This window comes from Ochotona princeps, chromosome 25 (genome assembly GCF_030435755.1).
Source record: "Ochotona princeps isolate mOchPri1 chromosome 25, mOchPri1.hap1, whole genome shotgun sequence".
Classification (NCBI taxonomy): Eukaryota; Metazoa; Chordata; class Mammalia; order Lagomorpha; family Ochotonidae; genus Ochotona; species Ochotona princeps.
Window position 1 is genome coordinate 25,433,776 of NC_080856.1, and position 113,014 is coordinate 25,546,789.

Sequence of the window (113,014 nt, forward strand, 5' to 3'; positions counted from 1 at the left end):
TGTAGGAAGCTGGGCAGGAAGTTTCCAGACTCTGGGATATTTATGAATGAGGCAAGGCACTCTGTGGAGATAGTGAGGACCTAGTTCATCACACAACCCAGGAGGCATGTACTCTAGTCCCCTGGGAAATGGGACAAATGTGGTCCAAGTGCCACACAGTCAGCCCCCAGCTTCCTACTCCTCCTGTCAGGCCTGGCTCTGGGCTCAAACTGGGACAGTGAGTGGGGCTCCAGATCTCCCATCAGGTCTCAGGAGAATGTGGTCCTCCATGTCCAGGTCCTGTGACGGTAGCTCCAGGGATGGCAGCTGCCAGCCCACTTGCCTATTCATCACATCAACCTACTTAACAGTTGGAAGTAAGGTGGCCAGGAGGGTTGCAACCAGCAAATGTGGCAGAGGCCAGAGTGTAGCCAGTACATGGTAGTCTTTTGTCACCAGATTTTTATTGGACATTTCAGTACAAGTCATGCTCAATGCCTCTACTCTATAGAAAGGCTACAGAGGCCAGGAGAGGAAGGGAGCCTGGAGGGAGATGTCCAGCGGATGACCGGCCTGAGCTCAGAGCAGCCTGCAAGCCCAGAACCAATAAATCTAGATGATACGCATCACCTTCTTCTGCTGCTTTAGAAACAGTGCTGGCTCCTTGGGAAGGAATGCCAAATAAATAGACAATAAATAGACAATAAATAAGAGGGGCTGGCTTTTCTTTCCCGAATGGCAGGCTGAATGTGCCACGTGCAGGGAACCTGGCCAGCTGGGCGAGCACTATCCCAGTGTCTGGGCATCCCCGCTCACTCTCTGCTCAGGGTGCCGGGGCCTCAGTATGTCTGGTGTTCCTAAGTGCACTCGGGATTTGGGTAGTGAGGTGGGGGCAGCACCCACAGGGCCACTGAAACAGCACTGTCCCCCCCATCTTCCTGTAGGCCCAGCTCCAGCCACTTGGATGCTGCTGAGAGAGTCTGGAATCTGTTGTGGTCATGGTACGGTGAGGCAGGTTCCAGGCACCCCAGGGCAGGAGGTGCTGTGTTCAGACTGACAACTTCAGGGAAGGGGGTGGGCTTCCCCACACAGGTTCCTGGTGGGGAGGTGGAAGAAGGGAAACAATATTCTGAGATATGACCCACAAGCAAGCCAATTTAAGTGACTTTATATCTACCAAGGATCCCCGACACCTACACATCACTCCTGATGTGTGATTACTCTTGCTTTTTGTGTGTGGCTATTTCTCTAATACTCCAATGTTTATAAGAATTGGACAGCCAGAATGGAAGAAATGATAAAAATCCTATGCCTGAGCTGAGAGAGGCCTGTGACACAGATCGACAGAAACTCTGCAGCTCACAGATGTGGCAGGGCTGACCTGTGGGTATTGGGGCAATGGGAATGGAAGGGCAGGACAGCCTTCTGACAACCAGTCTCTGAGCACAAGGCTTGCCCTGAGGGCTAAGCCTGGCAGGAAGATGGTACATCCCAGCACAGGCAGGCTCCATAGTGGGGGCTCAGAGCTGTAGCGGGAGGGCATGGGTGGGAAGGTCATCGGGGATGTCGAACCGGGGTCATCCAGGGAGCTGAGGCATCTGAAACACACAGGACATTAGGGGTCGTTGCTTTGCCCACCCTGGAGAGCCCCTGCATCCCTGCCCACCCCCGGGGTGGGTATCTCCCCACTCCTGGGTCCCCACTTCTCTCTGAACAATCTCATGGGACAATCCTGCACACCAGTGTGCCAGCATGAAGCCCTCTGGGATCAGAGCCTAAGGGACTGGGTTCCTGGGGCCTGGAATGCTGCCAGGCAGGCAGGGAGGAGATACTCAACCTTCTGTTTTTTTATTTTCCTAAATACCCAAACATCTGAATCCCAAGAGGGATTTCTCCCCATGGCCCTGGTCTCCCTCCTACTCCCTGCATACCTGGCATGGGAAGCAGGTAGCTGGTCACTCCCACAGGAAGCGCACGTACCAGATGGTCTCGTTCTTCAGCTGGGGCCCAAAGAGGGGGTTCAGCTGAGCCAGGATGGCGATGAGCCAGCTGCCAGGGACAGCAGAGTGAGGGGGTACCGGGCACAAGAGGGATTTACTCTGTACTCACAGTGGGATAGGGGGCTTGGTCACATTCCCCAGAGAAAATGAAGGGCCTGGTGGAATCACCCATAGCCTCCACAGATATGTGGGGTTTCGATTTGACTAAGTCTGGTTTTCTGTAGACCCATAAGGTCCCAGGGTTGGGATGGGATCTGGGATTACGGCAGAGGTGAGGCTGCCCTGGGGTGCTTGGGGAATGACTCCCCATAGGGTCCTCACCCACTCTTGGTCTGGGCCCCATGACAGGCCTGGTCGGGGCACGCCTGGTGCAGCTTGTGCAGGGCCTGCCACTCGGTCACTGCAGCCCTTCAGGGTGGGCATCCCAGGGACCTGACCCCGGCCCTCAGGACAAGCCTTGCCACTTTGTCCACAGTAACAGGCTGGAGAGGCACCTGCATGGGACAGTCTGCGGCCACACCCATAGCCTTTTACTATCTGACCCTCCCTCCCCCACTCAGAGTACCCCAGAGAGCACCCGATGACCCGCAAGTCATCACCAAGTCATTTTAGATGGAGGCCTTGTGGGACACAGAGGACTTTCTCCCATGGCTCAGGTTCTGTGGCCCCAGGCTACCTTTCCCCAGGTGTGAAGCCTGTTGTTCTCATCCAGTGCTTCCAAGCCCGCCGCATTCCAGACACCTGACGTATTCACTGAGCAATAAGGGCTGCCAAGGGCTGGCCCAAGAACTGTGCCAAGCCATTTCTGCTGGAGCCCTGCTGGCTGGGTCCAAACACTCTCCTCAGGTCATTCTGATGCCCGGTTGGGTGTGGACAGCTCAGGGCCTTCCCTCCACAGGTGGAAAAGCTGCAGCCCCTGGAGTCTTACCAAGCTCATCCAGGTGTGACACACTGGTGGTATTCCCTGTACACTGCCTCCACTCCCGTGTACAACAGATCCACCCCTACACCATCAGGACAGAGGAAAGAGCAGCCCTGGGGAGGAAGGGAGGCAGGGTGAGGGCTGGGAGAGCAGCACTTACAAGAGGTAACAGCAGACGGCAGTGGCCACCAGCATGGTGATGATCACTCTGCAACAGAAAAGGGCACAAGTCCAGCCCATGTGGCCAGCAGGGCTGGCAGGCCCGGCCAGGGCAGCGTTGGGCCCCCTGGCTCTCCCATTGCCCTCCTCAGCAGGTGCAGTTCTACTCAAGGTGACAAACACAGGACGGGAATTGCAAACTTTCCGTCTGGGATGCCCGCAATGCACACCCGAGTGCCTGGGCCTGCATCTCAGCTCTGCTCTCAATCCCAGCTTCCTGCTGGGATACCTTGGGGGAGCAGAGGATGGCTCAAATCCTTGGGTCCCTGCCACCCACAGGACAGACTCAGAATTCGTGGCTCCTGGCTTCAGCCTGACCCAACCCAGGTGTTGTAGACATCTGGGGACAGAACAAACAGATAGGAAAACAGCTCAACGTCTCTCTTTCTTCCACCCTGCCCCCTGACCACTTCTAAATTATCTGACAAATCTTCCCCTTCCTCGTGCTTCTCCATCACCCACTATGTGTCCATCACAACACAGACAAGTTGGGAAAAGGCACTGTGCCATGTGGCCATGAAGTAGTCTCTGGAATCAAGACTCATGGGGCAGGGGAAAGAAAACAATAAAGCAGAAGTTATTGGCGGAGACAGAGAGAACGAGCCCTTTCTGAGGCAGAGTGAATTGTTACAAAGGTAACATGGACTAGTTAGTTTGGGTCTGTTTGAAGACAGGACAGAAGCTGAAAATCATCAGGAAAAACTTCAGTTGCACTGAAGAAAGAATTCACCAAGATTTGCAGGAGAGATAAGACGCTAAGATGGTTTACAAAGTGAAGTGGTGAGGCACTGAGCCCTGCAAATCTTAAAGGGCAAAGGCCCAATCTAAACCTAATCCAAGCCAGGACCAGATCTCTGGCCTCAAAAAAGCACTTCAAGCTGGTGCTACAGAAATTAGCACCTGACCCCTTGTTAACATTGATCCAGCGGCTGGGCGCTGGAATGCTGGGTTGAATAACGATCTCAGACCTCCAGAAACTTGGCCACTGAGGCTAATAGGGAGCAGAAACTGGCACGCAGAAATCTGCTACGGGGGAACCTTCCATTCCCTACCCAAACCACCACCATGCACGTGTGCCATGCCTCGGCTGGTGAGTTCTTTCAGACAGTCCTCACCTGCGGCGGCACCCTCCTAGGAAGCAGTGGAGCCTTGCCCCTAATTTAAGGTCACAGGACTAACAGGAGTGCGGGTGGCAGCAGAGGCTGGCTCCGGCAGGCTGCAGGAGGTTGCTGCACGGCCGGCTCCGCATAGCACCTGCTCACCCTGCCTCTTCATCCCCATCAGCTTCCTGGTTCCAGGCTGAGAACGACCTAGGTGCAAAAACCTTGGGGGAGGCAAGCTTGGTGCGTGCGCTCATCGCAGGACAGGAGGCCACCGCTTCCACTAAGCAAGGGTGAGCCCGGCTAGGGACGAGGGGACAAGGTCCTCAGAGAGCCAGGGTCTGTGCGCCTGCATTCCTTACCCGCGGTTAGGCCCCTTCGGCACGAACCAGGGCCCGGCGATGCCGATGACGCCCCAGAACGTGGTGAAGATGATGACTGGAAGGGCGAAGGAGTGCGCCGTCATGGCCGGGGCGAGAGATGCCCAGAAGGGATGCAGAGCTGAGGATGCAGACGCCCTGGGAACTCCGGTCCTCCACAGCCTAGCCGACGGCAGCGAGCGGCGAGCGTGCGCAGAAGGGCCCTATCCAAGCCGCCCGCTCTGCGCACGCGCATCTCTCGCAGCTTCCGGGGCTGTGCGTGCTGACTTCTCGCTACTTTCTAATTGCAGAAGACGCGGGGAGCGTGGGGACCCTCGCAGGAAGCGGGCTGAGGCGTCCCCCGCCTCCTGCCGAGTCCCACTGGTTCTGCCCCAGAGCGTCCATGGAACCCTGACCCCGGGGCGCTCTGCATCTGACGGCCCCGGGGATCATGCACCAGGGGATGGCGCCCTTGCTCCCCACGTCCAGGAGCGGGGTTGGGAGTCGTGGGTCCAGAGTCCGGGGTGGGAGGAGAGGCAGGCGAGAACTGAGAGGACTTCGCCTCAACTCCAGGATCATGATGGACAGGGGAATGGGGCAAGGCCGGAGGAACGGGGGTTCACCTCCACAGTTGCCTTGCAGACCCGCACTCCGCTGGTCCCAACGCCCTCTTTAGACTCGCGTCTGCAGCAAGTCCAGTGGGGCTTTGGGATTCTCAGACTGTAACGCGCTAGCTAAAACAGATAAAACAGCAGTAGTTCCTGCGGGTTAAATGCGTGTTACGGTACCTGTGTTCCCCCGTCACAGGCGTTGCAATGCGAGCTGAAAACCCTTACCAGGGCGCTGGGATTCCTGTGTCCTCAGACCAACCACACCACATCCCTGAGTAGGGATGCCGAACCACGTGTCATCCCCAGCTGTGGCACCTGCTCAGTGCTGCGCTTAATGGTGCCTTTACTGGAACTGGAGGAGAGCACAATGCTGAAAACAAAGTATGTCCTGGACACAGCATTTGAGCTGTTTTTAGTTTGATTTTTTTTAAAGATGAGGAGCCTGAGGAGGATTCTGGGACTCTCCCAAGAATGATTCCTCAGCCTTCCATGAAGCAGGAAAACCAGAAGACCGGAGTTACTTCCAGGGCTGCTCAAGTCTTTCAGAATCCATTGGAAAAGCCACCAACCTGTGCCGAGCCTGTGGCCCTAGACAGTGTGCACAGCCACGCAGGCGAGGGACCCTTCGGGTGTCCCAGGTGTGGCAAGGTTTTTTTCACCCAAGGGGACCTTGGGAGGCATGTCAAAATCCCTGTGGAGATGGGGCAGGTATGTATACCAAAAAGCAGAGATGGTCACTTCTGGCCATGACACATGTCCCTGCAGCTCAGGACCACGAGCAACATAAACTACCATCACCCAGAAGCCTTTTGCTGCCCAGAACATGGCCAGCATCTCTGTCTCTTGTCCCTCCAGCAGGACACTCTGGAGCACCCCTGCGGTGTGTGCCAGATGGGTTCCAGACAGAAGTCCATTCTCCTGGGGCTTTCTAGTGGCTGTCCTCACCTTGACAAAGAAAAAAGTGCATTTCCATCTGCCGGTGCACAGGTGCTGAGCGCAGCACAAACTGTGTTCAGAGGCAGCATCTGCAAAACCAGAGCCTGGGCCAGGGCCAGCACAGCAGGAGCCCACAAAGGTGCAGGAAAGGCTTCCGGAATGAAGGCCATGCTGACCCGCAGAATGAAGGCTGACACATCTTAACGGCACCAGCCTGGCAGCTGAGAATGGGGGGATTGTCACAGGTGCTCTCGGAAAAGAGGCAGGGCACACCACCTTGTTGGGCCTCAGTGCAAACTCCGACATTTCTAGCAAAGGCAAAGCAAGAGACTGCCTAGCTGCCACCCCTGCAGAGGAGGAAATGCCCAGCATGAACACAGGGCAGCCACGACATCATGTTCTGAGCATAGGATTCATCCACCAAGAGGAAGCCCTGGGAAGGGCAGATAAGCGGATGCTGCCCTTGTCCAGCCTGGAAGAGCTTCTGGGCTGGGTGGGCACCAGTTCAAGCACTTCTGCCTACTCTCACATGGAGCATCCCTACCTACACCTTGGCTTCTGTTGGTCATGTTAGTGTCCTTAAGTCACATACACAGTCAAATAAGACTGGTTCTCCTCAGCCTGAAAAAGAATTGGTGGTACCCTCAGCCTCTGTACAGCATTGCTCAGTCCTGGTGGTGAGGTCGGACTGATGCCGCACAGCTGCCCAGGGCCCCAGAAGGAACCTCGAGGACCCTCTGTCCAGCGGCGGGTCTGGCACAGCAGCTGTCAATCACTGCTGGAAATAGAGGATTTGAACTTGGAATTCTGGCTTCTTTAGGAGATGCTTAGCAAACGTAGGATAGCCCAGCACTTGCTTACAACTTTCTTGGCAGCTGGCATCTCATCTCTGCCTTCTGATTCTCACTGGTCCAAACTATCTGACTCACTCACAAGGATGGGTGAAAAATGAAACCAAGACACTCAAAAAGTGCACACATACACGCACAACATCACCCTGCCCCCGCCCTTGGCCATGGCGTCCCTTGGAAGGGGGATGATCCAGCTAGTTTGAATCAGCTTCTCCCTCCTGTTTCTTGTTCAGACACCTGTTGAAATGAACTCTGCTTTATTCAGATAGGAAAGGGTTAAAAATCAACCATGATTTCTTGACAACAAAAATACCTTATTTGCACATCTTTAAAACTGCAGGTGAGGCGATCCAGGGCCAGTTGCCCATTGGAGTTCTTGGCTACACGGATGCTTCCATTGAAGGACCTGGCTCATGTTCACCCCAGGTACTTGCCCCTTGCAGGATGAAGAAACACAGGGCTGGGCAAGGCTCCGCTTTGTAAGGTGCCTCATCAGGACAGGGGCCCAGTGCCTCACTCCACCTGGCGTCTCTATGGCTATAAAACCCATGTGTCAGTTATAAAGCTGGGTACTTGGAACGTCAGCCCCAGTGGGCACTGGTCATCGGGAACAGAAAGGGAGAAGAGCCAGGCTGCACATGAGGGGGTGTTGTCAGAACTATGGGTGGGGCAGCAGGCGGAGGGCAAGAGCCAAGGGAGAGGGCCTGCTCCTTCTGCCACAGTGCCCTTCGGCTGGTCTTCGGGAGATGCACCCACATGAGGTATCTCCAGCAAGGCGCTCTGCGGCCTTGGGCTCTAAGACGCAGGCAGCCTGTGGATGCCGGGCCAACCTGGGCCCTAAGACTACTCTAAGGTCACTCACTACACCCCCACTCTGGGATCTGGGAGCACACTGGTCCTCTTCTTTCTTCCTTGCCTTGAGCTGGCAAAGAGGGCACCCTTGGGAACACTGGGTAGTACAAACACCTAGGATAAATCACATTTTCAGTTGCCCTGCTTAGAGCAGCCCAAAAGGCACTGGATGGTGTGCTCAGAGCCTGCAGGTGTGGGGCACGCAGGGCCCTGCCCACCTGCTCCCTCAGAGGGGCTCTTACATGATGAAAGCTGTGACAAGAAGGGCACCGTTGCCGGAAGGGCTCTGCAGTCTGATCAGGGTGGATGGGGTGGGGACTACGACCCCTGTTCCATCCCATCTAGTTGTGCCCACAGCCCCTGGCTTGGGCACAGGCCTGAACTCCCATGAACACTTACACAGAGGAGAGCCGTGCTCCACCTGGGCCACGTGGAAAGAAGTGCCTGCCAGAGCTCCAGCTCCGAAGGCCTGTAGTACCCGTCAGATGTCAAGGGGAAAGGCAGAACCTGAGAAAGAAACGCCTAATGAGAGCAGACATTAAGGCGGAGTGCCAGTGAGCTGATGGGAACGAAGAGAAAGCCAGCAGCAGGTCTGGGGGGGCGGTGAGGTACTTGGACGTTAGCATCTGAGGGACTTCCAGCACCTTCTGGGAATAACCAAACTCCTGGGGAAGAGGCCCGGCCAAAGGGCTTGGAGCACTGGAGACACAGGCAGAGTGCAAGGTGAGGAGCACCCACACACACACCCCATAAGGAAATGGGCCTGGCATGCTATATAGGTCAAGTTCGACGGCTCGAAGGTCTGGTACTCTGTATTCCTTCTAGGAAAAGCACCGGCTCTGCCCCCATCCAGGAGCTGTGAGAAGATAACCTTTCTTGGGTTCTGTCCAAAGTGTCTTGTGGTACCCTAAAGGCAGGTTCCAGGTGAAAGGCAAGATACTGTGTGATGAGGGTTTCCCACCTGATTTGCCATGGGAGCCAGGGCAAGAGACCCCACCATGATGACCTGCGTGAATGCTTGCAGGCAGATCAGCTGTCCCTTCAGCAGGGTTATTTGTACCCCTAACAAGTTGGGGTAGGAGGGACCTTCCTCCCTCCTGCCACCTGCACCAAGGCTCTGGGGTGGCCTCTCTGAAACATTTTCTAGGAGTGCCTGGAGGGCTGGGATACCCTGTTAGGCTCCCACCTCCAACAGTCTCTCCCACTTGGAGATGTCCCCTTGCCACCAGGACATAAGGTGAAATCTTCCTGCTGCGCCTCAGAAACAAACTTGAGATGAGAGCCTTTTCAGCTTATCTGTGCACAGAGGGTCCTGCTGTGCCTGTGGAGGGGCCCAGGTCAGCAGGAGGTGCACCGCCCAATTACCTTGCCTCTTGGAGGTAGGGGCTTCTGCTGTCTTTACAGAGAGACTCTGCAAAGGGAGACCTGAGGCAGTCCCGATTCTGCAGAGGGCTGTCCTACAAGTAGTCCCTCAGGCTAGCTCAGGGGCTCCTAGGCTGGCATGCGGGGACAGGACTCTCCTGGAGGCTCTGGGACGCAGTCCTTCAGCACCTCCTCTGGCTCCCCGGAGGGCATGACAGGCAGCTGCTGGGTCACAGATTCCTTGGTACAACGCACGCCCACCTCCTGTTTGTTGAGTCCCGCACCTGCATAGGAGAAAAGAGAATGACAGTGGGTAAATAAAAAATGCCTGCCCATAGTTAGGTTGGTCCCCGCAGGCTGTCTGGTGAAGACAGCACCACAGCCCAGAGGTCAGGGAAGTCCTTGCTGGTGCCCTAGGCTGGGGTGGCAACCTCTGTCCCCTGGCCCTTGCCCCGAGGGGTGCCTGGCAATGCCTAGAGACACCCTGATGCTCTAACGGGAGGGGCGGGAACTATTACAGGCTGTTACTGGTATCCTATGTGCATCGCAAGGGTAGGGGCCAGCATTGCTCCTACAGCTCGCATCATGTACAGCAGGGGTCCCCACAGCTGGCAATTATCCAGCTGCAGGCATCTCCAGGGCCTGTCTGGGCAAGAGGCATCACTGCCCACGGTCTGGGTGCTGTCTGCTTGGTTCCTCATGTGTACTAGGACCACCACCCTGTGGTAGGATAACTTACTCAAGGGCACACGTCATGTGATTTTTTTCCCATGACGCTGGATGCTGAGAACAGCCCACCCAACAGGTGCCTAGCGGACAGATCCACCAAAGCGTCCCTCTTGGGTTTCCTGTCTCTCACAGGGGAGGAGTCTCCTGTCTTTGCCAAATTGCTCAGCTTCATTCCAGGGCCACCCTGCTTCCTGCAGAGACTCAGTCAACCATGAGACCCAGGCCCACTGCTCATGAAGTCAGGCTCGGCAGCCAGGAAGGAGAGGGAGTCAGAGTGAAGGAGATGGTTACATGGCAGGAGAAACCAATGCTGGGGCCAGAGTTACGGTGCAGCAAGTTAAGCTGCCGATCGTGACACCAGGAATCCACATGAGAGCACTGGTTCAAGTCCTCGTTGCTCCACTTCTGATCCTGCTAATGGGTCTGGGAAACCAGCAAATGATCCAAGTACTTGAACCTCAGTATGGAGTTCCTGGCTCCTGGCTCTGGCCTGGTCCAGACCTGGCAGATGGGAAGAACTATTTCTATATCTCTCCATGTGTCTGACAGTCTTTCTTTCAAATGATTTTTAAAATGATTTGTTTGTTTATTTGAAAGGCGGTTACACAGAAATTTTCATCCGCTGTTTCACTCCCCAAAATGAGTGCAATAGCTGGGACTGGGGCTGACTGAAATCAGAAGCCATGGGCTTCTTCTTGGTTTCCCATATGGGTACAGGGGTACAAAGTAGATGCCCATATGGGATGCTGGCACCGCAGGTGGCAGTCTAACCTTGTATGTCACAGCATTGGCCCCCAAATCCATAAATCTGTAACAAAGAAGGGGCAGGCCTGGCACGGTAGTCTAGTTAAAGTCCTTACCTTGCATGCCTCAGGATCCCAGATGGGTTTTGGTTCTAATCCTGGCTACTCCACTTCCCATCCAGATCCCTGCCTGTGGCCTGGGAGAGTAGTGGAGGATGGCCCAAAGCCTTGGGACCCTCCACGCATGTGGGAGACCGAGAGGAGGAGGCTCCAAGCTCCTAGTTTCAGACTGGCTCAGTTCCAGCCATTGTGGCCACTTGGGGAGTGAAGTGATAGAAGATCTTTCTCTCTGTGTCTCCTTCTCTCTGTATGTCTGCCTTTCCAATAAAAATACATAAATCTTCAAAAAAGAAGAGGCTAGCACTGTGGCTCAGCAGGCTACCTTTCTACTTGCAGCACCAGCATCCCATATGGGCCCTGGTTTGAGTTTCAGCTGCTCTACCTCTAATCCAGCTCCTGTTAATGTGCTTAGAGAAGCAGCACGAGATGGTCCAAGTCCTTGGATTCTTGTACCCATGGGGGAGACAGGGAAGAAACTCCAGGCCTCAAACCAGTTCACCCAGCTATAGCTATTGTGGCAATTTGGGGAGTGAACCAGTGGATGGAAGATCTCTCTTTTGCTCTTTCTCTGTAACCCTGCCTTTCAAAAAAAAAAAAAAATTAAAGGAAGGGAGGGAGGAAAGCCACTGTCAATCTGCAGTACCCAATGGCTGGTGTGTTTTCTTTGGGGTTGATTGGTCGGAATGCTCGCTCAGGATGGACAGATCTGCCCCTCTCGCTGTTTTCCCACATCTGTGCACTGTGCCTGTACTCACTGGCACGGGAGCGGGCTGGCCCCTGGGCACAGGCATTGACGTGGCTGAAGCGGCGGCCTGAGGAGGTCAGGTACCAGTGCTGGATGGCGGGCTGGGGGTTGTACTCTGCGACGGCGACGCCATTCACCGCCGTCATCATGAGCGTGTTGAGCACCTCATTGGACAGCTTGGTCCTCTCATCGGTCCTGATCCGGTTCATGACCTTGAATCCCCGTGCACAGCAGGAGCTGGAGGTGGGCACACAGCACACCACGGCCATGAGCTTGCTCAGCAAGGGGAAGCGCTGGTGCTGGGCCAGGGCATTTTTGCACAGAATGGAGAATGGGAGGTTTTGGGCAATGGCTTTAAGGTCCAGCCACTCCTCCAGGAGTGCATCCTCGCTGTACGCCGTGGGAAGGGAGAGCCTGAAATACTTGGCAAGGGCAAGAATATCATCATTCCCCAAACTGGCCAGATCCACCCCAGCTGGCCAGGCCGTGGTGTCAAATACCTCCATGTTCTTGAGCTGCAGGGGCCGGTCTGTGTCAAACCTTTGCTGGAGGTACTGCAGCCCGATCAGGATCGTCCTCTCCCGGTCTGTCTGGAACCGCTGCTCTGCCATCTCCACTCTTTGGAGGAAGATGCCATGCAATTGGTCGTCCCTGAAGTTGGCGTTGAACTCCTCCTCCTGGGGCCCTGCCTCCTCACGGAGGGTCTCCAGTGCCACGTAGGCCTGTGATAGCGTCGAGTTCACCTCTGTGATCAGCACGTTCTCTTTCTGGCACACCTCAGACAAGGGCCTATAGATGTTTAGGAAGTCCAAAAGAAAGTGACAGAACTTGATGAAATGGAAGCCCTTCATCAGCTTCAGCATGCCCCTGGCCCTCTGTCCATTCGGGCCCCCAGCATCTGCCACGCCCTGCAGGTGCCTAGCCAGGGCGGGCCAGCTGGTGATGAACGCATTCAGTGTGCGCCTCTTGCTGGCCACCCACCTGACAGCATTCAGGTCCTTCAGGCGGATGATCTCCTGCTCCAGGGCAGCGGCTCCTGCCTGAAGCTCATTCAGCCTTTTGTTTGAGGACTGATAAAACTTGAAGACAGTCCGGATGTGCCTGTCACACTTCCTCACCAGATCGATGCTGCCACAGGCATCCACCACGGACAGGTGCAGCCGGTGGGCCACACAGTGGACAGGCAGCAGCTGGGGGATGATCTCCTGGAACCTCTCCACGAGGCCTCCTTTGCAGCTCAGCATGCTGGAGCCGTCGGTTCCCAGGCCCACCATCCAGCCAGGCTTCCGGAAAGGGATGTCCAGCTCGTCCAGCGCAGAAACGATGGTCTCGAAGTATCCATCCACGGTCTCACTGTGGACGGGGGCCAGCATGATGTAGGACTCTTTTACCTCTACCTGCTTCAAGTAGCGGATATAAATGCCCACACAGGCCTGGTCCGAGGTGTCCGTGGAGCTGTCCAGCAGCACGCTCATGCAGGGAGACTTGCGGATGTCATGGAGAATCTCCTTCTTGAGCGTCTCAGAGATGTACTTGATGAACTGTGTGCAGGCGGTGCGGTTTCGATACTTGCCTAAGATCACGGTCCCAGTATTCTGCAGGAGCTGCAGAATCTTCTCAAAGTCATTCAACGGCCTCGAGTGGTAAGCAATGGAGTAGGCAGCGTGGAAGAAGTGCTCCATGTTGGCCATGAGGTCGTTGGAGATCTCTGGGACCAGGGTGGGCTGTGGGGCGTCATCTCTGATTTCAACAGTGTTGACGCAGAGCTTGTGTGCTTTGCTGACCTCGTGGTATTTTAACGTCTCCACTTTGAAAGGCCCCGTGTAACCTCTGACCAGCCGAGACGATTTGTCATGCAGAGTGGGCCTTTCCTTGCAGACTGAGCAGAACAGCTTGGTCTCTTTGGGGTCAATGACCAACCAGGGGAACTGCCCAAACCATGACCTCTGAATGGACCGTGGGCGGTAAGTCCTCTTGACCTTCCCGGGACCCTCTGTGTCCACTTCACAAAGGCTGGCACTGCAGTCGGAGGAGGGACATATCTCCGCAGAAGGAGCTGGGAGCGATGCAGGTTGTAAAGCTGAGGCTTGCATGTCAATCTCTCCTGTAACCACCACTTTCTTTTTCCCTTTGGAGAGAATTAAAATACGCTTAGTTTTGCTGTCCCAAACTCTGCAGTCTTCTGTTAGCTAAGATACTACCAAATTTAGCAAGTGCCTCTCATGAAAAGCAGAGATGAATGTGATACCTCTCTGCAATGGCTCTGGCTCATGGTTTAGCCTTTTGCCCATGCTCCCCTGTGAGAGCCCACCTGATGTGTTGCTGTTAAGTCTTTTGCCAGTCTCCCGCTCTACCCAGATGGCGACCCTGGAATCATGGCACCAGAGGCTGACAAGCTTCATCTTAGTTTGATTTTGACATGGACACACTGAATAAACAGATGGCTCAGGTCCTCTTGTGAGGATCAGAAAGAAATGAGGGTAAACGTTTGTAGGCTTTAAGAGCCTTAGAAAGAAGCCTGGTGCCAGAGCACACGTGGTAGCAACTAGCTACTATGTAATTCTCGCAGTGATTTCACTGAATGCCCAGAGGGAGGAGGGAGGCCACCTGGTTTCACAAGCTCGTCCTGTGTCTGTCAGCGCTGCTGCAGCTCCCACCTGCACTCTTGCTCAGCTCTTCTGTCCTGTCCCAGTGAGTGTCCCAGGCTCCTTGACATTGAAGGCAGGGTGAGGTTCTTATTCCTCTTTTTCTACTCAGGGCCTGATGTACAGTGGGGTCCAGGATAAGCAAGGCGGAGCTAATGCCCTGTGACTTGCTATCACTATATGGGTTCCTGCATTTGCCCTTCAGCACTTGGTGGGTCTACACTCACCTAGAGGGCAGTCTTTCCCCAACTTGGGTCCATTCAGGTCCTTGACCCATGGCGCACTTCTCCGTTCCAGCTTGGAGATCAGGTCAGGCTTGGTGGCCACAGGCCCTGTGGGAGGGATGAAGAGTGGTGGCATTGTCACTGCTCTTGGCCATCGGGTGCAGCAGCCCGCTCGAGCCAGACATGCCGTGCTTCCCCAGAACCTGGGCACCCTGCAGCACACTGTATGCACGACCATCCAGCATGGCTCTGGGCCAGAAGAGATCACTTCCTCAGCTCTGAGGCCCAGCCAGGGAGCCATGAGCTAGCAAAAGGCACCCTTGCCGGGATGGGGGGTGATGAAAACAGGCAGAGATGAAGGATGGGGCTGAGGTACAGAGAAGGCTGGGATGAAAGAGGAAGCCACACAGAAGCAGAAGGTGCCATCCATAACAGCCCCGTGCCAGCTGACCAGGGACATGGGTGATTTGGTAATAAAATCTGAAATCTGGGCTCAGCGTGGTGGCCTAGCAGCTAAAGTCCTCACCTTGAACACGCCGGGATCCCCTATGGGTGCTGGTTCTAATCCCAGCAGCCCTGCTTCCCATCCAGCTCCCCACTTGGGGTCTGGGAAAGCAGTCAAGGACAGCCCAAAGCCTTGGGACCCTACACCCACATGGGAGACCTGGAAGAGCTCCTGGCTCCTGGCTTCAGATCAGCTCAGCACCGGCCATTGCGGTCAGCTGGGGAGTGAACCATCGGAAGGAAGATCTTCCTCTCTGTCTCTCCTCCTCTCTGTATATCTGACTTTGTAATAAAATAAATAAATCTTTAAAAAAATCTGAAATCTGATGGAAGGAGATTTGCAGCTTTTACTCCAAATATGAGTGCTTTACAGGGATGTGCAAAGGCCTTGCTTCCTTTCTTTTCTTTTTATTTTTTTTTTAAGATTTTATTGTTATTGGAAAGCCGGATATACAGAGAGGAGGAGAGACAGAGAGGAAGATCTTCCATCCAATGTTTCACTCCCCAAGTGAGCCGCAACGGGCCGGTGCTGCGCCGATCCGAAGCCGGGAACCAGGAACCTCTTCCAGGTCTCCCACGCGGGTGCAGTGTCCCAAAGCGTTGGGCCGTCCTCGACTGCTTTCCCAGGCCACAAGCAGGGATCTGGATGGGAAATGGAGCTGCCGGGACCAGAACCAGTGCTCATATGGAATCCCGGGGCGTTCAAGGCGAGGACTTTAGCCGCTAGGCCACGCCGCCGGGCCCTGCTTCCTTTATTTTCAATAAAAACCCCTCACTATCTCTTCCCATGCCTTTGTACGTGTTGGGGTAGAAGGAGTACAGCTGGTAACTTGGCTGCTTCTGGGGAGGGAGTGAAGGCAAGGTAAAAGGGAGACTGACCGTTCATCTTTCGGATCATTTCAGAATATTTATATTTATTATCTGTATTTGTCTACACACTACTAATAAAAAATATACACATGATTGAAGTGTGGTAGATTGAACAGATACATATCTTTGTTAAAACATCTAAAAAATGACAGCAAAGGAGTAACAACAGACAAGTCCAAGAAAATGTTAGCGTAGAAACGCTAACACATTTTTGGGAGAGAGGAGATAAAAAGAGAAGAACTCACAGAACTACACAACAGACGCCTCCAGCAGTGTCACGAAGAGAAGCGAGTTGGTCTAAACGGCCCTCTTCTCTCACCACCAGAAGTCCTACGGGCCTTCTGCAGGCTCTTCAATGAGACCCCCAGGCTCATGGCTTCTCCCCGTTCAGGGAAGCTCGCCCTGTGAAGAGCCCCTACAAGGCAGAGCCACCAGCCAGGGTTGTGAAGTTTTACGCTTGACTAGGAACGACTCCAGAGATAACTGTGTAAAAGACACCTCTATAATGAAAGGGAGTGACTGCCTCAAGTTGAGAAACAAACCTGGAACAATCAGAGATTACAGGGAGCAAAACGACTGTTACCTCCAGAAAGAAAAGTCACAACAGTGATTCCTGAAAGGAGCTGGAAGATTGCTTAGAGACACACAAGTCCACGAGACCACAAAGGAAACAGGACTGCTGGAGAACACTGAGGGGCCAGCACGAGGGAACAGCAGATGTAGCAGCTAGTTCTGCAACACCAGCATCCCAACCTGGCGTGCTGGTTCAAGCCCTGCTGATTCTGCTTCCACCCCAGCTTTCTTTGTCAGGGAAGACAGCTTCTCCTAATTTTTCTGTCACTCTGCCTTTCAGATAGATGGATAGGTAGATCAATAAATAAAAATAGGGCCCGGCGGCGTGGCCTAGCGGCTGAGGTCCTCGTCTTGAACGCACCAGGATCCCATATGGGCGCCGGTTCTAATCCCGGCAGCTCCACTTTCCATCCAGCTCCCTGCTTGTGGCCTGGGAAAGCAGTCGAGGACGGCCCAATGCATTGGGACCCTTCACCCACGTGGGAGACCTGGAAGAGGTTCCTGGTTCCCGGCTTCAGATCGGCGCAGCACCGGCCATTAAGCTCACTTGGGGAGTGAATCATCGGACGGAAGATCTTCCTCTCTGTCTCTCCTCCTCTCTGTATATCTGACTTTGTAATAAAATAAATATAATAAATAAATAAAAATAAATCTGAGGGCATCTCTTAAGAAAGTAGCATAGGTCCGACACAGTAGCCTAGTGGCTAAAGTTCTCACCTTACATGCACCAGGATCCCTTATGGGTGCCGGTTCTAATCCCAGCAGCCCTGCTTCCCATCCAGCTCCCTGCTTGTGGCCTGGGAAAGCAGTCAAGGACCGCCCAAAGCCTTGGGACCCTTCACCCACGTGGGAGACCTGGAAGAGGCTCTGGGCTCCTGGCTTTGGATCAGCTCAGTCCTGGTCGTTGCGGCTACTTGCGGAGTGAATCATCAGATGGAAAATCTTCCTCTCTCTTTCCTCTCTCTGCATATCTAACTTTCCAATAAAAATAAAATAAATCTTAAAGAAAAAGAGTAAGTAATATAAACATGACAGAAGTCAGAAAGAGAAGCAAACAAAAACACTAGGATGAACCTTCTAGAAAATGCAGTTGATGACAAGTAGCAGTTTCTGGAAGACAGAAAAGAAAAAAATAGGTAAGGAGAAATCACAGAAAACAAATAACAAAGACATTTCCCCAAACTGGAAGTAGCAAGTACTGTAATGAAGGACTTTTGAAAACACTCAGATCAAGGCACATCATTAAAAATTCCAGAAAACTAAAACAGATCTCCAAAGTTTTTTGTTGTATAAAAAATGATTCATATTCAACTACTTGGGGTTAGAAATGGCAATATTCTTAAAGCACCAGTAAAATGTAGAAGAACACTGCTTTCAAAATGCTGAGGAAAAACAGTTTCCAACCTGGAATTCTATGCCTAACAAAGCTACCAACCATGAGGGTAGAGGAAGGACATTTTCAGATACGCAGCCTTCAAAACAAAAACAAAAACTGGAGAGGCCTTCCTTATACCCTTTTTAAAGGGGTTATCAGAAGATGTGCAACAACAAAATGAAGACATAAATGGGAGCAGGCATGGTGGCATAGTGAGCTAATACCTATAGTGCTGGCATCCCATACCAGAGCCAGTTCAAGCCCAGTTGCTCCACTTCAGATACTGCTCTCTGTTCATGGCCTGGGAAAGCAGCAGAGGAAGGTCCAAGGGCTTGGATCCCTGCATTCACATGGGAGAACCAGAAGACGCTCTTGGCTTACAGCTTCAAATTGGCTCAGCTCTGGCCATAGAGCCATTTGGAGAGTGAACCAGCAGATGGAGGAACTCGTTCTCTCTCAGTCTCTAATTCTTCCAATTAAAAACAAAACAAAACAAAAACCCCACAATGGGCTGATACAGTGATGTAGCAGGCTAATCATCTACCTACAAGTGCCCACATTCCATACAGGCATTGATTTGTGTACTGGCTGCTCCTCTTCCCATCCAGCTTATGGCCCGGAAAAGTAGAAGCAAATGGCCTGAGGCCTTGGGCCCCTGTACCCACGTGGGAGGCCTGGAAGAAGCTCCTGGCTCTCAGCTTTGGATCAACTCAGCTCTGGTCCTAGCAGCCACTTGGGAAGTGAACCGGAAGACAGAAGACCCCTTTCTCCTTGTCTCTCTGTAGGAATCTGCCTTTCAGATAAAAATACAGATAAATCTTTAAAAGGGCTAGATAAGGAAGTAGGGGTGAAATGGGGAAGATCTGAGGTCCCTGTTGCACAGCAGGCCTGGAGGAGGGCTGGTCTGATAAAGGAACTTCAAGAAAAAGGACAGAACTAATTGATCACAAGATGGGAAAAGACTGTAGAGGAGTTTCATAATTCCCCTGGCGGTGTGGGAAGAGCTGCTGAGAGTACAGAAAGTCAGCAAAACTGAAATTCAAGAAAGCAACAAAAACCAATCCCAAGGAAAACAATCCTACAAAGAAGAAAATATAATGCAGCACTTCATCCGGTAGTGAATAACTAATCATAATTAGACAAGTAACTGGTATTGATGCAACCAAAAAGTGTGCTATACCTGAGCAGTTGGAAGGAAGAGAAGTGGGGCCTGGGGTGAGGTAAGAGGTCATATCTTCATCTTCCACAGTAGGAATCAATAGATAATATCTAAAATCAATAAATCAGGAAGAGCAATGAATATGTGCCACAAGGTATTTCGATGTGATGACATGTCTTTTTGGGCTGAAGATTCAAAAAAAACAGATGCCGATGAGCCCCCCAGCCCTGTCGCCATTCCAAAGCAAGACTTCTGAAGCACCACCTGGAGGGGGAACCTGAAAGCTGATGCCATGGCCTGGCCCTCACCAAGAGGGAGGCCAGGGCTGAGATAGACAAGGATGGTAGAGTGGGCATTTGAGAGGTTTCTGAAAAGAGTTGTACCGCTACTGTGGGAACAGGTGGGATGAGCTCTTTAGCCTTCAGCTTCCTAGGAACCAAATCCTGACTGGTATTCCCAGGATCTGAGCAGCTGGTCAGGATTCCAGGCCTGGAATGCATGCTGTGTGTTGTCCAGATGTGCGGGTCATGCAGGGAACAATGGGCTCACCCTGAAGGAATTCTCTGTGATGGCTGTCTACAGGTAAGACCCTGCCTTGTAAGGGAAGTCCCTGCAGGGCAGGTTGCCAAAGAAGACAGTGATTCTTTGGAATTCCCAGTGAGGACTGCAGAACCCCCTCCACACACACACACACACACACACACACACACCAGAAGAACCAGCCTTGAACTAACACAGCTGTGAGCAGCCACTGTCAGTGTTACATGGCAACGAGGCGAAAGCTTCCCGTAAGTCTAAGCCTTCTTCTACTCAGCACCCTGTTCCTACTGACTTTGCACCAGAAATCCTCAAACAGATTCTAGATCTGTGGAGAAGGCAAGGTTCCTCTTCTGAGTTCAGTGAAGACTGGATATTTCACTCCTACACAATGACTGGACTTCTGTCTCCTAACTTTCTTTCTTCTGGTGCATTTTGTAAACATATAATCCCAAGCCTAGAGAAGGGTCTCAGTGACAGTACAAGGATGCTCAACCATTCACATTTGGTCCTGTTTGCCTTACCACATCAAAGAGCTCACGCACACACAGCTTCTTTCTGCATGTACGTATCGGATATGAACACGCACGGTTTTCCAAACGGTCTGAGAGAAAGCTGTTTTCGTACTCCTTATCCTTAAAGACTCCGTATTATCCAAGGACATTTTCATAGGTGGCAGGCAGGATTCCAACAGCCCACAGGACACTCACCCTTGCCTAATCCCGCCCCTCGGAGTGAAGGTGAAATTTGTGAACACGATGACACATTACTCCTGTGGTCTCACATGAAATGGCACAGGAAGGCCATCTGCACGGTGGATCTGACCTCACCGCAAACGCCCTTTACAAGCCAAGTGCCCTCAGTTTAGCAGTAGGTACAGATATCAGGGCTTCTAAGGACAAGATGATTTGGGGCCCTGCTGCTCGCCTGAGGAGGGACCTGGGAGCAGCATCCAGCACCTGAGACTGACTGTGGGCCAACAGCACCCTCAATTCTATGGCCACAAAAACTGAATTCTTCCCCGACACCGTCCCTGACCTTAGGGTGACTGTCCCCCAAAGCCTCCAGGTAAGGGTGGACGTGACTGGCACGCCTCTAGCCTGGACTGCCTGAAATGGAGGCAGTATTACAGCACAGAGGGTTAGGCTGCTGATTGCAATGCTGGCATTCCATACTGAGTACCAGTTCGAGTCTTGGCTGCTCTGCTTTCAAAACCTATGCTCCTGCTAATGTGCTGGGAAAGTAGTAGAAGATGGTCCAAGTTCCTGGGCCCTGGCCCAGCCCTGGCTGTCACAGGTGTTTGGGAAATAAACTAAGGAATGGAAGATCTCTCTCTCTCTCTCCCTCTCTGTCATTTGGCCTTCTGAATAATCCGTACATCTTTAAAAAATAAAAGAGCCAGTGCAATGCAGCATATTAATCTTCCACTTGTGGTGACAGCTTCTCATATAGGGCACTGGTTCAAGTTTCAGCTGCTCCACTTTCCCATCCAGCTCCCTGTTTATGGCCTGGGAAAGCAGTGAAGGATGGCTCAAAGCCTAGGGACGCTGCACCCATGTGGGAGACCCGGAGGAGGCTCCTGGCTCCTGATTTTGGATTAGCTCTGCTATGGCTGTTGTGGCCATTTGGGGAGCGAACCAGCAGATGGAAGATCTCTCTCTCTTTACTCTGTAAATGTGTCCTTTCAATAAATAAATAAATCTTAAGAAGAAACAAAAAGGAGTAAGCCTTGCCCTAGATTTAGGTCACAGAGCCGGCAAGTATCAGTAGTCCTGGGAAAGAACAAAGCTGTTTTATGAGTGCAACCCAGCTAAGTTCATACTTGGAAGGATAATGTCAATATATCGTCTGGAAACAAGGAGGCACATATCTGGGAGACAGCTAAAATATGATGGGGAGAAAGACTCAGCAGTGGAGGAAGGCAGAGCATGGACTCTACAATGGCCTCATTCACAAAGCACAGCCTAGGCTAACATCCTAGGCCTGCAGGTGCAATGCCATCAATCAATTCTAAAAAAATCTACCCTAGCCTTGTTCTTCCCTCGCTATGATCCACTGCCACGGTTCACATACAGCTGAGTGTGCCCCAGAGGTCAATGTTGACAGCTTGGCTTACAGGGTGACAGTGCTGGGAAGTGCTGTGGCACCTTTAACAGGTGGGGCCTAGTGGGAAGTCCCTGGATCACAGTGGTCCACCACTCAAAGGGAATGAAGAATTTACATAGAGACCATCTGGTGGCTCTTGGGAGCCTGGGGGCTGTATTTTGGTGCAGCCATTAAGCTAGTTTAGTCTAGGCTACTCTGATTCCAATCCAGCTGCCTGCTAATATGTCTGGGAAGGCACCCATGGGGTGGACCTGGATGGAGTTCCAAGCTCTTGGCTTCAGTCTGCACCAGCCTTGGCTTTTGTAACCCGTTGGACAGTAAACAAGTAGATGCAAGATCTTCGCTTCTTGTCACTCCACCTTTCAAACAAAAAAATCTTTCCAGAGGAAACAACAAGCCTGGCCTCTCCCTTCTCTGCTTGTCTGGCAATGTGACTACTTGGTCATTCACTTATTTCCACTACAACATGATACTATCCATTATTGTTAGGTCCTGACCAGAGGTCCTGACCACAGATCTGCCCAGGCTTGGTCTTTAGCCTTCCAGGACTGTGAGTTGAATGAACCTGTTTCCTCTGTAAGTAGCTTGTACCTGGTACTTCACTGCAGTGACAAGGAGCTCTGGTACACCTGCCGTGGAGAAGCCTGCCTCCTGGACATCCCCTGAGTGAAATCTCCCTTCCAGGCCCTCAAGCTCAATTTTGACTTCCATTTAGTGTTACAGCTTCTTGCTCCTGCTATGTGAGTTATCTGAAGGACTTTCCCTGTCCACCTGACAGAAGCGACAGGAACACTCAGCCAACGATACCTTTACTAACGAGAACAGAAGGCACCCACTCTCCCTTGGCTGACGTGTCTGTTTCTGCTACCTGTAAAAATTACTCTCTCACAGTGCAATGTCCCTGGGACTTCTAGATCCTTTTTGAAGGGAAGCAAGAGACCATACTGAACATGGCCAAAGTCTGGAAGCAGAGTTCTGAAGTACAAAAATGAAGAAAAGTCAGAAAGGATGAAATGGAACACATCAGAACTAGAACCAAGCCATCTTCCTCTTCCGCACAACCAAAGCTTTCCTCCCCAGTTCCAGCCCTATTGGTAAGACACCTGGCAAAGTCAAGGCAAATGTACTAGATAAGCAGATATTACCTAGAAACACATCTATTCACAAGCTTCATCTATGCAGTGTTACTTCCAGAAATTAATATCAAATCTTTCTGCGTCCAATTGAGTCTATCTATTTAAAAACAGGTACAGATCTTTCCAAGATTTTTTTTTCAGTTGTAACTCTGCATTTTCAGTTTTAAGCCCTGGTTAAAAAAAAAAAAAAACAAAACAGTGGGAGATATGGGAGACCTGGAAGAGGCTCCTGGCTTCTGATCAGCTCAGCTCCAACCACTGCAGCCACCTGACGAGTGAACCAGTGAATGGAAGATCTTTCTCTCTGTCTCGCCTTCTCTCTGTAGATTTGCCTTTCCAGTAAAAATAAATCAATCTTTTAAAAAGTCATGAGAGAATTAGCTGGATTTCCTCCAATGATTGGAGCAAAAGGAAACCTACAACATGAACACACTGATACTTGGAACAGAGTCAGAGAGGAACACAGAAAGCCAAGCCTGTGCTAAGCTGGAGTTGCTACAACCTGCCCAACCCCAAACAGTCAATCTCTCCTCCATCCAGTTCCTACTGAGACAACAGAGCTAACAGCGGCCTACATACAGAGAAGGTCTGAGGGAGCCAGGCCAAACTTTGGAGTCATCTTGAAGAATTGCAGAATAAGGGCAGAAAAAAAGACTCGCAGCTTTTTAATTTGTGTATTATTGGAGATATTAAATAGCCTCCTACTTGTTACTCTATTTTAGTATCAGCAACAGGAACAGCACAAATCTTGAAACAGAAAGAAGAGGAGCCCAATTAGTAATAAACATTTAGATAGCAGGTATTTTACTGGACAGAATATGAAGAGTCATTGCATTACTAGCTAAATAACAGGGAGAAGGGGGAACTAGTCCCTGCTTGGAGGAGTGGCTTAAGGACAGGACAGAAGGCAGGTGGCACGCTCAACAACAGACCAGCACCTGACAGACGCCTGTCAACAGCCAACCCCACCTGGACTGGTTCAGATGTAGGACCTTTCCAGAAAGGAAACAGAGAGGATTCCTATAACATCTCCATAGGCAAAGCACAAAATTTTGACATAAAATATAAGAGATACTAATAAATGGATGGAAAAAATTTAAAGGCTTGTCTTGGATTTAAGTTTTTTTTTTTTAAACAACTTGAGTGCAGACTAAGGACTTCGCTTACAAAAATAAATAGTTTCTAAAAAATAAGCAGAATATTTCATTTTCAAACTATTGTCACAGGAGAGATTAAAATGTGATTTAAAAACTTGCTGAAATAAAAATAACAATTAGAGAATTTCTACTGTTTTAACACCATTTTATATCCATAATATGGACTGGATCCCTTTCAAAAAAAAATCCTTTAAACCACCCAAATCACCTCTGCCAGGCCCTGGTTAGCAGCCTATAGGCTCCTTAGAAAGATTTACTATCTCAGGCATGAAAATCTCTTTAACCTGGGGTCAGGTTCAAGGATGACAGCTGGTGGTCCCCATCCCAGTTGGCATGAACACCCACTTGACCGACACGTTCTTTTCACGAAAATGAACCGCAGCGGCTCCCGAGCGCTCACTGCAGCAGAGCTGCTGCTTCCTTCAAAAGAAGCCCCAGCTCTCTGGAACCGGGGCTGTGCTTTCACCAACGAGCCTTCCCCGGTTCCTGCTGCCTTTCTGCACAAGAGCAGCCACAGCGCTCTGTGAAAGTCCTCCATGCCCAAGTGTCCTGCGGAAGTCACGGTCCAGCTGGCTACTGGCATCCCTGTTAGGGAAGGTGGCTTGTCCCACAGCCTTCCATCACAACACACTTGTCAAAGACAGACAAGCACAAATGTCACAGGATGAAAACCTGGGCTTCGGTTTTGATGCTGCAGAAGAACCTGAGGGCTGTCCAGAAAGAAGCAGAGAGAAGAAAGAGATGCAGAAGAGAACGCTTCTTCTGAGAGTGATAACCACGGCTACCTTCAAAATTCTCCAAAGTTCACACCTGTGGGTCCTCACGCCAAAGGCTGCCAGGCCCCGCGGCCAGCTGGGTGAGACGGAGGGGCTGAGCTGCACCCACAGGGAGGGAAGACCCCCTGGGAGGCCTGGCCAGGCCATACCCTCCCTCCATCATGCCCAGATGCCCTTCCTCCACCTGCTCCACTTGGTTTTAAACCTTGCTCAGACAGCTCACCCTCAGTGACAACAATGAACTGATCCCTCCTCCAACACCCGGCAGGCTGCACTCACCACTCTTCAGCAGCCTAGGACACTCTTCCTGAAGCTTTTTAGGGAAGCTTGCACTATTTTGTACTTTTTATCCAAACACCTGTCTCTCCCACAACCCTGTTCTCCTCTTAAAGGTAGACACCTCAGTTCCCTCGTGCCCTTCTGGCATGAAGGCACACAGTCAGTGTTGATGGAGGATAGGTGAAGGGACTGACAGTGTTACTGCAGAGTAGGGAGAGCTCTGGGACTGGAAGATCTCATCACTCTCCCTGTGCTCAGGGAGGGGACAGAAGTGCAGAGAGCTCCACAAGCCACAGCCGCTCTGCAGGTTTCCCATGTCACATGGCAGCGGCATGAAAAAGTCTACGTGAATCTTTACCCAGGGAGGCCAACAGCTCATAATTCATCCGCATCACGTCTCTGTACAGCTCCTTCTGCCGCTTGTCTAGCATGCCCCACTCTTCCTGGGTGAAATACACTGCCACATCCTCAAACACCACCGGAAGCTCCTCAAAGACCACCGGAAGCTCCTCCAACAGCCCCTCTTCCGGAGGGTCCTGCAACAAAGAGCAGCAATCACTCAGCACGCCTCGGGAGACAGATGCCTGGGGGGTGACTTTCGGGGGCCTCCTTAGGACCTCTTTGTCCTGGGACACTCAGCAACAGGTCCCAGTCAGACCCCAGGCTTGCCCGGGGAAGAACCGGCACCTCCATGGAGCCTCTGACTGCACCCTGGAACGACGCTGTCCACACATCTGTCTTGAGCACAGCCTGCCAAGTCCTCCCAGCAGGATGGAAAGGAAGAAGAGGGGGCAGAGGAAGAAGGAACTAGAATGTCCAAGAGCCAGACGGACACATGCCTCACTGCCAGAGCACGTCAGATGATTAAAGGTTAGATCTGTTTAGTAGCTTCTGATACTAAGAGGTACTCAAGGATTATGAAGAGGAACGAGCATTGCTGTTTTTCTGGATTTTGCAATCTCAGTCCGAATGCCTACTTACAAAGAACATCTGATAGCTTCTCATCAGACTCAGAGGCAGCACAAAAAATTATCAGTAGTAAAATCCCATTTACATGCAGTATGTGAGACATGGGGAAGGCTTTTCACTAAAGATCCCAGTGAACCCAGCTGGTGTGGTCACGGTTTTTCCCTGTAACACTCATCCTGGAATGTGACTGCCACTGTGGTGGCATGGGGAGCTGGAGCCTGTGAGAGGCAACTGGGTTGATAAGGAAGATCAATGACTTAGAGGGGAGTGGCTTCCTCACGGGTGAGATGGGCTTAGTCCCTGCAAGATCCAACTGACACAAGCAAGGTCTCCCCAGGGTTCACCTCTCCTGCATACGCTCACGTGCCCTTTCACTGTGCATTGCAAGTTGCAGCAGCACGGGATCCTCCTGGTGAGCCCTATCCTTGGGCTTCCTGGCTTCCAGAACCACCAGCCACAAAAGGACTTCTTTCCTGATGAACTGCCCCCATCTCTAGTGTTCGGCTATAACAGAAAACGGACCCGGGCAGGAGCGGTACCAACTCCCCAAACAGCTGGTTAATTATAAAATCAGTCTTTAGGCTTTAGGCTCCAACAAAGCTGGAAGTGCAGTGGGAGCAGGAGAGAAGCCCCAGCTGATCACCTAGGTGGGGAAGGGGGAGGTCAAGGGCTGGGGGTGGAGTCCAGCCTGGCCGGCAGAAGCGCCTGGACTGCACACCTGTCTCAGAGCACTTCTCGGCAGAGCCACCTGGGACGCAGTCTGTCTCCTCCCACCAAGGTGAGTCTAACAGCACTTGTCCAGCAGCCGCACAGTCATGGGTAGACATGATCTCAAGCACATGCGACAAAACTTTCTGTGGTTTAAAAGTGCTAGGCCACTCCAAAGTTTTCAAGCTAAAATTAAAAATTAAACAAAAAACAAAAAAACTCTTGGGCATGGAACAATAGCCTAGTGGCTACATCCTCAGCTTGCATCCACTAAGATCCCATATGGGCGCTAGTTCATATCCCAATGAACTTCCCATCCAGCTCCCTGCTAACGGCCTGGGAAAGCAGCAGCAGATGACCCAAAGCCGTGCGACCCTGCACACATGTGGGAGACCTGGAAGAAGCTCCTGGCTCCTGGCTTTGGATAGGCTCAGCTCTGGCGTGTGGACACTTGGGGAGTGAACCAGCAGATGGAAGACCTTTCTCTCTGCCTCTCTTTCTGTCTGTATATCTGCCTTGCCAATAAAAAAAAAAAAAAAAAAAAAAAAAAAAAAAAAACACCCTCATTGAAGAGTTCTAAAATTGTGTTGCACTTGTTGATTATTTTGGGGTTTTCTAATTCTTTGGGATTTAGATGTAACCCTTTATATCAGAAAGTAAATGCTCCGTCCTATTAATTACATGTCGTTAGCTGAGAAGAGAGGATGATAACAGAGCTGTTGCCTGAATTCAATGAGATAATGCATGCAAAGTACTTAAAGCGATGCCTAGTATATTAGAAGCAGGTTAGCTTATGATTACATTACATGAGTCATGAGTATCACTGTTATCCCTGTTTTTCATCATCGTTTTACAATACATGGAGTCCTCCATCATTACCTGACTGCACAATTCAACAGCAATGTTAAGGTCTGAGGAGCTGTTGGTATCGTTGGAGATTTCTTTTGGCCCCAGGTTTTTAATGCAGTCTAGATACAACCCAGGCATTGCTCCATTCTCCCCGGGGTCCTCCAGTTCCGCTCTGGAGCTGGGCAGGAGTTCCATCATGCCTTTGAGGTCTCCCAGAGGCCCCAACGGGCAGAACACGGGATAATCCGCACTGGAGAGGTGCTCCGGGCTGGCTAGGCCGTCTCCAGATGCGTCTGGGATGCTCTGGAAACGGGCTGCCCAGGTGGGGTCCTTGGCAGCCAAGGCGTTGACACAGAGCATGTGGGCTTTGCTCTTGGCGTGGTATTTGAGTGTCTCCACCTTGAAGGGTCCCGTATAACCTTCTATTAACCTCGATCGCTTATCCCTGGCGGATGGATACTCTCGGCAAGCTGAGCAGAACAGAGCCGTCTGCTCCACATTCATGATCAGCCAGGGAAACTGTGTAAACCAAGACTTCTGGATCGATCGGGGCCTCAGGGGTTTCTTGCTTCTTCCTGCCCAGTCTGCCTCCGGACTGCAGTGGGTAAGGCAGGCCCTCTTCTGGGGAGGCAGGCACTGCCCACTCTCCTTGGCAGCACTCTGCACGTCTGTTTCTTCCGGGTAGCCCGTCTGGATTTTTCCTGTAAAAGAAAAAGGTGGCATTTGTTCTGGAATCCTACAGAGGCTCGCAGCTCCCGCAAACACAAAGGGTGGCAGATGACACTCCTTGCCGACAGGGTCCAGCCTCCCTCCCAATTCTCTTCTTTCAGTCCTCCTGGCTCCCAAGGCCCATCTTACCTCATAATAGAGAGAGGACTTTAAATAAACTCTCACTCTCTCGTTTTCTCTCTCTCCTTGTACAAGCTTTGCAGCTATCTGGCCAAAAGGAATTCTTTGCAATGTGATTTGTGCAACCTAACATCAGTGTCAAGGGGTTCACAAGTTCCTTACAGATAATGCATGAAGGCCATACAGCATAAGATTGAAAAGCTCAGTAAGGCCCCTGGACACTGTCCTTGCTCAGCACGAACCTTCTGGACGAAGCCTCACAGACAGCGGCCCCCACATGTTGCTGAAGTCCATTCAGGAGAAGAGAGCTACCTGTCTCCTGGGTATCTGGGTCCTTAGATTTCCTCGAGCTCCTTCTATTTTTCAGTGACACTGAGCCAGCCTTCAAGACAACCTCAAATTTAATTCTTCACTTACATCAAATACTTTAAAAAGGTAAAAATTGCTCTGGACCTTATTAAGATTTTTCTTGGGCCCGGCAGCGTGCCCTAGCAGTTAAAGTCCTCGCCTTGAACGCACCAGGATCCCATATGGGCACCGGTTCTAATCCTGGCAGCTCCACTTCCCATCCAGCTCCCTGCTTGTGGCCTGGGAAAGCAGTCGAGGATGGCCCAAAGCTTTGGGACCCTGCACCCACGTGGGAGACCCGGAAGAGGTTCCTGGTTCCCAGCTTTGGATTGGCGCGCCCCGGCCGTTGCAGCTCACTTGGGGAGTGAATCATCGGATGGAAGATCTTCCTCTCTGTCTCTCCTCCTCTCTGTATATCCGGCTTTCCAATAATAATAAATCTTTAAAAAAGGAAAAGATTTTTCTTCTTCAAATCAAAAGTTTCTTCACTCTTTAGATAAACACACTACATATGTGTATAACTCCCGTGGGGCCATTTCTGGTAACTCTAGTTAACTCCCTGTGCCCAGGGGCCAAGGCACACACAGAGTTGATAGGCTCAAAATGAAGAACCAACTGGGAAGATATGAGACCAAAGAAATCAGTTTCTACAGCACTTTATTATGGGTTCCTTCTGGTCCATCGGGGAGAAGTCACGTGTGATTCAATCTACACACAGCAGTGACTGGGTCAACTTGATCATCACGCAGTAAGGAGCTGCCACGTGGCCTGGCCCAGCCAAGCTGGTCCTGAGCAGGAGAACTCAAGGAGGACAAATCCCTACACTAAACAGGAGGCTCTTGGCTCATTCATGGTCTACTGTGCAATGACTGTGTGCCAGGCATTGTTCTAGACACAGAGAATACATTAGTAAACTGCGATAAGCCTTCTTGGAACACACAGAACTAAGTGTCTGCTCTCGGGCAGAAATCAAGAAAGGCAGATGGGATGTTGTAGAATGATATGGGGACGCAGGGGAGCAAGCAGGTATGTTCAGGGAAGAGCAGCACCGACTGCACACATGGACAGAACACAGGGAGGCTAAGAACAGGAGTGGGATCCCTTACCAGCTGAGCCCTGCCTCCAGGTGCAGGGCCACACTCACCTGGGTGATGCTCCAGGATGCAGCTCTGGCCCTGGACATCTTCAAGCCATGGCTCTGGCTCCTGCTCAAACTTACAGAGCAGCTCGGGGTTGGCAGCAGTTGGTCCTGGATCAGGGACGAGGGAAAGCTGGATGAGGCTGCGTCGCAGGTGTCTCTGCTGAGAAGTGCTCTGAGACTTCTCAGTACCGTAAACCGATGGGAGGAAAGCAGGAATCGGGGTGCTTAGAAACTCAGGTACCTGTGACCCCTGGGAGAATCCGATGAAGGGTGTAAGCAAGGTTAAACGGCCTGCAAGCACCTGGTTCACACAAGAGACCATAAGCGCAAATGATGATGGAGGCCAGGCTGGCCATGGAAGTGAGGGCACACAGCCAGCCCTGGGGGCTCTGGCAACCTCGAGACTTTAATCCTGTGTACAGGGGACAGTGGCTCCTCAGCTTGGTAAGGCTGCCATGTGGAACATGGGTCAGGGCTGACACACTGCCCCATTCATCAGGAGAAGCCAGAAACCCATGTTTTTATGTGAAAATCCCCAATGGTTAAATATAGTAAGGCAAAACAAGCCAAACTCCACTCTGTGAGCCAAACTTGACCCATAGTTGCTACATTGCAACTTCTGATTTAGAAGAATCAGTAATTTTAAAATATTTTGCAGCAGACACAGGAGGAAGCCCCATCACAGCTCTAATTCCTCCACCCACAGACAGCTGAAGACTGGTCCTCCTGTGTAGAGGCGAAGAACTTTCATTCTGCCAAGGGCCATTTGAATATTTATAACATCATTTGCAGACAAAGCAAAATTATCCACTGGAAAATGAGCCTGTTATATTATTGAATTTTAAGCCCCACCTGTGGTTGCCTTGGCAGGGCCAGACCAAACGATTTCGCAGGCCTTACATGGCTAATGGGCAGGATGTTTTCCACCACTGCATGGCCAAAATGAGACAAAGAAGGTGTGGTAAGTGGTGATCAAACTGCAACTGGCAGGAGCTACCACTGCAGCACAGTGAGACAACTGCCCACTATGCCAGCACTTCAAGTTCCTCTAATGTGCCTGGGAAGGCATTGAAAGATGGTCCAGGTACTTGGGTCCCTGACATCCATGTGGGAGACCTAGATGAAGTCCTTGACTCCTGGCAAAGCCAGACCAAGACCAGGCTGTTAGAGTTAATCAGCAGATGGAAGGTCTCTGTACCTCCTGCTCCCCCGCCCCCGCTGCTCTGCCTCTCAAATGAATAAAAAAACTTCTAAGAAAAATTGCAAGCAGTAAACACCACATATGTATACAGGTGCAGGCTCAGATCCAGTCAGCCCTGTCTTTGGTGCAGAAATTCTACCTACAGAAGCAGAGAAAGGGCACCTAGGAAACGGGAGATGAAAAAGAGATGACCTATACTTGCATAACGTTTCAAACTGTTTTATCTTAAGGAAACTGAGCCTTAATAAAGCCACAGGTGCTCAAGTATCTGGTGGTAAGGCCGGGATGGAGAGCAAATTTCCACCCTCAAATCTGATGCTGTTATCGCCGCCCAACCACAGAATCAGGCTACGTTTCTCACATAACACCTTGGGGTGATCTGAAGTGCCCAGGTTTAGCCTTGCTATGCCATCTACCCCCGGCCTCATTCAGGTTCAGAAAAGAGAGAGGCTGGTGGGTGATTTGTATGCAAGCAAGTTAGATGTGGGATTCATTCCAGGAGTGGATGTCAGATTACAGAGAACTCTGCCACAAGTCCACAAGGTAAGTTTGGGGGTGCTGATCTAGGCCAACAGTGGGGGACATTGCTAAGAATCCATACCCGGTGGTGCCACCAGCTTATCAGAGCCACAGAGCTCCTTCCGCTGCTGACTCAGCAGCATACATTCCTCCTGGAGCAAGCACATTGTGATGTCATCAAATGTCACAGGGGCCTGCAAGGGAAAATGACATCAGCTAACAACAACTCCTTCCTACCCTGGGAATGTTCCAGATTGAGGATGGGAGCATGACATGCAACCCATCTCTCTTATTTCAATGCAAATCACAGCTAAACTGGGGTTCCTTGAAGGCAGTGCCATACACTGAGGCTTGCAAGGGGTTTTACCCCCTTGACTGCTATGCCCTTCACATGCCTTCTATGTGGCGGCTGCTTCTCAGCCAGTGGCTCAGCCACAACCGGTGGCAGTTTTTCACAAAATCTTGCAGAAGATTGAAGTGATTTCTAGAAAAGTCACATGCCTCGGAATAAAGCAATGATCGAGATAGGCAAAGCTTTGGAGAGAAAGGAGGGGTGGCTAGGTGTGGCTAGCCCTTCTCTATGGATGTCTGGCCGTGCAGGGCCCTCCACTGTGAGTTTAAGACACTTTCCGTGTGGCAGGGGGAACACGAAGCAGGGGGCGCACAATAAAGAAAGAATAGCAGGGCAACTGTGAAAACTGAAACACAGAAGGGAAAGAGCCAAGCAAGCTGAATCTTCATCCGGCAGTGGGCAAAAGTGAGAAGCAACCCACTTTCTAACTCCTGGACCGGCTCGGGAGTGTGGACAGGCAGGCGGCAGCAATAACCAGGGGAAAGCTGCTGCCAGCAAGAACCTAACCAGCTCCCCAACACCTGACCTCCCGTGACAAGTCTCTCCCTTTCACGTGCTCAGAGCACTCAGATTTTTGGTCTTTCACTTTTTTTTTTCAAAAGATGTACTGATTTTAATTAGAAAGTCAAATATACAGAGAGGAGAAGAAACAGAGAGAAAGATCTTCCGTTTGATGATTCACTCCCCAAGTGACTGCAACGGCTGGCGCTGAGCCAATCCGAAGCCAGGAGCCAGGAGCTTCCTCCAGGTCTCCCACGCGGGTGCAGGATCCCAAGGCACTGGGCCGTCCTCGACTGCTTTCCCAGGCCACAAGCAGGGAGCTGGATGGGAAGTGGAGCTGCCGGGACTAGAACCGGCACCTATATGGGATTCTGGCGCGTTCAGGGTGAGGACTTTAGCCGCTAGGCCACGCCGCCAGGCCCTGGTCTTCCACTCTTAAACAATGGCAAGCTGGACAGCCAGACATCCACAGAGAAGGGCTAACACGGTGCGTGGAGACCAAAACAGATGGGGTGAGTTTTGGAGTAACACAAGAGAGGCAAGGAGAAGGAAACTTACAAAAATTCTAAAGAGAGAGAAGATACCGCAACCAGGACACAAAGGGCTATGAAAAAACAGAAGAGAAAACAGACTATGCTGTTCTGTTTATGCTTTGAATTTTATACCAACAGCATAACAAGCAAAATTATTAACAAATTGCCACCCTGAAGAAAAATAAAACTTTGGCAAATCACTGCATGTCATGTAAGACAGGTGAAATAGGGTCTGGCATGTAGCCCAGTGGATAAAGTCCTCGCCTCCCATGTGCCGAGATCTCATATGGGCACCGGTTCTAATCTCTCTGACACGCTTCCCATCCAGCTCCCTGCTTGTGGCCTGGGAAAGCAGTCGAGGACGGCCCAAAGCCTTGGGACCCTGTACCTGTGTGGGAGACCCGGAAGAGGCTCTGGGCTCCTGGCTTCGGATCGGCTCAGCTGTGGCCGTTGCGGCTGCTTGGGGAGTGAATCAGTAGACAGAAGATCTTTCTCTCTGTCTCTCCTGCTCTCTGTGCATATGACTTGCCAATACAAAAAAATAATAATAATAAATCTTAAAAAAACAGGTGAAATAATTATTTTAACCTCAATAGTAGGCATCTGAGAAAAAATTGTATAGATAATTGTTCTGCTGCTATTACAAACTCAGAAAAATAGTTCGACTGTTTTTCCTTCAAGTCCATAGATGTTCACTGAAGAAAATGTAGACAACAGAAATACATAGAGGGCCCGGCAGCGTGGCCTAGCCGCTAAAGTCCTCTCCTTGAACGCCCTGGGATCCCATATGGGGGCCGGTTCTAATCCCGGCAGCTCCACTTCCCATCCAGCTCCCTGCTTGTGGCCTGGGAAAGCAGTCGAGGACGGCTCAAAGCCTTGGGACCCTGCAACCGCGTGGGAGACCCAGAAGAGGTTCCTGGTTCCTGGCTTCGGATCAGCACAGCACCGGCCGTTGCAGTCACTTGGGGAGTGAATCATCAAACGGAAGACCTTCCTCTCTTTCCTTCTCTCTGTATATGACTTTCCAATACAAATAAATAAATCTTTTAAGAAAAAAAAGAAATACATAGAAAAAAATGCTTTAAGATGGCTCATTTGCTGTCACTGGATAAGAAGTACAGCTAACATTTGGTATGTCACCTAGCCTCTGGTCTGTGAATATATCTGAGTGAGTAGTTTCAAAAGCAAAAATGGGATTATACTGCCAAATGTGTATGTTTCAAATAACTGTTTGTGTCCAAAGTCTTTCAAAGCACAACGCTATTACATTCCCAAAAATCTACTGGGCGATGGGTATGGTGATAAGCAGTTTGTCAAACAGGTCAAGGAATTGGATTCAGTCTAAGGAGACCCAATGTCGAGGAACACAACCTAGACGCTATGTTGACAGCTGAACGCTAACACAAGGAAGCAACCTGTTCTGATGGGGTCAGTGACACCTGTGACCAAGGAACAGGCAGGGCTCTTCTGTTAGACCCACCTGTCGCCCAGTGAACAGGTGGGCCTTCAAAGGCCAAGGAGCCCGTCATGTTAGTGCCACACGGTGAAGAAGGGCTAGGACTGATCAGATAATAAACAACTGTCCTCCCAACAAGAGAGAATACACTAGCACGTGGTGGCTACCTCTCCTTTAAACAATATTATAACAAGTTTTTCATTCCAGGTGACTGTAATGTAAACAACCACAACCACAACAAAAAACTGAATACAAGGAACCCATTAATCATGTATATTGCAAAGAATACCTCTGGACAGTCTCTTAGTTGTTTCAGCTGACTGCAGGGCAACGCTCTGACTTCTCAGCCCAGCAGCCCAGTCCCCTCACCCTGATCCTCATCGACCTCTTAACCGTAGCTGTACCCATTGTCCCGCCTGGAACCTGTCCCAGACACAACCGCACCACTGCAGTCACCTATTCCTGTACCTTTCTTCTCTCCATAGCCAACTATGGAGTCTTCACCGTCCACTTCCTGCCCTTAGATTCCACCAAGCCATCAAGCTTCTGCTCACATCCCTGCTCTTCCCTGAGGGATTTGTAACCACCTGCCCCTGAGCAGGGAGGGCTTTCTGTTCCCTCTCCGCCCCCCAGAGCCTGGCATTCATGCTGATGGACTTACTTCTTTTTTTTGATGGACTTACTTCACTGCACGCTTCATCAACATCACCTCACTCCTGCCTCAACCACCCTCTACAGAAAATATCTCCTAGGCTCATATCCATTCTTTGACCCAACAAATACTGTGAGTGTTTCTACAAGCTTAAAGTGTGATGATTCAAAGATATAAAAGGATAAAATCGATCAAGAAGTGACAAATGACAATATACACGCAAAAACAAAGTGGCGTTCAAAGAAAAATGAGATGGGAGTGGGAAGGAGAGAGGGCCAGGAAGGAGAGGTGTAGAGGCCAACACACATACACCATTTAGCACAGCAGCATCAGCACCAGTCTCCCAGGAGGCCCCGCCAGGCGCCAGGCTCCATGTTCTTCACGGCACTCACCCTGCACCACAAAGAGCTCCTGGAGCCATGCTTTTCTACTGCTGAGAACCTGTTAAATGCTAGTCACTGCTCCACTGTCCCAGCTGGGATGTAAAAGCAACTAAATCAACAAACACACCAATAAATGAGAATGCTGCATTGTGGCAAAGTAAGCTAATGGGATGGGGATGATGGAGAAGTCCTCCGTCTGTTTATTCTGCCTGATCATCTACTTATCTAAGGGTTCCAGATTCCTTTTAGTTTTGATAAACACCACAAAATAATACCCAGGGAAATTCTAGCTAACAGACCAAGCCACTACTTCAAGAGGATTCTGACAGGTTTGAGCTTAAAAACCAACATTCACTTATTTGCAATACATCTCACACTCACTCTCACTTCATCTTGCAATCATTTTATTTCATCTTCAGACACCATTCTTATTTCCCAGGCTAGAAAACAGATGTGCTTGGGAAGGGTATATCTCTGAAACCCATTGTAATCAAGAGCGAATTTCTAGTCATCGGGATTTTCAAATAGTGGTTGGACTTGAATAGGACATTATACTTTCTGTGTTTGAGTTGTGAAAAGCTAAGATAGACTAGCATTGCACAGATGAACTTAGAAATGAACCTCAAATCTCCAATTTCAATCCTGATGACATTTTATAACCCCCTTCCTCTTACATTCTGCCCCTCCCTGCACAGTGGTGTTGTGTGCCCCAGAGGGCTTAACACTAACTTGGCTCATAATTCACCTCCAAACTTTCTACTGTAGAGCTTTATCGTGAACTCCGTAAACTGTGGCTGCAGGGCCTGGAAAAAGTATCCCTGCTGCTTGTGGCAAGAAGAGACAGCAAGAGACACATAAGCAAAAACAATGGATTCAATAAGCAATGGAACACATTTGTCCAGAGAACTTCCTCTGTGTTAGAGAAGTGCGAGGGGACGAAGAGAGAGAGGGAGGGAGGGAGGGAGGAAGAGAGGGAGAGAAAGAGAGAGTGTGTGTCTTTAAGAACTCCCAGCAAAGAACATCCAGACAGCCTGTCCCAAGAGGCTGCCACGTCAATGTGCCTTGTAACCACGTTGGTTTTTGTTGCTGACACGGTGAGGCAGTCTGGCAGCCCTTCAAACCCACAGAGCTGCTAACTTGCTTCCCACCATCTTCTTCCAACGCCAAGTCTGCAGCAAATTTATGAAATATCCGATTCAAGGCAAAGCTGTTCTACTCCATGAGTTAGATAGAGCCCAGACGGGAACGGAATGGATATACCAGATTTCGACTACAGGAGGGTCTAGCCCCTCACCCCGGCTCTCCATGCCCACCCTTCGACACTCACTGGCGTCCAAGCCAGGCTCAAGGCTATAAAGCTAGCTGTGCCCCGGTCGTGAGTGAAACTGGAAAGCACTTTCCTATCACCATACTTAGCGGGTCGTCTGTCCCGGGCAAGCGGCAGGATGGCGTCAGGGTCGGCGGCGGCCCAGCAGAGGAGCCCGCAGGATGCGCCAGGTCCGGGACGGTGGGGGCATCTGCTCTGTCCTCGGAGGGGGCCACTGCCGGCGGGCGAGTCCTTCCCTGCAAGCCTGGCTCATCCGTCGGGGTTCCTCGGTACCCACTCCCGCCCCGCCAGAGCCCAGAGCAGGGCACGGGTTCGAATCTTACCTTTCCCGACTCTTTGTGCGCCATGGCGCGTGTGGACCCCGCCGCTGTCTCCAGGCCGCCCCCTGGCCACCGTGGCCGGCCTTGAGGATGCCGTGGGCGCGAGCACTTGGCGGCTCCCCGACTCCCGGAGCCGGAGGCGCCTGGCGGGAACTCGGCTCCCCCACGGCGCGGGCGGGAGAGTCGTGGCCAGGGGGCCGCTTTACGGCAGCCGGCAGCCGCGGGGCGTCGCGGGAAGCGTAGTCCGTCCTCTGTGGGAGGCTCCCGGAAGGCTTTCTGTCCTTCCCGCCTCCTGGGCAGCGCTCCCTCGGGCGAACAAAGCATCTCGAGTGGGCTAACATTCGGCCCCCTTGCATTCCTAGGACCCTTCTTGAAGGTTCCGGGTTTGACTTAATCAAGGAGGCCAATACTTTCCCTTGCATCAAAAAGCATCCCTAATGGCTGTTACCAGGTATTGTAGGAAGTTTGGATGCACACAACAGGATGTGGCAAACCCTTACTTTCAAGGAACTTGTAGTCTACGGGGGAAACAGCTAAAAACAGATTCTTACAAAATAAATGAAAGCTATCGTTTCTCGGCCTTTTGGTTAAGGTCAAATGAAAGTAAATGAAAACTGTAAGCACAAGGCACTATTCAAACACGTTTTGTCACTTTAAAGTGTGGTGGCGAGAGGACATGGCGTGGCTAATCCAAAGTCTACTATATTAGCTCAGGTGTTTTGTTGCAGATTAAAAACACACTTGCTGTCTTGTCTTCTCTCGACTTTCTTAAAAGACAGAAATACTACAGAATAATTACGATAATGTATTTAATCTGTAGTATGCACACATGTAATATCTATAATACTAGCACAAGTAATTAAGAGTAAAATGTGCAACTTTAATAAGTAATTCTTTTTTTTTAAGATCTATTTATTTTTCTTGGAAAGGCATGTTTACAGAGCAGAGAGACAAAGATCTTCCATCCATGGGTTCACTGCCGCAAGTGACCACAATGGCCAAAGCTGAGCTGATCTGAAGCTAGGAGCCAGGAGCCTCTTCCGGGTCTCTCACACGGGTGCAGGGTCCCAAGGCTTTGGGCAGTCCTTGACTGCTTTCCCAGGCCACAAGCAGGGAGCTGGATGGGAAGTGGAGCTGCCGGGTTACGAGCCAGCAGCCGTATGGGATCCTGATGCTTGCAAGGCGAGGACTTAGCTATTGAGCCATTGCATTGGGTCCCGTCATTATTATTTGCTAAGGTTCCTCAGAGCTTCTAACATGAGACTGGAGTTGAGAAGCCCTCTGAGATGTGGATCTAAGTTGAGACATGAGGGAAAATAGGGAAGGCTGATGACAACAAAGAAGTGAACCGGTAGTGAATGTGAGGCCACAAGACCAGCCATAGATGACAGCAGTGGAGTGCAGGAACAAGTAAGGCGTAACGGTAGCAAGCCATGATGGGTAAGTTAACATCGTGAGGACAGACTCCCAAGGTGGAGTGAAGGTCATTTCAACCAGAATGTTGACTGCTTTGTCTGCGTGGACTCTGACAGCACTGGAAACGCCTGGGAGGGAGTACTGAACGTGAGTAAATGCTTTGGATGATGGGAAGTGACTGGGAGCGTAGCTACGGGGTAACACAGCCCTTGCTGCAAGAGCGACAAGGCCTTGCGGCATCAGTGAACATGAACATGGCAGAAGACAAATGCTCTCTCCTTGAGCCTGAGCGGGGTATGCAACAAATAACAGGTTTTTGGAGAAATCGAAGGTATAGGTCATATGGCGTCAGTCATGACATAAGAGACAGTGAGTGACAATGCTTCAGAATGTAGCACAGGCAAGCCCAGAGGGCACAGCTGGGGGCTGGAAGGGGGTTGGGTCAGACTGTGTATGTGGTGGAGGTGAGGTGAGAGCCTTGGTCCTCTGGAGGTGAGAGGCATATGCAGTGAGCTGGACCTGGTTTCTCTTCTCTTGACTATTGTTGCAAATACTTGGCTCAGAAGTTGTCTCCTGGCCTGTTGCTTTGTCTGGTACCACAGTGTGGGACAGGGCGGGGGTGGATATAATGAGGCGCATATTTGAGATATGGGAAGGTAGGAGTGGCGGGAGATGAGGAACACAGGTGATACCCAAGTGGGTGGTCCAGCCAGCAGTTAGATACACAAGCATGTAACACGTGTCGCCTGTCTATGAGGACAGATGTGGACAGTCGGAGTACGGTGGCTGCTGGTGCTCAGGGGTCAGTTCTCAGGTGTGTTTCCCTTTCTGATAGCCCCCCACTGCTGGAGAATTCTCTGTGAGCAGTGGTCAGTACTTGTTGGTCATTGTCACCACCTGGCAAAGAGTGGAGACTCATGTCTGGACTTCAAGGTCTGACACAGCGGATTGCCATGCAGGCCTGCTGCAGCAGGAAGAGCTCACGGGCCCTAAAGGTGCAAATCTGACGAGGCCCCATGTGCATGATCACGTTGTGTCACATGGCTCAGCAGACGTTGAAATAAGAGGACCATTCTGGCTGTGTGAGGGGGTCCACTGTCATCACGGGAGCCCTTTGCAAGGCCTTCTCTGGGAGCAGAAACGAAGTCAGCGGATCCAAGGCAGGAGGAGGATACCAAGGGCTGGATGCAAGACTGGGGAAGGGCATGTGGAAAGCAATGGAAAGAACTGGCCTGGCTGTCAGCCAGGTGGGAAACAGAAATCTCGGTGCTACCACCACCAGGGACCAAACTTAGTCAAGAACTTGAATGAGTCTGGTCTGGCAGTGTGTTCTCCAGAGCCTACAGATAAGAACCTAGTTAGGCCTAACTCTGGATTTTGGCCTTGGGAGATTTAAGCAGGAAATCAGCTGGGTTCTTTCAGGGCTCCTAACTCATAAAACTGAGTTAATGAATAGGGGTTGATTGATTTGACTTCATGGGACCTACCACGGGAGTGCTGCTTAGGCTGGGACCCATGGAGGTGTTGCTTGGGCCAGGATCCACAACCATCGGGGAGCTGGAATGGTAGGAAAGTGAAGTCAGAGTGTGAGTTTCTCCAGAGGCATCACTCACATCTTCCCCTGCTCTTGTTCAACTGGAACTATGCAGAAGCCAGGTAGACCCTGTCGGGAAAGCTCTGGGCACAAAACAGACGCTTTGGGGCTGGCATTGTAGCATAGCAGGCTAAGCCTGCCTCCACCTGGGATGCCTCACCTCGTATGTGTGCCAGTTCAGTACTGGCTGCTCTACTTCCCATCCAGTTCCCTGCTCACACACCTAGGAAAGCAGTGGAAGATGGCCCAAGTGCCTGGGCCCCTGCACCCATGTGGAAGGCCTGGAAGAAGATACTGATTTCTGATTTCACTTGGGAAGTGAACCAGCAAGTGGAAGATTCTATCTCTGCTTCTTCTTTCTCCAATTCTTTCAAATAAAAAAAAAATCTTGAAAAACAAAAAGAAAAAAAAAGGAAGAAGCTTGGAAAGATCTATAATAGCAAACAAACCCATAAGAGAAACATGCTCCCGATTGCTCATCGTGAAAGAAATGCAAACCAAAGCTGCATCAAGATGTTACATACGTCATAGCTACTGAATGACTGTTTTATAAAAGAAGACAGCAAGTGTTGAAGAAGACAAAGAAATGTTCATATTTTGCTGATGAATGCGAAAGGCCACAGGTGCTTTGGAAAGCAATGTGTCAGTTCCTTTAAAAATGTAACATAAACTGCAGAAGGCGGTTGTTCTCCACTTGGGAGACACGCATTTCCTATCACAGCCCCCCGGGTTCCAGGGCTGGCTCCATTCCAGATTCAGGATTCTTGCTAATGCACCCGGGGAGGCAGTAGCTGATGGATGGGTGAAGCAGGCAGGTCTCTGACACCCACATGAGAGATCAGGATGGAGTTCCTGGCTGCTGACTGTTGACATACATACAAAGAGACAAGGTACTGATAGCGTGATGTATTACAGTACTACAAACCATGTTAATTGGAAGAATTGCAGCACTTCAATGAAATGTCCAGAAAAGCCAAGGTTGTGGAGAGAAGCAGCATCTTAGTGGTTGCCTGTGCTGGAAGCAAGAAGGATGGGTTGCAAATGAGCGTGAAAGATTGGAAATGTTTAAAACTGAATTATGTAATTTTAAAGTCTCTGAGGTACTCCTATAAATTCAAAACTTAATAGTGTGCAAATTATACTTGGCTAAAGTCGTTATAAAAAGCAGGAAGAGGGGATGCCAGTCAAAGCCTGCATGGAGATCTCTGCTCCATTGCAGCCAAAATCACATGAAGGCGAGGGGTATGACCTAGGACACTGGCCAATGCGGACTTTATGTTCAGACCTGTCCTGCTACAGAGGAAGAACAGGCTCAGACATAGGAAGTGACTTGTCCCAGCTCACCTACCACGGTGAGTGCCAGCAGGTTCAGGCCCCAGAGCCACTCCTCCTCCCTCTGCTGGGCCCCAGGATGGAGACGCCACACAGTCATGATGCCAGTGTCACTTTATTTAGGACATGCTAGTGCCAGGGGCGTGGATCCTTGGTCAGGGCTAGGTGAGGAGGTCCGAGAAGAGGTGGTAGTTCTGGTAGATGCCTCTAGTGGAGCCTCTCAGTGCTTGGAGAAGTCACCTCCTGGGGGCAAGGGAGGGAGAGAAGGGAGAGCGCTAAGGGCAGGAGATGAAAGCAGCCCAGAGCAAACGCCAGCCCTCCCACTGCGCTGCTCCCAGGTGTGAATCAGTCTAAACACCTGAGCTGAGGTGTGAGCGGAGAAGACACCAATCCCCACGCTGAGACTAGAAGGGCTCAAAGGGGTGCAGTTCACGGCTCCTGGCTCCGCCCCCGCCCGGGGTCCCGCCCAGACCCACCCTGGCAGGCGCTGCATTGGCAGCTGTGAATGACTGGCAGCACCGCGGGCTCCGAGCGGCCGCCGGGACAGCGCAGGTTCAGGATCCGCACCGGGTTCTCCGGGTGCAAGCGGTAGCTACAGCAGTCACACTGGCTTTGCAGGTAGGGCTCCTGGGGGAGACAGGGTAGCTGAGCTGGGGAGGCGGCAAACGGAGTGTCCTCCGTTCTCCAGGCTTTTCTCATCTAAGGTAGCATGAAGGTGAGGGCCTGTCAAGCAGGGTGAGATGGTACGCAGCAGTGTCGCCAAGAAAGTCCCCCTTCCCCAAGAAGTTCCTGCACCAGTGTGAGCATCAGCTGGCAGGTTCGGAGTGTCTTTAACGTGCTGGGTCCTGGCAGCAGGGACAGCCACAGCCTCTACCCCAGGGGCTTACAGTGTAGTGGGAGAGGCAAACAATTAAGCCCTAACTGTTCTGGTCCTAAGTACAAGGTATGCAGACCCCTCTTGCCTCATGATTATAGGGTTCCTCTCTATATAGTCTTCTAAGCATATAATTGTACCTAGAATTGTATTTCTGACTGTGCTTTGGAACTGGTAATACAGTCACACAATATCAAATTCCCCTCCCCCCAAAAAAAACAGCAAACAACAACAACAACAAAAAACTACAAAAGTTGATTTGGTGAAAAACCTCCCTCCAATTTCTATCCCAATATCATTCAATTTCCTCTCCTGGGTTGAGCAGGGGGAATCTCTTAACGATTTTGCTTCTTTAAGATGCGGGCTGACGTGGTGTAGCAGGCAAAGCCACTGCGTGTGATGCCAGCAACCCACATGGGCACACGTTTGTGTCTCGGCTGCTCCACGTACAAGGCTTTCTGCTAATGGCCCGGAAAAGCAGCCCAAGTGTTTGGGCCCCTGCCACCCACCACCGGGATCCAGGGAGTGAAGTAGCAGATGGAAGATCTCTCTCTCTCTCTCTCTCTCTCTCTCTCTCTAACTCTGACTTCCAAAATAAATCAATTTTAAAATAAAACTCTTCAAAGTGACGTATGCATGCATTCCTAGGACAGGGAGTGAGTGCTTTCACTGGGGGAGGGAGTGAGTGCTTTCGCTGGGGGAGGGAGTGGGAAGCTTCGGGCACCAGCTAAAGATCTCTGCCAAGACTCGATAACCCAGGGGGCCCAGCAGGAGGGGAGGAGCACAGAGGAGGGGGTGGAGGGCTGTTCTGAGGGGACCAGTTCCTGGTTAGGAGGAGTTTGAGTCACAGCTCTCCAGGCTGGGCTTGTGGGTCCAGAGAGAGCCACTGCTCCAGACTGGCTCCGCCTCCTGGGACCTGCCTGCAGTGCCCTGCTGCAAAATGCCTGCGGCTCTCCTGCCCCCAGGTGATGGGCTCAGGTGGTGAAGTCTCCCCTGAGTCATCCTCTGTAGTTGTCCTGGCTGTCTACCCCAAGGGGTTGGGGCGCCATGAGCAAAAGAGTGTGTGGGACCAGGACCACAGACAGCATCTACTGAGCTCCCTCGGAAGGGGCAGACTACCAGGTCCACAGCCTGGTGCAAGGCTCTGACCATCAGTCTACCCTGCCTGCCTGTTGGTGCTGAGAGAATGGACAATGCCCTTTGTGCCCTCCAGGCTGTGCCCAGCAGGTCAGCAGTCCTGGGCTCACCTCAGGCATGACGTTGGTGCTGGATGGGCAGTGCCCACTGCAGTAGCTCACTTCTACCTGGTCCAGCTGGCAGGGGCCCTTGCTGAGGTTGCGAAGCTCAGTGAAGAGCCGGCAAGACATAGAACTCTCCTCTGTGGGGAAGAGCAGGTCAGTGTGGCAGGAGGCAGGGGAGGGGAGAGAGGGAGAGGCTGGGACTGAGGGGAGCCCTGGGGTGGGGGTGCCAGCAGCATGGGACAACCCCCTCCCCGGAGCGGGCACATATCAGACTGGAAGGGCTGGTTGGGAAGGAGGGTCCAGACCCAAGAGAGAGGCCGAGCAGGAGGTGCCCTGGAACCCCTCCATACCCAGAGTCTGCAGGCGACACTTGGGACAACAGCTCCCAGGCTCCTGTGCCTCCACCTGGCCCTGCAGAGGGGGCAGTCCCCACACACTCAGCAGGGTGTTCCTGACACCCACAGCCCCTGAGACAAGGAGCCACCTGTGGAGAGTGGGAGGGCTGCGGGGTTACCTGAGCACAGGTGAGGTGGGGGCAGTGCTGGGTGCAGACAGTCTTCCCGCCTTGGCACCGGCAGCTGGCACAGGCCTCCTGCCATTCAGATCCGGGCTGGGGAGAGGGAGGGCAGATTGTCGCTCAGGGCTCTCCAGCTTGTGGACTTCTCTGTGATATTACCCTGGGTCCCTGACCCCAGCCTCGGATTGCACAGCTGAGCAATAAACTTAGATCAGGGTTAGGGCGACAATAAGAGTCTCAGGAGGGAGACGGACCCCTGGGGCCAGGGTAAGGAGCCTCAACCCAGAGCATCCCAGAGAACTGGCTGAGCCTTGCCTACTGCTGCAGGCCTGCCGAGTGGCCAGGGCAGGGGCTAGAGCTGGGAGGGCTGGGGTCTGCAGGGGCGCCGTGTCTCACCAGATGGGGATGCCCCTGGTGCCAGCACTCGCAGTGGTCTGCAGGGACACAGGGGCCCGCCAGGCTGCGGAAGTACCCTCGTTGGCACACACAGCCAGAGGCTTGCTTGGCACTGCAATTGCTAGGAGCCTCTGTGGTGTTTGTCTCTTGGCATGTCTGCTCACAGGGCCCCAGCTCCCCGGCGGCCACCTGCTGCCACATTTCCCCAGTGGGGCACTCTGCTGGGAAGACCATCCACCCCCGCTCAGCCGGGATCCAGCCTCCATCTTCCCTCCACCACCACCACAACGTGCTGGGCAGTCCTACTGTCCCTCTTCCCTTTCCAGAAACCCTGACCCACCCAAACATGAGCTGGGCTCAGACCAGGCCTCGCCTCCTCCAGGAAGCCAATCTTTTCCACCCAGACATGCTCAACCGTGAGGTCATATCCTGTGGTGCTGCCTGCCTGTCAGAGACCCAGAAACTGGCTCCTGCTGCACCTGTTTTGCTGGGTCCTCTGCCTTCAGCAGCCAAGCTGCAGGTGCCCAGATATCAGCCATGCCTAGTGTCTGCCTGGCTCCCTGGGTTGGTGCACACAGCGTGCATGGTGATGGCCTCCGTGAGCAAGGGGCATCACTCGGTGCTCAGGGAATGCTGGGTCAGGAAGGGGCCGCTGGGGGCAGAGTGGAAGGGGCTTCCTGAAGGAGGTGGCTTTGCCTGGGCAGGAGGGAGGGCCTCCATCTCCTCCCCGGGCTTGGCTTTGGAGTGCCAGCAGGGCAGGGATAGCCACAGCTCACCCTGACAGTCGACGGGGGAGCAGCTGAAGGCTCCGCCTTGGCAGACGCTGGGAAGACAGAAGTAGGGGCTCAGATGTCTTCCCATTCCCAGTTCTGCCCTGCTCCCTTGGACCCACTCTTCTATGCCCTACCCTTGCATTTGGTGTACGTGTGTCCTTACCAGCGGGTGCAGTTCTGGGTGAGCACAGTCCCTGGGGGCAGCTCCTGGGCCCGCTCTTCAAAGGTCAGGGTGAGTTCCCAGGGCAAAGTGAGCTGGGCACACGGGCAGGCAGCAGGGGGCACGCACGTGCCATTGTGTAGCACCTGAGGTGAGTAGGCCCAGTTATGCTAGGGCCACCTTCCCCTCTTTCCTCCCCATGCAGCAGCCAGGACAAGGCACCTGTACCCACCTGCCCACTTGGGCAGCCACAGCCAAGCTGGCAGGGTTCCTGCACACAGACAGCACCAGGCTGCAGGTGGGAGCAGAGGTGTGGACACGAGGTGGCACAGGAGCTGAGTACCTGACCAGGGGGGCACTCTGCAGTGGGTGCACAGACAGTGAAGTAAGTGAGCCCAGAGCATGCTGTCTTGGACCTCCCTCCCCACAGCTGGCACAAGGCTTGGGCTGGGCACCCACTGCCCAAGATGCTCACTGGGGCAGGGTTGCAGACCACACGCCTGCCATTGCTCTGTGTCCTGCTCCTGGCATGGTGTCCCTCCAGGATGCCCCTGGCAGCTCCGATGGCGCCTCCTTGTGCCCCCACCACAGGGGGCTGAGCAGGTGCTCCAGGTTGACCATGGCCCCAACACTGGACACTCTTGGTGTGCGCAATTCAGGGACCCATTGACACAAGTGCTGCAGAGGAGGAGCACAGAGCAAACTCATGCACGAGTCAGAATGAGCAGCGGCACCCTGAAGCCCTGACCTGCTCCGCGTCTCCACGTAGAACCCCGCCTTGTTTGGTCCTGGCAGGCCAGCAAAGCAGCATACCAGTTTTGACAGTCCAGCTGGACCACCTCGGCTGGGGCCAGCTCCCTCGAGGCATTGGCACTGGGGAGGCCACAGCGGCAAGAGGAGATGGGCACACAGTGCCCATCCTGCACCAGCTGACCGGGGGGACAGCGGCAGCCTGGGGGTGGGAGAACAAGCAGGATTCAGTGCTCAGGCAAGCCTCCCACAGTAGATTGAGTCCAAAACATGGTCTCCACCAACTCTCCTGCTCCCTGGGAACACCAGGGCCACGGCAGCTCAGCCCACATGTGGGCACCACTTCCCAGCCCTTAGGCTACCAAGAGCATCCACATAGACACAACCCATCTTTGTGGAGCCTCATTCCAGCCCCTCCCTGGGACCATTCACTCTTCAGGGGCAGGTGGTGGGGGCAGTGAACGTCCAGGGAGAGCTGCCGGGTGGCTGGGCTACCTGGGAGGCAAGGTCCCTGCAGACACTGCACGCGGTCCCAGAGGTCAGCACAGCTACGAGGGCATCGGTTGGCACAATGAGGGGTGAACACAGTGTTGCGGGCCTCACAGCTCTCCCCTGGGGACCAGGAGACAAGGTTCTTGCCTCCCAGACAGCACCCTCCTTTCCCCTAAACCACCTCCTTCCTGTGCCATTCTTGGTGTCCCAATGCTGCCCCCTCCAGGCTGGGACAGGAGTCACCTGGACAGGACCCCAGGTTGCAGCTCTCGGTCTGAGCCCACGGCCCTTGACAGCCTTCTCCAGGGGTGCCCCCTGCCTGTCTCCAGCGCAGCCGGAACCCCCCACTGCAGGGTACCTGGCAAGTGCTCCAGGGCCCCCAAGGGCCCCACTGGCATGGATCTGGGAAGAAAACACAGAAACCAGTGCCCAGGTGACACATCCCTTGAGGCCTTGGGCTCTACCCCTGTAGACACTTACCCTCCCAGTGTCCCCCCCTTCTTTCCTCCTTTTTTTTTTTTGCCACTGCTGAACTCCAACCCAACTTCAAACCCACCAAGGTCAGTAGGTGGGCTAACTCTTGTCCACTGGAATGAGTGCATGGCCGGGACCCTGGCCAGCTCACCCCCACCTGCACTCCAGACCACTCCACGTTACCATGGCAGACTGCAGGGTCAGGGCATAGGCGGTGCTGGTTGAGGGGTGAGGTGCAGAGGTCGGGGTCCCCAGTCCAGGGCCTCCCCGTTTCGGGATCCAGACACAGGCGGTGGCGATGCTGCTCTGAAGCCAACATAGGGCCTGAGGCTGGGGAGAGACTGGCTACATCCAAGGACCAGCGCCCCTCCAGGGCGGTCCTGGAAGTGGCAGCCAGGCTGCTGGAGGGCAGGCAGGGCCCACAGGGCGACCACTCTGACCAGCCGCTCAGAGGCAGAAGACCTGGAACACAGTATGTAGGTGTCCCTCCCAGGGTCCCCTCAGTGCAGAGAGAGGCAAAGAGGAAAGGCTCAAGGGAATGTGGGGGACAGGAAGGGCAACCTGCACTCCTGGTTTGGGCCATGCCTCTCTGGTTACCTTGACATCCCTGGCTGGTGCAATGCAGCTCTCCTCCCCGGCATTCACTGTGGGAGAGGGTAGCCAGGGTGAGCTCGGGAGGCAGGACCCAGCCCAGAGCCGGGGATACCTGAGCTCTAGGACATCCAAGGCAAGGAGTGGCAGCCTCTGCACTTTGGGACCTTCTGCCCAGAGGTTGGGCTGGGCTCCAGGGCCTTGGCTTGGCTTTGTCTGCCTGGGTCAGGCTGCCCACCCAGCGAGCCCTGCCCACTGTCTGGTCCAGGCATCTTGTGTTACCTGACGCTGCTCATCACTTACCACTCCTTACAGCCCAGATGCAGGCGGTCCCCAGGGGCCAGGACGACTCCGGCTTCCCCTCCTGAGGGGTGCCAGCAGCTACACTGCTCTGGGGGGATGCAGCCCCCAGCTTGTTCCAGCAGCCCCTGTGTGGCAGGAGAGACAGGGGAGAAAGGTTATGGTGGTGATTCCTCTGTCGCCTGAATGCTTGCAGCAGGTGCATGAGCAGGACACAGGTGTGAACTGGGGGGACTGGAGTCACCATGGGCAGCACAGAGGGTGGAGGCTGGAGGGGGTGGACCTCTTGCCCCTGGGGTCTCCCCCAGCTCCCAGCCCTCACCTCGGGGCAGTAGCAGCCGGGCTGGCAGGGTGGCAAGTCCTGGCACAGGTGACGGCTCAGGTGTGTGGTACAGAGCCCCGCACAGGGGGAACCGCAGGCCTGGAACTCAAAGGGAGGTGTGCAGCTGTCCTCTGGGGGAGAAAAGAGCAGCTGGTGGCCCAGAGATAACCCTGTCTCATTCTGGAGACCCAGAGCACAATGGCCTGGTCCTACTGAGGCCACTGGGGTGAGAGGTTACCAGGTGGGAGGCCAGGGCTGCCCCTGCTGCATGTCAGGGGAGACCCAGGCTCCTAGGAAAGGATCAGAGAGCCCGGAGGCTGCAGGCTGTTAGGGGCCTAGGCATGTGTTCCAGGGGTGGGCACAGTGGGGAACAGAGGGGGCAGAGATGACATGGATGCAGGTGCAGTCAACCTCTCTGGTGCTGGGACCTCAGGTCTGCAGTGGGAAGAGCTGGGGGGCCTCAGTGGGGGTCCCCACTCAGGCCTCCCAGCTTCCCACGTAGGAGTCTCACCTGAGCAGTTGCTGGTGACACAAGGCCGGAAGTGGCCATCCAGACGTGTGCAGGGGGTCCCTGCCCCGGCACCTCCAGGAGTGGGGCTCTGGTGTCGGTAGCGCTGCTGCACAGGCACCTGGCACGAGCAGCGTGTCCAGCTGCTCCAGCTGCTCCACACGCATTCCTCTGGGGGCCAGAGTCGGGGGACATGGGTTTTGGGCCTCTCTGGGCCCCATTGGATTATCCCGCCCTTGCCCTCCCCTCTCATCCCGGCTCTAACCAGGTCCCTGCATGGGAAAGGGGCAGGAGAGACCTGTGGCTGGTCACCCTGTCACCCAGTAGGGAGCACCTCCCACACCAAGGGCTCTGATGGGAAAAGGCAAGACAGCAAGGAAGGAGAAAGGAGCAGGCAACGTGGTGGGAGGATGTTTCTGGGTGATGGTTGGGGCTGGGAAAACATGTCAACTCTGCGATCTCCAAGGCAAGAAAAGACAGCAGCAGGCGTCACGCCCCATGCACTCACCCAGGCAGGGCTCCAGGTAGCAGGCCTGAGTGTCCAGGTGTGTGAAGGTGTCTGTGCAGTTGGGGTCCGCCTCAGCCAGCATGCAGGGGCAGGACCCAAAGCGGGTGGCCAGACCTGGACCACAGCTCTGGGAGCAGGGCCCCCATGGGCCCCAGGAACAGACTTCAAGCAGCCCCTGGCAAGGCTGCTGCCCACAGCGCTGGGTCTGGGTGCTGGGGCCACTGCAGGGTGTTCCGTGAGGGCCGGGGGTAGGAGCTGTGCAAGATCGACTGCGGACCTGGTCTGCACCTCCACAGGAGACGGGACAGTTGGACCAGGGGGTCCATGGCGTCCAGGCCCCAGACACTGTGGAAGGGCATAGGTGAGGCTGGGAGAATGAAGGTGGAGGTGGGGCAGGGGAGGGCTGAGGAGGACCTTTCCTAGCATAGGGGACACAGGGCAGATGGCAGACAGGGCAGGTAGGCAGGCACTGGGGTGGGCTGAGAGGGGCAAGGGGTGAAGGCCAGACCTGCACACTCTTCCGTGTCTTGGCAGATGATGCCCTCTGGGGTGCAGGAGCTGGGGGAGGAACCCAGGCTCAGGGGCCATGCTTGCAACAGGGCAACCCAGGCCCCTTCCCTGCCTGCACTCACCACTTCTGGCACTCGCCATGCAGCCAACTGTCACCCAAGGTATGGGGGCGGGCATCACGCAGGCACAGGGGTGGGCACGGGGGCTGGGGACAGGGCTGGCTCTGCACTTGCTCCTGCTGACACTCTGGGGCCCATGAGCCAGACGTGGAGGACCTGAGTGCCGGGGCAGAAGGGGTGAGAGATGGCCTGGCCTGCACCACCCCTCTGCCTCTTGGGGAAGACATTTCAGCAGAAACCTGAGTTTCTAGGTTGGACTGGGCATGGAGGACAGGCAGGGAGGACTCAGGGACATCATGTCAATGAGGGGTTGCACAAGAGGGGAGGCCCTGGTGAGACAGGGGTCACTAGCCCCTTCCAGCCCCCTACCGGAAGCGGCTCTGCTGCCCGTGGGGCCCACACGAGTGACTGCAGAGACTCCAGGCTGACCAGTGGCTCCAGCTGCAGTGGGCGGGAGGCGGGCAGGGCTGCATCGTGCAGGAGAGACGCCCGGCCTGGCAGGAGCAGTTGTTGCAGGCTTCCTGGTGCTGGCTTCTGGGGGCCCAGCTGCGACCCTGGGAGTCTGTGCACTCACAATGGCTGATGGGCACACAGCTGCCATCCTGCTCCAGGGACCCTGTCAGGGGTTCGGTGCTGGCACCATTTCTCCCACTGCCCACAGCCACACTTGCCTTCCCATTGGGCCATCCCAATGTGTTCAGAAGACTTGAGGCACTTACCCTCAGAGCAGCGACAGCCTGGCTGGCACACCTGACCTGCCTGGCACACAACCCCTTCCTGGAGGTCTGAGCAGCGACGGGGGCAGCGGTCAGCACAGCTGACCATCTCCATGCCTGCTGGGCAGCCCTCCTCTGAGTGGAGAAGAGGCCCAGGGTTAGGAGTAGGCACTGGGTCTGAGGGCTCAGAAACTGTCCCCACTGTTGCCCCACTGGGGACTCTGGCACCTCCTTGGGGACAGAGGACCCCACCTGCCTGGGGACACATGGGGCACTCGGGGAGACCCTGGAGCTGGGACAATTCGAGGAGACAGCAACTTCCTCTCATTCACCATGAGCTCACAGCACTCGTCCTGGTTGAGCAGGACTGAATTCTTGTGTGGTATGGGTGCCAAGTGCCCCCCTGAGGGTCTGGTTGCAGCCAGGGCCCATGGTGGAAGGAGGCAGTTGAAGGAGTTGGGGGGCCTGTGTGGTGGCATGGCACATCAAGCCATAACCTGTAAGATGGACATTCTGTATTAGCGCATGGTTCAAATCCTCCTCAGTCCACTTCCAATCCAGCTCCCTGATAATGTGCTTGGAAAGCAGTGGAAGATGGCCAAGTACTTGGACCTGTCACCCACGTGGGGGCCCTGGAGGAAGCTCTTGGTCATTGCGGTCACTTGGAGAGTGAAAGAGTAGGTGGACAATCTCTCACCATCTCACTCTGCATTTCAAACAAGTAATTTTTTTTTTTTTAAAGAAGAGGTTGGAGCTTGGAGAGCAGGGATGTGGGACTCAACTCCAGCCTGCCTGGCTCAGGCTATACCCCATGGGAACCAGGCATGCTCCTGACACAGTCCTAAATCTCTGCAGGATCAGGTGGTTTGCTAAGAACTGGAGATGGGCAAAGATGAGAGGAGTGGCGGTGAGCAGGGGTCGGGCTCGTGCACTTCATCCCTGGGCCAGGGTACAGGACACACACACACCCACACTCCCCCCACACACACACAGAGTCATGTGAGAGGTGGGAGAGTGGAGAGTGGGAGCTGTGCAGGAACACCTGGGGAGGGTGGGGAATGTCTGTTCCCAGTGCCATACCACAGGGCATGGGGTTGCAGAGCCGGACATGATGCCTTTCCCCAGCACAGGGGGCACCTCCATTCTTGGGTGGGGGGCTTGAGCAACTGCGGCTCCTCAGGGATCGGCCTCCCCCACAGCTCCGGTCACACCAGGACCATGGGCTCCAGCGCGACCAGCCCCCAGGCACTGTGTGGGCAGAGGACAACTCCATGAGGGCTCAGGCAGTGGATCCTCATACATTCCCAAGAGCCTGCACCACGGTCCAGGGTGAGCCAGGCTTTCTTGCATGGCATGGCTGGGTACTCATGCAGGGGCCTCTTGCGGGATAGCCATAGAGGGGCTCCTGGTCTCTCCCAGCCCAGCTCACCTGGGCATGCACGCAAGTTGCAGAAGCGGTGCTCCTGGTAAGTGGTAAGAATGTTGGGGCACCAGTGCCCTCCAGGCCCAGGGGGGTGGTATGCTCGAAGGCGGCGCTGTTGGCCCACCCCACAGCTGCGCGAGCAAGGCGCCCAGGGACCCCAGGCTGTCCAGGAGCAGTTTCCAGGTGCACAGCCAGGGCCGGGGCACAGGGGCAGCAGCTCTGTAGGACCAAATGGTCGGAGTCAGCAGAGCCTGCCTGGCTCTCTCTTGGCCTGCCCCAGCTCAGGGGGAGCCCTCGTCTGTCGGGGGACAGCTGTGACGCCATCCAGAGCACGAGGCTCCATCCTGGCTCTGACACAGTAACCCCAGGCTGACATGGCCACTGTGGGATTTAGGCATGAGGGCCAAGAAATATGCCGGAAGGTGGCAGGTCACCAGCAGCTGGTGGGGTTGGCAAAGGAACCTGGGTCTTAGAGGTAGACTGACATATGATCAGTATCAGCCTCAGAAGTCCATCACTGCTTGACCTACTGTGTTGGGTCTGGAAGTTGGACATGGCTGGGGTTCGAGAGAGTTATTGTTGGGGGTTGGAGGTCACAGCTGGGAGGCGTACCTGTGCATGAAGGTAGATTGCAGGGACGCTCCTGCATGGGGTCCCCCACGGTGCAGTTGGACAGACAGGGACGGCTACGGCTGCGCCATGCAGGCTGAGTGGGGTCTGTGCAGGTGCGGGAGCATGGCGACCATGGAGACCACAGGCCCCAGCCATCTTCAAAGAGCGGAGGGAGGGGTGAGTCAGTCCTGGGCTCTGGACTTTCCTGAACTACACACAGGGAGGGAAGGGGCCCTGGGCTTTCCCCTCCCAAAGGGAGGCCACGCAGAGATGTGCAGGAAGCCGGGGCTACCTGCAAGGCCTGTCACCGGTTCCACTGTGGATTCCTCAGCCCCTGTGCCAAAAGAACCCCTGTTTAGGGATGCATCCAGGCTGGCACGGCCCCAGCAGCCGCAGCCCGTTGCTACTTTGTCCAGCCTTCCCTCGGTGGACTCCCCAAGCTCAGCTTTTCTGGAACTTTTCCTGTTACCTGGCATTTCTTGTCAAGGTTCTCGCCATCCCTCCAAACCTTCTGAAACTGCCTCCTCCAGGAAGCCCTCCTATACCATGCCTCTTGGAGAACCTTCTCTCCCTGACTTTGCATAGCAACGTGCACTTCCAACTAGGGCTCACCACAGGTGGAAATGGGACCCTGTATTCCAAGGCCAGGGAATTACCCACCATCTGCCCATGGACACACGGCATAGCACATGTGGCAAGAGTTCCAGAAGCATAGCATGGAGGTGTCCGATCAGAAACCCAGAGCCAGAGGGTAGGAGGAAGGCAGACGCAGAAACAGCAACTGGGACGGGCACACAGGAGGGGACCAAGGGCGTGCTGACACAAACATGGCCACTATCCCAGCCTCTTTGCAGTCCTGGCACTGCCCACTCCCGCCAGCTTTCCTTACCAGGGCAGGCTGGGCTGAGGCAGTACTCCAGATCCTGGTGGCGCCCTAGGCAGCCCTGGCCCACAGTGGCCAGCAGGGGGTGCACACACTGGCGGCTGCGGCTTCGCGTGCCGAGCCCACCACAGGAGCGAGAACATGGACCCCAGGGGTTCCAGGGACCAAAGCCACCACTGGCGGCAGGACAGTCCTCCACAGAGCAGGCCAGCTTCCCATGTGTGCAGGAGCTGGGGGAGAAGGCCAGCGTTGAGGGCCAGGGACTGTGTGGGCACCGGGCTTGGGCTAAGAGATGGATGGAACCCTACAGGGTGAGCTCAGTCAGGCGGAACCTCCCTCTCTCCCCCCCACACCTCCACCTCAAATGTCCCCCCATGGCTCTCAGTGCACCCCCAAGCTGGCAGCTCCCTCACCAGTTGCTGCAGCCCACATGAAGCATCTGGCCCGAGTTCAGTTCATCCCCAGGCTGAAGAGGCTGAACCACCTGTCCCAGGTGGCCCCTAGGCTGAGTGCTGGCAGCTCCCAGGTGTTGCAGTAACGCAGCTGTCAGCACACAGGGGCACTCCTGAGTGGGCAGGGCAGAGGACTTAGTACCTTTGCATAGCTTGCAACGAACCTCAAGGTGTGTGTGGAGGGGAGGGGCAGTGTGAACCCTGGAGGGGGGACCATTTTGGATCAAGGGTGAGAGTAGGGTGTGGCCCGCAGGCACAGCCCCCAGAGATCAGCTACTTTCTTGCATGGAGAGGAGTGGGCAGTAGGACACAGCAGGTGTCCACAGAGGCCCTTAGAGGGCAGGTCATGGCCGGAGGCAGAACAGCCTGAGCCAGGAACTAACTGGAGGAATCAGGATGGCTGGCTCAGCTCTGCCGCTGTATGGTCCAGATGCGTCTCTTTCCTGGCACATCATGGGCTCTAAGCAGGTGGGACCAGCTGGCTGCTCAAGTCCCTTCAGGCCATGACTGTGGTTATGCAGCTGATGAGGGAAGGCCATAAGGTGCCAGCTTCCAAACTAGGAGAGGAATCCCCCTGCCCCATACGCCTGCCAGGCTCTGCAGGGCACATCCCTGGACCCACCAATGAGACTGAAGGGCAAGGAGGTAAAAAGGGGTGCAATGAAGAGCCATGCCCTCTGCAGGGGAGGACAGGGTGGGGGAGGCTGGGCCAGTGGGGCACAGGTGGGCAGCGGCCAAGGCCCTCCTTCCTGGTTGGCTAGGTGCTGACCTGCAGGCAGGCTAGCTGATGCTGGAAGGTTCCCTGGGGGCAGTGGCAGCCCTCGTCGCAGCCTTCAGAAAAGCAGTCCACCTGTCCCGTGACGTGGGCACAGGAGAAGGGGCAGCCCTCACCAGGCTGGCACTCACGGTACAGGCGGCCAGCCGGGCAGCCTGCCTCTGTAGAAACATGGAGTCTGTGCCCAGCCCCAGCCCACTGCCTCCCTTCATGCCTACTCTGTCTTCTGCAGCCTGCCCTCCCTTTTTCCCCCACCTCCTGCCTGGGCAGTACCCTTTCCCACAGGCTCCTCTGGCCTAGCGCTTTCTTCCTTCGGCTGTGCAGAGACAGGAAGAGGTCAAAAGGCACCTGTGAGGTGAGTCCAAGGTCAAGGGGAGGGGAGACTCCAGCCAGGCTGGGACTCACCTCTGCACACTTGAGTGTGGCAGGTGCGACTCTGCCGGGCATTCCCTGGGCAAGGAGGCCGGGCACAGCGCCGGGAGCGCAGCTGCTCCCCTCCCCCACAGGAGGCACTACAGTCCTCCCAGGGGCCCCAGGCGGCCCATATTCCTGGGCCGGGGCAGCCAGGCACCTCCTGGCACTGCAGAACTCCCGCCACACAGGTGCTGTGGACAACAGAGGGGGGAGCTTCAGAAACAAGGCCAGGTTCTGCTCACCTGGCTCCCAGGGCCCTCCTTCTCTGGGCTCACCAGTTGTCACATGGCCCCGTCAGCACCTCGCCAGGCTCCAGGCTCTCCCAGGAGCTGAGCCCAGATCCTGTCGCCCGACTCTGGTTCTCAGGGACCCCTGGAGGGTATGGGAACAGGGGTGAAGCTTAGCCTCAGTACTCCTCTGCAAGGCCCCCCTCCTGCCTCAGCCTCCCCTCCCCATCAGTCTCCAACCCGAGGCACCCTGGGATGTCCTGGGCTGGGGAGGTAGAAGGATGCAGGAGACAGGAAAGCCCAGAGGCTCAAGGGCAAGGCAGGGTGACCAGCTGGTGCTCAAAGTCTCTGGCCCAGATGAGGCAAGGGGAGCACTCACCCATGGCTCTTGGTTGGTACTGGCAGCGGCAGCGGGCTGGGTGCACACAGAGTCCATCCTGGAACAGCTGGCCTGGGGGACACCCGCAGCTGGACTGGCAGCTGGTTGAGCCTACCTGGCACATGCTCCCAGGGGACAGGTCCTGGCACAAGCGGGGACAGGGCCACCCACAGGTGAGCAGAGCCAGGCCACCACCACAGTCTAGGGCAGAGAAGGAAGGTTCCTGGCAGTCAGGTGACAGCCTACCTGCCACGCACCTGCCTTGACCTGTCACCTTGCTTAAACCCACAGCTGAGCAACCTAGGGGTGGTCCTTGGCAGAGAGGGGCATAGATGTAAGTTCAGAGGACAGAGCCTGCATCCCCTTGCCTGGCGAGGGCCCTTCCAAGCTGTGCCCGCATGCTTACCCGTGCACTGTGTGGCATTGTCCTGACAAGGGCGGCTCTGCACGTGGGCCCCCATGCAGGGCCTGCCTCCATCAGAGGTTGGGGGCTGGCTGCAGGTACGGCTCCGCTGGGACTGCCCCAGACACACATTGCAGGGAGCCCACAGCTCCCACGGGCTCCAGGCTCCATCCACTGTGCAGGCAGAGACATCCAGCTCAGAAGCACCCAGATTTTTTGAGGCCCAGGGAAGCAGACATGGGCTTGGTGGGGATACCATACCTGGGCATGTGGCAGGGCTGGGACAGGCCTCCTTCTGATGCTGGGCGCTTTCCTCCTCAGAGCATGGGGCACCCCCATGTCGAGGCATGGGGCAGGCGCAGACTCTGGAGCGGGTCCGCATCTGGCCACTGCATGGCTGGGAGCACAGTGTCCATTCCGACCATTCACACCACGCTCCAGGCACTGCCAGGGGAATGCCAGGCTCTGGGATATGGCCCATCTTGCCCTCTTTCTCAGGTTCTCCATGGCCCAGGGCCACCTGCCACCTCCCTCCAAGCTGGGCATATACCTGGGCAGGGCAGGTCTGTGCAGTTCAACTTCCCCTCCAGGCAGGTGCTGGGCAAGGAGATACAGACACAGCATCTCAGCCCTGGCCGTCCCCGCAGTCTTTTGGCCGCTTAGCCCTCACTCCCCCTCCTGTGCTCCCTTGTTCCCTCTGGGGTCTGGCATCTGCTCCTCTCCCCTCTCAGATACCTGCTTCCTGAATCACTCAGTCCTGTGAGGACAGCTTCAAGCCAGGAAGCCCTGCAGCCAACTGTGTTGGCCAGAGAGCAGGTGCAAACCCCCCTCTCCATGTTGCTCCTCCTGCCTGGGTCTGGCCTCATGCCCCAGGGGCACATGCCCAGCCCTCTGCAGACACATAGGGCTGGCTGCCTCAGGGCTCCCACAGAACTGGCAGGGATGATGCTGCCCACCCTGCACGGCCCTCGGTGATTGCAGGATGTGCCAGCTGAGTCGCCAGTCTGCTCAGGGGCATAGCTCGGCACACCCCTCACCAGTGGTTGCAGCCATCAGGACGCAGCAGCTGAGTGCCCGGCCGGTGCCACTCCCCGGTCAGCAAGTCCAGGCAGCTGCAGTGATCCGGACGCACACAGACAACCCCGTCAGCACTCAGCACCTGGCCTGGTGGGCAGTAGCAGCCGGGCTGGCAGCGCCACATGCAGTGCTGGGGGAACAGCAAGCAAGAACTCAGTGTGCAGACAATCAATCACAGCTCCGTCTGCAGGGACAGCAAAAGGACCTGGAGGCTGGAGAGGGTCGGGGTGGGGTGTGTGACCTCCAGTTCAGAGGCTCAAAGTTTAGCTAGGAAAGGCAGGAGGTTGGGGGTCACAGTGCAGGTTCCCATCCTGGGAAGACAGGGCAGGAGCAGAGCAGCAGAGAGGCAAGGAGGGCCTGCATGAGGCCTGGATGTCAGCTCCAGGCGTGGGACCCCAGTTCATGGGGCTGCAGGCTCAGAGGCCTGGGGAGTGAGGCTGGTGGGGGCTGCATGGGATTTTGGGGGAACTGGGAGCCGGGCCTGGGGAGCCCCTTCGGCCACTCTGCCCCATTTCTCAGAGCTCTGATTGGCTTCTGCCTTTCCCCAGGCGAGAGCGCAGGCTGGCGGGGGCGGGTGGGAATCACAAAGAAGATAAACACTGAATTGAAGCTCTGCTTGGCCTAAAAAATTGTAATTTGATGTGGCTGCTGCAGGAAGGCTGTCTTTCTCCGGAATAAAGAGCTTGGGGAGAGTGGTTCCCTGAAGAGCCCCCCAACCTTTCTCTACTGACCCATCTACGTTGAAGCTGGGTGGCCTAACACCAGGAGGAAGAGGCCAGAGCACAAAGCTACACCTTGCCCACAGCAGGTGGACACTGAGTGAGTGGGCAGGTAGGTCAGGTGACATGTGCAGGGAGGCCAGGCTCACCAGGAGGTCATCACAGGAGCGTGGGCAGGGAGGGCCACAGGCGCTGTACGTTGCCCCTTCAATGGCGGTACAGTTGGTCACTGCGACAGGGGCAGGACAGGCTGAGAGCTGTGGCATGGCGGCTTCATAATGCCCCAGACCCCTGCCCCATCTCTGGCAGGTACCTGGGCATGGCCAGGCCTGGCAGGCTTCTCCCTGGGCCTGAGGCCCCTCGCAGTAATCCCCGAGGCCCTGGGGTGGGGGCTGATCACAGGCCCGGGTGCGGCTGCGCAGGCCTCCTCCACAGCTCCGACTACAGCTGGACCAGGGCCCCCACGACCCCCAGCCCCCGGCTCCTGGGGGGAACAGCAGAGGAAGAGATGGCAGGGCCTAGGATGGCTCACAGAAGGCTCGGCCGCCACCACCCTGGGCAGGCACCCACGGTCACAGGCGGGCAGGAGGCACGGCTCTCCCTCAGCCTCGGAGCCTGGGCAGAAAGGTGAGAGTGTTGCTGGCGGGGACAGTGGAGCCAGGCTGGGTGGTGCCATGGTGGGTGGCCAGGCACAGAAGCGGTGCCGATGGCGGTGGGCAGGGCCACAGGAGGCAGAGCACATACTCCATGGAGTCCAGGCTGACCAGCTGGGCTGACCTGGAGGGTGTGCAGGAAGGGGACAGCTAGGCTGGCTTGGGCAGGGAGAAGCCATCCCTGCCTCCCCTGAGGGTTTACGTCCCCTAGTCGCAGCCCAGACCTGTGTCCACGGCTGGGGGTGGAGGCAGGGTTCCCTTCTCACCATGCTCGCAGGGCCGGGAGCTACAGTTGACGATGAGCCCAGCCACACAGGAACTGTGAGGGGAGCAGGAGGGACCCGGGGGTCTTAAGGGCTGCACTGTAGGCCCTCAAGCCTGGTCCCCAAAGCTGCCAATGTGGTCCCTACAGGAGTCACCAAGGCAAAGTCATCAGGCTGCCCTCCTTCCCCCGCCACGCCCCGGGGCTGTGTGAGAAATGTGGACACAGACACACACGGTGGGAAGATGGTGGGAACAGGTGCACAGAGAGGACTGCGTGTAAGAGCCACGGAACACCAAGGACGGCCAGCCACTGCCAGGATGAGACAGACGCAGGCCGAGACCTGGCTCCCTCTATAGCCCTCAGGGGCAGCTGAGCCTGCAGACAACTGGGGACTTAACCCCCAGCACTGTGGGATGGTGGGACAACCTGTGTATGTTGCTCAAGCCTGCAGTGCCGGTGTACATGTGCACGCACACGTGTGTGTGTGTGTGTTGGGTGGGGGCACTTTGGTACAGAGACTGAAGACTGGTGGGAGAAGGGTAGGAGGCAAGGCAGACATGTTTGGCCTGTCTCGAATGGGCTGGGGCCAACATCCCAGGTTCCCCGGGGGCACTGGGGCTGGGGTGGCACCTTACCAGTTTTCACAGGGGTATAGCACGACGCTGTCAGGGGGATGTAGGCGCCCACCATGGGCACAGGGGCAGTCCTGGGTGGGCACACACATGTTGTTCTACAAGCAAAACCCTGGGGTCAGCTCAGGGGCCAGCGGAGCCTGCCCTGGCCTGCCCATTCTCCACCCCTAAAATACTCCTTACAAACAGAATGCTTGTAAGGACAACAGGTGCTCAATCATGAGCTGGTGATAACCGTGAAGAGTAGGTGTCTTGAGCAGACAATGAAAACTCGCCCATGGCTACCTGTTGGTTCTGGCCAGACTTGAGCTGTGGCCTTGAGCTTGGAACTCTTACCTCTGTTATGCAAGGTCTCCTTGACTCCAGCCCGTAACCTGGGCTCGGCCTCTGCCTGGGGCATGGGCCTGAGCCTGTCTGTCCCTTCCTTGCCTCTCCAGGGTCCCCAGTGACTGAGCAGGTGGCAGCAGTGGCCAGGCAGGACACTCACCAGCAGCAGCATTCCTGGGGGGCAGTAGCAGCCGGGCTGGCAGGTCTGGTTGGTGCCTCGTGGGGTGCTGAGCTCTGCACAGGAGGCAGGGCCTGGGGCACACTCCAGCCACTGCTTACCCTTGGGACACATGCCAGCCGCTGGTCCTGGGGACACAGAAACGGACAGCCTCACCTGGGCACTCCCAGCATTCCCCTGTGCTCCCCCATCTGCCGGAGACACCAGCTCTGGGTATGTCTGGGTTGCTGTGGGGAGGTTTTGCACCCCAAGGTTGGTGGGGACAAGAATAGGAGGGACCCTGTAGTGGCCCTTACCTGCACAAGGCTGTAGACCACAGGTGGAGAACTCCGTAGGGCTGTGTGGGCCACTGCCTTGGGTGCGGTTCCTGTAGCCACCTCCACAGGGCACGGAGCACGGAGCCCAAGGGCCCCATTCCCCACCAGGACCTGCAGGCGGAACTCAGAGCACCACAGGCCAGGCCTACCCTGCCCAGATACCCTGGGGCACCCACCCCCCTGCAGTATCCCCGCCCACCTTCAGCAGGGGGCTCCAGGATTGGGCCTAGAACTGGCCTGGCCTCTGGGGAGCATGCAGGGATTCTCTAGAGAGGGTCTGCTGAGGGATGGACCCCCGGGGTTCCATGGGGATCGTCTGTAGGTGGGGCCTCCCAGGGAAGTCTCATCGTGCCCCTGCGTGAGTGCTGAGGAGGGGCTGGCGGGGGAACTCCTGACTGCCCCCACAAGACTCAGGACCCAGTTCCCTGCCCTCACCTTGACACGGGCGCAGGCTGCAGAATTCAGCCTCCATGTTGGGGCCCTGGCACTCAGCACCCCCAAAAGCAGCTGGGGGCGCGGTGGCCGCCCGGAAGCGCCGTCGGATGCCTACATTGCAGCTCTGGCTGCACTGACCCCACGGTGTCCACGGACTCCAGCCACAGTCCACTGCCCGCGTGGGGGTGGAGGGGATGACGGGGGAAGTTCGAGTCAGTCCAGGCCAAGCCAGGATCCTGATTTCTCAGGGGTGTCACCAACCCTCCCAGCACTTCGTCTCAGAAGGGGCTCCTGAGGATCCAACATGGCATAGGATACCTGGGCAGAGCTCCGAGGTGCACGCCATCTCACCGGAGAGGCAGGTGCTGCAGACAGAACTGCCAGTGAGGCCCGACCCGGTCCATCCTGGCCCCAGCCAGCCCTGCCCTTGGACCCTCATGCATCTGTCCCAATGAGGAAGCAGCTGTGGCCCTCCATATCCATTGCACAGAACAGAACCCCCAGGATCTGGAGAGTGAAGCAAGCTGTCCTGTGTCCATGCAAAGTTCACGCTGAGACCTAGGCTCCACACCCAGGGGTGCTCGCACCTGGTCCCCTGGCCCACGGTTTAATCAGGAGTCATCACTGTCTACTTTCTATTCCACTTGACATCACTAAGCGCCACCTGGAGAGAACCTGGGCATGACAGGGCCAGGCAGAGCGACTTAGGAAGACTTCTTATTCTAGGAGGGAGGATGGGATACATCCCTTTCTGTGGTCTCCCACACTTGTTCTAAAGCTTGTCTGAGGATCTAGATAGAAAAATCTGAGAGGAAATGGGGGAAGGAAAGAGAGAGAAAGCAGGAGGTAATTGGGAGTAGCCAGGGCATAGCAAGGAAAGGGGAAGAAGAAAATGAAGAAATGAGAAAGCGATCAATGGGCTAGAGTGCCCTCTGCTGGGAGATCCTGGCATCACCTTTGCAAGCTTTTTGATTGCAAGCCAATTTCCAGGCAGGGGAATCTACCAGAATTTAGAAGCCCTTCTCAAGCCCTCCACCCATGGGCACAGCTGGCAACTTTCATCTGAAGTCGTTCCAGCTCTCTGACCATCTTCCCATAAGCAACACAAGGCCAGACCGTACCTCATGCCCTTTAGCACTCCTAGGGCCCATGCCTGGCATCTAGAGCTGCTAACATGTTTGGGAAACCAGGGACCCGTGTGTGTGATGTTCTTGAGAGAGAGAAGCCACTACGCCTGCCCCCCACTCCCACCCCAAGCCCTGGGCACCCACCAGTTGTTGCAGCGGTCCAGGCGGGCCACTGCCCCCGGTGGGTAGAGTCGGCCATGCAGCTGGCAGGGGCACTGGCTGCGGGGCAGGCAACTGGCATTGTGCAGGAAGAGGCCAGGGGGGCAGGTGCAGCCAGGGCCACAGGATCCCGTACACTCCACCCCAGTGCCCTGCGCCAGGCAGAGATGAGAGCAAGGCCCACCCTCCTGGTGGCACTGCTCCTCCGAGTGGAACACCATGCCCTCCGGGCATTGGACTGGATGGGGAGACTGCAGGCCTGGACAGGGTGGAAGAAGCAGGGGAGGGGGAGGTTTGGGGAACCTGCAGGCAGGTGTCTGGGAGGAACCTGCCTGGCAGAAGCAAGGCCGAGGATGCTCTGCCAGCTCCTGGCTGCAGGCTGGTCCCAGGGTCTGCAACATCAGCCACAGAACACGAGGCCACCACTCTTCTGGGCTAGGAGGAGTGGGGGGTGCACTAGGCCTTCCACTGACTGCTCCAGGCACCCTGACTGGCCACACAAGGGCTCTGCTCAAAGGCAGCCCAGTCTCAGGGGGAGCCCACCTGCTGGGAAGGAAGCTGCCCCCTGGGAGAGGTAGGGCTTCAACCACAGGCAGGAAGCTTGGTCCCTAGTGTGTCAGTGAATGTGTGTGTGTGCTTTTGCACAGGAAGCTGGAGGATGCATAAGTAACCCCACTCAGTCTCCCTCAGCCCCACAGCACAGCCTCTCTTGCAGCCAGTGGGCCACGATGTGCTCAGCTGAGAGTAGACCCAAGATCCCATGGGTAGGCAGAGAATGGGGAGGGGATCTGGTACCTGTGCAGGGTTGCGTGTGGCAGTCTTTCGTCTGACTGTGGGGACCCTGGCAGGCCCGGTCCCCAGGAGCTGAGCTGGAGCAGTTCCGCCCACGGGTCTGGATCCCTCCATTGCAGGGGGCCGAACAGGCAGTCCAGGGAGCCCACAGACCCCAACCACTGGGTGCTGGCAGGGAGAGTGGAGCCCACAGTCACGGCCACGGCAAGAGTCAGAGCTATAGGGTATAAGGCCACCTCCCCCCACCAGTACCCATGCCTCCATGATGGTCCTAAGCTCTGCTGGAGCCCAGGCCTACCCTGCTCATCACACACTGGTTTCCTAGAGATGCTGGAGACCCTGCCCCTCCCCCTCCTGTCCTCCCTGGGTGGTCAGTAGCTGCCCAAGGAGCCAGCTTCCTCTTCGCATCCCGCCCTGCTCCCCCCCACATCTGGGTTGCTCCAAGAACAGAAGAGGCATACCTGGGCACAGAGGGGGGTTGCAGGGTTCCTCCTGGGTGGCCTCTCCCAGGCAGGGCCCGGCTCCATGGCTGGGGCAGAGCCGGGAACGGCTGCGCAAGCCTGGGTCCCCTCCGGGTGTCAGGCAGCTCTGGGAGCAGGAGGTCCAGGGTGTCCAGGGAGTCCAGCCTGGTGCCTCTGGAGGGACACACAGCACAAGCCTATTCAACAGGGGCCCTGGCAGGCAGTCTGGGGGTGGTGGCAGATGGGGAGGAAGAGGGCTGCCTTGTGTTCACTATTCTGGCCCTCGGCTCACTCCTCAGAACCCCCAGTCTACAGCCCCACTTCTCAGTCCAGGAGCCAGAAGTGGAGCCTCCTGCTGGCTGCTGCCCCAGGTCTGCTTCCACGCCTCCATCCGTAGGCACAGCTGGCAGCTGGCCATGGGCCCCACCATCCTCATATGTCACCCAGGCCAGGTGTCCCCAGGGACTCTGAAGCTGGCCTCTGGTGGAGGCGTGAGCTCCAGCCTAGCATGCATGTAGCTGAGCACCCAGCCAGCCTGGCTGTTTGTAGGGTTGGGATTGGGAGGAAGGGGGCGGGACTCAGCTGCACCTGTCTCACACTCAGCATGGCAAGCCTGTAGTTCCTGTGTGTCACCTTCACAAGGGGCACCTCCGTGCGCTGCAGGAGGGTTGGAGGGCGACCTGGTAAGAGAAGAGGTCTCTGGGTCCCCACTCTCTTCTCCTTGCCCCTGCCCCGGCTTTCTCCCTCCACCCCTCCACACATTTCTGTGCTTCCCTAGCACACCTGAACCTGACCCTCACTCCAGAGCCACAGGAGCGGTCACAGGGAGCCCACGAAGACCAGGCTGACCAGCCACATGCCTGGGGGCAGCCCCCTGGTTCGCACAGAAGTGCCCCCTTCTCACACACGCTGCAAGCAAAAGAGAAAGCCAGGGGAGGGCAGTCAGCCTTGGGGGACCCCCAGCCCAGGCTCCGCCCACCACACCACACCCCAGAGCAGGGGCACACCCGACCTCACCAGTGGCTGCAGTTGTCCAGGACAAAGGACACCCCCGACGGCCTCAGCTCCTCGCCCACGAGGCAAGGGCAATCAGAGAGGGGCAGGCAGCGACTGTCCAGGAGGAAGAGCCCAGGTGGGCAGCGGCATCCTGGGGGCACGGGTTAGCAGGGAGAGCCCTCAGTGGGTAGGGTGAGGGTGGGCACAGCAGGCAGAGGACTGGTGGGCCCCTCGCTCCCCAGCTGGCTGAGTTGACCTCACCCTCCACACAGTGCCCACTGCAGTTTTTGTTGGCCTCGGGATCCAGGCAGGACGGGGGACACGGGGGCACCAGGCCCTGCTGGCATTGGTCGGCACTCACATACACACGGTCTGGCCCACAGTCTAGGGGAGAGGGGCAGCAGCTGGGTAGGCATGGGCGTAGGGAGAGCTTTGCCCTCCCACAGGCAGGGCTCATTTTGGGATGTCCCCATACCATCCAACTTCCCTCTACCTGTGCCACCCGTGCAGGGTTGCAAGCTGCAGGGCACCCTCTCCTGGGAGGTCCCCAGGCAGGGGGCACCGCCATTCTTGGGCGGGGGATCCACACAGCTTCTCCGGCGACTCTGGTGGCCACCCCCACAGGACACGCTGCAGGGTCCCCAGGCCTCCCACTCAGTCCATGTCCCGTCCACTGTGGGGGAAGGAAGGAAGCCAAGAGGGGGAGAGAGATGGGCAGAGCCAAGGGGGAGCCCAGAGCTAACGGAGGGAGGATTTCTAGGAGCTTGCCTGCCAGGGATAAAAATCTTGTCTGTGTAGTGGCAGGGAGCCTCGCAATATGAAGTGGAGGCGCCCCCTGGTGGCAGTCAATGGAGGTGGCACCACCAGCCCCAGCGCGAGTTTGGGGAGACCCGGTGTGGGCAGCCCCTTTCCCAGCGAATCCAGGCATGGGTGCGGGATCACTCCCTCGGATTCCAGGGCTGCAAGCCCTTCAGCGTGGAGTATAAGGTCAGCGGCATCTGGCTCCAACCACTCCTGCAGTGATGCTTTTCATCTTCCCTTCCTGACAAGCCCTCTGTGGGCTCAAGTCTGTTACATCAGAAAAGCACTCTTTCTCAAGTCCCAGGCACAGACGTTGGGCACTGTGTACCCCTTCTGAGGGAAGAACGATGGTGCTACCCTAGTAAAGGTCTCAGGTGGGCACCTCCCTAAGTATTCCACTGGGAAGGGGCTGAGGGAGACCCAGGGAATGGCAGGTTACCTGGGCAGGCCTGCACAAAGCAGGACTGGCTGCGGAGTTGGTTCAGCGGACAGCCACCCCCAGACAGGGGAGGTCGCAGCAGCTCCCGGCGCTGGAAGGTGAGGCCCAGGCCACAGCTGTGACTGCAGCTGCTCCAGCTGGACCAGGGAGCTAGCACACAGTCCACTGCAAGCAACCAGTGGCATGGAGCTCAGAGGGGGCCCACACAGGAGGAGGGTTCTCAGCACGGCCGCTCCCTCATCCCCGACACATACCACAGCCATCTTCATCAGAGCCATCCTGGCAGTCGGGCTGGAGGTCACACCGCCGCCATAGGGGCAGGCACTCTCCACTGCCACAGCTCAGCTGGCTCGGGGAGCAGAGGGCATGCGAGGCTGGCAGACCTGGTAGAGCCCTGGTGGGCACTGTGAAGGGTAGGGGGCTTGCTGCCCCAGAGGTGGGGTGGGGAAACAGAGCAACATATGTGACCCCTAGCTGCAGGGTCCACCGAGCCCCCTAGACCTCAGGTCCAGAGTGGAAAGGAGCTTGCTGGTCTCCCCAAGCCTGTGCCTGGGGTAGGCCTTGTGGATGAGCTCACGGGACCTCAGGTCTACACAGGTTGTCTACTCGCCATGGGCTCCTGGGGTGTCTGGTGCAATCAGAGCATCCAGAAGAACACATCTCACCCCTGGGAACCTGGCTGTGAATGGGGACTCCCTCAGGCACTCCTTCCCAGGACTGCTTAACTCATAGTTTCTCCTTTCCTGATTGGAAAATAAGGCTTTGGTCCTAATGATCTGCGTTTGGGGGATGGATGGGTGAACCGATGACATGCGTGTAGATGGTTGGATGGGTGGATGGATGGACAGATGACAGGGTATGGATGGATGACAGGCATGTGGATGGATGGGTGGACGAATCACAAGCATGTGGATGGATGGGTGGGTGGGTGGATGACAAGTGTGTGGATGGATGGATGGGTGGATGGATGGACAGATGACAGGCTATGGATGGATGGTTGAGTGGATGGATGGACAGATGGCAGGCTATGGATGGATGGGTGGGTGGATGGATGGTGGATGAATGGCTGAGTGAGTGGATAATCAGCCCACAGATGTATGGCTGTATTGTGAATAGAGGGTGGATGGAGGTTTAGATAGGATGAGTGGGTAGTAGCTGAGTGATGGATGAACAAATTGGGTGAATGGAGGTTTTGTAAAACAGGCTGGAACAGACACAAATCCTATCCCACTCCCTTCTCTCCTATCCCCAAAGACACACACAGACCCCCTTTTCTGGACAGTGTCGCTCCTTCAATTTCTCTCCATTCTCTGTTCCTTCACACCCCTCCCAGGCCCTTCTTATATGAGCTAGACACAAAGGACAGCCCTCCCCACCCCACCCCACCTGCCTGCCAGCCAGAGAATCTCTGGCCATCCCTGCAGGGTGGCACAGTCCCTGCTTGCTCACCACAGTGTCTCTCGTCAGAGCCATCCAGGCAGTCCTCCCTCCCATCACACAGCTGCTCCTGCTCCACACAGCCCAGGATGGCACAAGACATCTGGCTGGGACCACACCGTGTGGGCGGGAAGGGGGTTGGCACCTTGCTCTGGCCTGTGGGCATACACAGAGCCAGCTGACCAGGGCCCCGGCTGCCTTGTCCTTCTTTCCTTCTGAGTCACCTCCCTCCTCTTCGGCCTTCTCCTTGAGATAGTGAGAAAATCGGAACCTGCTCAGGAACCTGGGGCTGAGGCTCGGTCCTATGGTGACCTTGAGCTGTGTGACTTGGAGCACAGTGGCCACTCCTTTCCTCGGGGCCTCTGTCCACTCACTCCAGGCTGGGGACACAGGCAGGGTGCCAAATCTCACCAGCTGGGTGCTGAGGAAGCACAGACATGGCAGCCATCACAGGTCGTGGGGTCTTGGCCTTGGTCTGGGGTATGGGGGTGGTGGTCCCCACTGGCATGGACGCAGGCTGCAGTATAGTTTGTCCCATGGGTTTTATGCCTGCAGGATGGCGGCTTAACCCACCTTCCACCAAAGATGCAGACACATGGACCAGGGTGGAAGGTTCAGCACAGGCGTTAAGGTACTGGCTGGGATGTCCACATTCCATGCCCAAGTGTGTACCACAGCCCAACCTCAGCATCCTGCTGACACACACCACAGGAGGCAGCAGGTCCCGGTCACACTCCTGGAAACCCAGGCTGAGCTCCGGCTCCCAGCTTTGGCCTGGCCCTACCCTGGCTGTTGCAGACATTGGGGAGTGAGTCTACAGATGGGAGATCTGTCTCCATCTCAGTCTCCCTATTTCACTCTTCCTAACTGACTCCTCCTACAAATAAAATGAATTCATAAATTACAATGAAAACACATGGTTCAACCAGGCCCCAGAACTCGCAGGGGAGTCGGGCTCAGCTGAGGCTCCCCTGAGGTCCAGGCAGGTGCTGTGGGGAGGCTGGCACATGGCCAGGCAGGGGGCACCTTTCTTGTCCTGGTTAGGAACAGACTGAGTTGGTGACCTGGCCTGCACCTATGCCCACTTGTGTCAGGAAACACTTCAGAAGTGGGGAGTGGCTAGCCACGTGCACGGACAGAGCAGGCTGGGATCAGAGACCCTGCCACACCCAGGAGCCCCCTCCCCACTCTGGAATCCAGGAGGGTGGGTAGGGCAGGAACTGGCTGTGGTCCAGGTGTCTCAGGTCTCCCTCCCTGAGCTAAGCCTGCTGGGGGAAGACAGGACTGGGAGTGTGAACCACTGTGAGGTGAGAGTTGACAAGATAAGTACCTGTGGGGGTCACGAGCGACCCCTGCTGGGGATGCCAGCGGTCCGGTTCTGCCAGCCCCTGTGGAGGGAGAGGGCTCAGCCACAGGCTGCAGCGCGGCCCCCAGAGCAGCTGGGCAATGCCAATCCTAGAGGGTCCTCCTGTTCCCACCAAGATCTGCTGACCTGCTGAGCCCCTGGCCATGTACTGTGCTCTCTCCCCTCCAGGGCCCAGGGTAGAACTGAGGATGGAGCTGACTTCTGCACATTGGATGGGCTCCCACCTCTACAGTGGGCCCCCAGGGCCAGCCCGCTGCCCTCAAGGGGCTCAGGGGTGTTAGTGTCACTGGCACATTAGTGCAATTCACATTAGCTCTTACTCCCAAGCATCCCCATCCCGACACAAAGCCAGCTGACCAGGGCCCAATAACAGTCACAGACACTCATAGCCACACTCACACACTCAGTCATACCCATACTCAACCATACACACACACACACACACACATACTCATGCACAATTCACACACTCACTCACATACACACATTCACACTCATATTCAGGCCCCCCACTCACACACATACTGACAGTCACACACACTCACACATTCAGTCACACTCAGGCCCTGACCAGCCTGACCCTCAGTAGGAGAGGGTCCCTCTGTTCTTCTCCCTGGGATACCTTCCCCCACCTCTGGAGTGCCAAGGCACACGGCTCCTCCCAGCTCAGAGCACGGGTGCTCTGGCACCTATCTCGTACTTTCTGTGTGTCCCTGCATACCTCCATCCTCCCCTCCACTCCCCAGGGCCCTGCCTCACCCTGGAGCCACCCAGGCTGACAGCCTGACATGGAACAGCACTGGGGAACACAGAAGAGGGAAGGCAGCAAGCATGTGGACTTGGAGGAAGAGGAGACCCACAAGGCAGGCACGGGGCCCACAAGAGGGGAGGCCCACACTGCTCTCCAGACCCCCACCCACCTCCTCGGGCTGCAGCTGAAATGGCTGTTGTTCCTGTTGGCTGGCAAGACTTGAGGTCTTGGCTGTAGAATGGACTCTGGGAAGACAAACCAGCAGAGGGGATCCCCAGCCTCAGAGACCCTACCCAGGAGGGAGGCTGGGGGGCCCTGGGCTGGGGTTGCACATTCAGGAAGGACCCCGTCCACCATGGCTGTACAGAGGCAAGGCTACATGCAATGGCTCTCCACTTGCCCCTGTGTCAGAATCACCAGGAAGGCTTGCAACACACACCCCAGGCTCCACCCTGCGCAGCTATGGGGGGCCCCCGAGAACCTGAATACCCAGCAAGTGCCAGGTGATGCTAGCTGCTGGAGGGGAAAGAGTCTCCAAGGATGCAGCTGCAGCCCCCTCCCTCCAGGACACAGGGTCACAGGACACCTCCCCTGGGGATGTCCCTCCAGAGCCAGGCAGTGACCACACTGTACCTTCCAGGGTCCACTGGCAGAGACCTACAGCCTTCCTCATCAGAGCTGTCTGTGCAGTCTGCAACATGATCATACAGACCTCCCACTAGGACACACTCCTTGCCCAGCAGGGTGGGGGCCCTGCACACAGGCTGTGCTACCATCCCACTGCCACCCCCCTTCTGCGGCACGGCCTGTACCTGGCTCACAGCCAAGCAGCTCAGCCCGCAGAAAGTTGCTGTGCCGGATTGTGCTGTGGGGGACATGGTGGGGCCACACTCGGATGGACCTCGCCTGCACCATGCGGCCAAATGTCCACACCTCGGGGGCCTCATTGCCCCAACCCCTAGGGAGAAGCTGCAGCAGAGGGTGCCGGTTGATCAGGGTCCTTCTTTGGATCCATCCACATCCCACCATCTTCACAGCAGGACCCCCACCACTCCCAGAGCCCCCCTGCAGGCTACAGGGGCGATCTGGGACTGGCTGAAGCTCCCTCCACTGGGCTGGTGATGCTCTGAGGGCAAAGGTCATGTTGTGTTCACTGTTGTGTCCCCAGAGCCTGGCATCTGGCACATGGCAAGTGCACCTTCCTGGTAGGGAGGAACCGCCAGTCTGGACAGATCCTGAGCTCTTCATGAGTTCTGAGTCAGGGAGTTGGGAGGGAGGTGCACCCCCCACGGGGGTGGGGCAGTGCCCCGGCTGCTCCACACAGACCCCTTGAAGTTCTCAGCGAATCTGATGGCTGCCTCCTTCAAGTTACTCTAGAACTTCACATGCCTTGCCCTGAGCCATGCTGGGAGTTTCTCTATTCCAGCTGACAGAAGCGTCCAAGTCCTCTGCAAGCATTGCACCGTGGGACTGCTCCCCAGGCAGAAGGGCCTGAGGGACAATGACAAAGCTGCATAGTAGGTGGACGGGTGCGGTACCTTGGGCGAGGGCAGGGTGCCCGGCAGGATGTCACGGTAATCATGCCAGTGTAGACCATCACTGCTCAGCTGGAGTGAGAAGCTGGAGGCAGCAGCATTGGAGGGCCCAGCCCCCGATATGACGATGCCTGGGGAGGAGCCAGGACCACCCCAAGAGTCAGAGCCACGGAAGGACCTCACTGCTTCTTCATTCCTCACCCCCTGCCCCCCCGAAACCTAGTCCCCACTGACCAGTGAGGTTTCGGGGCTGCAACATGTCCAGCTGCAGGTAGGGCGGCCAAGTGAGCCACTCACTGGATGTGTCCTCTCCATGGCTCTGTCCCTGAGTGCTGGGGCCCCTGGTGGGAGCCCCCAGGAGGGCAGCCCAGGGTGTGCGCTGTGGTGGTTGGGACGATGTGTGCAAGCTCGCCTCGGGTGCTGGGGCCAAGTGCAGGGGTGCGTAGCAGGGATCTGGGTGGAAGAGAGAGAGAGGGTGGAGCAGGGGAAGATAGAGGCCACCAGGGGCTGTCTGGGAAGCCAGTAGGAGAGCCAGGCACTCTAAGGGGCCCACACAGGTGACCCTGGCTTGGGATAGGAGTCAAGGGAGAGGACTTAGGGTGGCACCCACCCTCTCTGGATGCCCTGCACTGCCTTGGTGGCCAGGGAAGTGCCCCAGAGGCCCTGGAACCTCTCCTGGTCTGGGCACCATGCTCCCCCCTCCACGCCCACTTTGAGATCACATGGCCTTTACCGCCCAGTGAAGGCAGAACGTAGGTGGTCAGAGGGGCTCCGATCTGGGCACTGGGCACTGGAGCTGGCGCAGGAGTGGCCATGGGGGACAATGTGTGGTTCTGCCCTGTGTGAGGATGTTCGAGGGTCAGCAGGCAGAGACAGAGGGCTCTATGGAAGTCCCTGTCCAGCACCCAAGGCCTCTCCCTGCTTCTAGAAACAACCTCCCAGTTGGGAAAGGTCCCCTCTCCTCTGCCTGGTAGGACTTGGGGTTATCACTTCTATTGAAAGCTGGAAAACACAGGGCAAAGCCACCAATTAATCCAAAGTCATTTGGGGACCAAAGCCGAGCAGGTGCCGTTCTGAAAACCACAGGTGGGGCACCTATGTGGGCTGGTATTCTGACGCAACCCTGCAGGCTAGAGCCCAATTCTCTCCTCATCGCATAACTGGTGCAGTGCATAATCTATACAACTGTCTTGCTGACCCCATCCTAAGCTCAAGCCACCAGTAGGGGCACTGGACCTGTACGTTACATGTGTGGGAGGCTGCTTCATTTTAAACACATTTCCAAGCAAAGATGCTATTGAAAAGGTATCTTATTGAGATAAAGCAGCAGGGAAGTAAGCAGGCCTGGCCTGGAGGGCAGAAAGGATATCCAAGCGTGGCACCATGGGCAGGGAGGCAAGGAGAGAGAGAGAGAGAGAGAGAGAGAGAGAGAGAGATGCCCCCGAGGCCCACTCCCTTCCCAGCATCTAGGATCTCAGCTTCCCACCAACCTGAGGCTGGAATGACCAACTGTCCCCTGACTCCTCATGGCCACCCTAGTTCCCTCTCTTAGAGTCCCTGCCACATCTTCCTCACAACAGGACTGTTCTGCTATGTCCCCAAGATGGACTCACCAGGCAGGGCACAGTGGCAGCACGATTCTCCCATGCCTTCCTCCAGGACCCAGCCCTGCAGGGTATGGAAGTGAGACCAGCTGCCTGGCTCCCCCAAGCCTGGTCTCTTCATGCCACTCTAGGAACTTGCCCATCCCACCCCTGGGTGCCTCACCTCAGGGCAGCTGCCCAGTGGGCAGTACGTGGAGCAGTGTATGGTCTGGTTGTGCAGACACTGGCACACCAGGCAGGGGCCCCCGCGCCAGCGCTCCCCGACACGGTGGACCTGGCCCCTCTGCTCACAGCCCTCACAGGGCTCTGTCTGGCACCTGGGAAGGGAGAGTGGGGCCTGGCCAGCTGAGCAGGTCCCCTGGGTGACCAGCCCTCTGCTTTACCAGGAGGGTGGGGATTCACAGCAGTCTGGACTCTAAGTGGTGAGAGTGGGGAAGTCCTGGGTGAATAGGGACATCTGGACACCTGGTACCCCATCCCACCCCTGTCCCTGAGACATCTCAGCTTGCTCTCAAGAGGAAGGGAGCTATTCGTGCTACTGGCCAGGCACTCTGTGGAGCTGTCATGGAGGGGACCGGACAGGCAGTCCCACTGTAGTCCCCCCCTACAAACCTCTCCCCACACCTCCAGAATCCCAGGCCTCCCACTCCTGCCCCTGCATTTGTCAAGCAGCACCTAAAGGCTCTGTGTATCCCACTTTGGGATCTAAAGGGTAGGGATCCCCAAAGATGCCGGAGGTATTGGGGGTCTGGGCAGGGGATCTGGAGAGCTTTGTTGGTGGATGCAGAGCCACTGGCTTGAGAGGGGCCGTGCAGGAGGCCGAGTGGGAAACGGGGGTGAGGGCGGAGCAGAGCACCTGCGAGCCTTGCGGTGGATGCCACGGCACTGCTGACCTCGACCTGAGGGGCGGGGGTTGGTGGAGCTCCGAAAGGACCACTGGATGCTCTGGCTCCCACAGGGACCCAGGCACTCCGCCCAGTGGGACCAGGATGACCAGCCACAGCTCACTGGGGGTGGTGGGACAAGAGTCAGGACCAGCTGGCCTGGGGGTGGCCCAAAGAGTCCAATGGAAGTCAAGGAGGGAGCCCCACCTGCACAGTTCGGGTTGGGCCGGCAGCGTTGGGGCCTCCCATCCTGGCACACACAGAGTTGGCAGTTGGCCTTGATGCGCTGCCCAGGCCAGTAGAGGGCACCGTCCACTAGGCAGGGGCACTGCCATGGCCACACGCATCGTCCCTCATTGTCCATCACCTGCCCTTTTGGGCACCAGCAGCCTAGAGAAGGCCCAGAGTGAGGCTGTACAAAACTTTTGAGATCCAGAGACCCACAACACATTCCTGACCTGGGCCCATAGCTCCCTCACCTGGGCTGCTGCAGGATCGGTCAGGTGGGCATTTGGCCTGGCCGGAGAGGTCATTGCAGGTCAGAGGGCAGGGGGCACAGGGCCAGAACACCAGCTCCCCGGAGCAGGTGGCATTGGGGCAGCCATCCTGGGAGCAGGGCTCTGCAAGAAAGGCAGACACAGAGGTCAGAGGTGGGAAAGCCTCCCTCCAGCAGGGCCTGCCCGTCTCCCACCTGGACCCTTCTCTTTCCACTTACTGGTCTGGTGGGTGTTGTGTGGGCCCCCGGGGAGCAGGGCACAGGGCTGGCCTCCATTGTGGGGTGGGTGGCACTGCCGCTGCCGCGTCACGGTGCCTCGGCATGGGGCAGAGCACACAGACCAGGGGGACCAGGAGCTCCATTTGCCGTCCACTGGGAAGGCAAGGAGGGCTGGGAGGGAGGCTCAGGCTCTCCCCATAACGCCCCTCCCCAGTGGCCCAGGCTGCTCACCTGGGCAGGCCACAGTGAAGCAGGTCTGAGACTCGTGCTCAGGGCCTGGGCAGTGCTGCAACACAGGGGCCCTGGGCGGGGAGCAGGGGCGGCTCCGGTCCTGCACTCCAGGCCCACAGGTCTCACTGCACGGCCCCCAGGGACCCCAGGGACCCCAGGTCCCACAGCCTTGCTCTTCTGGAGAGAGCCCTGCTTCTCCTGCTGAGGCACAGTCAGGCTGCCCATCACACACCTGGAGAGCATAGAAGGGCCTATACAGCTCTGGCTGTACAGCTGTGCCCGTGTCTGCCCTCACGTTACCCCACTGCCACACTCACCAGCTGGAAACCAATGCAGGAGCCATTAGGACAGGCATATTCTGGGCAGGGGACCCCTGTCCTGTTGGGGCCTCCAAGGGTTGGCAGTGTCCCTAGGGAGGAAAAGAGAAAAACAGTCCCAGATGGGTCCTGCCAGGACCACACAACCATGCTTCTACCCCTTGCTACCTCCGCTCTACGGAAACGTGTCCATACCACAGCCCCATTCGTCCTCTCCTTGGGGACAGTCAAGGGTCCCATCACAGTGCTGTGAAAACTTCAAGCACAGCCAGGGAGCTGAGCTGCAGGGGACGAGGCCAGGGCACGGGGGCAGCTGCGTGGAGCCTGTGGGCACCGCGGGAGGGGTCCTGCTTACAGCCCCTCCCGGAAGAGAGGCTGGGGTGGGGGAGAAGCAGAGGGTGAAACGGCTAGGTAGGGGTTGTGTAGGGGTGAGGCAGGCAGCAAAGAGCCAACAGGGGGCCTGTGCCAGGCTTCTGGAAACCTTTAGAAGGCTCCTGTAGGGGTAGGCGGGCCGGCAGAGGGGGAAGTGTTCCACATCTGCTGGATGCCTTTGTTAGGTCACAGAGTTCCACTCAGGTGTGCTGGGGAGAATGTGGGGAAGGGATGAGGGCCAAGGCAGGGGCCCTTTTCTCGCATGACCTACCCGCCCATCCCACGCCCCAGGCTTGGATGAGAGGGCAGAAAGGTGTCTAATGAAAAGCTTCGTGGGAGAACTCAGAGAAGCAGGGAAAACACCTGCACCGCACGCACTCCCTCCCACCCAGTCCTCGGAGCCCCAGGGAGCAATGGCAGGAGGAGAGGCACAGGCAGGGGCGCAGGGCAAGGCTCTCACCGCAGGCTGCGGGGCCCTCATCCGAGCCATCGGGGCACTGCGGCACGCCGTCGCACAGCTGCCCCAGGGCCACACAGTGAAGGCCGTGGGCACAGGGCACGTGCTGTGGCGCGCAGGGCCGGCCGCAGTCCAGCTCGTCGCTGCCATCAGCGCAGTCCTCTTCCTGGTCGCAGCGCCAGCCCCGCGGGGTGCACTCGCCGCTGCTGCACGGAAACTCCCAGGGGCCGCAAGGCGACGCTGCGCAGGGCACCCAAGTTAGTCCTTGGGCGGAGTGGTCCCTGGCTCCCCAAGGTGGCTCTCGCCTTCGCCACTGCTCATCCCCTCCCTGCTCCAGACCCATCCTGGCCCTCACCTGAGTCAAGGACATTACTCCACCCCCAGCTTCTCCCCAAGTTCAATCCCTCCTGGTTGCTCTTGAGGTCCTGGGCCTGAAGCATCCAGCACCCCCTTTGCTTTTGCTCTAAGGGAAGCCTTGAAGGCTAGCAGCTAAGCCTTGGGTTCTGTCAAGGCCCCTAGAAAGCCCTCCCCTCTCTTCTGATGATGACCATGGTGCCCTGCTCCTACTCACATCCGGGACATCCCAGCCAATGCCTCCTCCCCTAGCAGCTCTCCCATCTTCTCCCTCCTGACCAGCCAGCTGCCAGACTTCAGAAAGACTCACCAGGGCTGCTGCTGGCCAAGGGACTTAGCATAGTGGCCAAAGTGGAGGGGCCAGGCAAGGTGCCAGGAAGAGGCATGGGCAGGGAGGGCAGGGGGCAGTGCCCAGGCCCCTCATCAGCTCCATCCGAACAGTCCCAGACTCCATCACACAGCTGGAAGGTCGGCACGCAGATGCCATCAGCACATGACACCTCCCCAGGCACGCAGTCCCCTTGCCCTGCAGCCAGAAAGGAGGAGCTGGTCCCAGGGCATTGCCCTCTGCCCTAGCTGTTGGGAACACACAGAGGGAGCCTGGCCAAGGAGTGGTGCAGATGAGACTGGGGCTTGTAAGGGACTGGAGTGAGTGGGAGGAGTGTCGGGGTGTGTTGTGGTGGGTGGAGCAGGTCACCTAGACATGACTCTTCATCAGCGGCATCCGGGCAGTCAGGGTGCCCGTCACAGAGTAACATGGGGGGCAAGCAGCGCCCATCAGCACAGGCCAGTGAGTCCGGGGGACATGGGCAACCTCGCTCGTCCGTGCCATCTCCACAGTCATCCTGCCCGTCGCAGAGCAAGGCCAGGGGCAGGCAGCGGCCAGAGCTACAGGTCACCTGGCCCTCAGTGCAGCCTGGAGTAGCACAGCCTGGTGAGAAACAAGAGAAAGGGCTCAGGACAGTGTTGGAGGAGCCCAGAAGAGCAGAACACCCCAGCCACAGCCCTCAGAAGGCATAGGTGCTGGCAGTGCCAGCAGCGGGCAGCAGGGCGAAGCCACCTGAACACACCTACTGCACCCTCCACCTGTCCTGGTAAGCCAATAACCTGTCCTGTCATTGCCACTCATAGCCTAGGACACTCACCCTCCTCATCAGACCCATCACCGCAGTCGTCCTGGTTGTCACAAAGCCATTCATAGGGCACACAGTGCCCGCTGTCCTGGCACGGAGCCTCACCCTCTGCACAGCCAGGCACCAGCTCCTCACAGCGGGCACCATCACCTCCACAGTGCCACTGGCTCTCCTGGCAGGTGCTGAGCACATGACGTGGTAGGGTTAGCCGCAGGCAGGGCTCTGCCTGCCTGGGGAGTACAGAGAACAGGACTCCTCTAGACACCCCAGCCTGTCCTGCTCACCAATTCCCACAGTCCTTCTGCAGCACAGTCCCTGGAAGGAAGGAGCTGCCGCCCCACTCACAGGGACAGGCAGCTGGCTCCACGCAGCTTCCTCCTGAAATCACAGGGCACAGGGGTCAGACCATGTCGGGCTCCTGGCCCAGTACTACCCCCAAGGCCTTGTGGGGGGCCTTCCCAGGGCAGCCCTTCTCTCCCTCCTTGCCCCATTCTGCCCCTACACACCATGCAGCAGGGTCCCCTCTGGACAGAAGCAGCCCTCCACGCAGGTGACTGCCTGGCACTGCCACTCAGACTCAGGCTGGTGGCCATGGCAGGTTGCGGGACATGTGGGGCCACAGGCTTCATACACCTGTCCACCTTCACATTGTAGGGCTGTGTGGAGAAGAGAAAAGTTTGGTTCCCAAGGGGCAAGGACACTGGATGCAAAGGTGCTGGGGAAGAGGTGGCTTAACTCAACACCCAGGGAGCACATGGCACGTGGGCTGGGGACACCTGCCCCAAGCAATCTGGAACACGTTGGCTCTGTGGGGGCAGCCATTGTTGTCTATTTCATTCATCTACAAAAGTGGCTGGCACATGGTGCGCACGAAGCCCAGAAGACCCGTGGGCCGGAGGGGAGGACTCACCGCACAGCTCCTGACTGCGCCAGCGCACGTGGTGGCCTCGCCGCGCACATTCGTCTGCGTAAGTGGCAATTGCTGAACAGAGGCATTCGCAGTCGCCTCCAGAATCACAGCTGTGGGAAGTGGGCAGTGTTCAGTCCAGCCCCCCTCAGCATCTTGCCCCCCAACCCCCAGCTGCCCACCCCTCAGCAGGCCGGCATTTCCTCACCCGCAGGCGTCGTAAACACACCACTCATAGTACTGCTGTGGTGCCACCTCCGAATGGCAGCTGGCGAAAAGCTGCTGCAGCAGCACCCCGCACCGGGCCTCAGCCCAGGCGGCCCGGTGGGCATTCACCTGCAGGCACAACGCAGTGGTCGGCAGTGCCTGGCCTGCCGAAAGCCTTTCCCAGTCCTACGTTCAGGAATCTCCCTACCTCCCTCCTATCTTCCCTCCTGGGCTCACCGTGCAAGGATGTGGGATCTCTCCAGGTTCGGGACATAGGGGACTGAGGCGCCAGGAGTGGGCGGCCAGCTCAGCTGTGGGTTCCAGCACTCCCTGGCGGCTCCGCAGGTCATTACTGGCATCTCCATCGAAGTCTCCGCACAATCCGGACACGCGCCCACGGAACTGAGGGGACAGCTGCACCAGGACCCGGGTGCCTGGCAGCAACAAGTGGACTAATGACCCTTCCAACCCTCACCCGGGCAGGGGTGGGAAGACTGAAGGTGTGCGGTCACCATCCCTGCCAACAGGAAGCGTAGTGTCTGCTGTCTTAAGGACAACATTGGCTGGAGGGGGTAGGAGGGGTACCATTTAGTTTTCTAATGGGAACCAGGATGGGAAGAAAGTAGGGATATTATGTGCTTCCCCTACTTTCCCAAACACAGTTCTAATTTTCAAATGCCAACTGCCTGTGGCTGGGTGGGGGCATGCCAGGAGATGTGTTTGTAGTTCTCTTTTCTAAAACTTAGGATTTTCAAAACTTCATTTTGCTGAGGCGATACTGACTTTCAGGAGGCAGAAGGAGTTAGGAAAACATTTGAAAATGCTGACCGCTTGCTTGACCTGAGAGGTGAAGGCAGTGGCTGAGCTGGGGGGATGGAGCAGAGAGGCTAGGAGAGGCAGGAATGGTCAGACTCCAGGGGGAGGGTGGGGTGCTCAACCCTGACAGCGGAGCCAGATGGGCCAGGAAGAGGGGCAGAAGGGCAGCGGGCGGAGGTGGAGAGTTTGGGGAACTCCAGCCCAGAGTTGCGGAGGCTGAGCAGGAAACACTCAGGTGGGCAGGGAGCTGACCTCCATCCCAGAGCAGGGTAAGGCCCAGACGAGCTGTCAGCAGCAGGAAGAGGCCGGCCCGGCGCAGGTTCAGCCCAGGACCTGTGTAGGTCTTGGGGGGTGTTACGCTCACCCCATTCACCATCACTGCACGGCCTGTGGAGGAGGAGAGGCATTCAGGAATGGTCTTGCCTCATCTCCCACTTTCCTTGGGCCTCTCTGCCCACACAGCCCGGGCAGGGAGTTAGACTCTGCTGTGCCTAGAGTTTTTGCAGAGCTACAGGTCCCCACAGCGAGGGCAGGCCCCTGGCCCCCACAGCACTGAAGGCAGCCAGGCCCAGTGAGGAGCCAGAAGTGGGCAACATGGGGAGCCCGGGAGCACCTCCCTCCCCTGCAGGTAGTGCAGCTACCTCGGAGTAGGTGCACGATGGTGCTCTCCAGCCGCACAGTCAGGGACTTGGTGCAGGTGAGGCCACTGGCCCCACAGGGCAGGTTCTGGGCAGAGATGCTGAAGCGGCCGCTGGCTTCCCTCACCAGCAAGTACTCACAGGCCCCGGGGAAGGTGAGGGCCAGTCCGTCGAAGGTCACATAGTGAGGGGCGCCAGAGGCCTGGCACCGCCCACTGCACTGATGCCCCGTGCAGTGCCACTGCCGGCCCCGGCACACACTGTGGGCAAGGTGGGGGGATGTGTCACAGCCACTGAGAGGACCTGAGAGCTGCCCATGAGGCAATCCCAGCCAAGCTGTCAGTGTGGAGGGAGCCCTGAGGGTGACCAGGACCTGGGCCAACCCAGGTATCCTACCCCACCCACCATCAGACTCTTCTCATGGAGCATAGGGTGATATTTGGGGGGCTTGGGAACACAGAGAGGCCCAGGCCTCGGGGGCTGGGCATACCAAACATTGCAGTCCTCCAGGATGGTGGCATTGGGTGGGTACCATTGCCCACTGTGCCGGCAAGGACAGAGATCAGGAGGCACGCAGCGGTCATCCTAGACAGAGGGCAGAGGGCAGAGGGCAGAGAGCTGCCTGATGGCCCCGCTTGCTCTATGGGGACAACTAGGGCATCAAACAGTGCCCTGGCTTTGGGAAGGTCCCCCCTGCCATTCTTCCAGGCAGTGCCCTAGCTGCCCACAGCCTCACCAGCAGCACAGTGCCTGGGGGACACACACAGCTGGCCGAGCTGCCCACAGGGCAGGAGTGGTTGGCGCTGGGGCTGTCACATGTGAGGAGGCAGGCACCAGGAGCATAGACAAGCGGTGGGGGACAGATGGCCCGCTGAGGAGGGCAGCGACGAGCTGTGCAGTTCCAGATGCCCCTGTCCTGGCATATGCTACCAGAGTGGGGGACTCAAGTAAGAATCCAGGGCCCAGTGGACCAGGTGAAGCTGAAGGCCCCCCACCCTGGGGACCTAGTCATCTGGGCAAAAAGCCAATCCCGACCCAGGAGACCAGAGCAGCTAATGCAACTCCCAGTAGCCACACTGGGAATAAACATTGTCACTCTTCTCTCCCCAGCTGGACCATTCTCCAGGCAGAAATATGCAGCCCCACTACCCAGCCTGGGTAGAAGTTTCACCTGCCAAGCCCGGTTGCTGGCCCAACACTTGCCTTTCTGTCTCCCTAACAAGCCCTAGAGCCCATCTGAGCCTCAACCATCTCATCTACCAAATGGGGTCAATTCTGCCACCTCCTACTGCACCAGATTATTCTAAGCATGTAAAATTCAGAAACAGAGGACCCAGCACGATAGCCTAATGGCTAAAGCCCTCGCCTTGCAGGTGCCAGAATCCCATAAGGGTACTAGTACATGTCCCAGCTGCTCCACTTCCCTTCCAGCTCCCTGCTTGTGGCTTGAGAAAGCAGTAGACGATGGCCCAAAGCCTTGGGACCCTGCACCCACATGGGGGACCTGGAAGTAGCTCCTGGCTCCTGGCTTTGGATGGGTCCAGCTCCAGCCATTGTGGCCATGGCCACTTGGGAAGTAAACCAGTGGATGGAAAATCTTTCTGTCTCGTCTTCTCTCTGTATATCTGCCTTTCCAATAAAAATAAATAAATCTTCAAAGAAAAATTCAAAGCAGAGGGTACTGGAGAGAGCTTTCTGACTTGGCCTGCCATCCCATGGATGGCTACATTGCCCTATTTTCTTGCAAGCTCTATCCATTTCTTCACCCCATGCTGTCCTTAACAGCCATCACACTCACCAGTAGTTGCAGTCCTTTGTGGCGACACTTCCAGGTGCATAGCGGTGGTCTCCAAGCTGGCAGGAGCACAGGCTGGGGGGCACACACTGGCCCTCAGGGTCCCACAGTAGCCCTTGGGGGCAGTTACAACCAGCCACGCAACCCCCCAGCTCCCCACAGTCTGCTGGCTGGCCACAGTGCAGGCCACACGCTGGGGCACACTCCTGGTACTCTTGGCCTCCAGGACACAGTACAGCTGGGCACAGAGACATATGTGGGTCAGGGGCACAGTTAGCATCAGCTCTGCCCTCACCCTCCTCATGCCTCAGCAAACCCTTAGGGTAAGAAGAGCTGGGAAGCGAGGTGGAAGGGAGCCTGGGTTGGCGCTGGCTCGGCCCAGGGACTCACGGCATAGGGTTTGGTTCCTCCAGAGAGCAGGGGCACCCTCCTGGGCACAGCGGTGCGCATAGGCAGAAAGCACTGGACAGAAGCAGTCCCTGCCAGGGGCACAGTCACACACGGCTGCCAAGCAGCGCAGATGAAATGACTCCCTGTCCACTAGCCCGTGGCACTCCTAGCAGAGAGCGGGGAAGTGGGTCAGCTCCTCCCCCACAGATTCCCCTACCCTTCCAGCCCCTGCTGTGCCCTCCCGGTCCTCAGCACTCAGCAGCACCATTATACAGCTCCATCTCCCTTTATCTTCCCCAAAGCCCTGGAGCAGGGGAAGGTCTTTCCATCTTACAGGTGTGATAGGAGCCCACGCTGGCTACCTGAAAGGGTGGGCCTTGTAAGATGGCACAGGCTGCCTCCGCAAAAGCATGGCGCTGGGAGTGGACGCTGCAGGGGGAAAGGAGGGCTGTGTCCCCTGGGGAGCACCCTTCCTTGCCAGGCACCTGGAACTTGCTAATGAAGGCAGTAATGCTGGTTTCCACATCCCCCGCAGGGGTCAGAAAGTCATCCTGCTGGTTCCAGGTGAAGGTGCCACACAACCCCTGCACCTGGGCCACAGGAGTGCATGGAAGATGGTCACATCTGGTGTTAGAGTGGTTTTGCCCTGCCACACACCCACCTCCTCAGCACACCTGATGGGCAAGGCGGGGATCCAGGGTGATGTAGACTGCTGGGTCGCCTACTCCCCACAGGATATGAACCCCAGGCCAGCGCAGCAGCAGGAAGGTGGAGGAGGCATGAGAGACGCTGAGCCCCCGGGCACCCATCCAGGGCAAGGGTACATCTTGCCCATCAACCAGCACAGCTCCTGGAACAGGCAGCCTGATGAGGGGGCCCAGGGAATGGGTGCAAGTACGGGGCTGCTGGAAGGGAAAGAACTTGGGTGGGCTGAGGGAGGGCCAGTGGGGCTGCCAGGCACAGCTAGAGTGAGCCGTAGAGGTCTCCAACCCATCTGAGTCCCCCTTCTCCAGCATCCATGGTCCCTTTGCTATGGAGCTCAGAACACGAGAGAAGCACAGGCAGACCCAGGGGAGAGGGTGAGGCGTAGTGGATGGAGAGTGCCTGCCTGGCCTGTCACGCCTCCAGACCTCCTATGAATGTGTGACTTGTATTTTCCTCAAGGACAGGTCAGTGGACATCATAGAAAATTTCCCCAGGATCCTGTGTCTACCTCAGACATGGAAGACTGGGGGAAGTTGAGGCAGGGGATGGTATCAGACCCCAATACCGCTGTTAAGCAGTGTGAAGACAAGATGCTGAGTGGGAGCAGAGGTGGCAGGAGGCCTGGGGAGTGACCTGTGGAGGCAGGCCCAAAGCTACCTGAGTCGCTGAGCTGGACCCAGATGTCCCCCAGAGAGACAGACAGGGCATGGAGGCAGCTCCCCAAGTTGCAGGCCCCGTGCTCGAGTGTCACCAGCATCCGCCCCTTCACGTAGTCCTGGGGGACAGGAGTAGGACCTTCAGGGTCTCTTGGGAGGCCTCCATGGACCTTCTCTGCAGAATTCCCTCATCACGGCCAGGGGCAGCTCCCAACTAGCCCCTGTGCTGTGCCAGCCCCATCTCCTGGCCAGCCAGGTTCTTAGGGTGCAGGGGGAGGGGAAGGCCTGACCCTGGCCAAGGGCTGGTGCATCTTGTGCATGTATATGTTCCCATGCAGGTGTGTGTGTGTTGTGTATGTAATATGTGTGTACACACGTCTTTGTGTGCATTGGGAAGGGGGCAGGTGCCCCTCCCATCCCCAGGCCTTGGACCACTCTCCCTGGAGTTCCCCATCTCAAAGCAGTAGTGGAGGGTAAGGAAAGAAGTGGGAGCTGTCCAGTAGCAGGATGGAGAGGCACGTGAATGTATGGGACAGAATGGGGCCTGCACCTGAACTTGGGAGGTGACCCTAGTGTGCTGGGAGAGGGTTGGTGTGGTTGTCTTGCCCGAAGTGGCCTGCAGTGAGGCAAGCCTCTCCCATCTGTGAGACAGCAATGTGGGCACAGTTTGGATTTGAGGCAGAGAGGGTAAGGATGGGGAGGGGGACCTTCCTGGGGGGGTCCAAGGAGCACCAGCTCCCCCCAGCCCTGGGTCTCATGCAGCTTTTCCTTGCAGTCATCCCGCACCACCCCCGGACAGGCCCAGCCCTGGCAAGACACCCGCTTCCCAGACTGTGTCCCCTGCTCACATGCACCAGGTGGTAGTGACACCCCAGGGCACCTCGGAAAGAGAAGCTCCGCCCATCCAAGGTGAGGTAGTGGCCATCCCCGCCCACTGCACACTCAGCAGGGCACCGAGCCTGGGCGCAGTGCCAGAGGCCATCCTGGCACACACTGTGGGCACACAGAGTGGGACAGTGCTATGCGACATCAGCTGAGTGGAGAGGGTATCCTTCCCCAGCCCCCGCCCCTCGCCGGGTCTCTTGACTTCCCTGAACTGTGCTGGAAGGGGCACAGGGTACTAGCTAGGTCTCTGAGTATGGCTACTAGCCATGCCAGGGGAGGCCCTTGCAGCAGGTTGCCTAGCTGGGGACAGAAGTGGGGGCACAGGTTGCAGACATAGCACAAAGGTGGGGAGCAGAGGGAACCACGCAGCCAGCATCCTCAGCAATGCCTGGGGACCCACCACAGGTTACACAGCTGGCGCACAGTGTCACCAGGGCCATAACGCTGGCGCCGATGGTAGCAGGGGCAGCGGGCAGCAGGCACGCAGAGGGCACCATCCCAGAAGAGGCCAGCTGGGCACTCACAGCCGCTCACACACTCTTCTCGGCAGGACCCCTCCTCAGCCTCACCCACTGCTGAGCAGCTGCGTGGGCATGAGGAGACACAGTCCGAGTAGAGCTGGCCTCCGGGGCACAGGCGCTCTGTGGACACAGACATGGGCTGTGAGTGGGCAGCTGTCCTCTGCTGGATTTTGCCCCAAGGGGCTGGGAGGTTCCCCAGTCAGTTCCATAGGGAGGGAAGGCCTGTGTGGTACCACAGAAGCCGGGCTGTCGCCAGTGTATATAAACATGCTGCTTTGCACAGGCCTGGGCGTAGGCAGTGAAGGTGGCACACACAGCCTCCTGCCGCCCCTCACGACCGCTGTCCTCCGTGGCCCCTGCACAGTAGGCAAAGAGGCAAGCTTCGTGGTATTCATCTGGGGGAACCTGCGGAGAAAGGCTTGTTGCTGGCATCTGCCGCCTCTGCTTCTATCACCCCCACCCCCCCAGGTAATAAGTAGACAGAACAGGTGCTGGAGAAGAGAAACCCTGTGTATGAGCCAGCGTACATCCCAGAGCTGAGAGCAGAGAGAAACTTGGCCTGAATAACAGCCTGAAGCATTCTAGTGGCAGGACCAGACATCTCCATGGCACTGCCCACCAGTCTTCTAAGCCAGACACTGCTTCCACTGCCATCCATACCTGGACATGGCACTGCCAGAACGGACTGTCCAGTAACTGATGGCACAGGTCCTGGGCTTCAGCCTGTAGCTGCCCAGGGTCCACGCTTGACTCCGCGTCCCTCAGGGGGCCTTCACAGCCCTGGGATGCCTCCACTGCATCTAGACACCCAGGCTAGAGACAAAGAGAAGCAAGCCACATGGTAGCAGTGTGGGAGGTCCCTAGGACACCAGGAGGCTGACCCCTGCCCTTGAATCCACTTCTGTGGTGCCCATCAAGGGGTGGTAGAGGGCAGCAGAATGCCCCCAGCAGTGGGAAGATAAAGCAGTTAGGCCACAGGAAGCCCACAGGCAGGAGGTCTGGTGAACAGCTCTGGGGCTGGGTGAACAGGTGTGTGTCCCCATGGTCAGTTCACAGCAGGGAGTTGCAGGCCTCCCCCTTCCCTCCAAGAATCTGGAAGAGGCCAGTGATGGATAAAGAACAAAGGGGGACAGGGACAGCACCCAGGAGGGCAGGCTCACCTCGGAGTCCGGGAGCTTCCAGGAATTGCCGAAGGTAGCCGCTAGCAGGGCCAGTCCCCCGCCTGGCTCCACAAAGTCATCTGAGGGCAGGTAAGGCAGGGGTGTGGTCTCTGAGGTCTCCAATGTCTCCCTCTCTCCTACGCCAACCACCTAGCCACATGCCCACTTACCCTCAGGCTGGCCGTTGTAGAGCCCACAGAGGCCCTGTGTGTGTCCCCAGAGCTCGTGGTCCACCGAGATGGAGACCATGCTGGACCTGTCCAGTCGTACCACGACTCCCAGGCCCCCTGCCAGCACCAGCCAGTCCCCCTGCCACTGCAGGCTCAGCCCTGGGCAGCAGCAAGGTGTCACTCGGCCTCCTGAAGCCATTCTCCTCCCCCTTCCCACCTCCACAATGGGGCTCAAGCAGGCCAAGGGAAGGACAGGAGAGAAGAAACTCAACACCCTGGAGAACTCTGCACATCATCTCTCTCACACACACATACACAAAGACACACACAAGTATACATAGGTATATACAGGCACACGCACAGGTACACATAAACATATACACACAAGCACACACACAGACACATACAGAGAGGCACACAGGTACACACGTGCACTTACAGGAACACATACAAGTATGCACAGGTACACACACGCTGGAGATCTCTGCATGTCATACACAAAGAGACACATACAAGAACACATGCACACACACACAGTTGCACACACACACAGGTACACACAGGCACAGGGACGCCTACACCACCTCCCCCCGAGATCCAAGCTAGCACAAAGGTTCCAGCAGGACTACCCCAAAGCCCTCCCTAATGACACTCAAGGCAACTGAGGCCTAGGCCTGTGGAGCCCAGGGACTTGCCAAGGCCACATTCTGAGGGAGTTAGTGGGGAAGGGTAGGTCCTCTCCCACCACCAGTGGGAAGAGGGCAGAGGCTCCATCCTAAGCTGACCTCAGTTGCTGGGCAGCTGACCCACAGGGGCAAGTAGGGCGCTGGGCAGGCTCTTGCTCTTACCATGGAGCAGTCGAGACTCCCCCTCAGGGACAACCTGCCCATCCACAGAGACACTGCCACCCTGGATCAGCACCTCCTCGGGGCCCATTGCCACACGGACCTGGTAGTATAGGGATGGGGGTGGGGGGTGCAGAGTGCAAAGCCATCAGAGGCTCACCTCCCCTGTCCTGCCCCTCCCCGGGATTGCCCACCTCACCAGCTGACAAGGTCCAGGCTGGCGACAGTGGCCCCCAGGCCTCAGGTGGACAGCCCAGGTGGAATCAGCCATGCCTGCCAGCAGATAAGTGCAGTGGCCCAGGAAGTGGTAGTGGCGCCCATCAAAGGTATGGAAGTGGAAGCCCGACCAGGTGCTGCAGGTGGCTGAGGGACGCTGGTGCTGGCTCCAGAGCTGGCCCACCGCCCCTGCCAGGGGCTGCAGGAGGGCACGGGAGGAGGTGTTGCCTGGCCAAAGACATGAGATGTTGGACCTCCGCAGAGGCGCAGAAGGCCAAGAACCGAAGGAGGGCACAGGAACCCAAGCGGAACAGGAGGCTTGGGGGCACAGGGGAGCAGCCGGGGCCCTGACATAGGTCCAGAGCGCCACAGCTCTCTGGGACAATGGCTACAATGGTACCAGGCTGGCAGGCAGAGGGCTGTGCACCCACCTGGGAGGTACAGGCTGGAGCAGCTGAGGCAGGCCTGGGAGCTGCTATTCCACCAGCTGTGTCCCCAGGGCTGGGCACAACACTCTTCCAGGCTGCCTGCTGAAGCATTCACTGAGCCTGCCAGCAGCTGGCAATGCCAGGTGGCAAAGCAATGGCTGACAGTGCTGGCTTTGGCAATGACCGTGGTGGCTAGAAGAGAGAATGAGGCATGGAAGCAGCTGGAACGCTGGGGCAACCTCCCTGCTTAGGCAGCCAGCACCGTACCTGAACCTACAGATGTGGGGCCCCCTCCACTCCCCAGGGACCCCAGGGTTCTCAGGTACTCACCCTCAGTACACTGGGTGCCACCCCAGCCTGGGCAGCATGCCCTCACTGTGCGGTTCCACGTGGTAGGCCGGGTTTCCGGGGGCCTGAACGCACCGAGTAGGTAGGCATGGGGAGAGGCATTAGTGTCCAGGCTAGTCACAGCACAGGAAAGGGTCAGGGACATCTGTGCCAGTCATCTATTCTGTGAGGGGCTTTATCACGCTCTGTCCCTCCCTTGGTCGTAATGTCCTCCAGTATGGTGAAAATGAACTTGAGAAGCAGTGGGGCAGGAGAAGAGGGGCAGGCAGAGGGAGTGGGTGTTGTGCTCTTACTGCCCTGCCCACTCGTGGTGCCCACTCATTGACCCACTGAAAACTCACAGGCCCCACCCTCCCTGGGTCCACCGAGGAACTGTTTCCCAAATGCCTGCTTCTGCCAGGCCCTCCCCAGTCCTCCCTCCCCCGGTCTCAGGATGTCCGGCTGTCATCCTTTCCTGCCCAGCCGACAGCACAGGCTGCGACCCTCACTCACTTGTAGATGGGACAGAGTCCTGTGTGGCTGCTCTGGGGCAGGGCCAGTCGCCAGCCGAGGCGACTGTAGTGGTAGAGACTGGTGCAAGGTACCAGGTCCTCCTGGCGAGGAGCCACTTCCTCTTCCACATGGATTGTCTCCGTCCATTCACACCACCGCCTACCCAAGCAGGGGGAACCACAACTGTGCCCTTGACCTCCGTAAAGCCTTTTCCTTGACCCCACTCCCATCCAGAGGAGCTAACTTCAGGAGGGGTGGCCAAGGTTGGAGGGAGAAACCACGGGAGAAGGATGCCTGGTGCCGTGAGCCACCTTTGGCACAGGGTAACAGCAGGAATGTCTCAGTGGGCAGGAACCAGAGTGGGTTGCTTACCCATTAGCCAGTGCCCAGGTCATCCCGAAGAACACAGGGAGCAGCATGCTGTCCCTGGAGATGGGAGGCCTGGCTGGGAGGAGGGTCACAGAGGGGTGTTGCAGCCCTGCCCCAGGGGCAGCCTGTCCCAGGCAGCCAAGTGAGCCAGGCCCTTGGGACTGGGTGGCTTTATCCAGGCCTCACTGCCCAGAGTACCAGCTGGCAGGAACTGGATTGGTCAGGGCCGCATCACCCCTCTAGGGCCAGCTCTCCCAGGTAACAATCCCCCAGCCTGTGTCTGACATTTGCATATCCTCAAACACCACTAGGGATTAGCCACGGGGACTTAGGATCAGCCTCCTTCCCTTCCTGGGCTACAGGTCTCCCCCAAGCAAAACTTTCAGGGACTTCCCAAGGATGCACCTGTGGGCCGTGGGGACTCCACAGCTGCTCTGAAAGCGCATGTGTGGACTTGTTTCCTGAGGACCAAGCCACACTCTTCAGTACCCTGTACAGCCATGCACACACAAGATCAGGTCTGGGATCACCTCAGATGAACTTTCTTTGGGAATCCCTCCAACTGATCTGCGGCACTTAGAACCCCAACCATGAAGAGAAGTGCAGGTTCCATGGTCTGACTGTGGAGTGCAGGTGTCAAAGCTGAGCCTCCTCAGTGACTTACAGCAGTGGACAGCATATCCAGGTGCACGTGGAAGATATGGCAGTCCATTGGAACCTGCAGAGGACACTTGGTACCACAACAGAGGACAACACAAATCAATCAACTACCCCAGTCATGTGTTGGCAGTGAAAATCTGGGCAAACGGAGATTCTAAGGTAGACTAGGTCAGCCAATGGATTCTGGAGAGATTTCATCATACTTGGAATGGCAAGATTGGCAGCAATTCAGAACTGTTGAACTATCAAAACCGCTTGAGCAGGACCCTCCGAGCATGCCCCACGTTGGGGACCCTGGGATGGGTGGGAGGTCAGGTGGGGCTTCTTCCTTTATCTCTCCCTTTACTCCAGATACAGGAAAAAGAAAAAACAAAAGAGAGAGCAAGAGAATGTGGAAACAATGGTCTTACCCACTTTCCTGTAGCCCTTGACCTTTTATGCCCTAATCAACTATGTAAAGATTATCAAAATAAAATAATTAAAAAAAGAAAGAGCATGTATGTACTTGTTTCCTGACGACCAAGCCATATTCTTCAGTAGCTTCTGAAGGCTGGCCTAACCTCCAGAAACAAGGTTACTGGGCTCAATGACCCATCTATTTCCCACCCCTACAGTCCTGGCCTTGTGGGGTCCTCATTATTTTCTCATCCCCACACTCCTGAGCAGGCACACAAGAAGTAAGAGCTACTGAGCAGAAGCAACAAGAGTTTCCAGGGTAGTTGGAATTCTCCTGGTCACAGGTGGCCCACCTGCATCCTCTCCCCCACGGACATGACCAGGGAGGATGCCTGGATGGGCTGTGTGAGGGCAGGGAGCAGAGCTGAACCAGGCAGGGGGTGAGGGCTGAGCCGGACAGGCTAATCCCAGGGTCCTGTTGGGAGGGGGCAGTCCCAGAGGAATCCTGGTTACATCCTGGTTACCAGCACAGCTCCCAGGCTGGAATGTGCCCTGAACCTCAGGCGTCTCCATCAATTCAGCCGGATACACCACTGTGCCTGCTGCCCAGCTGTCCCACACGGAGGGAGAGGAGGAGGCTGCCAGAACCCAAGCCAAGGCTAGGCATGCCCTTTCCTGTGTCCACCACTGGTCCCATGATCAAGAAGATCAGGAAGTTTCCAAGGCGTTTGAAACCCAGGGGTCTGGCACTGGCCACCCTTGTGCTCAGCCCCACTTACTCTCAGTCCAGAGTGACAAACGTGGACACGCCCCATGTCTGCCAAGGACAGACACAGATGCTCACAGCCCCTGCACCCCATGGAGGAGGAACCCTGCTAAGTCAGACTTGGTAAACATTTCCTGGGGATCCTGAGGGCGTCCCTGCCCTGGGCCAGTCCAGGGTCACTACAGGGATGCTGAGACCAGGAGTGGTAGCTCTCCCGCCTCTGCTTCCCAGTGTCCCAACTCAGCATTCCAGCTGCCCTCCTTTCCCCCTAAAGGGCCAGGAGGGGAAGCCTAGAACGCGCCTCTGGGACCTGAGCTGTAGCCGCTGCTTAAGTGGGCAGGGTGAGTGTGTCTGTCCCCCAGAAGCCCGTCCCCAGGGTCCGGGGCAGCCTCTACACTTAACTGCAGGTGCCAGGCAGGCCACAGGTGGGCCGCTGGCAGGACTCCCGGCTCCACAGCCCCTCTCTGCCCCTCCCGCGGGTCCCGCCCTCGGAGGCCCCGCCCGGGCCTTCCCCCACAGGACCTGGCTGCAAGCCAACTGCTAGTTCGAAGGGCCCAGGAGGCACAGCCGTCTCCTCCTTGACATCCCCGCCGCGGGCTTTGGGTCGAGTCTGCGACTGGAGGGTGTGGGCTTGGGTGGGTTCGAGGTTCATCCGCGTGGTGGGCGGGGGGGTCGGGTCCTCGTAACTCTCACACGACCCCCCTCCCAACACGTCCCTTTGGCCCCCTACTTCTCGCCGCTCCCCGCCCGAGCTCCACCTTTCCCCGGCTCCTCCCTCGCGGCGGCGAGCACCCTCCCTCGCAGCCCCGGTGCCCTTCCTCCGGAGCCTCCTCTCCCTCCTCCCGGCTCCGGTCCTGAGCTCCCACTTTCCGTCACCTACTCCCGGGCGTCGTACCTCTCCCGACCATCACCTGCAGACCCTAACCCCGCGACCCTACTCCGGAGGATCCCCCGCCCCGCCTGCAGCCCCCGGGACTCCCCGCCCGCTTCCTCCCCGCGCCCTCTCCCTCCGCCGTCTTCCCCTCTCCCCTCCCCGCGAAGTTTCGGGGCTGTCAGTCTGTCCGTCTTTCGGCCAGTCTGCACCCGAGCTGCAGGCAGCGGGCGCCATTGTGAGCAGAGCCGGCTAGGGTAGGAGGCCGGGGCGCCTGGGTCCCCGCCGCGAGCGAGCGGGTGAAGCGTCTGGCCGGCCAGGTAAGGGCCGGGGAGGCTCCCGGCTGCCGGCGGCTCCGCCCCGCTCCCCGAGCAGCGGGAAGACGCTCTGGGTGCAGGTGACAGCCCGGGGGCAGGGGCGCGGGCGGCGGGGGAGGGGCGGGGGCAGGGGTTGGGACCTGGGGAGGGAGGGCGGGGCGCGCGGGGTGTGTGTCGGTGGAGAGGGGACGGGGACCCCGAGGGCAGGGCGGGGAGGGGCGGGTGGGAGGGTCCGCGGAGCGGCCGTGGGGGGTAACGTGTGAGAGGGGGCCGACGGGGACCCGGAGGAGGAGGTGGCCGGCACCCCGGGCCGCTGGGGAGGGGCCGGAGAGCAGGGCGCTTGACAGGTGAGCCCAAGCCGGGGAAGGCGCGGGGACCTGGAGTGTCGGTGGGGGACGCACGGAGGCGGCGGGCGACCGCGAGAGAAACTTGGGAGGGGGATGAGAAGTCGGGGTGTGTGTGTGTGTGTGTGTGTGTGGAGGGGGAGCAGAGATCGGCACGGGGCGCCGCCGAGGGGGAGGCGTCTCCAGGAGCCTGGGGTGCCGCGGGAGGCGGGCTGGGGAGGGGAAGGGCCGGGGTGAGAAGCTGCAGGCGAGCCGGGACCGACCCGCGACCCCCAGCCTCGGGGAGGGGCCGGGGCGCGGAGAGCCGGGGAGCGGGCTGCAAGGGGGAGGGGAGGGGAGGGAAGCGCGGCGAGAGCCTGCTGGGGAAGCAGGGGGGAAGGGAGGCGGGGGCCGCGGAGGGGAAGGAGAGCTGCAGGAGGGAGGGAGGCAGGGAGGAGGATGGGCTGGGGAGGGGAGAGGCGGGAGCCGGGGTGCGGGGAGGGAAGGAGAAGGAAGAGAAACCCGAGCGGGGGAGGAAGAGGGGAAGGGGAGGGGACAGCGAGGTGGGGGAGAGGAGCTGCGAGGGGGCGGGCGGGTGGCGGGGAGGAAGGAAAAGAGGAGGGGGAGGAAGGGAGAGGGCTGGAGAGGGAGGGACCCCCCTCAACTCCCGAGCCTGGGCCGGGGGCGGGGAGCGCGGCCGCCGAGGATGCCCCGAGTGGAGGGTCAGGGGAGGCGGCGGCCGCCGAGGGCCAACCGGAGGGGGCTGGCGGGCGGAGCGGGGGCGGGACCGGGGAGGAACTCGGGGAGAGAGGGCGGAAGGCGGAGGGCGAGGGGAGGGTGGAGGGAGAGCTGCCTGGGCGAGGGGGGAGGGGGAGGACGGGCGTGGAGACCTAGAGAAGCCCGGAGGGCGCGGGGGATGGGTTCTAGGGAGGAGTTTAGGGAAGACGCCACAGCCTTGTCCTACTTCTGCAAGGACCCTTCCCCCTACTAGGGGTTCTCCCAGCGGGGGACCTAAAGTGACACTCCTCCCCACCCCTGCCTGGCTCGGGTTTCACCAACTCCCCGCAGTGACAGCTGCAGGGCCTAGGAGATGAAGTTTCCCACCACCCACCCTGGTCGCCCACCCTTCAGCGTCTCCCCAGAGAATCTAATGAGCCTTGTACACCCCCAGGCGAAGGCCCCCAAGGTGCAGGGGTGGCGGCGCGCCCAGGGGAAGGCCCCCAAGGTGCAGGGGTGGAGGCGCGCCCAGGCGAAGGCCCCCAAGGTACAGTGGTGGAGGCGCGCCCAGGCGAAGGTCCCCAAATGCTGGGGGGTGGAAGTGCCAGTGGTCTGAGACTGGCTCTGCCACCTGCCAGCTGAGGGCAGCTGGGGGCTGCTGCTTGCCGGTGCTGAACCCAAGCTAGCAGAAGTGGTATCTCAAGGCCTTCCTCTTGGGTCGCCCTCCGTGCTCTCAAGGTGGCTTTGCCTTGCAGGCCAACCCACCTGCCCCCTCTTCCAGCTGTGCACGGAGACACACCCTTCAGGGCTGATGGGGCAGAGGAGGGGCAGAACCAGGGCCCAGGTGGAGGCTGGCATAAGAAGACTGAAGATGGCTCTTCTTCCCCTCTTAGGGTCTGTGGCCTGATTCCCAGGAGGAGCTGCCCTGGGTTGCCATGAGGGAGACCTTGGAAGCCCTCAACTCCCTGGGTGAGGGGGCTGAATGGGGGGAAGGGGAAGCAGGGCTGGGGACTTCCAGAAACCCTGAGACCCCGAGGAACTCCCCAGGAAGAGGACTGGGGGGCTGTGGGACTAGCATCCCTCTCCCCACTCCATCACGCCCAAGCCTGGGGCAGGGCGCGTGCATGCACAGTGGCCCCAGTGATCTACATTCCACATCTGCCTTCTGTGCTGCCGGGGGTATGCTGAGCCAGCCTGCTGGGGGGCCTGGGCTGATCCTGATCCCTGCTGGCAAGAGACCCCATCCTTTAAGTGTTGGGGAAAGAAAGCCCCTGGGGCTGGCTGGGCAGGCAGAGTCTGCACCCCTGACCAACTGTCTGTGTGCAACAGGCTTTTCTGTGGGTCAGCCGGAGTTGGCCCCCCAGAGCGAGCCCAGGGAGGGGTCCTCTAAAGCCCCGGAGCAGCCAGCGTCTTCCAGGGAAGAGCAGACCCTGGGCGTGCGCTCAGGTAAGGTGGGGATGGCGACAGGGGAGGGGGGCTCAGAGAACAGCAACCCCAGACCCCTGCCCTCTGGGAGCTTACTTCTTGTGAGTGTAGAATCAGCACACAGTAGTTATAAGAATAAACACATGTATAAGCTGTGTGAGAACATGGGACATCCCGTGCAGGGGGAAGACGGAAACTTACCAGGGAGGAGAGGGAGGCGCCATGCAGGCTGGAGAAGGTGAACTGAGTGAGGATTTGACCAGGAGCAGGGAGTAGCTTCTGGCAGGAGAGATTTCAGGCAGGGGGACTGCCTCTACGGAGCGCCTCAGGTAGGAGCTCTGCCTGGCCCTGCCCACTTGATTTCCCATGAACTAATGGGGGACCTTGGAGGAGGAGCCCCTCACCTTGCTTCTTGGAGCCTCAGGCAGGACTGAGGTCAGGGGCTCTTCCTTGCTTGCACTGCTTCACACTTACATATTCTAGAAACTTCTTTTCAGCGGCTTTCTGCATCTGCACAACCTCAGCAGGTGCCGGGCTTGAGGGATTCTGAGGCTGCCCCAGGCAGGTACCACATGCCAACTGACCTGGTGGCTTCCTAGCACTGTGGGGCCTCTCACCCATCTCTGGTGCTTCCCCTCACCCATTCTGAAGTACTCTGTTCTCTGCCAGGACCTGAAGCTCCCAGACCCGAGGAGGGGGCTCGCACTGAACAAGCTGAGACTCCCAGTCTTGGAGGCCAGCCGTGCCCACAGAAGGCTGAGCCCATGGGCTCCTGCCCAGGTGAGTGGTCCCCTCCGTGCATTCCTGCAAGGGCTCTGGCAAGCTCCAGGGCTGAAATGGATCATCCTTGGACACAGCCATTCTCAGCCAAGGGGAATTCAGGCCCTGGCACCCTTCTGCTGGTCCCAAAGGGGATTTCACTTTTGTGGACATGGGGAATCAGAGGGGCAGACCACCCAAGAGAAGTGTACCCTCACCCCAGACCCCCTTCAGAAGTCCTCATGGCCCCTCTTCATCTCTTTCGGTCCAAATTCATGCCTGCTCATCAGCTGTCATGAAGACAAAAGGTATTGTGGATCAGCCTTTCCCATCTGTGCCCTCCTGCCAACACCCACTGATCTAGTAAAGTGATCCAAAGTCTGTTGTATTCAACTCGTCACGCCCTCCCAAACCCAAGGCTTTCAGATCACTGTTTCTCACTCCCCAACCCCATGTGTCACTTCTCTCCCCCAGCACAGTTCTTGTCCCTCTTGCCTGAGTGACGTCACATATCCAGTGGGCTGTCTGCAGTATACAGACGTTTAGGAAGTATGGGACGAGATGGGCTGCAGGTCGCAAAGACCTAGTTTGAATTCTTGCCCCATGTCTCCTAGCTAAGTGTTCTCTGGTAGGCTGTATTGCCTTCTGGTGTTTTGCTTTCTTCAATTTCTTAGTTACGAAGGTTGGCATCAGGGTGTGTCCAGTGCTTGATCTATAGTGAATGCTCAACAGGTAGTGGCAATTCTCACACTGATGACATAGCTGAGATGGCATTCATAGGAATCAGGACAAGGAAAGGAACATTGCAAAGGCTGGTGACAAGTAAGTATAACAGTGTTACTAGTAAATGACCTAGGAGTTTGTAGTAACACATCCTGGGCCCAGTGCAATGGCTGAGCTAGCTAATCTTCACCTTGCAAGCATCAGCATCCCATATGGATGCTAGTTCATGTACTGACTGCTCCACTTCCCATCCAGCTCCCTGCTTGTGGCCTGGGAAAAGCAGTAGAGCATGCCCAAAGCCTTGGAACCCTGCAGCCACATGGGAGATCCGGAAGAAGCTCCTGGCTCCTGGTTTTGGATTGACTCAGATTTGGCCATTGTGGCCATGTGGGGAGTGAAGTGAACCAGTGGATGGAGTATCTTTCTCTTTGTCTCTCCTTCTCTGTATAAATCTTCCTTTCCAATAAAAATAAAACAATCTTAAAATATGCACTGAATTTGTCAAAAATCTTGGATGTTTTATACATATAAAAAGATATATTTATTCATTTGAAAGGCAGAGTTACAGGGTAAAGGGAGAGAAATCTTCCCACTGGTTCACTCCCCAAATGTCTACAGAGGCTAGAGCTGATCCGATTCAAAGCCAGGAGCCAGGAGCTTCTGGGGCTTCTACAATGGTGCAAGGGGCCCAAGGACTTGGCCGTCTTCTTCTGCTTTTTCCAGGTGCGTTAGCAGGGAGCTGGGTGGGAAGTGGAGCAGCTGGAAATAGAACCAGTTCTCATATGGGATGTTGATCTGCAGGCAGTGGCTCGACACACTGTGCCACAGTGTCAGACCCCCCGCCCCCAAAAAGTCAATTTTTGCACTGCATTTTGAAAAAGGTGGGCCCTTCAGCTCTAAGGAGAGGTGGGTGGAAGAAGGGATGACATTCTAGACTGACTTTTTCAGCAGGCAAGTTGACATGTGACAGGGTCAGGAGAGGAGCGAGGCTGCCATGAAAGGTTCATGTTTGAGACAAGTGAGAAAGTTGGACTAGTTTAAGGGTGAGCCTTGGATGCAGCAAAATCTCTATTCTGTCAGCCTTTTCTGTGGCTCAGCTGGAGTTGGGATCTCCTGGTAGTTTCAGAGTTGGAAAGTAGCACAAACTAACCACAGTGTAAGTAGTAGACAGTTGAGGGGGACCGGTGGATTGCCAGAAATAAACTGGATGTAGGTGTCCTGGAGGCCGTCGGTGGGAGCTCTGGCCCAGCAGGAAGTCACATGGTCACCTTGGGAGCTTTCAAGAAAGGGAACAGATTCCTGGGCCCTGCGCTCTGCCTTTTCTTGAATTTATGCAGAAAACTCAAGTCTACCTTTGGACGAGATTCCTCTAGAGGGCGCTCTCTGCCCCGCTGGAAGCTGACAGCCTGCCTGGGTTCCCCAAGTTCTGTCAAATTCAGCCTCCTTTCCTGAACTGTGGTTTCCCCTTGGGCTGTCTCAACAGGAAGGAAGGGAGTTGCTGCGGGAGGAGGCATGTTGGGGTGCTTGAGAGACAGCAGGAAGGACTAGTAGGATGCCCTGGGTGTCTGGCAGCTGGAGGTCAGGTGGAGAGCAGAAGCCACCTGTTTGAGAGGTCAAGGTTCCGAGGGCATCGTGCTGGGGAGAAGGTCACAGCTTATGCTCACAGCAGCTAGGGGAGGCTTGAGAAGGTAAGGTTTTGGGGGGGGGGGAATCAACCAATTGGGAGCAAAGAACACCCCCGGGGAGACTGCTTTCAGAAAGGAAGGTCTTGAGGAGGTCCCCATAGAGATGAGAGCTGGAGTGGCCATTAGGAGACCTGGTGAGCAGCATTCTTATTCAAGGGAAGCAGTGACTGCTAAGGGGGCTGGGAAGGCTTTTTAGTGACGTGCAAGCCTGGGAGTAAAGCAGGTGTGTGTGTGCTGGAGGAGGATGGGGTGTCTCCAGCAATTCTGGCTGTAGAGACAATGGGAGGGGCGCCGAGAGAGGAGCTTGGGAATCTTGGCTTATTCCCAGGGGTATTGGGGTAAAAAGAAGAAAGCAGAAGCCAGACTGTTGGGCTCCAGGAAGTGGCGGCCTATTGGTGAATACACGTTGCAGCCTGGGGCCTGCTAGACTATTTCTGTTTTGTGTTTTCAGGGGAGGAGTGGATGATTCGGAAGGTTAAAGTCGAGGATGAGGAGCAGGAGGCCGAAGAGGAAGTGGAATGGCCCCAGCATCTGTCCTTATTGCCTAACCCGTTTCCTGCGCCTGACCTGGGTCACTTGGCCGCTGCGTACAAACTGGAGCCAGGCACAGCAGGAGCGTTGAGTGGGTTGGCCCTGGCCGGGTGGGCTCCGGTCGCGGAGAAGCCCTATGGCTGCGGAGAGTGCGAGCGGCGCTTTCGGGACCAGCTGACGTTGCGGCTACACCAGAGGCTGCATCGGGGCGAGGGTCCCTGCGCCTGCCCGGACTGCGGGCGCAGCTTCACGCAGCGCACGCACATGCTGCTACACCAGCGCAGTCATCACGGCGAGCGACCCTTCCCGTGCTCTGAGTGCGACAAGCGCTTCAGTAAGAAGGCGCACCTGACCCGCCATCTGCGCACCCACACGGGCGAGCGACCCTACCCGTGTGCAGAGTGCGGTAAGCGCTTCAGTCAGAAGATACACCTGGGCTCCCACCAGAAGACTCACACGGGCGAGCGGCCCTTCCCTTGCACCGAGTGCGAAAAACGCTTTCGAAAGAAGACGCATTTGATTCGACACCAGCGCATCCACACGGGCGAGAGACCCTACCAGTGCGTCCAGTGCACCCGCAGCTTCACACACAAGCAGCACTTGGTGCGACACCAGAGGGTGCACGAGGCGGCTAGCAGGGCCCAGCCTTCCCTCGAAGCGCCCGCCTCGCCCCATTCCCCTACGGCATTCCCCACTCCCTCCCCTCCGGGGCCCAGGCCTTTTGCTTGCTCCGACTGTGGCCTGAGTTTCGGCTGGAAGAAGAACCTCGCCACGCACCAGTGTCTGCATCGCAATGAGGGGCGTCCTTTTGGGTGTGAGGAGTGTGCGCTGAGCGCCTCGGTGGACCCTGCCACGACCGAGTCCCTGGCCTGTGCTCCCCGGGGTCCGGACTGTGCCCCCGGCTCCGGCCCCGCGGCACCCCAGCGCGCTCCGGCTAGCGACCGGTCCTTTTTCTGTTCCGACTGCGGCCGCGGCTTCGCTCACGGGCAGCACCTGGCGCGGCACCGGCGCGTGCACACTGGAGAACGGCCCTTCGCCTGCGCCCAGTGTGGCCGTCGCTTCGGCTCTCGGCCCAACCTGGTCGCCCACGCCAGGGCGCATAGCGGGGCCAGGCCTTTCGCTTGTACGCAGTGTGGCCGCCGCTTCAGCCGCAAGTCGCACCTGGGCCGCCACCAGGCAGTGCACACGGGCAGTCGCCCCCACGCCTGTGCCGTTTGCGCCCGCAGCTTCAGCTCCAAAACCAACCTGATCCGCCACCAGGCGATCCACACAGGCTCGCGCCCCTTCCCGTGCCTGCAGTGTGGCAAGAGCTTCAGCCGCAAGACACACCTGGTGCGGCACCAGCGCATCCATGGCGAAGCCACGCGCTCCTCCTCAGACGCAGACCTCTCGGCCGCGGCCTGGCCCACTGCAACGGATGTGGGGCCGCCGCCAATCCTTTTCTGAGCCTGCTTCTTGCCAGGATCCTTTGTCTGGAGAGACACCACCCCCCCCCCCCCCCGCCGCCGCTGTGAGCCCAAGGACTTGGGCTTACTGCCTGATGGGCCAGGGTTAGCAGTGGGCAAAGCCTGGCTCTGACCATTCCTAGCGGGTACCTGTGCACACGGAACCCCTCCGGGAGCCATTCAAGCCTCAGACCTTGGGAGAGTCCCACCCTGACACCCCCTCAGAAAAGCTGACAGTTTCCAGCACCCAGCATAGCCAGGGCTGTGCTGCCGGGGAATATGACTATTAACTGCAAGTGTCAGGAGCTTCTGGGTTGTCAGTAATGGGGGAAAGGAGAGTCCCTAACTCTTTCTGCTGTTCGGTTGCCTGTCCCCAAGCCCCACTGCCCTTTCTGTCTTAGCCGGTTGCTGTTGTTGAGCTCTTGCGAATCAAAACCTAAAACATGAAACACTGAGTGGCCGACCCTCAGTGAGGAGTTGTACAGGAAGAAGCCTGGGCGACTTTCCCTCATGGCAGGTGTAGCCGAGCAGCTGAAGGGAGTGCAGAGGGGGCAGGCTGCTCTTTGGCCATCCCCATAGAGACGGCACGCCAGCCTGGGCTCTGGACTCTGTGCAGCTCTGCTGAAGGGTTCTGGCGAGGCTGCCTCACCTGCCGCAAGTCTGGCAGCCAAGGGGAGGGGGCCAGACAGCAAGAGCAGGCCAAGGTCACCTGCACAGCTCACTTTCAAACAGTGAGAGCTGCATGAGCCAGGGACCTGCGTGACTGCACTCTCTCAGCTGGGGCAGAGCCTGAGGATGACCAGACATCTGGCAAAGAGCTAGGAAGGCCTGCAAAGGGCACAAGGGGGGCAGAGCTGGGGATCGAAGGGGTTGAGTACTGGGTATGGCAGTAAGGGCAAGGCGAGGATGAGGGGTAGGAAGGCTGGTCTTGGAGTAAGCATTCTTGGGTTTGGTCCCTCTCCCACTCTGCCTCATGGAGGACTTGAGCACAGCATCCATTTTTCTGGGGTATCCACTTTCTAGAGTTGAAGTTGATGAGGCCTGGGGCCCTGTCCCCTGAAGCACCACCAGCACCACCAGTGACCTTTGCAAGTATGTATTAGTTGCCTACTCTGGGCCAGGCCGTTGCTGAACGCTGGGCACAGCAGTAAGCAAGGCAAGAGGGCTTCTGGACTGCAAGGGGAGTCACCTCTCAAGCTGGGAAAGGTCGAGGGGTTCTCATGGTGCAGACGTGTCTAGGCTAAGGTCTGGGAAAAGGACGTGAGTGACACTAAGAGAGGGCGGTGCGTTTGCAGGCCTGCGGTGCAGTGAGGCCGGAGCGAGCAGGGAAGTGGCCCAAGTGCCAGCAACACCTATGCTGGAGGAAGTGCAGCGTTGGGGGTTGCACAGCAGAGTTTAGGCGCGGCAGAGTCTTGGCCCCTCCACATAACCTTCAGATTCTGCATACTCACACACATGGCCAGGAGGTCTGGCTCGGGGGAGTAAGGCTGGAAACCTGTACGTCAGGGGTCTGGTGGCCGTGGTGGCGTGGGCCGTGGTTGTGCAGAGGAGACAGACACCCTTGGGGCAGGTGATGCAGGACTTGTTGACAGATGAGGGGCCACGAGGGAAGCTGTGTAGAGAGTAGGGGCAGTCAGTGGAGGCAGACAGACTTCTGCATGAATGAGCAGAAGTAGCATTCTGTGAGCTCGATTACAGAGCCGAGGGAGCAGCGTTGGACCTGCCGGGCTGGCGTGGCCAGCATGTGACTGGTAGGAGGTGCAGAGCTCCCAGGGCTGGAGATAGGCAGATTGTGGGTATCTGAAGCTCTGGGCTAGTGGATCATCTTCCCAAGCAGATGTGTGCTGCTGGCAGAAGCAGGAGTCAGAACCCCTTGGGAGCCCAACGTCTGGGAGTAGCATTGAGAGAAGCCTGTGGGCCAGGAGTGCCAGGGAGTGAACAGAAATGCCTCCTGAGAGCCAGGGAAGGCCCTGTTCTTGGACCGAGGGAGCAGCAGAAGGTTGTAGGGGCGTGTGTGACCTAAATACATCCACAGACTTTGGATTGTGCCGTGGCCAGTCTTAGGCAATCTTGGAGTGGGTGGTGTTGATGGCAGTTGGAGTAGAATTTGGGGTGCAGAACTGAATCACAAAAGCGAAATCCTAAAGCAGGTAGGAGACGATGCCTGCTGGCCACGGGTGAGGAGTGGCTGTTGGACAGGAAGCGTTTGTTACTGCCAGCGGGGAGGAATGGGTATAGGTGAGTTTTTTACTTTCATGGCCAACAATGAGTAGGTGATTCCAGGCAAGGGTAGTAGGTGTGATCATAATACAGAAATAAACCCACCCCTACCCCCAATGTTCTGTATATCTAGAGATTTCACATACAAATCTGGGCTTCTAGCTTCTCTTACCAAAAGCCAGAAGATTTGGCAACCAGTGGCTGGACCCAAGCAGAGAAGTTCACCTCTAAGGGGCTATGGTCCTCATGACTGCCCCCTGGGTTTAAACGTTTCCCTTCCCCCAATCACAATCTCTCTGAAGTCACTTACTTGCTCTCTTAGACACTGAGCTTGAAATCCCGGTGGAAAAGTAAATCTCACTTCTACAATTAAACACACGAAAGCGCTGTTTATGTTGGTTTTACCCAGGTTTGCTTTCTGTAAACATTCTGGGATTCTTGCGTGAGCACAGCTTTCGGATCCTGCAGCAGATTGGATGAGCCCCGCCGTGTGCCAGACGCCTTGGAGATTTTGCATACTCTGGAAGATGCTCCATGAGGCATAGCATATCCCTGTCCTCGGAGCTTGCTCGCAAAGAGTTATATCCGGGGAGTCGCAAGCCTGGTGGTAATCCAGATGAGACATGGGTACACCTGCCTCCAGAGGCAGGACTTCCCCAGGGCTGTCCCCGGGAGGGCTTCTGGCCTCAGCCAGTGGTGGCTTTGCAGAGAGCGACATGGAAGCCCCCCAGTGCCACCTCAAGGGAAGGCTGCTGCGCATGACTTGGCAGAGCATCCAGCCTTTTATTTTAGAACCACGTGTCGTTACCTGAGAAGGCTGTCAGAAATAAAACAGAAATTTGCTATTAAAAAACAAAGGTTTCATTAGCTGACATGTGTTCACTTTTCCCCAACCTTGTTCCGACACAAACATTGACCGTAGTTGTTGGGTGTAGAAGACCCAGTGTGCATACCATTCCAGGAAAAAGAAGAAAAAAAATTCTTTTGGCTCATGGTTCCAAGGCCAGGAAGACCCAAAGCCAGGCTTGGATGGCCACGTTTGGCCAGAGCCTCATGCTACTTCACAACTCAGTGGCATCAGGGCCCGGCACTGTGGCCTAGCGGCTAGTCCTCGCCTTGAACACCCTGGGATCCCATATGGGCGCCAGTTCTAATCCCAGCAGCTCCACTTTCCATCCAGCTCCCTGCCTGTGACCTGGGAAAACAGTCAAGGGCAGCCCAAAGCCTTGGGACCCTGCAACCCATGTGGGAGACCTGGAAGAAGTTCCTGGCTCCTGGCTTCGGAGGGGCACAGCACCGGCCGTTGCAGCTCACTTGGGGAGTGAATCATCAGACAGAAGATCTTCCTCTCTGTCTCTCCTCCTCTGTGTATATCTGACTTTGTAATAAAAATAAATAAATCTTAAAAAAAAAAAAACTTAGTGGCATCAGTGGACATGTGCAAAACCAGTCAGACCCAAGGGTGACCATGTCTGTGACAAGTACTGTCCTGGTCCCTCACCCAGGCTCTCCTGCTGCAAGCATTCATCCCAGACCTGCAGCGAGACCTTCCTTAATCCCTCTCAACAACGCCATGGCTTCTTTCTAATATTTCAAAATTTGATTTAACAGTGACATTCACTCCCCAATGCCTGCAGCTTCTGTAGACCCCATCTCCAAATGCCGATAGATTCCAGAAAGAATTTCAGTAGGGACAGATCATATTCAAATCACAACACTCACTTGCACCACATTTAAAACAAGGCGAGCTGGGGGACGGTTTCTCACTGCTGGGCTCACCCAGCATGTTTGAAGGTCGTGGATCAGGTGATCTTAACATGTATGTGCTGAGGACTCGCTTGGGTCCCACCCGCACCTCATCTTCCCAGCAGCCCTGGGTTCATGGCTCTTCCCTTCACTGCCACCTCTCCCAGGGCTTTAACCTCTGCCTGATACCTGGGGAGTCTTCAGTGGCACCCACCTTAAAGCCAGTCTGGCCATGGCCACCTTGCTGGCGAGAGGTGGAGAAAGATGAAGGCCTTCACTGCCCTGCCACTTGGGAGGCTAAGAGCCCAGTAGTCAGCAGACAGTGGCTCTGTCTTCTTCCTCTTACTTCTGCAAGTCTTCATAGAAAAGGTCCTGCGCCACATCGCCCCCTGCTGGTCACTTATCAGCCACCACTGAGGGGGGCAGAGGAACTGACAAGATAAGTGTTTCCCAGTATTATCCCTAATAGTGATGGTAGCTAATTGTTATTGTGTCAGGCACCAGAGCTCTTCAAACACACACACACACACACACACACACAGTCATCACAACAACTACTGTTATCTTTTCCACTACATAGGTGAAAAACAGACCTGAGACACAGAGAGTAATTTTTTTTTGAAGATGTATTTTTGTTAGAAAGTCAGATATACAAAGAAGAGGAGAGACAGGGAAGAAGACCACCTGTTTGCCGATTCACTCCCCAAGCAGCCACAACGGCTGGAGTTACGCTGATCCGAAACCAGGAACCCGGAGCCTCCTCTGGGTCTCCCACGTGGGGTAGGATCCCAGGACTTTGGGCCGTCCTTGATTGCTTTCCCAGGCCACAAGCAAGGAGGCTGGATGGGAAGTGGGACTGCTGGTATTAGAACCGGTGCTCATATGGGATCCCTGTGTATGCAAGACGAGGGCTTCAGCTGCTAGGCTATCGTGTCGGCCCCAGAAAGTAGTTAAGGTTGGTCATTCACTCGTTCACTTACTCCACACACATGCACGGAGGGAGTGGGGCTAGTAACAGCAGTCATAGCAATCATCTAAAACAAGCCCAGCACCTGTTTGGGTACGAGGTGTTTGCACTGAAGATGTTAGCTAGCTTCTCCGTTCACTCTCCCCACCACCCTCGGAGGGGGCCTCGTCGTCCTGGGCCCACTGTCTCTGGGTGAAGGGGACTCAGAGGGCCTAACAACTTGCATGCCATCAGGGGGCCATGGAGGGTGGAAGGCACACTGTCATCAGGCCAGCGTAGCTGTGTGTGAGTGCGCAGTTCAGGGGTTAAACATCCTCTCCTGCCTCCAAAAGCTGATTGCGTCTGTGTGCTCGTTAGTGCTGCGTGTTCACGCGGCAGGGTCTTGTGTCTGCATTTGTTTGCCTGAGGGTGTTGGAAGTGGATTGCCTTCCATGAGTCTGGGTGGGCCTCGTCCAATCAGCTCAGGACCTGGATAGAGCAGAGGCTGACACACACACAGCTCACCACAGAGCAGGTGGGGGCTCCCCCAGCAGATGACATTTGTCCTCCGCAATGGCTCCTCTCTGGCCTGGGCCCCAGGCCTGTAGGTTTTAGAGTTTCCCATCTCCGTTATCATTGAGCCAACTCCTCACAGTCTCTGTACACACACACACACACACACACACTCTTGTTTGTGCTTCTCTGGGAGTAGTACATCTTACGAAACTCACAAACTAAATCACAACCCATTTCCCCAGCCCCAGCCCTGGTTAATCCAATCTTTCTTTCTGTCTCTATGAATTTGACTCTCTTTTGGGGCTATCTTTCTACAGCAGGTTCATGTCCTGTCGCATCATGTCCTCTGGTTTCATGCAGGCTGCAGCCTAACTCAGAATTGCCTTTTTCTGGGAGGCCGAGCAACATTCCGGGGCTGTGCGTCCACTGCATTCTGTCACTCCATTCACCTCCCCGTGCACACTCAGAGGTGGCCGTGTGTCTACACTGCATTCCGTCTCCATTCGTCTCTCCGTGCATGCTCAGAGGTGGTTGTGCGTCTACACTGCATTCTGTCTCTCCATTCGTCTCTCCGTGCACGCTCAGAGGTGGTTGTGCGTCTACACTGCATTCTGTCTCTCCAATTCGTCTCTCCGTGCACGCTCAGAGGCGGTTGTGCGTCTACACTGCATTCTGTCTCTCCATTCGTCTCTCCGTGCACGCTCAGAGGCGGTTGTGCGTCTACACTGCATTCTGTCTCTCCATTCGTCTCTCCGTGCACGCTCAGAGGCGGTTGTGCGTCTACACTGCATTCTGTCTCTCCATTCGTCTCTCCGTGCACGCTCAGAGGTGGTTGTGCGTCTACACTGCATTCTGTCTCTCCATTCGTCTCTCCGTGCACGCTCAGAGGCGGTTGTGCGTCTACACTGCATTCTGTCTCTCCATTCGTCTCTCCGTGCACGCTCAGAGGCAGTTGTGCGTCTACACTGCATTCTGTCTCTCCATTCGTCTCTCCGTGCACGCTCAGAGGCGGTTGTGCGTCTACACTGCATTCTGTCTCTCCATTCGTCTCTCCGTGCACGCTCAGAGGCGGTTGTGCGTCTACACTGCATTCTGTCTCTCCATTCGTCTCTCCGTGCACGCTCAGAGGCGGTTGTGCGTCTACACTGCATTCTGTCTCTCCATTCGTCTCTCCGTGCACGCTCAGAGGTGGTTGTGCGTCTACACTGCATTCTGTCTCTCCATTCGTCTCTCCGTGCACGCTCAGAGGTGGTTGTGCGTCTACACTGCATTCTCTCGCTCCACACATGCTCAGCACTTTCCACCTCACGGCTGCTATGAACATGGATACACCTAGCTTGCTCGACTCCCTGCTCTCCGGGGTTACCTCTAGAAGTGAAATCGCTCTCTGCTCTTCCATTCTTGAGTGGGCACATCATTGTGCACCCCCATCAGCAGGGGTCAAGGGTTCCGTTTACTCCACCCCCTCAATGCACTTGTGATTTCCTGCCTCTTCATAGTGCCTGTCTGATAGGTGGGAGGTGATATCGCATGGTAGGCTTGAGTTACTCTTTCCTGGGGCCTGGGCTTTACAAAAACATAATTTGGGTTTTTAAAGAATTTATTTTATTTAAGAGAGAGATTTTCTATCTGCTAGTTTACTCCTCCCACCAAATGCCCATAATAGAGCTGGGCCAGGGGAACCCCAGAGCCAGGAAGTCAGTGCACATGGAGAGAATGGAGCCAAGAACTTGACCCATCACCTGTTGCCTCCTTGGGAAGCAAGAAGCTGGCACTGGAAACAGAGCTGGAACTTGAAGCGAGGCACACTGATAAGAGGTGCATCTTAGCCACTGTGGGAAATGCCAGGCCCAGGCCCTCCCAGCCCCTGCAGAGAGGACCCTCCCAGCCCTGAGGTTCACTGCGCTTGCAGGCTCAAAGGTGGCATATAGCGGGCCAACATGTAAGAGAGGTGGGTGCCAAGGATCGTGGGACAAGGAGAAAGTGCATTGGATTGCATGCAATTTCCTTTGGGACGAGGCCTCCATTCAGCCAGAAATGCAGCTCCCCTGCCCCAGCACACACCCACATCCATCTTCTGGGAGAGCGAAGGGGCGTGTTCAGGGCCAGGCCCATGACCCTGAGCCACAGTGCTGAGTGCCGTGCTGAGAGAAAGCTTGGAGCCCAGGAAGGTGGCTGGGTCTGCCGCAGAATGCGGACTTCTAGGAGTGGCTGCGAATCTTGGAATATCCCTACAGTACAGTTCTAGAGTCTGCATGGAGGGATGGGTGTTGGTGTTGCTCTGAGGCCTGGAAAGAGCAAGAACTAGGAAGGAAAAGGCGGGCAGGAAGGCAGAGGACGGTACCCGAGGGGCAGGTGGGCAAGAATCTGTGTGGTCCTCACAGGCTTGTGGCATCACCCAGTCAGGCTCCATGACAGGCCCCGGGTCAGTCAGTTCCTGGAAGTCCTCCCACCTATACCATGCCCCAATCTCGCTGCCCAGCTGCACAGGGGAGGCTGTGCCACAAGACTCCGGCTTCCACCAAGGGCATTGTGTCAGATTCCCTGAGATGGCCTCCTTAGTGACGTACCCAAGAAGATGGGGCTGAGACAGCTGAGGACTCGCTGTGCTGTGCTAGGGGCAGGTCATGCTCCCGGAGGGCCCTAAGGAGGGTGTGGCCCTGGCCTCTGTCCTGGCCAGCCCTAGGTCCCTGCAGAGGCATCACTGTGGCCCCTGCCTGCGTCCTGCAGGGCCAGGCTCCTTGTGCCCCTGCTCAGTGTATGTCTGTCTCCTCTCTTCTCTTCCAGTGCGGCCACCAGTCCTTCTGGGCTAGGGCTCACCATGCGGACTGCATTCTGATTTATTTGGTAAACACCCTACTTCTAAATAGGTCACATTCGTAGGCGGGGAAGTGAGGGTTTTCAGTGCAGCTCCTCCGAGGGTTTTCAGTGCAGTCAACCCAGGATAGAGGCCTCACTCAGCCAGCCTGAGATGAAATCCCTGGTGCTGGGTGACCCTGGGCAGCTGGGCTGAACTGGAGAGAAGACTGCAGGTGGCTCTCACCCCTCCGAGGACCCCTACACCTGCCTGGTGCTGTGCTGCGCTGTGCTGGGCAGTGACCTGTGTGGATGCATCAGCCTTCAAAAAAGCTGCCAGTTGTGGCAAAACATCTGCCTGGCATCACTTTCTTCTGTGAATGACATTTCATTTCTGTTTTCCTGTATGACAGTGAGCTGGCCTTGATGTGAGGAAACAACTGGTTTCTAGGAGGCGGCTGAGCAACTGAGCCCTGAGTACCTTGCACCAGATGTCACAATTTTGTTTGTGTTTCTGTAAACTGCATGTGTGTGTACCTGTGTGTGCATGTACCCATGTACACATACACACGTGTACGCATACACATGAGTTTCGCTGCCTGTGTGTGCACATGTGTGTATATGTTTACACTGTGGGGTGTGAGTGTGCACCCATGTATGCACACGTGTGTGTGTCTTCACTTGTGAAGAGATGCCAGGCTGGAAGTAGAACTCAGGGGCAGTTGCATGATGATGGGGTCACCTCTGAGTGGTGACAGGGCTTGGAAGGGGCTGGTGCTGGCTTTGAGGGTCTCAGATCACCCCCGTAAGGGAGCAGCCTCCTGCCCTTGCTGGCAGCAGAGGTCTGGGGGAAAGCTGGCCAGCTGAGGGCAACACTGGGGCCTCACAGAGCCCAGGGGCAGCACCCAGGAAGAAGGTAGACGCTCCAGGGATCCTAATGACAGTGACCATGACAACACCACAAAGCCAATTTATCCAACTATCCCAACAAAGGACAGAGAGAGCCTTCGGGCGTAGGACTAGGTCAGCCTTGGAGCAGGGGATGTCTTGGTCAATAGCAGGAGTGTGATTTATGTAATGGGCTTATGTAATGTCATGATGTAACATCATTAGGGGCATCACAAAGTGGATTCTGTTTCAGGCTCTCCTGGAGCCAGACTGGGGGCGCCCCTCCAGCACAGCCAGCCTGGATGCGTGCAGGGCTGGAGCCCCTTCTCTCACTGGGAATTCTCCCCAGAGACCCTTGGAGATACCCCCTTGGGCCTGCCGCTCAGCTGCTTCCCAGAAGGGCTGGCTTTGAGGGCTCCTATGCAGGGCAATGGGCTTCACTCTGTCACCTGCCCCCAGCGCCGTCACCCCAGTCCAGGCTCTCAGATGACCTGAGCCATTGTGCCCTCCCACGCGCAGTCTCAGACCTCCTACTTTAGCCGCCTGGCTCTTGGCTCTCAGCTTCTCTGGCAGAAGTCAGGTTGGACTTACTCTCCGCATGTATACCTTGGCTTGGAAACTGTCCTCCCCTGTACACCCCAGGGCAGGGGTTTGACACACCAAAGGCTGGGGCACTGGGGAGGTGTCTCTCTCCATACATAGCACACAGCCATCACCGTGCCAGCTTGTGATCAATTTAATTATACTTTGAGGCTCCATGCACTTGGCCCCATCAAGCCTTTTAAGCTTGCTTTGCAAACTTTCGGGCTACGAGCATCCCCTCCAAGCCCCTCAACCCCCCTGACATTGGGTGATCTTGCTATGATTTCTGAAACACCCTGCAATCTCACCTTCTTCCCACGCCTCCCTTGGCTTCCCCCAACCACTTTGGCTTCCCCTTTAAATCTTAACTATGCCATCCCCTCCAGGAAAGCCTCTCCTGGTAAGCCCAGCCACACCAGGGTCACCTTCTATTTTTTTTTAAAAAGATTTATCTTTATTTATTTGAAAGGCAAAGTTATGGGGCAGGGAGCGAGGAAAAGAGGAGAATCTTCCATATGCTGGGTTACTGCTGAAATGGCAGAAACAACCAGGGCTGGGCTAGGCTGAAGTCAGGAGCTGGAATTCCTATGTGGTACAGGGGCCAAAGCACTCAGGGCACCTTGTGTTGCCTTTCGGGGTGCATTAACAGAGAGCTGGGTTGGAGGTGGAGAGATCAGAGCTCAAACCAGTGTTCATATGGGATGCTGGCACCGCAGCCAGCGTAACATGTTACGCCACAATGATGGCTTTGTATCTCCTTCTTTGTAAGCTCTCCTGGGCTCACTGCCACGTTGTCAGGTGGTCTGTCCAGCCGGGGGCATCCATAATGACCTAAGCCTTGCAGAGTGCGGCTGAGGCAGGTCCACACACTGGTATCAACAGGGATGATGAGGGTATCTGAAATGCTGGGCATTCAGCAAGCGAAACAGCCATTTTCAAATCAGGGAGCCTGGGTTTTCTGTCTGCCTCTGGCTCCAGGCTCCAGCTCCCTGTCCTCGCAGCCTGCGGGGCCGTTAGCTACAATTATCGAGTTCATGCCATCTACAGGCGAGGCCTGGAAGGCATTCTCAGCTTTGCCCTGGCAAAGTAAACCAGCAAATAGGAAGGCCTAATTGCTCTCTCTCCCTCTTTTTCTCTACTTCTCAAATGCCCTTTTAAAGTTCATGGGACATAGACTCAAAAGATAACATTTATTGTATGTAAAAATCTTTGCAATCCCTGCATATCAGGGATTTTTTTTTTTTAGTTCAGGAAAATGGTTTATTATGAAAAGTTATGGGGCCAGTGTCTAGGCTCAGCAGATAAATTCTCTACCTACAAGTGCCAGGATCCCATACGGGTGCCAGTTCATGTCCTGGCTGCTCCATTTTCCGTACAACTCCTTGCTGAAGGCCTGAGAAGACAGCCAAGGATGGCTCAATGCCTTGGGCACCTATACTCACATGGAAAACCTGGAAGAAGCTCCTGGCTCCTGGCTTCGGATCGGCTCAGCCACTGTGGCCCTTTAGGGAGTGAAGTAGCAGATGGAACATGCTTCTCTCTCCTCTCTGGAAATCTGCCTTTCCAGTAAAAATAAATAAATCTTAAAAAAAGAAGTTATACATGAAGCTTAAAGATTGTTCAGAACAAAATAAATGTATCTTTTCACTCCATTTTACCATAAACTTTTTTTAAGATTTATTTTATTTTTATTGAAAAGGCAGATATACAGAGAGAAGGAGAGACAGAGAGGAGGATCCTCCATCTGATGATTCACTCCCCAAGTGACTGCAACAGCCGGTGCTGCGCCAATCTGAAGCCAGTAGCCAGGAACTTCTTCCAGGTTTCCCACATGGGTTGCAGGATCCCAAAGCTTTGGGCCATCCTCGACTGCTTTCCCAGGCCACAAGCAGGGAGCTGGATGGGAAGTGGAGCTGCTGGGATTAGAACTGACGCCATATGGGATCCTGGCACATTCAAGGCAGGCACTTTAGCTGCCAGGTCACTGCTCCGGGCCCTCCCATGAACTTTTGAAGTGCCTTTACACAGTGAGGTTGTGAATAGGATGGGAATGGGGTGTACTACTGGTGAAATATATCAGACATGTGACATGTGATGTGCACCCCTGCCTTAGCTGTAAGCTTGCCAGTCAAATGACTCGACTAGTTTGGCAGAATCTGTGTTGTCATTGTGTCAGGCTCCTCTGGCATGCGTATCCTCTTGGTGTTTGGAGGCTATGAGCGGACTAACTTCCTCTCACCTGGGACTTTGCTGAATCCTCTCAGGTCAGGTGGGACTACCCATGGTTTCTCTGTTTCCCAGTAAGGGCTTGGCTTTTGCTAACAGAGTCTGACTTGCACTGCTTGGTGCAAAGTTCCAATCCTCAGAAGGGGCTCTAGCTTTGGTGGCGGGGGGATCCCATGCCTGGACCACGGCCCAGCCCTTGGCAAAAGCCAAAAAAGGGTAAAAAAGGGAAGTTTTCATATGCCATATTTCTTTTTAAAGATTTTTTTTAAAGTTTTTTTTGTTATTTATTTTTATTGGAAAGTCAGATATACAGACAGAAAGATCTTCCATTCACCGATTCACTCCCCAAGTGGCCACAATGGCCAGAGCTGAGCTTATCAGAAGTCAGGAGCCTGAAGCCTCTTCCAGGTCTGTCATGCAGGTGCAGGGTCCCAAGGCTTTGGGCCGTTCTCTCTCGCTTTCCCAGGTCACAAGCAGGGAGCTATATGGGATGTGGGGCCGCTGGGATATGAACTGGTACCCATATGGGATCTTGGTGTGTGCAAGACAAGGACTTTAGTCACTAGGCTACTGTGCAGACCCAAAGATTTATTTTTTATTATTATTATTGGAAAGGCAGAATTATAGAGAGAAGAAAAGAGAGAGAAAACAATCTTTCATCTGCTAGTTCACTCCCCAGATGTCCACAAGGGCCGGAGTTGAGCAGGTCCAAAACTAGGAGCCTCTTCCATGTCTCCCAAGTGGATGCAGGGTCCCAAGGACTTGGGCCATTCTCTGCTGCTTTCTCAGGTTATAAGCAGGAGCTGGAACCAAAGTGGAGTGGCTAGGACTTGAACCAGTGCCCATATGGTATGCTGACACTTGCAGGCAGAGGATTAGCCTGTTGAGCTATCACACTAGACCTGAAAGACTCTATTTCTTACCATGGGGATGAAGTTAGTTTTCCATGAGGGAGAGATGTGCTGAGCCTAGAGAAAATCAAGGTGGGAGGAAACCTTAGTATCAGACCAACATAGGTGCTTGGCTTCCCTGTGGCAACCATGGAGATGTGCCCTTGGGCTTGCCTTCCAAACCCAACACATTCTGCAGTGAAGAGCTGTGAGCAGGCGGCTGGCCCCACTGCCCCTGGAGCTCTGAGGAGCCGTGAGCAGGCGGCTGGCCCCACTGCCCCTGGAACTCTGCTATGAGCCTTCCATGTTCCTTCAGGTGAATCAACAGCTAGGTTGTGGACAGCTAAGCAATCGGTGCCCAAAGTGGAACCTAACGGGCCGTCCCTGTTCCCTAGCCCCCGCAGGCTTGGTGAGACTTGGTGCTGTGTGGCCTGAATCTCCACCCACACCATCCTGGTATCCCTGTCCCCAGCTGTCCTTCCAGAAGGTGCCCATCATGGCTGGAGTGCTTTCTTCTCTGCCTCACAAACATCACCTCTCAACAAATCTCATTCCCACTCCTGCCCTGCTTCCGCAAACCAATCTTCCCCTGAATTCACTAAGCCCACACACTTCCCCCTCTGTCTTGGCTGGATGCCTGGTTAATGCTAGTGCCAGCTGGGCTGGGCTAAGGGAGACCCAGATAGCTGTAGGATGTTACTTCCAGGTATTTCTGGGGGAAATGAGCATCTGAATCCTTACATTGAGGTAGATCCCCCTCACCAGCTGGGGGCATCTTACAATGCACTGAGGGTCTGAATGAGGCAAGAAGATACAGGGAATGTTTGCTCTCTCTTCTTGAGTTAGGGCATCCTTCACTTCAGCCCTCAGCCCTCAGACCACAGCTCCTGGGGCTTGGGCTCAGATGCTGGGATTTATAACCAGTGTTGCCCCTTTCACTTCACTGCCCCATTGCGATTCTAGGGCCTTTGGTCTCTGTCTAGGAGTTACACCATTGGCTCTCTGGGTTTCCAGGTTTTCACACTCTGAATGATACCACCAGCTGTTCTTCACCTTGCAGGTGGCATATCTGGAATTTATTTTCCTCTATAACTGTATGAGCCAGCTCCTGTAATAAATACCCTCTTGTCTGTCGATCCATCTTCCATCCACCCACCCATCCACCATCCATTCATCCATCCTACTGGTTCTGCCTAACCCCCAGTAGTAAACCTTTGAAGCCCCCCTCCTCCAGCCCCTGCTCAGTCCTCTTCCCCTGCTGGGATCCTCTGTGCCTCTCCCACCACCAGAGAACCCATCTGGCCTGGAGACCCACTGAGTAAGTCACCGTCCTGGCCCCTGGCTTATCCCTGCAGGCTGGAGGAAG

The 113,014-nt window shown here is 56.3% G+C and overlaps 4 protein-coding genes across 6 annotated transcripts; 1 reads left to right on the top strand and 3 right to left on the bottom strand.

Moving 5' to 3' along the window:
* Positions 1-471: 471 nt before the first annotated feature.
* Positions 472-4,813, bottom strand: ATP6V0E2 (ATPase H+ transporting V0 subunit e2). Its single transcript, XM_004594435.3, has 4 exons — positions 4,583-4,813; positions 3,062-3,109; positions 1,911-2,028; positions 472-1,577 (listed from the first exon to the last, which is right to left on the bottom strand). Exons 1-3 carry the CDS (start codon positions 4,684-4,686, stop codon positions 1,935-1,937), a joined length of 246 nt encoding a protein of 81 aa, XP_004594492.1. The 5' UTR covers positions 4,687-4,813; the 3' UTR covers positions 472-1,577; positions 1,911-1,934.
* A 3,761-nt stretch (positions 4,814-8,574) lies between these two features.
* ZNF862 (zinc finger protein 862) lies at positions 8,575-37,214 on the bottom strand. The gene is made up of 8 exons (XM_058681410.1): positions 36,981-37,214; positions 31,536-31,647; positions 29,737-29,841; positions 27,426-28,096; positions 25,228-25,405; positions 14,401-14,505; positions 11,539-13,656; positions 8,575-9,475 (listed from the first exon to the last, which is right to left on the bottom strand). The coding sequence occupies exons 1-8, from the start codon at positions 37,002-37,004 to the stop codon at positions 9,321-9,323; spliced, it is 3,468 nt and encodes a 1,155-aa protein (XP_058537393.1). The 5' UTR covers positions 37,005-37,214; the 3' UTR covers positions 8,575-9,320.
* Positions 37,215-41,539: 4,325 nt separating this feature from the next.
* Positions 41,540-88,270, bottom strand: LOC101521581 (SCO-spondin). Its single transcript, XM_004594502.2, has 100 exons — positions 88,224-88,270; positions 87,852-88,010; positions 87,342-87,424; positions 87,015-87,203; positions 86,567-86,811; positions 86,371-86,470; positions 85,523-85,681; positions 85,353-85,432; positions 84,853-85,005; positions 84,426-84,597; positions 84,072-84,312; positions 83,635-83,779; positions 82,788-82,905; positions 82,100-82,275; positions 81,788-82,015; positions 81,426-81,591; positions 81,039-81,273; positions 79,977-80,166; positions 79,731-79,825; positions 79,244-79,500; positions 78,855-78,989; positions 78,024-78,220; positions 77,788-77,915; positions 77,583-77,692; positions 77,179-77,328; positions 76,957-77,050; positions 76,685-76,854; positions 76,237-76,470; positions 75,850-76,065; positions 75,189-75,425; positions 74,357-74,448; positions 74,040-74,271; positions 73,809-73,961; positions 73,573-73,713; positions 73,301-73,483; positions 73,066-73,216; positions 72,373-72,526; positions 72,219-72,273; positions 71,339-71,443; positions 70,840-71,058; positions 70,609-70,736; positions 69,883-70,039; positions 67,178-67,333; positions 66,966-67,109; positions 65,771-65,941; positions 65,517-65,681; positions 64,770-64,949; positions 64,538-64,660; positions 64,298-64,427; positions 64,064-64,189; positions 63,869-63,960; positions 63,281-63,454; positions 62,823-62,987; positions 62,013-62,265; positions 61,060-61,106; positions 60,742-60,912; positions 60,286-60,417; positions 59,972-60,117; positions 59,488-59,582; positions 58,854-58,906; positions 58,505-58,711; positions 58,248-58,418; positions 58,084-58,163; positions 57,176-57,345; positions 56,689-56,735; positions 56,400-56,582; positions 56,142-56,312; positions 55,736-55,936; positions 55,405-55,501; positions 55,121-55,320; positions 54,710-54,870; positions 53,902-54,053; positions 53,495-53,718; positions 52,898-52,939; positions 52,606-52,761; positions 52,000-52,212; positions 51,651-51,818; positions 50,574-50,705; positions 50,224-50,470; positions 49,858-50,010; positions 49,734-49,783; positions 49,226-49,570; positions 48,721-48,888; positions 48,210-48,340; positions 47,891-48,015; positions 47,594-47,640; positions 47,180-47,458; positions 46,766-46,924; positions 46,526-46,642; positions 46,094-46,232; positions 45,756-45,958; positions 45,513-45,640; positions 45,284-45,426; positions 45,124-45,170; positions 44,348-44,565; positions 43,949-44,044; positions 43,785-43,845; positions 43,441-43,571; positions 41,796-41,946; positions 41,540-41,562 (listed from the first exon to the last, which is right to left on the bottom strand). Exons 1-100 carry the CDS (start codon positions 88,268-88,270, stop codon positions 41,540-41,542), a joined length of 15,138 nt encoding a protein of 5,045 aa, XP_004594559.2.
* Positions 88,271-90,861: 2,591 nt separating this feature from the next.
* On the top strand, positions 90,862-98,883 carry ZNF467 (zinc finger protein 467). Of its 3 annotated transcripts, none has more exons than XM_058681442.1 (5): positions 90,862-91,310; positions 93,164-93,239; positions 93,600-93,716; positions 94,365-94,475; positions 97,314-98,883. In XM_058681442.1, exons 2-5 carry the CDS (start codon positions 93,206-93,208, stop codon positions 98,837-98,839), a joined length of 1,788 nt encoding a protein of 595 aa, XP_058537425.1. In that variant the 5' UTR covers positions 90,862-91,310; positions 93,164-93,205; the 3' UTR covers positions 98,840-98,883. The 3 variants fall into 3 exon arrangements, with proteins under 3 accessions (XP_058537425.1, XP_058537426.1, XP_004594560.2); XM_058681443.1 differs by having other exon boundaries at positions 90,862-91,233; XM_004594503.2 differs by lacking the exon at positions 90,862-91,310 and having other exon boundaries at positions 93,103-93,239.
* The last annotated feature ends 14,131 nt before the right edge of the window (positions 98,884-113,014 follow it).

Excerpts from the sequence above, each read along its gene's own strand:
- ATP6V0E2 (XM_004594435.3), bottom strand. The coding sequence starts at position 4,686 with ATGACGGCGCACTCCTTCGCCCTTCCAGTCATCATCTTCACCACGTTC. Across the intron at positions 3,110-4,582 it reads CCGAAGGGGCCTAACCGCGG|AGTGATCATCACCATGCTGG; the intron begins GTAAGGAATGCA and ends TTTCTGTTGCAG. Across the intron at positions 2,029-3,061 it reads GCCGTCTGCTGTTACCTCTT|CTGGCTCATCGCCATCCTGG; the intron begins GTAAGTGCTGCT and ends TGTCCCTGGCAG.
- LOC101521581 (XM_004594502.2), bottom strand. The coding sequence starts at position 88,270 with ATGCTGCTCCCTGTGTTCTTCGGGATGACCTGGGCACTGGCTAATGG. Across the intron at positions 80,167-81,038 it reads ACAAAGGACTGCAACTACTG|CATATGCCAGGACAGGGGCA; the intron begins GTGAGTGTGATG and ends CCACTCTGGTAG. Across the intron at positions 54,054-54,709 it reads ATCAGCTAGCCTGCCTGCAG|GAGTGCCCCTGTGTGCTGAC; the intron begins GTCAGCACCTAG and ends CTGCCCACTCAG.
- ZNF467 (XM_058681442.1), top strand. The coding sequence starts at position 93,206 with ATGAGGGAGACCTTGGAAGCCCTCAACTCCCTGG. Across the intron at positions 93,240-93,599 it reads GGAAGCCCTCAACTCCCTGG|GCTTTTCTGTGGGTCAGCCG; the intron begins GTGAGGGGGCTG and ends TGTGTGCAACAG. Across the intron at positions 94,476-97,313 it reads GCCCATGGGCTCCTGCCCAG|GGGAGGAGTGGATGATTCGG; the intron begins GTGAGTGGTCCC and ends TTGTGTTTTCAG.
- ZNF862 (XM_058681410.1), bottom strand. The coding sequence starts at position 37,004 with ATGGCGCACAAAGAGTCGGGAAAG. Across the intron at positions 31,648-36,980 it reads CGCACAAAGAGTCGGGAAAG|GCCCCTGTGACATTTGATGA; the intron begins GTAAGATTCGAA and ends TTTCCCTTGCAG. Across the intron at positions 28,097-29,736 it reads CATCCTGGAGCATCACCCAG|GAAAAATCCAGACGGGCTAC; the intron begins GTGAGTGTGGCC and ends TTTCTTTTACAG.